General features: G+C 34.8%; 4 protein-coding genes across 6 annotated transcripts; all 4 read left to right on the forward strand.

Moving 5' to 3' along the window:
* Window positions 1–3,221: 3,221 nt before the first annotated feature.
* LOC123538865 (A disintegrin and metalloproteinase with thrombospondin motifs adt-1-like) lies at window positions 3,222–14,832 on the forward strand. The gene is made up of 10 exons (XM_045323271.2): window positions 3,222–3,265; window positions 3,777–3,818; window positions 4,260–4,339; window positions 5,463–5,534; window positions 6,515–6,632; window positions 7,709–7,831; window positions 8,084–8,254; window positions 8,793–8,963; window positions 10,244–10,411; window positions 14,407–14,832. Exons 1-10 carry the CDS (start codon window positions 3,253–3,255, stop codon window positions 14,796–14,798), a joined length of 1,350 nt encoding a protein of 449 aa, XP_045179206.2. The 5' UTR covers window positions 3,222–3,252; the 3' UTR covers window positions 14,799–14,832.
* An 18,055-nt stretch (window positions 14,833–32,887) lies between these two features.
* LOC123538869 (probable E3 ubiquitin-protein ligase TRIML1) lies at window positions 32,888–86,960 on the forward strand. 3 transcript variants are annotated; one of them, XM_053530580.1, is made up of 12 exons: window positions 32,888–33,194; window positions 63,523–63,652; window positions 74,169–74,352; window positions 75,026–75,066; window positions 77,118–77,233; window positions 77,569–77,654; window positions 78,343–78,383; window positions 79,582–79,697; window positions 80,526–80,585; window positions 81,004–81,060; window positions 82,393–82,596; window positions 85,260–86,959. In XM_053530580.1, the coding sequence occupies exons 2-12, from the start codon at window positions 63,525–63,527 to the stop codon at window positions 85,460–85,462; spliced, it is 1,236 nt and encodes a 411-aa protein (XP_053386555.1). In that variant the 5' UTR covers window positions 32,888–33,194; window positions 63,523–63,524; the 3' UTR covers window positions 85,463–86,959. The 3 variants fall into 3 exon arrangements, with proteins under 3 accessions (XP_053386555.1, XP_053386556.1, XP_053386557.1); XM_053530581.1 differs by having other exon boundaries at window positions 77,118–77,221; XM_053530582.1 differs by lacking the exons at window positions 80,526–80,585; window positions 81,004–81,060 and having other exon boundaries at window positions 85,260–86,960.
* Window positions 86,961–105,864: 18,904 nt separating this feature from the next.
* On the forward strand, window positions 105,865–110,634 carry LOC128550488 (uncharacterized). The gene is made up of 2 exons (XM_053529675.1): window positions 105,865–105,886; window positions 110,162–110,634. The coding sequence occupies exons 1-2, from the start codon at window positions 105,865–105,867 to the stop codon at window positions 110,632–110,634; spliced, it is 495 nt and encodes a 164-aa protein (XP_053385650.1).
* A 14,161-nt stretch (window positions 110,635–124,795) lies between these two features.
* LOC123538867 (interferon-inducible GTPase 5-like) lies at window positions 124,796–130,263 on the forward strand. The gene is made up of 2 exons (XM_045323273.2): window positions 124,796–124,888; window positions 127,096–130,263. The coding sequence occupies exon 2, from the start codon at window positions 127,100–127,102 to the stop codon at window positions 128,294–128,296; it is 1,197 nt and encodes a 398-aa protein (XP_045179208.2). The 5' UTR covers window positions 124,796–124,888; window positions 127,096–127,099; the 3' UTR covers window positions 128,297–130,263.
* Window positions 130,264–144,179: the final 13,916 nt, after the last annotated feature.

Genomic DNA, 144,179 nt, shown 5'->3' on the forward strand with positions numbered 1-144,179 from the left:
TATGTAAGCTGGTATCGAGCTAATCCGAAGGGGAAAATTGAACAAGGATGAACACACAAGGGAACGCCATGCTCTTTAAAACCAGTCGCACCACAACGCAAACCACAACAGCGCAGACACCCATGCACCAAAGAGAAATACACAACTACGATCAACTGAATAACATAGAAAAACGAACAAGCAACACATAAGAAAACAGTAGGGCACCGTTATAGACTCACAAGCATACACACGCACCCACACAGGAAGGAAAAAAACAATCAAGTACCGTCTTGTGTTGGATCCACATTCTTCAAATCAGTCTAACAAAACATCATGCACACGACCCTATGTTTATTATTTGACCTGTTTTCTGAGTATATTCTGAAACTTCGAAAAATCCTGATTTAATTAAATTCTAAATTGTAAAATTGTTGATCGAACGTGATGAACCACCTAAATGTGTGTTTAATATTTGATTAAAGGAAATTCCCATATAGATTTTAAAACTTAAAGTGTAAAACGTTCACAATTTTCAAAATCAGCAATCTTATTAAAGTGTATTTAAATAAGATAATGCTTTGTGTGCTTGATATCAGAAACACTCCACTCAAAACTCAAAAGATTAGAATTTCAGTTAAGTTATTGTCGTTTTAAAGATAAAGTTCAAAATTAAATCAATCAGTCAATTTTGTTTAACAATTATAGTACAATGTCATTTTATATCTTCAAAGAAAACAAATATATATTGTGTATAATTCATAACAACGGCAAAAACGTTCATTTTGGCAGCAATCAAGATGATGACAATGATTTAATATTCTTGCTCAGTCTAAAACATGGCGTTGATGTTACACAGTGATAACTAGTTACGAAATGAGAATTTATACTGAATTCGACAGTTTCCGTTAGCATACTGATGAGGAGAACAATCTATTTACAATTTATCTATCATAGAAACTCAGAGAGAGAATGTAGATCTTGGAGACGTATATATCAAAATGAAAATTAAATTCCCATGAAATTAATGACTCTTTTACAAATAATTATTCTGAAGGTCAAAATGTCAGATAGTTGCAAAATTACAACAAAGTAAAATTGTTTACATATTATTTTACATATTCAAACATTGCCTTTCAATACATCAATGTTGTTTACAGTGCGAATATTGTCATAGACACTCCCAAGTTAATAACATTCATAAACACACTTACTTTATAACCTTTTAATCACACCATTCGTCCCCTCTCTATGTGAAGGATTCGATAATCTCGTAATGTGCAAGAGGCATTCTAAAAGTCTTGCGACTTGAGGCACTATGGAAATCTGAACATAACAACTAGAGGTTGATTTTCATGAAAATCGTATGTCTCCAACCAACTGTAAAGTGCTATTACTCAAGGGAAAATCGCCTAACAATAACATTCCAACTATATATACTGCTAGTCTTGGCAGTGATAAGTTCAGTGAAGTTTGATTAAATTCCAACCTGTGTCATTGGATAAGTAGCACGTATCAAAGAATTTGACAAATCACAGAAGATGACCGTAATATGCACAACTACACTTCATATCACATGTGAGTTTGGTGAAATTCACCCTGTATAAACACTGTAAAATATTGACAAATCAATGAACACAAATAACTCTGCTGAAAATCACTGAACCAGAACAGGCCGAAGATAGGTATAACTAGGTTTACATTGATAACTCATGCAATGTTTGATGGAAATCTGCCAAATGATGAAAGAAGTTGCCAACATTTTATACGATTTGACAAACAAAAGGCCATAACTTCCATGAAAATAACTGGACCGGAATATGCCGATGTCTTGCAATGTGTGGTGGAAATTAGCCATATTATATAAGAGAAATGGCTAAAACATAATAAAATTGATGAATCGAGGGTCATATTTCTGCTGTAAACACAAAACTGGAACATGCCAACGATATGCATGACTAGGCTTGGCAATTATCTCTTTTGTGAAGTTTGGTGTAATTCCTCTCAGCAGTATCGGAGCAGTTGCCCGGTCAAGGTAAGATTTAACAAATCAAGAGCCACTGAATATCACTGTACCAGACATGCAAACTATATGTACAATGAGACTTGGTACTGATCACTCCTGTAAAGTTTGGTGGAAATCCACCGAATAGTATAATAGAAATGGACACATATCATAAAATATGAACAATCAAGGGCCTTAACTCATCGAACTTAAAAGTGCTGTAAATATTACCAACGAGGCTTGGCACTGATCTCTCCTGTAAAGTTTGTTAGAAATCTACCAACATCATAACATTTTATGATTCAAGAGCCTCAACTGCTCTGAAAATCACCAAACCGGAAAATGCCGACGATATGGATAACTAGACCTTTTGGCAATAATCGCTCTAGTGAAAGTTCATTGTAAATCCATACGGTGGTGTTGGAGGAGTTGTGTGAACACACTTTGTGACAGATAAACGGACGAACCGACAGACAGACAGAGGGCAAAATGCCTGTATGTGTGCGTGCGTGTGTCTGCCCGTCCGTCATGCATTCTTATTTTTGACCAAAGTATATAAACACTGGGAAGATACTTTATGCGTGCCACAGTGAGATGAATGAGTGAATCTGAAAAGTCAATGTCACACTTGGCAGAGAGGGTTGGCAAGGGTTGCGTTCGATCTTGTTCGAGCAATTATTTTAACACGAATTTATTTTTATTTTCTTAGTTATATGGCTAGTGCTATGCTTATCCCGGGCCCTAAAGTAAGGTGGGGTGACATTTGTAGGGCGAAGTTTGACAAGGCGACGTTCTTTGGGACCATATTTGTCTGGGCGTCATTCGTGCGGCGACGTTCGGCGTGCTGTGTTCGTTGCAAAATTTGGCTTGGACACGTTCAACGGTACAACGTTCGGCAGGGTGACATTTGTTGGGGCTACGTTTGTTGGCGCGAAATTCCGCAGGGCGACGTTTGTCGGGGCGAAGTTCAGAGGGAAGACGTTTGTTGTGGCGTCATAACGACGTTTTGCGGGTGGTGTTTGGCGGGGCAACATTCGGCGGCGAGACGCAATAACGACGTTTTGTCGTAGTGCCGCTGCAACAGGACGAAATAATGAAGTCGCACAAATCAGCCATCATAATTATATGTACAGTTATCTAGTTTGTCAACTGCAAAAATATAAACCATATGCTACATTCTCACATACCATTAAATGTGGCACTAAATATATAGGATAACGGCCCTTAAATTGTTAAACATTCTTTGTCTGCTACAACAATGTAACGACATGCTGCTCACAGGTAGGAAGACATAACCTTTTCTCTTGCTTTAATTTCATAAATTTTAGTCAGTGTTTTTGCAGTTTATAATATAAAATGCAATTATAGAAAGATAAAAGTCGACTTATTTGATTTTATAAAATTAATTATCCTGTATTACGCCAGAGAGCAAAACTGTCTATGAATAGATTAGCAACACGTTTGTACTATTTAGGCTACTAAATGTGTACCATGCACATCTTAGCTTAAAGTGTGGGAAATCTTCATCAAATGCATTTACCTTGCAGTTGGTTAGATTAAAACATAAGTAGAAGTGCTATCTCAATAAAAAATGTGATGTGCAGTAAATACTATGAAAAAACTGTTTCTGTGGTGAAAGAACTGCCAGATAAAATGAAAATTCATTTTATTGCTAAGCATACAAAACTGATTATCTTGTGTTTTAATATTAGATGTAGAATATTTATTATTCAGTTTCATAAAACATGAAATAAGGGCGTAAAAACCTTTCAACAAGCTCTTTTTATTTTAGTTTTTCCTATTCTGCTTTACTACCAAGCATTTCTGGAATGTCGTAAGTATGATTTTGATTTTAACAGATTATAATATGTACATCAATATCATTATGTACATTTTACGTCAGTATTATATGTATGCTGTACGTCAATATATTATATGTACAATATACGCCCTTGCACAAAGAAAAGGGTAATGCAGTATTAAATAACCACATGTGTCTAGTCGATATAACTACTGAAAAAAAAGTAAGTGTGTGATAACCTTTCTTGAAATGCACTTGCAACATCTCAAAGTTTATGCTGCAGTTTTATTTAGTGACACCAGTAAACAGTAACAGATGCATACTTGTACTTCTGTAGAACAAAATAAACACTCACTCATTATTCGAAAACATGTATTAATTTTTTAAAAAAGATTTAATAGGTGATAACAATCTTGGTTTTGCAAGAATAAAGTACTTTCGAGATATCAGACAAATATCAGATTTATTTCGTAGATGCATTGGAATGCTTCAGTTGTCAGCAACTTAATGATGTTAACAACTGCAACACGACTATTCAGTGTAATGATGGAGAGGTATGGACACATTTTATTGCATACCTACAAATCTTCGGTCTAATATAAAGTCTGTATTTAACTAATTAATACATAACTCTGTATTCAAATCGAAAGGAATAGGCAAAATATTCAATCGTGGGACTTCTTTGTTTAGTTGCGATGTTCGATGCTTCAAGACGTTTACTGTAACAGTTTCAAACGAGTTTTCTGTCTTATATCTGTGAAGGTACATGTATAACCCATTTTGACTAATATAGCAGAAGAAATATGTATATATATATAATAAAAGGGTCATTATAACAGTACTTTGGTATGCGATGATGCATTCGGTTCTCGTGGATTTTGCCAGAACGAATCACACTCGTGCGATTGCCACTTTTGATCCAGGCCTGACAAAATTTAACTCGAGACAAATATAACATTGCATATCAGTGTACTCTTTAATAACCCTACTTTATTAACATAGTTGTATGATGTTAAAACGACAGTGCATGTCTTGGTGTAACAGATGGAGTTGGTGTCAAATTAAAAAAAGCAAAGTCGAAAAGTGATTTAGTGATAAAATCATTTGCACCGAAAGCAAAACTATAATTCAAATGGTTTTGATGTCGTTCATATCTATATTCGTATCTACATTGTGAATGAGGTTAATGTTCGCCTTATCAGTTAAAAGAAAGGACACCTTTCAAATGGCAATTGCGTGCCTGAGGTTAGTATATAGGCACGACTAAACCTATATGAGCCGTGCCATGAGAAATCCAACATAGTGGGTTTGCGACCAGCATGGATCCAGACCAGTCTGGATCCATGCTGTTCGCTAACGGTTTCTCTAATTGCTGTAGGCTTTGAAAGCGAACAGCATGGATCCTGACCAGACTGCGCGGATGCGCAGGCTGGTCTGGATCCATGCTGGTCGCAAACCCACTACGTTGGTTTTCTCATGACGCGGCTCAGATAATTTAGACGTAGAAGTGCAATAACCATGTACAATAATCCTTTTTGTATGCATTTGTTTTATAGTAAATTATTCTAATATAAATCTTTCCATTTTTTATGTTTCAAATAAATTAACAAACATCATCATGATTAAAACAGTAAAAAAAACCCAGCTGTAAATGACAAATAATTTAACTTACTATAGTCATGCGTCCTTGATTCCTACGTACATACTGATGGTACACATCGATTCAACATGGGATGTCTTGTTAATCAGGTAAAACAATCTATGCCATCTTGGTTATCCCAGTTACATGATATAAACCCTCCTTCTCAGCTAGTGTATTCTTTAATATGCCCATATCTTGAGAAAATGATATTTATTGATACATGTTTTGTTTGTTTGTTTGTTTTGGGTCTAACGCCGTATTTCAACTATGTAACGGCGGGCAGTTAACCTAGCCAGTGTTTCTGGATTCTGTAACAGTACAAATCTGTTCTCTGCAAGTAACTATTGATACATGTATATGATGATATCATATATTACAAATGAAAAGTCTTGGGAAGTCGTGACAATATTATAAAGAAAATGAATTTACATTTTGAGGTGCGAACACGAAAGAGGTCTTAGTGCATATAAAGAGCGAAACACTTAGATTTCTTTCTCATTTATTTATATATATATTGCCATAGAAGCGGGCATCGTTAAAATGCCCACTTCTACAGTTCCATCTGCCCACTTCTACGGTCTTTTAAGGGATGAATATATAGACCAAAGGTATGGATATAGGTGCCCTCTTATACGGTAGTATTTCATTATATATATACAGACTGAACAAATGCAAAGGTGTCATGTTCTTTGTATTAGTAATTTAAACAAAACAACGAAAGTTACAATTACTAATCCTTTTGGCATTCCTTTAGCAGAGCACTCCAAACACCATGATCATTTCATGCTATTACCATTCTATATACAACAATTAAAATAAAAAAGATATATGATCTGTGTTTGTATTAAACTTCTCTACTGACTGATTTTACCATACGATAAGAAAATGTAATAAACCATGATATTTCAGTATTATAATTGTCAAAGTCGACAGTCCAATAAACAAAGAATAAAAAACGCTTTCGCATTTTTAGTTTTATCATGATTGTAGCCCTGAAAGGAAAAAAAGAAATAAAATACCTTTGATTACTGCATTAATAATGCATAAATATATTAAATACTTATGTATATTTTATCATCTGTTTCAGAGATGTGGAGCCTCAGGATCGCCTTTAGCACCAGTAGTGGGTAAAAGACAAATAAACAACTGCCACGAATGTTGTTCAACAGATCGTTGCAACTCAGGCATGTGTTCACATCTAAAACGTAAGTTTCTTAAAACAACTGGCAGTTCTTGCTGTGTGAGTACTATGCCTCTCCCGAATATGTTTCTAGTAAGGTAATTAAAAGTACAAAGACCCATGATAAATAGTAGAATAAATATCTGCTAGAATCTTATCTACATGTATCTTAAGAAATAATTTTATTAGAGGTAAAGAAACAAATATAAATATAGAAACCAAAAATTTGATATAGCTACTGCTTTGGCAATATTGAAACACTTTGAAAATCATCAGGAATACAAGAAAAGTTTAACAAAACGGATGGGAATATGGATTGACCAGAAAAAACTGAAAAGATAAAGCAGCTGGATGTTACAAATTGTATCGTCATATTCATTGTTTATTTATGTATTGCGCCCAACACAAACACGATACACTTCAACAGTCAATATTTTCGCTTGTTTATCTGCTGATTTACCACGATCCAGAATTGAATTTAGCAGGATTTTAACCACTACGGGATTAACCCGTGTGGTTAAATATCACCAATAACCAGTTAGGATTAATGTACTGGAATAAATTTCGGCCTATATGTTGCGTATAGACCAACTAAAATTGGACTTGCATATGGGGTCACTGGTTTTGTTTTCAGTTTTAAGACTAGGATAACTTATGTAATTAATATGTATACTTCGGAACAGTAGTTTCGTCCGATAGTCTATTCTACCTTTTTGGGGTGCAGCCGTTCTAATCCTAATCCTGGTTTTAGGGTTTAAGTTTTTTTTTGTTCTTTTGTGGTGAAAGAAAGAGATCCATTTATATGCCACAGATTCAAGATCAGTGTCACCGTGATTTTCTTTTCTCTGGGACTATCATAAAAGTGGTCTCCGTCGTATAACGTTAGTTAGGATTGACATTTCGTCACTTGATGCAGAGCAAGCTTTCGTGAATTACTAGCTTTGTATAACTATTGAACCGAAACCTCACATGAAGCAAAGCACCAAACGTTTTGATATGATTATTTGAAAAACAAATTACATTGCAGCTATATTTCTGTTAGTGTGATATTAATAAATAAAAGAGAGTGATTACACAGCTTATTTATCTCTTTGTTACCAGCAAGTAATTGTGTTGATGATGAAAGTGTAGACTGTGCAAGACTTCATTCACTGCTTGACGTTTGTAATGATGTACAACATGCAAAGCTGATATGCCCAAAGTTCTGTGGTTTATGTAATGTCGGTAGGTATAAGATAAACACCGTTAACAACTTAACAGCTCAGAAACCTGTATGCAACTGGTTTATAAAAGTTTAAAATTTAATCACATACAGGAAAAATTGCCATTATTGTCTAGTTTTTAAGAATCAGGTTGAAATAGTATACCATGTTCCTTGACTATTGTATTGGATAATATTATCAGAATGCTCAATGGACATTGGCAGCTAAAGCGTAATCTGACTTACTTGATAAGGTTTTATAATTATGTTGATAGTTGACGGAAATTGGGCACTGTGGTCAAGCTGGGCATCATGTGACGTTACATGTGAAAACGGTACTCGGCTGCGAACTCGAACTTGCACGAATCCGGCGCCCGCGCATGGAGGAGCTAACTGTATTGGAACTGGAACAGATAAGAAAGAATGTCATAAAGAGTTATGTCCAGGTATTACATATAGATCTGTCATATGTGTGTTTCATAACTTATCTAAAGTTGATTTGAGAAATATTGTCAGACGCAGACTGTAAGCTACATTGTGTAACTTGCTAAAGCTCCAGTCATATCGCCAGGTTTGACATTACGAATACTATATATGACAGTTATTGCAACATGTATCTTTTTCTTCTTTCTTTTTCAGTATGTTTGAATATGCCAGTCATGTAAATTCGTGCCTAATGGACAAGCTTGTCCATTTGCTTTTTCAAACTTTATTGATCAACAAATGTGTTTTTTTTTCAAGTAATTGGATATGTAAATAAAATTTCATTTTATATAATACAATATCAATCTATTTTTTTAAACGTGCATGAATGAAATAAAATGCGGAGATGTATTAAGCTAATCGATAATATTTGTGTGTTCATATTTGCAAAAGATGTTAAAATGTATATACTACATAATTGTTTGATATAATTTAAACATGAATTTCTACGACAGAATGAGTAATTTAAAAGAAATAATGAAAAGTTTTAATTCCTTCCAGTTCACGGCGGTTGGAGCGACTGGTCACATTGGGGAGAATGTTCTGCCACATGTGATTTTGGCATGCAGAGGCGTGACCGTTCTTGCTCTAACCCTTATCCGTCAAGATTTGGAGACAATTGCTATGGCGAGTCAAGAGACGACAGATTTTGTATGCCAGGACCGTGTGCAAGTAAGTATCTCTCGCACTTTTGTTCGCATAATATGGTTTTCTGATTGGTACTTATAAATGCAATGCAGTTGCAATGTTTACTCTGATTGACAATTCTTCTTGGGTAGTTTGTCAGAATCAAAAAAGTTTCAAAATCGGCTTAAATGTCATGAAAATATAAACATTTTATAATTCAACCAAAATGGCAGCCAATTTCTTTCATAGCAATGGAAACGAAAATGGTAGATCCAAATCATTTTAAGATATTTATTTAATCTGCATTAAATTTTCCTTGATACAAAAAAGAACTCTAAATGGGTTAAATGTCTAAACTCTAAACTCAAACTAGACCAGAACAGCTTGAGATATTATTTAAGAAACTATAGAAATCTAATCTATTTTGAAGTGTTTAGAAGTGTGCATGTGATATCATAAACATTAAAAAATACTAATTTATGGTATAGAAAATTGTCTTAATTTTCAACTGTCTTATGATTAAACCATGGCAGGACTAGAGCATCGTTATTATGAATTATAACCTTAACCGTTAGCTGCCTTTGAAATCTGCAGTTCAAATGTATATTAACATGTTTATTAAATTTAACTGAAGCTGGCTCATACCTCAATTTTATCTATTCCTTTTGATTTCATGCCAATAGTTTTCATCTGCATGCCATTCAGTAAGCAATTACTGGTTTTGAGGTTTTGAGGACAACTGCCCCTCGCCTTTGCCTGGAATGTTTAATGTAATAAAAAATGAGAGAGAATAAATTAAATGCGATTGCATGCTATGATTTAAGGACTCAAAGTTGTAATTATTAAAATGATTCAAATAGGCTCGCTTATTCAGATCTAAATTTGTTTATGATTGTTTATGATGAGTCAGCTACCACGTTACTGTCATTGTCATCTGTTCCGTAATCTAATGTATAGTTTCAATAGAAATAAACAGTATAGAGTTAAGTCCTTTAAATGTCAAGCTAATCGGAAGGTAGCCTCTAATACGCATATATACATGGATGATTTTAAAATTTCATGAAATAGTGCGAACAAAAAGTGATCCAAATATTAGAAGGCTGTCCTATAGAATGTTTTGAATGATTCAGCTTTAAAGACCGCTTTCCTTATATGGTAAGGGCTAAGAACTGCGGGTTTATGAGAAGTAAATTAAAATTTACAGATCCCTCACTCCCTAACCTTGGGATTTTATTATTATCATTATCATCATTACTATCATTTTTCATTGAATGGATTCAACATAAGATTGTAGATTTAATGCCTCATTTCTCATGTATATCTAGACGGTGGATGGTCAGACTGGACAGGCTGGGGCAGTTGCACTGCTACTTGTGGACCAGGACTGAGAAAAAGACACAGAAGATGTGACAATCCTATAAGATCACCGATGGGACAAGATTGCCAAGGATCGCATGAAGACGTAGATATGTGTTCATTGCAACCTTGCCATGGTACAAGATTTTCAACATCAGCAAGTCCACTTCTTTTAATTTTTTTCTGCATGAATGTGTCCTAAGATACCACTGTGTCAGTTAAATTATGATCACACTGAACACTAAATATTGTCTTTGCGAAAGAAATATTCTCCTCCTTTGGATAACTTTAAGTAGAAAATAGTTTAAAAAAATTAATGTATTGATCATTTTCAATACCTGAAACGTAACAAAGAAATTGCAGGACATATTTACTGTTGAGTTAAAACAAAACAAAAATTCTAAGTCTGATTGATATAACAGTTATCCGAGAACTGAATCTACAGCAAGTGAAAGAGTATTTTTCTTGGATAACGTAAATCACAAATTACAGAATAAACAACTGAATGGTGTACTGCCATACTACTGGAAAGTGACAAATTATCTCCGCTCCTGTTTATCCTAATCATCTGATACAACGCACAATCTTTGGTCTAAATTTGGATGATATATTCTACAGATTTATTTGCTTATAATATCTATGAATTTAAACACGATATGTTTATAACATTCTATCTTTTAATAGGTGTAAAATAAACGGAAAAAAGTAATGATCAATGATTGTATTTGAAACAATTATTTAATGATAAAAGAATAAACAAAGAACTGGTCAGACAACTAGATCATATTATTATAATTAGGTAAAACTTGTTTCGTTCATTGCAATGCAAACTAATAAAGTTTTATGTTGACTTGAAAATATAACACTTTTCAAATAAAACGACGTATCTGAAATAATTAAGAAGTTACAATGTGAATATTAACAAGTTTTGATGGCACATAAACAGTTTTGTTTGCACAAATGCACATTAAAATGAATCAAACTGTTACAAAATTTACTGTATATGACTAAATCAAACGTTTCCGTACATTTTCCCCCGTATTTTCCGCTTACTAAATATTTAATTTTCTAATGATTATTAGAAAATGAATTAACAACCGCAGAATAAAAATATAAGTGACAGTTCTCAACGATCCCAATGGAACGGATAAAAGAACAACACTAAGATTAAGAACAGCGAGACTTCCTACAGCCTCCACATTGCACGTAAATTTTGTTGTTGTGATAGCAAATAAAATATACTATTAGATCCTTTGCAGGCGCATTACATAACCAAGTTATACAGTTGCAGACTCGGTTTAACTGAGTCAGTTCATGTGAGGTAAGCCAAGGCGGAGTCTTATCCCCTACACTCTTCCTGCTTTTCATCAATGATCTGGTGTCTGAACTACCGAAAGGAGTTAAGGCGGGACTCTACGCTGACGACCTGGTGTTATGGTGTAACGAAGAACATGCCACAGCAGCCACACACAGGATACAAGAAGCCACCAACAAGCTTTCAGCTTGGGCTGAAGATTGGTTTGTCTCAATCAATACAAAGAAATCGTCCACCACACTATTCTCCTTGTCGTTAAAGCAGAGGGCGGGTAAATCAGGATGGGAAATACTTCGCTGACTGAAGCAGACGAGGCAAAATACCTTGGAGTGACCTTTGACAAACGGCTAACCTGGAAACTTCACATTAGTCAAGCAGAAGGGAAGGCCCGTAGGAAGCTTGCCATGATGCGCAAACTTGCTGGAACAACGTGGGGAGCAAATGAGCAAATACTGGAGAAAGTATATCAGGGAACAGTGAGACCCAAATTAGCGTAAAGCTCAACTGCCTGGTCCACTACTGCCAAAACTAACCAACAGGATGTAGACTACGTTCAAAACCAAGCATTGCGGATCATGAAAGGTGCTACAAAGTCTACACCAATCTCATTCATGGTGAAGCCAACATGTACACAGCCGTTACAAGACAGGAGCAATGCAAAGGTTCTGCTTCAAGCAGAGAACTTCAGGTCTTTTTCATGACGATCACATGAAAGCCAAGTTGGAAGGCTATATCAAACATCGGCTCAAACGTAGCAGCTTTATTCACGAGGCAAAGAAACTCAATCGAGAGCTCAAAACTGAGCTGAACATACCAACGACTCCCCTAGGTAGTGAAGACATTATGAACCCACTAGCGAATGATCTGTCCTCAGTGACTGTGAGACTTGCCGTTCCTCGTCTTGATCGCGGGAAGCAAGAGGATGAAGGTATTCGGAAGAGCCTCACACTTGCTATGATCAATGAAGACTATCCTCCGGAAACATGGACTCATGCCTATACAGATGGATCAGCCATGCGCCATCAAAGATGGAGAACCTGGAGTTTTTTCATTCAATACCCATCTGGCAAGAGAGAAACACTACATGCAGCTGCAGGAAAGCACTGCAGCAATTACAATGCAGAGACTGAAGCACTCACGAAGGCCGTCTCAATGGCTGAAGACTCGACAGAAGAAATTTAAAGCTCCTCAGTCGTCTTTCTCACAGATGCACTGTCTGTCATGGAAGCTCTGATCAACAATTAAGCTCCGTAGCTAGCCAAAAGAATGCAGAACCTGAGTATAACCTGCAAAGTAGCACTTCTGTGGATTCCGTCCCATTGTGAACTTGCAGGCAATGAAGAGGCAGACCACCTGGCTAAGCTAGGAACCCAGTCAGAACAACCAAACAACACCTGTGAGTTACAAAGAGAAAGTCACCATCATCAAGGTACTAACGAGACCAAGGATTGAGGAAGTGGCTTTTCATCTCCTTGATCGGTCTGAACAAGTGATGGTGGTCAGGCTTTGCTCAGGGCACAACAAACTCAATGCTCACATGTACGAAAAATAAAGACTGGCACCATTACCAACTTGTCCATGTGGTGAGCAAGATCAGACTACGGAGCATATACTTCAGAGATGTAAAAGGCATGACCAGGAGCGAGCTGCAACTTGGCCGACAGATACCTCAATCCGCAAGAAACTGTTAGGAGACATTGAGGATCTTCGGAAACCCACAGGCGTTATTGAGGCTACTGGTCTGTCAGTGTAGTCGCGTACGAAGAAGAAGAAGAAGAAGAAGAAGAAGAAGATATTAACATCATTAAGAAACGCTTGTGGTCTTATTTTATTCAAGAGTCTGTTCCATTTGATATTGATAAGCATTTCATAACTTTTTTTTTTCTATCTAACATTAAATGTTATTACTTTTGTACTATATGACATGTTGAAAGCAATTAACAACCACAGATTTTCGGATCCAGAATTGCAACATATTGTATATATAGCATAACATTTCACTTATATCATTGAGAGATGGCAAATTGTTAGGTTATGCTGCTGTTGATGGTATTAGTCACATTCCAGTTAGATACTTTGTATTGCATAGCAATACCCAGATCACTTCTTATTTTAGTTGACCATTTTAACAATGCCATAAATCACGATAAATGAAATATTTTAAAGCATGTAACCAGCAGTTGAAGTAAAGCTCTTAAGAAATGGCCCATTTTGTCTAATTCTAAGGAAACAAAATAACCCACAAGGTAACTAATAGGAAACTCACTAATACGTCCAATCTTTTACTAAACTTTGTCCACATTGCAATTGTTACTAAACAAAATTGGTTTGACAATGAGTACAAATCATTCAGACATTCAGATACAAATGACATATTGTAATTATATGACAGGAAAGCATCATTATTCATACATGAGTAGGAGATCCCATTTAAACGATATACCAACAAGTGGAATAGTAAAAACAAATCAGTTTATAAACATATTTAGATATTTCAATTGTGCACAGTTTATCCATTTACACCTTCAAGGTCTTGCTTCCAGACAGACATCAATTTTTATCAATGATAACAATGAATTGTGTAACTATCAAATATCCGAAGTACAGTTAGGTTCCTTCTTTGTATTATATTTTCTGTTGCGTGAGTAACGTTTTGGACATTACAATAACTATTTCAACTCGGAACAGAATCACTTTTCTCGTAATTATTTACTATATGCACACTTTAAAGTTTAAAAATTACATAAATCTAGAAGTGTGCACATTTCATACAGTAATATTTGTAATCAATTTTTGATCCTTCTGATTATTTTTCAGCTACCATTTCCGCCTTTTCAGTTAACCATCCGCACAATTTTACCACTAAATTAACATTTTCCCACACAATATATCAGATTGGTGGAGACTTCGACCCGTCGACTGGAACCTTCACCTGCTCTGTGCCAGGAACCTATCATTTCTCTGTCAATCTTGTTAAAGATTACCATGCGAGTTACGTCTATTGTTACATGAAAAAGAACACTTCAAATTTAGTCTATATACAAGTCAACCCGGATGGTGAGGGAGAAAGTGGAGAGTCAGCTGTTTCACAATCAACAATAACGCATCTCAATAAAGGAGATACTGTGTATCTAGGTACATGTACGAGCACTAGCTATATGGGTACCTGGTCTTCTTTTACTGGATTTTTGTTGTACCCCGATAATTGAATACTTGAATATATACTGTTACAGTACTTTTCCGACAGAGTGTCATTATTTCATTTTATTTATATCTCTTGTCAATCATAAGATTATAAGGTCCCTTGATTATGGCAGGACGAAAATTATTCTGATAGGTATTCGTATTTACACACAAAAAAAAGATAACATAAAATTAACTAGATCACAATTGATATAAGAATTTCATCATTTGAGTTATGAACCTTAGGTGTGAAATTCATACTGTTACGGTACTTTTCCGACAGAGTGTCATTATTTCATTTTATTTATATCTTTTGTCAATCTTGAGGTTATTAGGTCCCTTGATTATAGCAGGACAAAAATTATCTATCTTCTGATAGGTATTCGTATTTACACACAAAAAAAAGATAACATAAAATTAACTAGATCACAATTGACATAAGAATATCATCATTTGACTTATGAACCTTAGGTGTGAATTTCATACGCGTTTTGGTGCATCTTATTTGATATAGCAAGTCATTTACGATTTACTACGCAACAGGAAATTTGATTGGCAGTTCAGTTCAAACTCGAAACGGTAAATGTCATAACATACAGTCTCAGATTGTCTGCTTGTGTAAAGTTACATCGCTGTAGTATCTGAGCAAAACAACCATGGCGGCTAGACTGAGTAACTGTTCTTATCATTTGAAACAAAAGTACGGACAAATTCCTAAAAATCAACATTATGTCCCTTGAATATTTTCTGAATAGTTTCTAAGCAAATCGACGCGACCACGAAACGTTACATAGTCATATCATATAACGTATGTATATATTGAAATAAATACAACTCATATCATTTAACATCGTTTCCTTTATTAACTAGTAATTACTATCAAATGTCTAAAATCTGATGTCTGTAAATTCAACAGATTAGAGGCATTTGACACATAGTTAAGCTCCAGAGCTTTTCAAGAGGGCAATATATTTTACAAGATATTACAATTAAGGGGAAATTACTCTTCAATTTATGAAGAGATCCTGACGAATGTTACGCGTAAACCAACGTCCTCATATATATACTGTATCATTTTTTGTTTGTTGTGTTTAACGTCGCACCGACACAAGTATAGGTCATATGGCGACTTCCCAGCTTTGGTGGTGAAGGAAGACACAAGTTGCCTCTCCGTGCATTATTTCATCACGAGCGGGCACTTTAGTAGAACGGCCGACCGACCTTCCGTAAGCCAGCTAGATACCTTCCTTACTTGAAGAATTCAGCGACCTGGATGAGACTCGAATCTACATAGGTGAGGGGCAAGTGATTCCAAGTCAGCGACCGTAACCACTCGGTCACAGAGGCCCCCTATATCTGTTTCGAGTTCACGAAGACACGTCAATGGTTTACTGTTTTTTTGTGAATTTATGAATTTAAGAACAATTAAAGAGCAATAACTTTGCAGTTATTCAGGAGATCTTGACAAAAGATATGCTTGCACCAAATCCATACAGTTATCTATATTTGTGTTAAATTTACAGATCCATCAATGAGTTACTTCGTTATGTGACAATTCGTGGATTGTAAAACAATGAAAGGACAATAGCTCTGAAGTTATTTAAATGAACATGAAAGTTTCACAATGTTATTTAGATATAGACAAAAATCATTTTTTTACAGTGTCAAGCGGGGTTGGGAACGGGGGAGGGGTGGGGGCAGGCGGTAATACTGCAAAGGCCATGTGCTTTTAACAATTATATGAGCCTTCGAAATGCTAGCTAATATAGTCTTTGAATTATATGCATTTCCAATACCGGATGGACGCACGCACGCATGGAAAAAGTCAGACAGTCCGAGACTAAACTATTCCCTCAACTTTCGACGGACGGATAAAATGACGCTGATAATCATGTGACACTCTTATGTACCTTAGAATCGAAAAACCTGGGTAAGGAATAGCATGTCATGTTTGAGCTATGTATTGAAGAATAAAATCATTTCCGCATTTAAGAATCGTTCAGCATTGCAGACTAACTTGACACAATATTATAAAATCATAATACATTTAGACACGCCCGAGTGGTTCAGAATTCGGGAAGAATTAAGATGTTCATCAAACTGATATCATCTTCATTAAATGTGTTTCTTTAGTTAACGCCGTTTTTCAACAGTATTTCAGTTATGTAACGGTAAACAGTTAACCAAATCAGTGTTTCTGGATTCCAGTAGTACAAACCTGTTCTCCGCAAGTAACTTTCAACTTCCCAACATGAATCAGATGTGGAGGACGAATGATTTCAGACACAATGCCTTCTAACTTTTCGTCTATGAGAACATACACCCCGCCCTGGGATCGAACTCACAATCCCACGATCCGTAGATCTGCGATCTCCCTACTGAGATAAGCTAACTAAACTTACTTTTGTATATAAGAACGTGTGCATCAACTCGAATGCTTATGACTATATATTTTACTTATTCGCATGAAAAGCTCCAACTCCTCTTTTATCACACTTGTTAGAACTACAAGCAGTTACGCTAAAGGTCCACTTAACGTTACGAGCATGGATAAGCTTTTTTTTTGTTTTGTTTGGGTTTATCGCCGTTTTTCAGGATAAGCTATAAGATATATGATTACCACATTAGCAATCTATGGTTATAAGATATAGCTGTTTGCCCCTCTTTAGTCTTTCTCAAACTGCATTCCTGTGAAAAGTCTTCATAATCAAGTATTTATAAATAAGTGCTCGGGTGAAGGCTGAACATGTTGAAAGTTCGGTTCTTTTAATCTTTTGTTTGAAATTTGCTGAAACTTCATATTCAGGCTGTGTATGTATCAGGCTGGAAATGATCTAAATAAAGAATTATGTTATGCAGCATCATCCCTTTCAAATCAAGAGATAAAACTGAGCTTTTAAAAAATATATATCTGGACATATTGTATAAAACTTCTGATCTCAGCCAATACTCGAACTGCCATCTCTTGACTTTACCCGACAGCCGTACCACGATCTTCTAGGCCTGTATTCTTAAATATGTATATTGGTTGAATGGGTCGTGATTGGAAATGACAGGAAACAAACCCTGATACCGATGGGATCTTTCTTTTCAACGGCTGCAAATACTCTTACACAACTGCTGATGGGCTCTGATGACCTTTATGTACTCAGCTTACTTTTATGCTCTAAGTGTGGTGCAGTGTGATACGTATATACTCATTAGTAATGCAGGCTTAACTATCTCTTAGTCCGGAGCCTGAGTTGCAAAAGGTCGCTCCGTCAACGCAATTTAGTGTCCAACAGGTCATGAAATATACATTGACTATTACAAATACGTTATTATGTGCTTCCCACATCAAAACAGTTAAATTTCTCTATTCTCAATATTTAAATGACAGCATAATGTAAATTAGCTAACAGGTTTTCGAATATTGCTATGTTAAAATTTACATTATTGCGTAGAAGAGAAACACTAGAAGTTCTTACTTTAGTTCTGAGTGTCATCTTCTGATTTTGACAAAATCTTTAATAAGAATTGAAAGAAAATTCCTCATTCAACAGTAGTAATATCAAATAGCAATGTATGTGTTGCCGAAAGTTAAGTTAAATCACGGCCAAAGATAAAAGAACACAGCCATCAAAAATGAAACAAAACTAACATATACCGGTATCATTGTTTGTGTGGATGTGTAGATGATTGATATATTGACATTGCAAACGAACAAAACAATCAAATTATTGAAAATAGTGGGGTATTACCATGAAATTATCACTGGCAAGAACACCCTTTACCGGTCTATACCAGTTATTTTCCACCCACTCTTAATTCTACTTTCAACCAATTTTTATGTGTTCGTGAAAGTGTGAATATATTTTCGTCTTTCTATACACATATTAGAAATACATTTATACATTAATACATTAATACATACAACATAATTCTTAAAAGATAAATTTAATTGAAATGAAACGAACTTCTTTAGTCAAAATGGCACGTGCCGTTCAAATACATTTATCTGTAGTGGCCATAAACTGAATCTGCGTAAGTTCATGCCTTGGTGTGTTACATCATTAACAAGCTCATTCAAACATAGACTGCTATTATTTTGCTACGGTTGAGATATGATAATTGCAAGACGAGGACATATAGCTCGTACATTTTCCATTCAAGCACATCTGGTATAAGCAGACACATTTGTTAAGAACTTGATGAAACTGTGATACATTTATAACAGTAAACGATATACTGTTATAATAGTAAACGAAAGAACACATTGCGTCGCAAAGAATCGCTCAAGTTGTATTTTTCACTTCTAACGGATAAATTATTGAAGCTGTTCTGACAACCTACAATGTACATATGCATAATCGAAAGGGATATAATCCCCCATCTTAAATGGAAGCAAGCAATAATATCCATGCGCGTATTTCAGCGTCAATACCGAAACCTTATAAGTAGTATTCGAAAAAAAAAAAAACGGCGATATTTTTCTAATTTCTTAACAAACATGTAACTACGCATTTCCCAAGTAAAATCATTTTCTGTCCGATGATCATAGTTTCTATTTAAAATTTGATAATACGTTAGTACGAAATTTTTATGTGTAGAGTAAAATCCATAAAAAATTAAAATCGATGCTTTGTTACTAGCCTTTATCATCACAGAAAGCCCCCTCGTGACTTTATACAATGTGTACGTTATTCGGCAAGATGTACAGATGCATCAACACCGTAAGAAATTAATCCTTTTATGATTATGGAATATTTGATGTGTCATTTATTTTGCAAGAATTGGAATATTCAACCAAATAAAATAGGACTGGGCCAGGAAGCAGGGTATACTGATGTTATGTTTCATATGTTTACACCTATCCTGGTGTTTGAATAATGCACTGCCTGTCATTTCACATAAATTACTAGACATTGTTGAATACAAATTCTCCAGATATTTATCGAAAATGAAGTGTGACGGACGGACGGACGGACAGACAGGGCAAAAACAATATGTCTCCAAAAGTGGGGGGAGACATAAATATCAATGCCCTAGGCCAGGCGATTTTGTGCAAGGAGAATTTCAAAGTTATTTTTATATAAACCTTGTGACCACCAGGATGAGACCTTGACCCAGCGAAACAATCTTGGTAGACGACCACTAGATGATGCTACATACAAAATATCAAAGCCCTAGTCCCTGTGGCTTTGGACAAGAATATTTTTCAAAGTTTTTACCTATATAAGTCTATATGAACAATATGACCCACAGGGCAGGGCGATATTTGACCCGAGGGAGATAATTTGAACAATCGTGGTAGAGGACCTGCTACATACCAAATATCAAAGTCCGAGGTCACGTGGTTCTTTAAATTTTTCCCTATATAAGTCTAATATGAACCATATGATCTTCGGGCAAGACCATATCTGATTCTATGGGATATTTTGAACAATCTTGATAGAGGACCACTAGATGATGCTACATATAAAATATCAAAGCCCTATGGTTTTGGAAATTTAAAGACGATTTTCAAATTTTTCACAGTATAAGTCTATGTAAACCATATGACCCCTAGGGCGTGGCCATATTTGACCATAGGGAGATAATTTGAAATAGTTTGGCAGAAGACCACTTGATGATGCTTCATACCAAATATAATGATAGCCCCAAGACCTGTGGTTTTGGACAATAAAATTTTTAAAGTTTTTCCTTTCGGTTGCCATGGCAACCAGAGTTTTGTATGTAATTCAACTCTTTGAAAAATTTTAAAAGACGACTATCTAAGGAACATCCCTGTGAAGTTTCATCAAAATTAGCCTGGTGGTTTATGAGGAGTTGTTGTTTAAACGAAAGTGTGGATGGACGGACGCCAGCAGTAGCTCACCCTGAAAATAAAAAAATTGTGTATTTTTGTTCCGAATAACCCTTTAATATGATTATTTCTTAGGTTTTTTCCTTTCATATTTTCCCTACAAATTTAGAAATGAAATGCTAACTTGAAACTTGATACTTTTTTATATTTATGAATGTTATAAGCTCTTATTTGTAGATTTTTATATAATGCACCTTCCAGAAGGGAATTTTATACTGCATGGCTATACTTCATTCATTTGATTTCCAAGTTATACAATTTCCTAATATTAACTAAAATATTTATAATCTGGCTCCAATTCAAGGAAAGTATCTAATATATGTTGATCTTTACCCATTTTACTTGCAATAAAGATTCATTGCTATTCTTTTCTATGGTATCATAATAAACTAAAGGTTTGGTGGTCTGTATGACATACACGCTCACAACTGAATTCTTTTGATTTCTAAGTTTTTACCAGCAGTCTACACCATATTTAAAAGTTGTTTACAAAGGAGTAAAACAATTTAAGACTTGAGAGCCAACTCAAATTTCGTCACAATGACTTATGTATAATAGTAACATCAGGCATATACACGACATTTCAAATTAAAGCCTCTTTGTGAAGATCAAACAAAAGTCGTAACTTAAATAGTGTAAAAACCCGATTGCAATGCACAAGCGCACGGTGGTATTTGGATGATAACCTACTTGAATCGAGTTACTATTTGGTAACCAACCTGCGCTTTGCGGGTAGAAACGCCTAAACAAATAAATTATGCGGAAAGTTGTGTGTTACTTGTGGACTAGGTTAACTCGGTAAATCTGCTTTAGAACGGCGTTAACCACACACACACACACACACACACACACACACACACACACACACAAAAACAGACTAGAACTAAAGGGAATTTCTGCTCCGTCTGTTTAAACAAATTTAACATCATTTTTGTAAAAAAGCTTCACAACAGCAGTCAAGTATCCTAACTGGTAAAAGTATTGACTTGTTCTCCGCATGTACGTGACAGTTGCTGGTAGAGAATGCCCTGTCTCCTTTAAAATCGTCACTAAGAAAATATGCCATGCCTGATGATCACACGCTTAATGTCCGCTTACAATGCATGAACGCAGGTTGGTATTCAAATACTTACCGACTTATATCGGGTCACTATTTGGTTACCAACCTACGTTTGTAGACTTTTAGATTGATACGCTGAGTACTAAGTCTTAAAAAAGGACATGGCTTTATTACATTTACTATCCCTTTTAGTTTTCTTTTGACTTTTGTAAGTATAAAATACGTTGCCAAATTTATATAGATTTATCAACATTATAACAAGATATATAGATCATCCGTATAATGTAATCTGTCTGGTATGAATTGCGCATTTAATTTAATTTCAATATGAGAGTTATATCCATGGTTTATTCTTTCGTGTTGTTCAACCCTGCTACGTTTACATTCTTTCCTTTTACCTTGTTTACCAAAAATGTTTTCGTAAATATCGGGTTGCAACCTACAAGCAACCTGTAGCATGAATTATCCGGGTTCAGTTTGTATCACGAATATTCGCTAGATGAAATCTTAAATTTGAATCTACTTTTAATTATAAGATTTTTAAGGATATTTGAAAAGTACCGGGTATGTCGTCTTTCTACATAGACCGATAATTGTACAAACATATTTCAGCACGTCTTTTCATGGAAAAGAGAATATTATAAAAATGCACTTATTTGAAATTCATGAAAATAGAAACGTCTCCTCATATATTTATATCGTGTGTTTATTTTAAGGACATTAATATCGCTTGTCTGGATACAAATCCTTATGTCCCCGTTTATATAGACCGATAATTTTACAAACAGATTTCAGCACATCTTTTCATGGAAAAAATTATATGAATGCAAATTTCGTTGTTTATGCCTGAAAAACATACTCTTATTGAACTAACCTGTAACTTTTGAATTTCTTGCAAAATTCACTGAAATAATTTTGCTAAAATCATGTTCACATGTGTGCGTCCCTCTATTTCCCTGCTTCCTTTCTTTTTGGCGGAGCTTTGGGTGAAGGGCCACTACGATTTTCTCTTGTCCGTATGTCTGTACGCCCGTCAATTCGAATATCCTTCTGAAATTATGTCGTGCATATCTCGAAATTCGATTGGTTGAGAGTCATCAGTCATCACATGATTGATATGCAATATGTGAAGTTCTGCACCCGGGTACTATTTGTTTGGAATACATGAACTTAAATAAAAGAAAATAAAACACTTTTTGGACACAGCAGTATATTGGAATTATAGGTTCATGTTTCAATACCTCACACAAAAGACTCAGTCTAATCTATCGTTGGTTGGATGCATTCTGCTTCAAGAGCATCTTTTTACAGATTACTTTTAAACAGCTTCAGCAGCTTCAAAGATTATGTTATTGTATTTAAAAAGGGTATAAGTAAATGGTTCTTAGTAAGCGTGGGTAGTCATCGAAAGTCTCTACATCGAATTGGTGAACACATTTCATTAAATCGGGCCCTCAGCATGTGTTTATGTACTTTCCTAGCACCCAGTCTAGGCTCTAGGCTGATACTGCTGGAAACAGAATCAAATTAAGTAAATCACCCAGTACTGAACACTATACTGGATAACAGTCTCGACCGAATAGAACCCGATTCGCTGGCGTTGTATTCCAACCTGTTAACCACATATATCCCTGGAAGAAACAATGAGGCCATTATGGCCCTGTATCGCTCACCTGAGTAATATTTGACCATGCTTCAAATGGCAAACTGATGCTAAAATTTTAGAAAGTAGGTCAGTAGGTCACATTCATGGTCACTGAGAGTAAGTTTTAAGATCGTTATGCAAAACTGTACATGTCATTCAAATTTTAAGGCTGTATCTTAAAAAACAAGGAAGTAGGTCAGTAGGTCAAGGTCACAGTAAGGTGACACGTAATCGCTTGGATACATCAGGTAAATATAATTAAACAGTCTAGGAAATATGATCTGATAATTTTTGAAGTATTTTTTCCTAATATATAACTCATGTAACAAGTGACCACCAGGGCGGGGACTCTTTTCACCCCAGGCGTATAATTTGAACAATCCTGTTAGAGGTCCACTAGGCAATGATACATACCAAATATCAAAGGCCTAGGCCTTGAACTTTCATACAAGAAGCTTTTTAGTTTTCGTATATAAGTCTATGTTAAACTTGGGACCCCTAGGGCAGGGAGTCTTTTCACCCCAGGGAAATAATTTGAATAATTATGGTAGAGAACCACCAGGCAGTGCAACACACCAAATATCAAAAGCCTAGGCCTTGCAGTTTCAAACAAGAAGAAGTTTTCTCCTACATAAGTCTATGTAAAACCCCCGATGCAGGGCCTCTTTTCACCATAGGGGCAAAATTTGAAAACTCTTTATAGAGGACCACAAGGCAATGCTGCATACACAATATCAAAGGCCTAGATCTTGTAGTTTCAGACAAGAATTTTCCTATATAAGTCTATGTAAAACTTGAAACACCCGGGGCGGGGCCTCCTCTCACCCAAGGGTAATAATTTGAAGGAAGAGGACCGCAAGACAATGCTACATACCAAATAACAAAGGTCTAGGTCTTGTGGTTTTAGACAAAAAGATTTTTAAGGTTACGAAGTTGAGAAACAAAAATCAAACACCACCAAATCATAGAAAGAAAGGTCTGTTTGACATGAAAATTGAACAGCATGTAAAGCATGTATATTACTTTAAGAAACAAGTGTCAGTATACTGATATAAACATTGAATTCCAGAAAATGACTGCCTATAGGGGTCCCACTTCCGGACAGTCAAACGCCTTTAAAAACTCACCATTTTCAAAGAACTGTTACACATGTTCGTTTTGATGCATTTGCAATAGCGTGCGAGTGGTGAAATTTCACATAACAAGGTGGAACACAGTTTTCAGCAATTGTTTATCTTTATTTCTTACAAATGGCATTCATTTTCAAAGGGAAAGAACTTTTTCACGACGATTACTTAAAATAATCGAAAAAAGTTGTCTCCCTTTGAAAATGAATGCCATTTGTACTTAAAGTATTCCGAAAAAGTTGTCTCCCTTTGCAAATGAATACCATTTGTAAAGAAATAAAGATAAACAATTGTTGAAAACTGTGTTCCACCTTGCGAATTTTCACCACTCGCACGCTATTGCAAATGCATCAAAACGAACATGTGTAACTATTCTTTAAAAATGGTGAGTTTTTAAAGGCGTTTAACTGTCCGGAAGTGGAGCCCCTTTAGGCAGTCCTTTTCCGGAATTCAATGTTTTTATCAGTATACTGACACTAGTTTCGTAATGTAATATACATGTTTTACATGCTGATCAATTTTCATGTCAAACAACTCTTTCTTTCTATGATTTTGTGTTGTTTGAGTTTTGTTTCTCAAGGCCTAATTCTCATCCTTAAAGTTTTTTCCTATATAAGTCTATGTAAAAGTTGTGACCCCAGGGAGGGGGCCTCTTTTCACCACAGGGGCACAATTTGAACAATCTTGATAGAGGACCATAAGATAATTTCACATGCCAAATATCAAGGTTCTGTGTCCTGCGGTTTTGGACAAGACGATTTTTAAAGTTTTTCCTTTCGGTTGCCATGGCAACCAGAGTTCTGCATGGAATTAAATTCTTTGAATAATATGATAAGAGGACTACCCAAGGATTATTCCTGTGAAGTTTGGTGTAATTCTGCCCAGTGGTTTTCAAGAAGATCCTTTTAGAAAATATTGACGGACACACGACGGACGAGGATTGACGCACGACTGACGACAGACATTGAGCGGTCACAAAAGCTCACCATGAGCCTTTGGCCCAGGTGAGCTAAAAACGTAACAGAGCAAAATAATAGCAATCTCGGTTTTATTAAAGCTGTTAATGAGCAACATTTCAACACGCTACTAATATAGTTTAAAAGGAATTCTCTATTATACAGATAGATAGAGTGGAGTACATAGTCACAAAGAATCAGAACATGACAACATGGTGACTTGTTACAGCCGTGACACACCACATAAAGACTGTTGCGAAGTTAAATAAAATATGTAAGAATACACTTCTGAAGCATAATGCGCACCAACGATGTTTATTAGCAGACTGGGCTTGATGGAGAGGAAATAAGAAATGAAACACCTATCAGGGCCTAGGTACCGGTTAAAGGTATTGGACCCGTAATAGAGTATCTCCTTTTTGAAGAGTATTCAATTCCTAACATAAACCGACTTTGACTGCAGTTTTCATGGGGGTGGGGGAGTGGGGTGGGGGTGTTGGGGGGGGGGATTTTTTTCTATGTTTTCCTTTTTTTCTAGTAAGTTTTTACTTCTTTCAAGACTAATTATGGATGAATTGTACAAAAGTGGAAAATTTTTATTTTATAAGCGATTTTTTGCTGTTCTCTGTGAATTTACCTCTGAATCAGGAGGGGTAGAGTTAGACATCTTTAAAAATACTGAGTTACGTGCGGTTAAAGTTCTATATTTTGCCTTCATTCTTTAGATTACATATTGCGGAATAAATGCAGGTAGGCTCTTATTATTGCCCCAAGGTTATTTTTGAATGAAGTGAGCAAAATTCAAAACAGACCCACAGGATTCGACCTTAATTTTTCAATGTTGGAGTTAGAATTCTGTCTCATTAAATCTGTTTACTTGAGGCACCCTAGACAAAAATGATTTTTACAGTTTTATTTTGTGTTTATAATTGTTTAACAATAGTTTTATGTTTCTTTTTATTAAAATTAAAGGTATACTGAATTCTCTGCAAACATTTTAGATAGTGGCCATCACATTGAATTTTGTCTCATCTTGAGCGTGAGGAAATACCATAAATTATACAAAATGTACAAAAAATGCACGGTAAAAGTTGTTTAAAATTTGCAATACAGTGTGAAACAGGGTCAGCTTTAAGAATATACCAAGCAAATGCCATTTTTTAAACATTACTATTAGGGGTCCGATACCTTAAGTAAAACTCTACTTAACAGATATATAATTGGGCTCATTGGTCCCAACTGCTCATAAAGTCTGCACGAAGACTTGTCCTACTATCAGGTCGCCTAATCTAATACCTTTTAAGTACCTTTTACATTTCCCTTTTGTAAAGCTTCTTGACATACATGTATCTTGTAAAATGCAAGACAATCAAAGAAAAACAATGTATGGTGTAATGAAAAAATATAGAAATAGTTAACAATGCTTTTGTATCAAAACTTTTGTAGATAAAGTTCCCACTTGTGGATTAGTAGTTTGACATGCTGAGGATATCTTACGGTCATACGATCTACACCTGCTGAAATATAAAAGGTAGCCCTTGAATGCTGGTATCACGTATCACTGTTTTGTGACAAACTAGTCAAATTAAACATCTCCTTATATGGATATAAAGAGAATATTTACAACGAAAATGTATATTTCACTAAAAGGTTTATGCTTCAGGGAATTAAAGATATTATATGACAAACAAGGTTCACAGCGGTGTCTGATTCTTTCAGGTGTGTTTCATTATTTTCGATATTCGCATTTAAATATAGTGTTAAGATCACCGAATTTTGCAGATACCAAGTATTTTAGGAAGATCCTTATACTTAAGTCTTTTGTTTGGAGTTTCTGAATGCGAAACAAAACTCAAACCCATAACACGAATAAACTCGACTCATAAGTCCACAAAGACCAGTACATTAATAACATTGAGTCCAAGGAAAGTTGCGTTGTTATGTTTTATCAATTTGTTACATTTCATATTGTTTTAAATGTAATTCTATTTCAAAATAATTTCTATCTCAAATAGCATTCTGCTGGAAACTATGTATAGGTTGAATTCAGTTTTTTCGTATATGACGTGAACTGGCATAAGAAAATCTATAAACATTTCGTGAGCATAAACTCTTACGGTTGTAAATAAAAGCAGCCTCTTAAGCAATATCCGACGCTTACTTAAGATGTTACATTCGTTTTTTGTTTCGGCACAGCCATATTTAGCTCGCTTTCAACTGGTTATCTACAGGCCCTCATCAGCCAATAAAATGTTGTTTCAATGACGAGTTATTTTACAAAGGACGATAAGTAACTTTGTAACTTGGTAAGGCATCTTTTGGTTGTATATTACCTGACAGTGTCAAATATTTTGTACCTGGTTGATTATCTCTTTTAAAGTTATTGTTATTTTGTAAGTATGCAGTAATATTTCGTAAATATGAATTTAAACAGAGAATGCAATATCTAAATGAAATAGTGGAGGGCTTTATAGGGGCTTCGTAGTGAATGTACACGTAACAGATTAAACTAGATGTTTTTGTTTACTATCATTCATCTTCAAGTTATTATGTATTTTGCATTTTTGTCTGATAAAGTTTAATTTGACAGGTGTTTTCGTATCTCATAAAATTGAATACGTGATTTTATACGTAGTGTAGCATATTTAAAATATTGTTTGTAAGGAAAGGAAAGGCTTCAAACAAATCCTTTATTCACACAATGCCAAATTATGTATCACAATAATTTCAAATTAAAAAGCTAAGCGTAGGATTAAACAAAAAAAGTTCGATTTAAAAATAAAATAAATGAAAAACAACAATATTTTGCATTGAGGACCGCCGAAAATATTGCGTTAAGCATACATTTTTTATATGTCCGATATGAGTACATAAGTAATAATCTGTCTTATTACATGGACACATATATGTCGTCAAAATAATTTATTGTGACTGATTTCAGTCATTTGGTGTCTGCATGGCGGCGACGAGAAGACAAGACAAGAAAGGACAGCAACCTACGTCGTGTCTCAATGTTCTCGCATGTCGAGTGAATGACATGAGGACATAAGACGTTGAAATCGAAGTAACAAAACATTATCGGGGAACACTAGAAGTATAATATTGGCAAACGGTCGTGTTGTTGGGTATTGACATCGTGACGTCACCCTTTTTGTTGCGTATTCACTAAGTCAAGCCAATCGGTAGTTTGTCGCACTTTCGTATCCTCTTGTCTTCATGTCGTCGCCAAAAGACACCAATATACAAGAAATCTGCATCTTGTCGTCCTTGCCTGTCTTAAACTTCATGTCTTATACCCGGGCACACAAAGACACTGCAAATTGGCAGCTTGTCATCCTTTCGTGTTCTCTTGTATTTCATCTTTTGGTACAAATGCGCAAAAAACACGAGGTTTAACAATCCTTGTCGATGTCAAATTGTATCGATATTAAAAAGAAAACAACTGTCGATGAACATTGTAGATCTCCTAAAGATATAAACTTTATTCTTTTTTTAAATAATCTAGGTACCTAAAATACAGATTCACTGTATAAAGAGACACAACACTTTGGTCTGTGAATTGTCGTTTTCATTTTTCTTATACTCTGTGTTAACAGACTGAAAAATATGTCTAAATCAGTGTTATAATTAAGACAGTTTTTGTTTGTCATTTATATGCATAATAAATCTCGACGACGCATAATTACAACTGAAACTTAAACAATATAACAAATGCGCAAGATTTAAAGGATGCACAAATCTTACGAAATTTGACATATTTAGTAGTATATAATGTCAATTCATAGGCAATTTATATTAACACCTTTATTAATTATACCTGTTATGTTTTCTATTTGCGCATATGTACAAGAAGCCGGAGAAACGAAGACACAAAACTCACAAACTACCCACTTGTATGGCCGTCGTGTCATTGTGTGCTCAGGGCGAATACAAGAAACATGACATGACGACACACTACCGATTTGTCTTGTCTTCGTGTGATATGAGTACACGAACTTTAATTAAACATTTCTATTTGTTCTCGTGGGCTCGCGGTAACATGTGAGTAAGAAAGAGCGGCAAGCTACCGATTTGCTGTGTCTTTCTGTCCTCGAACGCTCAAGGGCGAAAACTCATTCACAATAACTTTTACTCATGTCTTTCTATCATTGAGCGCTCGCGTCGAAGACACAAAGAAACTGCAAATAAAGGGTATCGACTCGAAGTGTCACTACCGAGGCAGTTTTGATGTGTGTTATTTCATCTTAAATAAAGTAAAAAGAAAAGTACAGGCACTGTGTTTGTTTATTATAGTGTCACCCCTACTAAGAGGGCAAGCCAAGTTGGCTTATGAGACACATGCATACATTGAACAGCATTACTTCCCGATTCCTGTTTTTTTAATGCCAGGCACCAGGCAGGTAGGCAAAGGATAGTTCAATAGGTAAGCAATTCATGTCTGCGTAGAATGACTTAAAGAGCAGCTATGAGCCAAAATAAGGGTTTCTCGATTTTGTTTTGAAATGTGTTAATGTTTATACTGGTAGAAAATCAATGTTCTGAATTTTGACACCCAGACTTGGTAAAATACAGAACCTAGCCTACCAGTACTTGCTAGAAATTTTAAAACATCTTTTTTTTGATATTCAAAGCACAACTGATGCTACAATAACTGTATAGCATTTAGTCCACAATGAGGGCAGCATCAGTCCTTACTTCAGAATTCCAAATACTAGTATGTGTCATGCATGAAATTTTTGTTGACTTGTTTTCCTCAGATTCATTTACTTACATTCTATTTATTCCACACCATTAAGTTAATGTTGGGATTAGTTCAGCCAGGAAAGTTGAAATGACCAGCTTAATGTATACACCCAGCCTAATGTGAGCAAAATTGATAAATTTGTATATTAAAGTGGACGGGGTACCGAGTGTACTTTGTGTGGACTGTGGAACTCAGACGACACGTGGCACCGAACAGTTTAAAAGTATAAAGGAATTAACGAGCATAGCTTTAAACAATACACATAGTTTGCTGTCATACATTAATTTATTAATGTCCTGCATAGGAGTTTTTATTTCGAGCCTTTCCTTTTCTTTAAAGTTTAAACAAGCCCCTGTGCTTCTTCATTAAATTACTACGACATCAAGGATATATAAATAGAATTTGTACCCGGTTAAGTATTAGTAATAGGCATTTCTAGCTTATCACGATGCTGACTTGGGTGTCGTATGCCGATTAAATATTGGGGGTTTTCTCAAATGCATTTAAGTATGCGCATGTAAAGATACAGGGCTGTTGCACGCGATAATTTATTTCCAAGGATTATTATACATTGGTTTAGAATTAAATCAGATAGATTTGTTACTATATCTAATTGAAAATATAGCATTATTTTACTTCTTTTAATCGTTCGTGTCTGCAAACAATTAAAGACACACGTATGTTCACTGTTTGTAGGGTGCCTCAACACATTAAGTTCGGTGCTTTCCAATACTTTTGAAATATATTGTTTGCGTTTAAATATACATTTTGTATATATTAGAACAACTGTATGTTTAAATGACTTCAGTTGTTGGTATTATTACAGACATTTAAGGATTTATATATTTTTTAATCGAAAAAAATGACTTGAAATGAAATAGGTCACCGTGACTGATTTGTGATATTTCGTTATTTCGATCTGTCGCAGCGATTCAACGACAAACGTCGTTAAGGCGTCATGCCGAACGTCGCCACGCATAATGTCGCCCTGCCGGAAGTCGTTATGCCCCCCGCCGAACGTCGACCCGCGAAACGTCGCCCCGCCGAACGTCGTCATGGTGCCCTGCCAAACGTCGCCCCACCGAATGTCGTCCCTACAAATGTCATTCAGTCAAACGTTGTTTCCGCTTTCCGGAATGTCATGCCAGTATCAATTAAATTGGAGATAAAAAATTGTAAGATTTTAATTTTAATCGAATGAAGTGTTACCAGAGAGTATTTCTCAATCTCACCACCATCCCCTCCCCTACCTTCCTACCCTACGATCTTAAATTACAGGATCATTTCTTGGAATATAGATAGAGGGCAATATGCGTTTGTCTGTCCGACCGTCTTATCTTTATCGGGATTAAACTTTTGTCTAACATTGGAAAAGCACTTTACGCTTACCTCAGCGAGATGAATCGTTGTGCGAACACTAGATCCTTCTCCGAAAGGTCAATTCTATACTTGAGCGAGTGGGTTTGGCAAAACCTATGGCAAGTATTATCCGAGCAGTAACTTTAATACTAGTGGAGAAATCTGTTTTACTTCCTCAATGATACGGCTAGTGCTATGCAAAATATTGCCCTGAAGTCAGGCGGGGCGACGTTTAGTAGGGCGACATTCGGCAGTGAGACAGTCGGAGGGGAGCTATAACGATGTTTGGCGGGGTGACGTTAGGCGGGGCGACGTTTGGTGGGGCAACATTCAGCGAGGCACATTTGGCGGGACGAGACGGTCGGAGAGGCGACATTTGACTGGGCGCCATAACGATGTTCATAACGTTTGTCGTTATGTCACTGCGACAGAGCAAACACCGTACAAAAATGGTAGCAGAAAATACAGTGATATACAGTGATACAGTGATTCCACTTTCCTTATGTGTGAATACGGAAATGATATACGGTCGGCGCATGATACGAAATATTTAGCATGGGTTTGAGCTATATAACCTGCGAATGTCGGTCGATCGGCCTGACATGTGACTTCCAAAAAAAGAAAATACAGATTGTCGTTCGATCAGCCATATGAGTTTCAAATAAAAACTACGACCTAAGAATCGGACGGTCACCATATGGCTACATAAGCTACATTTTGCATGGACAGTGCGAAATCTGGAGATGGAACTTGCAATGCGTGTTATCGCAATCCAGTTTTATCATAGAATTGTTTAGACGAGATACTAAGTCGAAATTTTGAGTATTAGATATTAGAATATCCAAGTTTTGAGTTAATTCAAAATGTCAAAGCAGTAAGACGAAATTTCCAGTAAGGCATATCAAACTGTTCAAAATATTTAAAGGGTTATAAAGGTACGTAACTCGATACATACTTTATTGAATAACACATAGCTGTCATTAATGTTCTTTCGTATAATGCAGCCTTTTTCAATACGCCTAAAATTCTATAGTTCATCTATTTATTCTACGTTTATCCATGATTTTACATTTATGTTTGATTTTTTTTACATTTATCTTTGTTGAAAACATGGTTACAAAAGTCTGAATTCAAAGCGACTTCCTGATGATATCTAACATTCCTCAAATGCTCGGGAAATTCATATACGTGTGCAACTTCACTTTAAAACGTTTAAAAACTAAGCGATGACATATCCAGAATAACATATAAACCACTAGATTGGTATGAACATAAAGTTGTGGCATTATTAATGCTACACTTAACCACGTTATATCACTTGAATATTTTGAGATGTCCCCTTACACAGGTAAACAGGTAAATACTTCCTTTATCCGGTATATAACTCGTCATCGGGATAGACTAAAAATACCTAATAGTAAACGATTATCGTTAACTAGACAAGTGTTCTACATATTTAAATATTAATTCATTTATTTGTATACTTTTGCAGAAATATAAGGAATTCATACATATTCATATAGCTTAGAATTTTGTGTTTTTATAAAAAAAAGTGTGTTAATACAAGGAAAGTTGTTCAAATAATTGAACTTGAAGACATTATTTTACGAAATTAACAATGGTTTGGAACATTTGCAATTGTTGCAAGAGGCGCAAAGTCAACTGGAATTAACAAACGTGAATAAGGTAACGTCTGTTGCACTTCAATTAATCTGATTTGCATGTACATGTCCATGTCATGTTTGACTAATATTTGATTAACAAAAATGTTTTATTGCCAGAGTATACTTTAATTCGCTGTATTTGGTAGGTTTCTATTCATACTAAACATACTGAATATTAATACTTTTTTTCTCTTTTTGATTCAAGCGAATTTTAGATTAGATATTGTAAATAAAATATATCTTAATGCAAAATATTCGCCCCGGTTAAATAATTGTTGTAACTTAATGCTACTTTACCTGTAGAAATCAAGTACAAAGATGTTTTCCCTATTTTTGCATTATTGAAACATTGACACATCTTGAAATAATCATTAAATTACTTTTTTCCCAAAACATATCTTTAAATTGGAAATTCTTAAAATTTGCTTTGCTATAAAATAATTTGAATTAACTAAGTGATGTATTAAAAAGTTGATTAATTTATTTGTTTTCTAAAATTGCATGTACATTGTGTATGTTAATTAGATGTCGAAAACAGAAGTACTTAAAAAAACTCTGAACAGGTTATGGAAGAATATACTGACGACACTTATATATACCTTATTTTTTTAGTGTTAATTTTTGATGAATTCAGAAATGAATTTAAAAGATATGACTCATGGGTTCTGAAAGAATATTTTCGACATATATGAAATTCGTTCTGGCCTAGAACGACTGCAATAGGACTTTTCTATTCTAATCATAAATTATATCTGATTCAATGAAATTTGTAAGGTGTTATTGAGTATGCACAATGTATAATATACTCAGAAGCTAAAATTTCAAAAAAAGGTAAAAGCTTAAATATCGGTATAATTTCAGATTAACAAATGTAATTATTAAGACGGCCACTTTATCCCCAAGTAAACAAAGATCCTAATAAAAGAGAACTATATGAAATGATGTCTTCGAGTGTTTATATATCGTAATTACCAGTTAACTCAAAATAGTCACTATGCAATTTCATTGTCATTATACCGATTAATTTCTAAGAAATATGATTGAGTCACCCAATAATAAGTGATTATGAATTGACAAATAATTTAAAGGAAAGTACTTAATACTTTATAGAATGACAAAATAGTGCTCAACATTTTATTACGAAAATGATGTCAAAGTATTTTTTTTTTCAGTTTAAAACTACTAACCATTTGGTACCCGACTCATTGTCGGAAAATTGTTGAAAATTCTTAATAATTTATTAAATTATTGAAAATTTGCACCGTTTAGTATTTTTGTTACTTTTGATATGCTTACCCTACCCGAAGATAAAATGTGACGTTAAAATGTAAAAAGACAGCTTGCATAATGTACGCCCTTAAAGGTAACGCACATATGGTTTTACAAGTACGTATAAACACAAAACTTTAAATGCATAAAAATGTTATTCTCATCTCTCGATTGTTAAATATTAAATCGTAAAATAAATGTTTGGTAAATAAATTAATAATAATAGTGCTGTAAGACATTCCATAATCTGGCAAAAATACAGGTAGGAAAGGTAGACAATAAAGAGCCCATTTCTTCATTTTTACTATAGTAAAAACTGTCCTCAAGTTCTTGTAGCTTAAATAAGCTAAATCGCAATAAAAGGATATCATCACTCGAAATGTTCAAAAATAAAAGAATTAATCCAAAAAATAATATGAAAAACAAACTTTATAACCATGATAACTTGAAGTGAATTTTTTGTAGGATATCATTTATATAGTCAATAAAGCTGTTGAGAACCTCTTTTTTGTCATTCCTAGTATGTGCTTAGTACGTAACAATTTTTGTTATTTGTATACAAACATTAAAACGACTGTCATTTGTAAATATCTTAAAAGCTATCGAACCATATACACATGGACTCACTAAATTTGCAGAAGACAGCAACAATAGAACCGGCGAAACTGGACAGAAAACAAACACAAAAGCAGCGTTGTCACAGTTGCTCTAATGGAGTAAAACAAATGACATATCAGACACAATCAAAAGAGAAAATCGTAGTGTCCAAGTGTAAACGAACTGAAGTTCAAACATGCAGTGTGTCTCAAAATATTCGGTTCATAACCTGATTGATACAATCTTCCATAATTTTACAAAATATAATAGGACATTTGTTTTGACCAAGAAGTGTTAAAGGCCCCTATTAAAATCTAAGCACATGTGCTCTTAAATATACTTACATTTTAGTATCAAAATTTGCGTTGTTGCAGCCACAATACTGTACATGTACTTTCCGTACGTATACCACCTCCTGTACGAAATTTCATAGCTGTAAAAGACCTGTATTTTTGTTTAAAATTACTGAGTCATGTTTATTTCGAATTTACACCTGTAGATTTAATATAACAAACTTGATTTTACAGCTGTAGATTTCAATTTACAGCTGTAAAACGACTGTAAAACAGGTCGAACTATGCAAATGAGATACAGCTGTAAAAAAACTTACAGCTGTAAAAATGAAAAAGGTTACAGCTGTAAATATGCCTAAAAGTTACAGCTGTAGAAATACTACAGGTGTTGAAAAAAGGGCATTATTTTATAGGACGAAAACAGGTACAAAAAGTTTTAGGATGAACCGTAATTCACTAGAAATGGTAGCAATTACAAAAATGGCAAAATAAAAGATGTAGTAAATAAATCAAATCTGTAAGAGAACAATTTGAAATATGTTTACAGTAAAGCAATTGCTAAATTCAAGAGAATGATACAAGGTAGAAACTATGCATCAGATCTTGTTTATAAAACTTTCTTTGTGATGACAACGTTTGACAATCTTGCCATTATGACTTTTAAACTTATCAGCTTCAAATATAGCGTAAATAGTTAATATATGTACTTAAACATTATATTTCACAATTATAGTAGATAAAATTTCAATATTTAGATGATGCCGTGTCTCAGTTATATCCCGCCATAAAGCATTTAAGATGGCTGACAGTACTCATGTTTCCCTCCAAAAAATTTACAGATGTAATTTTGAGACATGACCATGTTAAGCTGTAACTTTAAACTGTAATTTTTACAGCTGTATTTTTGAGACCTGCATGTTTTACACCTGCAGATTTCAACTGTATTTCTGGTCATAATTTCCACTTACAGGTCTTTTACAGCTGTAATTTCAAAATACAGGTCTTTTTTTTTCAGGCCCCAATTTGGGTAACCCCATTTATTTCAAATTGTATACATACATGGATACATACAAGCAAATGGATACATACAGTCACATGTATAAATAATAATCAAAACATATTATTTAACATGCTATCTTAAGTTAATAACCTATTTTATGTATACACATTTTTGTAGGGTAAAGTCCTATATTGTCATTGACATTTGTTATCTAACAATTTTCAAATTGTGGTAGTACATACAAAAATGTTTGAGGAGAAGGTTGTATGAAAAAAATGTCAAAATATAGACAGGAAAAAGGAGCACATAATTTATGTATGAAACATATATACTATGCAAGATATAAAAAAGAGAAGAAAATGGGGAAAATTGGGGCAAACTTATTGACAAATAAAGGAAAGATAAATCCCTTTGATTTCACAATAACTCTTAGTGGACAGTTATGGCTAACTAAAAGATCGGAAATAACAAGTATTTATTTTTCTAATATTTTAGAATTATGAAAGATTATATTTTGGCAGGTTAGGAAATATTTTACTTTTTTCTTAAATTCTGCTTAGTTAAGAATCTATCCTTTCGATAACTTGAGACCAATTCCTTTCAAATTCGGATATCTTATTATTTATGGCTGAAATGTATTTCAAACTTATAAGATAAATCTTTAAAATAAACTTTAAATATTTGGTATAGAGAGGTACCTACAACAGTTTTCTTTAAACTTTGATTTATACACATACTACTTTAGGAGTAAAGCAAGATAATTTCCAGATCGTTGACGATTACTACAGGTATCATATGAAAAAAATGAAACTCTTCTTCTGAAAATTAATTCTAATATGAATAAAATCTGTAAAAAGATCCTTTGGTAGCATAGAATGCAACCAAAAAAGAATAATAGCAGACTCGGTTTGATTGAGTCTGTTCATGAGAGGTAATAAAATGTGCAACACCTCTCACGCCCCCTAGCACCGGCTTAAGCGGAACTCTATTACACATGTATTGAATGGACTCCATTTTTTTCTTTTGCCCAATTACTTATTATAAAATAAGTCAAATAAAAACGTATTAACATGTGCACATTCAAATGTTAAATGCTCTATTGTCTCTTGTTCTTGACGACAATATGGATATAAATTGCTGTTGGCTTTATTTATTTTATACAAAAATGAGTTAGTTACTTGAATGTTTTGATTTGTCTCGAGTTTAATTTTTTTTTAAATTTAACTTCCTTTATTGTTTCTAGACTTTTGAAGTACAATTTAAATTCTAATTCTGAGATACCTGTATGTCGTAATGTCTGTTCCATTTATTTGGTATGGATATTTCGTTAACACTTGTAATGGTATCATAAAAAGAGTTACTGCCCTTTAACAAGTAGTTTTAAATATGGGTTAACATCTACGTTGTATTTATGGACCTCTTTTCTATTATTTCTTATCTTTTCTTTCCACTTGTTTGGTATATTACTCATAATTCTATGTAAGTCTAAAAATGTACCGTTTACTGAATAAATTCCGATTTTCATTTAGAAGATCTATTATAACACTGATTATCTTATTTTTGTACCAACTGCTATTCATGTATGTTTTGAATCTGAAATTGCGATTATTCCAAAGGGGAGAATATATAATTTGTTGCAGGTCAGTAATATTAGTCTCTCATTCCTGCCAGAGCTTGAAGTGTGTAAGATCAGCCTACCTCATTGTGTATCTTAAATCCAGAATCGAAAAAAAAGTTTTAAAACTGATATTTTGATTTTATGGAATTCATTTCTTTAAATTATACGTTTTTAACACCAGGTAAATACTATAAAATAAAATCTATAAGAAACATTGGGTTTAATTTAATTCCAACAGTTTAACTATAGGCAAACTGTTCACATGATCAATATATTTCACAAATGTAGACAAAGAGTAGTATATATAAGCTCTTTACTGATAACTTATTAATTAACAATGAGGAATACGTCCTTAAGAATTTAGTTACAGATAGAAAATTTTCTTTATCTCATGAATGAGTTATCGCAACATTTAAAATGCCAATTGTGTCCTTATGTATTTCAACTACATTTTGTATATTTAGTTCAAGTATATACACATCGGACTAAACTCATACAACGTGCAAAATGTAGATAATGCATTTAATAATTATATCGAGTTAGATGCATATACTGTATTTAGCGGAAAGAGAAGTAATCTCTGAGAAAATGATATATTAAAAGGTTAACTTTTTATCACTTAAAAGTATTCAGCGTTTCTAAAACCATTGCAAACTCGAGCAAATATATGTTCTTTGTTATTATCATTACATTGTTATGCAATGTGTAAGCACAACGTACTTTGTCAACTAAAATTGCAATATTCGTTTCTGAACGAATATAAACCGTTACATTAACTACAGAATGAGCTTTATTTAGAAAAGGCGTTTTTATCGTATATTCAATCACTGAGAGGTGTACACATGATAGACCAATGTGAAGATGGACAGTGGATTTGTGAAAAAAAAATGGAGCAGTCTGTCAAAGTGTTTTAAACTTTTTTAACTTCGATTGGTTGTGTTTGTCACATTTATTTCCTTCGTTGAATGTTTACATCACATGTAATCGTCGTCGTCCGTCATCATTAATTGGCTAGACCACACGTTTGGCTCAATAAAATCTCGGAACAATTTAATACTAGATCACCAAAGGTCACAAATGACGTCACTATGCCATATAGAAAACCGTCTTCGGCTATGGAGGCCACATGTTTTATTTTATCTACATGAAAAATAACCAGAATCTATGTTTAATGAAATCGAAGTTATGTATATCTAAAAACACAGTGTGATTATGTACTACCATACTGACTAAAACCCTAGCATTTTTTAACATATGAATGTTACAATTGTGAATGCAGTTCTTTACGCACATTCTGTTTTTATATTTAGCTAAGTTGAAAACATTCGGTGAGGATATTCTATACATGTTTTTAACATCAATATCTAATGCTACCTTACGATATCATGTGAAAAATTAGCATAGTAAGTTTTCAAAGTATTTCAACTTGAAAAGAAATATTTAAAGGATAAATTTGACGAAAGAACCATGTATGATAAGGCACAGTTTTAGCCCCCAAATTTTAAAGAAAATGAAAGTAAAAATACATCTCAACGTTATGTATTATTTGAAAGATGAAGGATTAATCTTGCATTTTTTGAAGAAAAAATGTAACAGTTTTGCGTTAAAAGTCATGATCCATGGTCCAGTTTCATGTCATCAACACAACTTTTGTACATTTTTAGACATTTTCATGCACTTTATCACAAAAATACGATACGAGCGCGGGGGAGAACAATTTTCGTTTTTGGATATGTTTTGAGGATTACAAAAACACGAAGAACGATACACGAGAGAAATTTGTTCTAATGTACGCTCATAGTAAATTTCGAACAAATACGGTAGTTTTATCGGAAAATTTTACTCTGAAAATAGCCATTTGAAGGGACGAAACTCTTGATATAGTGCGAAGAGCTTGGCGTAAAGGTAAGAAAAAACAGGTGTGACGTCATGCGGGAAAATTAGCGTTTGTTGTCAAGATGGTTTACTTCTGAAATTATGGGTAAATTAGACAATTTGGCAGTATTTTAAATGTTGTTATTACTGTTATAAACAATGCTCTCGATGATATTTAAAACAGAGTAAATTAGTCTACGTATATATTCACCGTTCGGCTCTAATTTTGGTGGATAAGCGAGTGATGGGCTGTAGGTCAACCAGCTGATCAGAATAGAATAGAATAAAATAGAATATTCTATTAAGCCAATCAAGGGTCATATATAATGACATTAAGGCAAATAAAGCTTCATTCGGATTCTTAAGACACAATTAACATAAGCTTATGAAAATGAACAATTACTTAGATTGAAGTAAATTCCACAGTAAACTGTGACTTTCATTCATTGCTGGTGCTACATGATCTGACTAGTAAGCTAGAAGAGAGTTCTTTTATTATATATATCATGTAAATATTTAGAAAATATCAATAAAATGCCAGGATCTTCAGAGGACATTAACAATACAAATTTTTGTCCATTATTTAACATTGGTCCCTTTCTGGATGATAACTCAAGTACGCTTGGGTCTAGTATCATGAAAGTTGAGAGTTAGGTTTGTCGTAGCAAGCAGATGACTTCTATTGATTTTGAGATCAGTAGGTTAAAGGTCAAGGTCACAGTGATCCGGAACATTTAAACGGTTTCCGGATGATAACTCTTGGGCCTAGGATCATGAAAGTTGACAGTTATGTTGGTCATGACCAGCAAATGACCCCTATTGATTTTGAGATCAGTAGATCAGAGGTCAAGGTCACATTGACCGGGAACAGTTGAAATGTTTCTGGATGATAACTCAAAAATGCTTGGGCCTAGGATAATCAAAGTTGATAGAGAGGTTGGTCGTGACCAGTGGAAGACCCCTATTGATTTTGAGGTCAGTAGGTCCAAGGTCAAGGTCACAGTGACCCGGAACATTTAAACCGTTTCTGGACGATAACTTGAGAATGTTTAGGCCTATGATCAGGAAACTTAATAGTGAGGTTGGTAATGACCAGCTAATAACCCCTGTTGATTTTGAGGTCAATAGGTCAAAGTCAAGGTCACACTGACCCAGAACAGTAGAACTTTTGTGTAGAGTGACCAGTAATTTCTTAAGTGGAACTCTATTATAAAGGTATTGAATGGATTCCGTGATCCAAAAGGATCAGAAAATATATCAACACTAATTTCAAGTAAGGGGAGACTTTTTATAGCAACCACACGGCACCTAAAAATTGCTGTTGTGACAGTTAATAAAATATGTAAGAAGATCCCTTGGAAACTTAGAATGCAACCAAGCAGAGTAATAGCAGACTCGGTTTGATTGGGTCTATGATATAAAGTGTACTGTTAAGCTGAAGTTGGTACAGCATAAGTATTTAAAGTTTACTTGATCTTATTGTGATATACTGTTTTATCCATCAATTACGTAATATGATTTGCGTTAATTTTGACTTAATTTTGGAAGACCTAGAAAGAACCTATACACTGGATATCATTTCCTAATTACTCCATCAGCAAATAAAACCAAACACAAAATTTCAAAACTTCGCGTGTCCTAAATTGATTAAATGTACAATGGAAAATATGCTATTATAATTTGTTTGCAGCAAGTTATGACATTTTTTAACTAAAAGGTTCATGTTACAAACCTTAAGGTTATGAAATTATTGCTGTATGTTGTGAAAGGTATTGTCTTATATGCAAAACTTGTCTTATCGAAAAGGTTGATCAAACTGCAAAAACAACAAAGTACAAATTAAACTAAGTTACAGTGGGCATATGTTACGGTATATGTTTTGCAATTCGGAGGGCAAAATATCATTTCTCTGTACATCTGCAATACCCAAAATCTGTTTAAAGAGAAGACAATTTCAAAAGATATCGTTGGGTAAATTTATGTTAAGTTTTGACAATCCATCATATGATCATCACAAATAAACGTTAGTGAGAGGCAAACAAAACATTAAACAAAACTAGATGACATTAAATGTAGAAAGGAATGTGTTGCTTTGTTTTAAATTGAATTTAAAATTGCTGAAGTTTGCTGAAGGTAAAAATTTATTTACCTATGTTTTGTTTGAAAATCAGATAACAAGAAAAGGATTTTATCATTATTTTTCATCAGAAACAGTCGCCTCTTAAACATATTTTTCACGCAATTTCGCATCTCTCAGACAATTACATTTGTAGATGTTCGTTTGTCATCAGTTTGCAAATCTTAACAAACAGAAAAATAATAAAAGGGCTTCATTCTTTTATAACGAACAACACGACATTCTTAAATCATCGAAAACAATCCATTTTATGTCTTTCCCCGTAAATTGGTTTGGTGTCACTCTTAATTAGGGTTTTGGGGCGCACATTGTATACTAGAATGTTAGTATGTATTAACAAATCCCCGATGTAACTCCTTTCCATGTGTATGGATAAAAAACTTTCCGCTTAAAGGAAACTCGTGTTTGAAACCAATCAGCATGTAATGCACAGCGTCTATGTAAAAAACCAAAGCATGTTTGCATGTATAAACAGTATTGCGTGTTAGTATAAAAAGATGAATATTAATGTATAACTACCCAAAGTGTGAATTCGTTCTACCGCTTTAAAACTGGAGGAAGTTTAAAAAAGAACAATGCCTGTTATTACAGTTAGATTTGCTATATTGAGCCAACTTGAATAGATGTGATGATGTTATTCACTAAGTACAAGAAACGACGACAACGACATTATTAATACGTTTTAATTCACCGCATTATACGACGTTTTGTTTCGTTTTGAACTCTTAGACAGGTGTTTGTTATAAGCTAGTTTATTCCATCTTTTTTTTTTCAAATACGAGAGCTTTTTCGACGTCCGCGTTGGCGTCAGCGTTACAAAACGTTTGCGTGTAAACAGGTGTTTTAAAACTACTTACCCAAATGCTTTCAAACGTGTCAAACATGTCTTCGGCAGCATATCTTTACCTCGCATGACAAGAAATGCTGTTATTATAATGTGAAAATTATGCTCGTTTTTAATATAGAAATTTCGGTTAAAAGTTTGCATGTAATCAGGTTTCTAAAAAAATCAACACAAAATGCTTTCAAATCCTACACATATGTTCGGCATTATGAGGTGACCTCATAGGGATAGTAACATAACTCTAGCAATTAATTTGTTAAGATACGCTTTTTGACAAATGGCAGTTTAAACAACATTTGCTGACATTTTGGAAAAAGTATGCCCCTTTCATGCTTAGCATTGTTTGTGATACATTTGCTTCTAAGCAGATTTCTCAGGAACTATTGACTGAATGTCTCCGATATACAGTTTCCAAAACTGTGCTTCTTTTGAAAATGAGAAAATTTTGCTGAATCTTTTGTTGAGGTAAGATAGTATCGAGTGAATGGGCTTCAAAAAGTCGAGTACGCTGTCATTAGAGCTCTTATTTGTACTGTGGCCACAGATCACATCAAAACAAAATCTTTTAAATTTTCTAAATTAGGGATAAAAAATTCGCCAACTTCTTCTCCCAAATGCTTTATATTGTTGTCGGTACCCTGGTACTCTGTCTACTGTATCTTTCAACTACATATTTTATTGTAGGTGGCCTCTGACTGCGTTTGCTATTCTCAATGCTTCCAACGATTACACTTCTACTTCTTAATTTTGAGTAGAGCAGATATAGAGAAATCAGTTTACTTATATTATGTATAGTAGGTTTGAATCAGGTTTTATGCATTATTTGCCATTGTTTCACTAGAAAACGAGAAGTTAATTGTCCGGTTGTTAGGAGTCTGTTATAAAGACTTAATATTTTGTTAGAGGGAAGAGGCATTAATCATTGAGCGAAGTATAGTTTTATCCCAAACTATATCAAATTAAGAATGTTTTACCAACTTATAAATGATAATAACAATTAGAAGGTCACACAAATTATATTCATAGTGTATTTTCATTAGAAGTAACGAAATATGCAAAACCCCTCACTCGAGTTGAATTGTATGGTAGTAAAATCAATTAGACTCCACGAAACAAAAGGACTAGGAAAAATAGCAACAATGAGTCAAAGTAAGTGGATACCTTTTACAGCCGCCACACTAGTAAAACCTTTGGAAACATATGACGCCATCAAGCATAATAATTATAGGTTATTAGATTTTTATCGAGAAATATGCACGAGTTCTGCAGAGAAAATATTGCGCGACTTTAGAAGCGCAGTATCATTCCGCGAAAGAACGAGTGCATATTTCTCGATGCAAATCAAATATTTTTTATTACATGCCCATTTATACTTAGAAATATTATATATATGATATTACTTTGTTCTTAAGGTAGTTCGATACATTTTGTGCGCATGCGCGAATGATCTCGGTTTACGTAAAGTCGAAAAATTTAAGTGTGTTTTATTTTACTTATTTCTTGCTTGCTTTCCAAGAGAATCCTCAATAATCAGCGTCTTAATGGAAAAGGTAAAAGGAAACTATTCATTGAGGCTTTAAATCTAAGTTTATCGCGGGATTTTTAACGACATTCACCGGTTTCGTAAAGCGGTCGTTTGTTTTGGCGCAATGCGGAAGTGTCGTCTTGATGCAGTTTTTTGGCTGAAAAGTTGACGAATTCTTCGCCTCACTACGTCTGTCATTTGTTTTACGTTTGCCATCAGTTTTAGGCAGTAACTGTTAGCTGTCGAGAGTTCCGGAACAGACTGTGAAGTATTTCTACAGATCTAAATATCGTTCGTATAAAATCACAGTTTGTCTGGCATTCGGAATTCCTACACTAGTGATCCACGAGGATTTTGTCCAGTTTCCAGAATAGCAGGAAGGAAGGACTTATTGAATTGGACCACTTGTCAAGGCAGCTTAAAAATCTCGGAAATTTAAAAGCAGCCACTCAGCGACAGTAAGCTTGTCTACATTTTCCATAAAATTTCAAAAATAAATACTGGAAAAAAAACATGGAAATACATACGACATCAACACGAAATAGCACAGCAACAGAATGAGTGCGGAAGTTGTCCAGAGTGGTGTGGCATTGTTCCTGTTCATTTATGGTTTACAGATTCCAAAAGTCTGGTGAGCCATGTAAAATATATTGTATTGTCATTTGATAGTAGATCTGATCATCATACTGTACTGTAATTGTTTATTAATTATTTTAGTTCATTCTAAAGCCCTCAACAGACGGTAGGTTTTTGTTGTACAACACCAATTAAATTTAAGATGTACAGCCAAATGTTATCGTGTGTAGATGCTATTCCTTGATTTCGTAAATCTTTCTTGACCTACAGATTAGGACATGTTCTATTTTGTAAGTTTTGCCTTACGTACCACCCACGTTGAAAAGCAACAAATTGGTACAATTAGTTGATAAGAGGCAAGTGAATGAAATTCCAGAAACAATTGCTCAATGCATGGAAAAAGGATGACACTGAAAAAGTTAAATGATTTGAGCCGCGTCATGAGAAAACCAACATATTGCCTTTCCGACCAGCATCTGCGCAGTCTTGTCCATGCTGTTTGCTATGAAACAGTTTCTCTAATTGCAATAGACTTTGAAAGCAAACATCATTGATCCTGATCAGACTGCGTGGATGCACAGGCTGGTCTTGATCCATGCTGGTCGCAAAGCCATTATGTTGGTTTTCTCATGGCGTGGCTCATTTGTGTCATGCATAATCAAATTCATGGGATATTATTTTTTATAAAGAATGGTTACATTCTTTTCAGTACCTAATGCACTATGTTTACTAGGTAAATCTCTGTTATTTAAATGGGAGTGGAATACTGTCTGAATGTGAAAGATGTACAATTTTAAAAGGACCTCGGACGTTTTCCTATTCAGATTGCCTATCCGATTAAGGAAAATGTGACATAGGGATAGACTTCTGAAATTGCATAGTTACGATAGTTGAAGACCATTTCTTGATAAATGCGACTTCATTTTACAAGTTTATGAACAAAAAAGAAGACTTTGTAGACATTTCTCATTCTCTTTTCTATTAAAATATGAACATAAATCATTTTTACGTTTTAAACATCTTCCCTCCTCCCCCCCCCCCCCCCCCCCCCAGTGACGCAACAAAATAGTTCACATGCCTTTGTAAATAATTATTATATACGTATGCTGCAAAAATGGCACTTGGTCACAGGTGGTAAAGTGTTTAAAATTGAAAAAAAAAACTACGTACAGGGTTTCAGCAAATAAATTTTTACATAAATATTTGACACTTATTGCATATGTTTCCTAAACCTTACATATCTACAGCTTTATTCATTTTTGTAAATATTTCAAGCACAGAAAACACTAAACTAAATAAATAGGGGACATAGAAAGTCAAGCTAGAAAGCAGACAGATCCTTATAAGTATATCTTATGAATTTTTCAATCAGATATGTTACCTCTTGACAGTCTAAGTCCGTAGATTGAGTGTCATCAGGATTGAGACAACTGCATCTGTCGTAAGTCAATAACCAAGCAAGTGGCTTCGACATATTACATATGTGTCTTCAACGTAGACATGACAAAGAAATACAGACGAACGTCTGTGGGAATAGTGCCACTTAGGTGCAAATTTTTTACCTTTTGTAGGACACAGTTGAAGCGAACCTAGAATGCATTTTAAGAGCAACATTTGCTTTTATTCGATCCAGCATCCTATACCCTAACAGAACTACACTAGACACCATCTCATTAACTAACCTAGTTGCTTCCAGAACTTACACTGACACCCATAGAACTAATACTGACTCGCCCATAACTAACACTGACACCCTCAGAATTAATATCAATTCGCTCACATATCTGAAACTTATTTCGAAGCCAACCGAAATACTAGTAAGGACCTCAAAGAACTAACACAGACACCCAAAGAATATCTATATAAATGTTGATACTAACTAGTAAAGTTCTGTTCCACTGATATAAAATGCTAAAAGTAAGGCATCCCTGAACCCGCAGTGGAATAGGCAGTCTCCTGCACCCCTCCGTTTCAACTGAAAAAGGCCAACTACGCCAATGTATGGCCAGCTACACCACTGCATGTATTCAATAATAATCCTCCACATAATGCCCGGTCAGTATTGTACATGTGTATAAATACAGTATAGCAATAGATGTATAGAAAACAAACAATAGGATATGATCAATGCATCAGTGTTATCATGGACACTCGGGTGGAAATAACTGAAGTACAGTTAGGGAACAAAAGTTTTGTTCCACTTTTATTTTTTCCGTTTCGTTTATTTTCAAAAATGTCAATAAAACTGATAATCTGCATGGTATCAGTTTATTTATTGTGTTAAAATATTTCATAGTAGACATACCTTAAATACCAATGCTTATTTTAACTAAAAATACACATTTTAAATTTTTCAAAAATATGACCCTTAGTTACAAACTCTTCGAATTTCAAGAAAACGAATATGAAATAAAACTGTTTTTTTTTGTGACAGTTTGATAGGAATATAACTTATTTATCAGTATTTGAAGCTGTTATATAAAACTATCAGCTACTGAAGTCGAGAAATAGCATTGAACCTAGGACAAAATCCCTAGCATAATGCCCGATGTCCTTGTACATCTTTGAGATAATTAGTGTTGTACAACTAGAACTTAACATCTGTTGAGGCCTTAAGGTTCTTTTATCTTTTCTGGAGTAATGGACCACTGTTCTTAAATATGTTTTATCATGATGATTTATGAATAAATTAATAAAGACCTAGTATATATAATTTTAAAATATTTAATTATAAGTAATCAAGTTAGTATTCTGTAACAATGCGAATTGTATTGATTGCCAATTTTCAGAACCATATATGATTATGTCTATTTTCAGAACCAGATATGAGTAGAGTACAGTTTGAGAAATGTCTTGGTAGAACAGATACTAAGGAAATAATAAAGAGCAGAACAGACCACATTTCTCCTTCTTATAACTGGTAAAGTTTCAAGTAAGAGCGAGTACAATAATGCAGCCCCAGTGAGAGTTCGTGATGAGGTGTCAACTGTAAATGTGTGGTCGTTAAATGATGTGCAGTCAGATTGACAAGTAACATTAATTTATAAATTATCAGTTCTGAGAGAAATTTTTGCTGAGCTTTGTGCAGGATACTCTTAAATTTTATATTATATGTACAATGTCAGATGTACTCCAGACTTCACACATATGTTGATGTTTATACATATGTGGTGATTAACTTGTCAAGTGAAGAAATTTTAGGAATAATGTTAGTGGGTGAAAGAACAGAAGTACAAAGTCAATTACAGAGGTCGACAACACTGAGTTTAGGATACAGAAAAAATCCGGTGATTCTGACGAAACAACATACATAGAAAGATTATAGTAGTAAAATGAAAACTTTTAGTGTATGGAAAAGTTTGGAAACAGGTTTACCATTGACAGAAGAGACAGTATTTACAGACTGGTCTACACTTATTTTGATTTGACTTTTACACAGTGATTCCTCCAGTAAACAGCTAGTGATCTGAGAGTATTGTGTTCATTATATCATACAGGTTTAGAGTGAATGTTAAATTAATGTGTATTTAAATCAATCAAAATTTTTCAAAATTGGATGTTGAAACTTTACAACTGTTTAGTATTTCAGTAATCAGTTAGGATTTTTGAGTGATTTCAATAAAGTACAAAAGAAAAAAAAAGAACCACTATCAGCCAAGATGATGTGCTATTGTAAAAGATAGAAAGAAAATTCACAAGTCACATTAACTTGGTAAAAGGGATTTTAACAGAATTAAACTATAATTGGTGAAGGATTCTGCATGTTGTATCAAATAGCTATAATGTATTTTGTAGTTCTTTGGATGTATCTTCTATCACTTTTCAAACCAAATTTTATCTCTTAAATCTATTGAAATTGCCATCAAAATAAAAATTTCTTTTAAAAACAATATATTTAACAATTAAAAGCCAGTACTTTGATACTAATCTTAGTCAGTGGAATTTATTTTTAGACTTGTCCTATTTTTTTGATTCAGTTTCTGGATCCACATTTATTAGTTACAGTACACATTTTGGGATTCCAGCAATTTTCCACATCCTCATTACAAGGTAGTACTGATTTTTCATTGGTCCAGTGGTTAACTAATTTTATCATAAAGTAAAACTGTTCTATTAATAGATTTTCAGAAAATCTGTTTGAGTATTTATACCCACTATACAAATTCGTGTACTTTTATTTTATTTGAACATTACTGTTTAATATTATCCTGAACAAATTACAGGTTTTCTTTGCTTTATATTAGAGAATTTTGGTAAATTTCATTGATGAAAGGTCCAAGGTACTTTTCTCAAATAGTCAATTAATAGAATTTTTCAAATATAATATCTTGTGCAGTGAATTAAAAAGAAATTTATTTATTTCAGTACTAGTCAGTTCTGAACTTGAAAGATACTTTGATAGGTATTTGGTCTACTACACACTTTATATATTTCTATGGCCTGATTAGAAGTAGCCTGTTGGTTTAATTCAGTATCTTACTATAGGAAAAGTTTAAGGACAACTTCTGGACATTAAGGTGATTTATTATCATATATGATATAAGATAATTTTCATTGAGAGTCCTACATACCAGAACATTTTTGAGTGACAATTAGAAATATTTAAGATTACTTGGGGTGGTTCACTACCTGTTAGAAATATTTAAGGTGGTTAACCATCTGTTAGAAAATGATAATACGGTACGGTACTGGGACTTGTTTTAGTAGGCAATTATCACAACATGAAATTTTATAGGTGCTGAATTGAAGGTCATTTCCTCCATGGTTATTGTCGTGGTGTTTATAACTCCCCCGCCACAAGTGGTGGGGGTTGTAGGAATGGTATCTGTCCATCCTTCCCTACTTCCGTCCTTCCATCTTCCGTCCTTCCGTAACATTTTGTGTCCACTCTGTATCTCCTAAACCCCTTGAACATGTTGAAGGATTTTCATGAAACTTGGTTCAAATGATCACCTCATCAAGACGATGTGCAGAATCCATGAGTCAGCCATGTCGGGTCAAGGTCACAACTCAAAGCCTTCAATTTTGTGTCCGCTCTGTATCTCCTAAACCCCTTCAAGTGTGCTGTTAACAGACAGCTTTTGTGATATATCAGGAGCACATAATTCAGGACAAGCTGGTCTGATCATACCCAAAATCGAGTTATTCCAAGAGCTTGTGCTCGTATACATTGCCATTAAATCTGATCAAAATTGTTATGAAAATGTTCAAACTAGAGCGTTAAAATTGTCAAATATTGCAACTTTTTATATAACAGGGACAGATAACTCTGGACTTGCTAGTCTGAAAATGCCTGAAATCTAGCTCTTGCAAGACCCTATGGCCATACACATTGTCTATAAGTTTATTCAAGATTTCTTTAAATAAAAATGATACAGTTGTAAAATATGGGTAAATATTGCTATTTGTTACTATATCAGGGGCACGTTACTCTTGATATACTGGTCGGATCATCCCCATAATGCAACACATTCCAGATTATGTAGCCATGCATATTGTTTTTTTTTACTTTGGTGAAGATTGTTATAGTAATATTCATGCTGGTGTGTTAAGAATGCTATATAATTCATACTTAACTTTAAAAAAGTGGGTGGGGTAATATTACATCTGTTTGTTTATGATGAAATGTCGATGTAAATGGTTTGGAACTATTTTGTTATTTAAAATTATGTTTTGCACACAAGTTCATATTGATTAGGCGTTTTTTTCATGAAAATATTTGTTGTTATAGCTTATTTGCCAGCCAACCCCAATATTCTAAAATTTTGGTACTTTCATGATAAAATACAGAATATCTCTCTTATATGTTCGGTGACCCCCAATTTTTTCCCCCTTATTTTGAAGCAATTTTGAGACACAATAAATACAAAAAGTAAATGTAGAAATAATGTTATGCTATCTTTAGACTGATACAAGTACTGGTCCCATTGGAAAAATGTGGGTGGGGTAATCATATTACCTTGTGAAAATGAGTCACAGTATTATGTGAAAATCATTAAAATTTCATACTGACTTCATAGCATATTCAAACTGAATTGTTAGAAATACAATTATTTTACAACTGATAAAGATAGTTTGTGTTTTGAAATGTACCCCCAATTTTTCCAGGTTTTTCAAATTTCACTTTTGTCTTGACAGTGTGTGTAGAAAATGGCCGATATAATGAAAAGGAGTTCGGTGACCTACCTTTTTTTTTTGCTTTTATATGCAATAGATACTAAAGATCTTCAAACATGCAAAGTATGAAAAAATTCTTAATTGTAGAACAATTTGGCCTGAAACGTATCCAACATCCTTAAGCATGTGTAAAGCTGAAAATATCGTCGTGAAAGAACTTTTAAACGCAACGACATACATGAAACTGACATCACAAATGAAAATACAGAGGTGTATAGATAAAAGGTCCGTTATGAAACTAAAAATATACGGTTAAGTTATTTTTTCAGTAAAATCATTTTAAATTGTTCTTAAATATTCAGATGTATGATGTTTAGAAGCGATACGTTTAATTTGTTCCATCTATGACTTGAAAAATACACTCCATCCACGACGACGTCATATTGCTTTCATGACGTTCTTAAAGTCACGTCACAAAATGCCTTCGGTGACTTACTTAAAAGCACTGTAACTCTTTGAAATAGTGAAGATAATTACTTCAAATTGTCAGATTTGAAAGATAAAATAATCTTCTTAATGAATAGTTTGTTATTTCAATTTTGATTTTTTGTCACTAATACAGGTTTTCTCATGGAACGGCCCATATATATATTAGGTTACATCATAAATATACTTTACTTTTGGAATTGACAGACGGATTGAGTGACAGACAGACAGATAAACAGACAGACAGACAAAGGGCAAACCAGAAGTCACCTCAGATGAGACACTGACAGAGGACATGTACAGGTAATTAAAGAATTATATGATGAAAAGGGCAAAGAAATTGAGCTCAAACTCGTCATTTATGTAAAATTATATTCATGGACATTCCGTTACCATGGTAACGAGTCGTTTAATTTATTATAGTTTGGATTATTCAAGTGGTAATGGAAAATAGAAGAAATATAAAACGGTTCAAACCACTCTACATGTCTTAATTTCGAAAAAAAAATCAAAGAAAACCATGTTTTCCATTGCAAATGGATGATTTGAGTAAGGAAGAGTTATCTCCCTTAATTCCTGCACTATTTCAAATATTATACGGCAGTTTTCTAATTTTATAAAGAATTGTACACTATGGTAATGGTTATTTATCGTGAAAATTTTTAATTTAGGTAAATAAAATCTCCACTTTTTTATTTTCTTTACGTATACCCGCTTATCAAGCAAATATTTACAAACACACAGACACGTATAGATAAATTATTATTTTATGAATTTAATGGAGTATTTGAGAAATTTGCCAACAGGAACGAGAAAATACATACATTTGCCAAGTTAATGATACACATTTAAACAAAACTGGAATGGGGGCCCATACACCCTTTATCATACATGGTCCTTTTCATGGTAATATATAAATGTTTCCAAATTTAAAAATATTTATTAGTAAATTATTCATTACACTCAAAGTCCATACCAATTACACATTTTTGACAAATTTTACAACAACAAAATTAAACTAAAGCAACTGCTTTTTTAGTCAAAGTGACAACTGTACAAATATAGACCACATGCACTCTTATATCTACTATTAATAATGACAATATTTATAAGATAACAACATTTAAAATATCATTTGTCTGTTACAACGATGTATTAAAATCATGTTCGAGGTAGTGAGATTCCGTTAATAGCTGCATCATATATCGTTACAGTTTATAATATTTTGTCTGGTTTAAGGAATACGAAAGCGAATTGTCCGATTATATAAAATAAGCTGTCTTGTTTTACGTCAGGCCACAAAATTGGCATGTTATTTATCGGTGGGAAATGAGCAGTTGCAGCAGTTACAGCAGTTAACTGCTACAATTGCTGGCAGTTAAAGCAGTTAACGCCTACAACTGCTGACAGTTATACAACATTGATCATCACGGATAACGAAATAAACAATCCCTATAGTGATAGTGGTCATTTAATTTTTACTTTGGTATGAAGAAAGAAGACTTAGGCTATGAATTTTCGAAAAAGAACCTCCCCTGATAGTATGTCATTAAAACGAAAGTATGAAATACCTATTTGTATAGAAGCATAGGATAGTTCGTATTGTGGCCCGGGCACTATATATTTTTATATAAAAGTAGTAGATGAATTTTACATGCACCAATATTCAATTGTTAATTTATCATGATAGTTGGAAAAAGGAGAGATGAAAATAATAAAAATTATACCGCCAGGCAACCAACTGAGTGACGGGGCATCAAAGTCGGCACTGAACGGCTATTCGCGATTCTTCTTGGCGACGTCCCGTCTCGTTACTGTAGAAGAAACCGGGTTCACACCGGGTTGGCGTTGTAGAGAGGGTGGACGGCCACCACGCCCAGCCGGTGACCTTTCTGGGAAAATTTGTTTTCTAGCAAAGGTGAACTGATGTGTTTGGCCAGGAATGTTTCAAAACGCTTCTTTGCCTTTAGCAGTTGGTTGCGTGGGCGTAACCATAGAAGAAACCGGGGTCCCACCTGGTAGCCGTTATAGAGCGGGTTCGTGCATGCGGACCCTGCATATCGGCCACCCCGGGAAAACGCTTGTTTTCTCGTGAGCGGGCATCAAAATCGGCCCTGTACGGCTTTCGCGATTTTTTTGGGCGATGTCCAGTCCCGCAACTGTAGGAGAAACCGGGGTCGCACCGGGTGGGCATTGTAGAGAGGGTGGACGGTCACCATGCCCAGGTGGTGGCCAGCCCGGGAAAACTCTTGTTTCCTAGTAAAGGTGGACTGAAATGTTTGGCCAGGAATGCCTAAAAACGCTTTTTTGCCTACTGCAGTTGATTGCGTGGGCGTAACCATAGAAGAAACCGGGGTACCACCTGGTGGCTTTTGTAGATGGCGTCCGTGCATGCGGAAACTGTCCGTGCATGCGGAAACTGCATAGCGGCCACCCCGGAAAATTTCTGGTTTTCTTGTGACCAGGCATCAAAGTCGGCCCTGAACGGCTATTCGCGATTTATCTTGGTGACGTCAAGTCCCGTAACTGTAGAAGAAACCGGAGTCGCACCGGGTGGATGTTGTAGAGAGGGTAGACGGCCACCATGCCTAGGTGGTCGCCATCCTGGGAAAACACTTGTTTCCTAGCAAGGGTGGACTAATGTGTTTGGCCAGGAATGCTTCAAAACGCTTTTTTGCCTCCGGCAACCTAGGCGTTCACGCTCTCTACAACGCCCACCCGGTGAGACACCGGGTTCTTCTACAGTTACGGGACTGGACGTCGCCAAATAAAATTGCGAATAGCCATTAAGTGCTGACTTTAATGCCAGCTCACGAAAGAACAAGAGTTTTCCTGGTGTGGCCGCTATGCAGGGTCCGCAAGCACGGACGCCCTCTACAACTATGGTTACGCCCGAGCAATCAACTGCTGGAGGCAAAAAGGGGCTTTGAAGCATTCCTGGCCAAACACATCAGTCCAACCTTGCTCAGAAACAAGAGTTTTCCCAGGATAGCCTCAATTTGGGTGTGGTGTGGTGTGGGACCCCGGTTTCTTCTATGGTTACGCCCACGCTATCAACTGCTGGAGGCAAAAAAGCGTTTTGAAGCATTCCTGGCAAATTAGTCCACCCTTGCTAGGAAACAAGAGTTTTCCAGGATGGTCACCGCCTGGGCGTGGTGGCCGTCCAACCTCTTTGCAACAACCACCCGGTGTGACCTTGTGTTGTTCTTCTACACTTACGGGACATGACGTTGCCAAAAAATTGCGAATAGCCGTTCAGGTCAGAATTTTATATCCGCTCACGAGAAAACAAGAGTTTTCTCGGGATGGCCGCTATGTAGGTTCCGCATGCACGGAATCCCTCTACAACGGCCACCAGGTTGGAGGCCGGTTTCTTTTGTGGTTAAGCCACGCAGTCAACTGCTGGAGGCACTAATGGGTTTTGAAGCATTCCTGGACAAACACATCAGTCCGACCTTGCTCGGAAACAAGAGCTTTTCCAGGATAACACAACTTGGTCCTGGTGGCCTTTCACCCTCTCAACAACGCCCACACGGTGCGACCCCGGGTTCTTCTACAATAACGGGACTGGAAGTCGCCAGAAAATCGCAAATAGCCGTTAATGGCTGAATTTGATGCCCGCTTACGAGAAAAATGTTTTCCCAGGGTGGCCGCTATGCAGGTTCCGCTTGCACGGAATCCATCTACAACGGGAACCCCGGTTTCTTCTATGGTTAAGCCACGCAATCAACTGCTGGAGGCATTAATAGGTTTTGAAGCATTCCTAGCCAAACACATCAGTCCACCCTTATTTTGGCGTGGTGGCCGTCCACCCTCTCTACAACGCCCACCCGATGCGACTCCTGGTTCTTCTACTGTTACAGGACTGGACGTCTTCAAAAAAAATCGCGAATAGCAGTTCAGGGCCGATACTGATGCCCGCTCACGAGAAAACAAGAGTTTTCCAGGGGTGGCCGCTATGAAATGTCCGCATGCACGGACCCCCTCTACAACGGCCACCAGATGGGACCCCGGTTTCTTCTAAGGTTACGCCCATGCAATCAACTGCTGGAGGCACAAAAAGCGTTTTTTGAAGCGTTCCCCGCCAAACACACCAGATTTGCTCGGAGTTTTCCAAGGATGACCTACACCTCGGTGTGGTGGCCCTTCACGCTATCTACAACGCCAACCCCAGTTCTACAGTTTCGGGACTGACGTCGCCAAGAAAAATCGCGAATATCCGTACATGGCCGTCTTTGATGCACGCTCACGAGGAAACAAGTGTTTTACCGAGTTGGCCGCTATGCGTGGTTCGCATGCACGAACCACCACTACAAAGTGTTTTGAAGCGTTCCTGGCAAAACATATCAGCCCATCCTTGCTCCGAAACAAGAGTCTTCCTAGGATGGCCACTATCTGGCTGTGGTGGGCGACTACCCATTCTACAACGCCCACCTGGTGAAACCCCGAGTTCTTCTACAGTTACGAGACTTGGCGTTGCAAAGTAAAATCGCGAATATCCTTTAATGGCCAACTTTGATGTAACAATTGTAACACAACGAATAAGCGCGATGCTGGAGTGGTATGAAAATACGTTAATAATTCTCCTACTGGTTGAAAAATAGTTTCGGGGACTTTAGGATTGCGCTTTTCCTTCCGTCCGTCCGTCAGACCGTCCGAGCTTACTTTTGAATACTTTTGTGGCTATAGGAACATTTGATAAGTGTACTTTTTCTTTGATGTCATTCATTCCCGTAAGCTTTTATGAAGCTATTTTTCGTTTACGCGGCTAAAGGAACAATAGAGAGAACAAAGGAGTAGCCATATAAAAAAAAAAACCATATGAAGGAAAGTCCGGTCCATAACTCTGTCATTCATTAAGGAATTTTAGTATTACTTGGCATAAAGGTTGCCCGTGCCAGGCGCAGAACCCGGACGCTTAGCTTAAAGGTCAAGGTCACACTTAGAGGTCAAATGTCAACGGGGCTTTTCCTGCCCGATTCATTACTCTGCCATCCATGAATAGATTTTAGTATTACTCGGCACAAATATACCCCATAATAAGATCATGTGTCATTCACAACTTTCATATCCTTAGCTCAAAGGTCGAAGTCACACTTGGCAGTCAAATGTTAACATGGCATGAGCATGATCTGGTTCATGTCCAGTTCAGAACTCTCTCATAAATAAAGCTTCCCGTTAAAGTCAGTAAGTCCAGGATCGACGACTTCCACGTTTGAGATGATATCATCAGTGTCTCTCGTAATCACTACATCAAGAATGTGTCCTGCAACATGGGTGGGTTCAAGTACATGCTGATGCATACCATAGGTCTCAAGACAAGTGTTAAATTTTGCAGTTTCGCGATCATTAGGTGATGAAGATGAAAATTCAGGTCCCCAACAATAATAACGCTTTTGTCAGTTGTTGCATATTTGGACAGAAAATTAGGCCATTCCTTTTCAAGAAAATCTTGAGTACTAAGTCCATTCTTCTTAGATGGTGGTGGTCTGTATATTACTGCTCGTTGCATGGAGTACCCATTTATAAGAATTTTTCTATCAATATACTCAAATGTCGAGAAGTCCCCTTCACCGGTTGAAGCCACAAGACGGAGTTCAATGGCAGCCTTATATATGACTGCGACGCCACCACCCCGCATACTTCCACGTCGAGGAACGTGTTCAACCTATAACCAGTTGGCGTGAGTTCACTGATGCAGATTTTTTCTGTAGAACTGCCAAGCCATGTCTCGGTGATGGCAACAATGTCAAAATCATTTGAGAGAATATAGTCGAAGAGTGATAAAGTTTTGTTTTTCACAGATCTAGAGATTAAGGAACACACTTGAATGTTTCTCTGTGACTTGACCAATGGATGACTTTCAAAATTGATCTTAATAATATTCTGTACATTTGTAGATTGTTGTTTAGATTTGGAAATCGTTTCGGCAGGGAGACAGTTGATATTTGCTGCGGCAACGTTCGGAGATGTTTCTGGTTCACTCCTTGGTTATCACCCCATACCCTTCTTACAGTATTTTGACTGCCCCTTTTCCCTCTATATTTTCTATATTGCAAAATCCCGGGATGTTTTAGCTGTGTCAATACAAAAGGATCAGTTTTAATACCACAGGCAGTCACTGATTGTTGCACATTGAAAAACATGGACCTGTCGTAGGTAATCCATGACAAGTATTCACTCACAGTCATGATTGCTCCAGGGCAAGTGTACTGAGATGAAAATTTAAAATATAAATGTCTAAAACTGTTATTAAAATTCAAATATCTAGATAACCACTCTAATTCAATCCACATAAAATGAACATAAAGCCAATCATGGTTACATCATTGATCATATATTCAAATTGCAAGATTGTAAAACAAGTATATCTGTCTTTAAATCACAAAAATACAGGAGCTCAAAAAATGCAGCCTACACCTGGCGCATAACATTAAATTATATGAAATATCATTAAAATCTTAAAGTGTGAATTCCCTTGTCCAGCTGGAAAAAACATTCTCAAATTTCATGTTCAAAATGCTAATTCTTGCTAGAACAAGGCATATATCGTATTAATGACATTGACTTCAGGATTCTTCTAATATGTATAATTATAACAAGGTATATAATATGGATTTATGGTATTGATATAATTGCTAGGACATTTTTCTAATTTCTTGTTCATCATCATGTTCAATGAACTTTCTTTTATACTATACATACATTTTCAGTTACTAAAATACCCAAGACTGGTTTGTTAAGGATACGCTGTATGATTTTTTTTTGCATTTAATCATAGTCATATTTATTTCATAGTATATATACTACACGTCTTTTTACAGCTTGTATATGTCAAGAAAAATGATTGTTAAAGGATCAGTCAAATTAAAAATAAGCTATATGCTTGTTTGTATATTGAAATTGTGAAATAGAAACATCAGTAATTGCAGTTAGAGTAATAATCCTGCATGAAAAAATACAATTTTTGCAACAATCAATTGAAATCATGGTTACTGATTGATTGTCTACTTTTAATGTACACTAACATCAATATTGTGAATAACAAATTTAGACTGTCAGGTTTTAACAAAAGCAAATGTAAAGGCGGACTATATAACTGCCTAAGTCCACTAAAAACGTACCAATCAAGAATAATCTTTATTAAAATTACTATTTTTCCGTTTTCAAGATCATACAGATTGGAATGATCGGGTGTCATTTTAGTCATGGTATGTCACATGTGATTTCGTCATTCAAGGGTGGGATCGTTCTTGTTCAACGTTTTGACTCCGTGTTGTAATATTTTCTGGTCCTTTGGGATCATGCGGTGCATTCGTTTTTACTACAAAAAGAATCCGTTTAAGCCGGTGATAGGGGTCGTGAGGGGTATCGCGCATTTCATAACCTCTCATGACCTGAACAGACTCAAGTCAAACAGTCTGCTATAATGTTGCTCGGATGCACTCTCCGCGGCCGAGTGTTAAGATCACTGACTTTAAATCAGTTGCACCTCACCGATTTGGGTTCGAGCCTTACTCGTGGTGTTGAATTCCTCATGTGAAGAAGCCATCCAACTGGCTAATGGAATGTCGGTGGTTTTACCTACCCAGTGCCTGCTCGTGATGAAATAATGCATGGAAGGGCACCTGGAGTTCTCCGCCACCACCAAACCTTGAAAGGCGCCATGTGACCTATAACTGTGTCGATGCGACGTTGAATCCTAAAAACAACAACAAACAAACGCACATATTTTATTGGTAATCATGGGTGTGACGAGTCAATGGATGTAGTAATTACAGGTTCTGCAATAAAATATTTCGAATGAACCGGTAAATGATTTAATTACTTAATAACATCAAAATCAAAATTTACCAAACTTCTAACATAAAACTGCAATCCTAATCTTTTTACCCAAGTATTGAACGCCTACAATGTAACCAGAGCCATATACCGGATACCAAGTCAGTCAATGAGTTAAACCACAGATACTCTTAGAACCTCTCCTGCTCCTGCGGATAGAATTTTAAGATTTAAATGTGTTAACAAAGCTGATTTTCTAGGATTCTTAATGTGAATATGTAACAGGGTAAAATACTTTTCATGAAAAAGATTTTCATTCTCAAAAAGAATTTCCAAACTTGATAGAAACTTTAGCATTAAACGGTATCGGTGTACTGTCGTTTTTCGAAACAATGACCTGGAGGGTAATTCAATTATTCCGTCATTGGTTTACGTACGCCTATATTGTCAATCATATCAAGACTAATTTCACAGCATCCCGTTAAATATTCTTCCTGTGTAGAAACACACTTTGCTTTTGACTATCCATGATCTGAATACTTCAAAGCAGTCACCCCTTGGGTATATTGAAGAATCAGGGGCACGTTTAAATGCAAAGCGTTTGCCTGTGAGCATTTGCTTTGGCAAACGAAATAGGAAAACGTCATAGGAATACTGGACAGGAAAATGAGGTGGGTGCTCAACCTTAATAACTTTCTTTTTCTACGAAAATTTGTACAATTTCACTTTTGTGAACGGAAGCATAAACGGTATACCTTTCAAACGTTTATTTTGAACATATATTTCTTGTTTTAAGAAAATATGTACAATTTCACTTTTACGAACGGACTTATAGGTATCTTTTTTTTGTAGAATTGCATATGATGATTTTTCCCTCTTTGCATGGAATATGTACAACGAGACAACTCGAATTGAAGAAAATGTCATATCAAACTTTCTTGACATTTTCTGTACTTTTTATAATGATTTAGAAATACTGTAAAACCTGGAATTGTTTTCGCGCTTTTTAAATTAGCGCCTTTTGCGGGTAGTATATTTCCGCGAAATTAAATAGCCGCGAAAAACTCTGATCTAACAAAAACGCGAAAGTTTCTAGCTTCAGCTTAAATAGATCGCTATAAAATGGTTCTGTGCTTACACATACCTGGATATTAATAATTCATATTCTAGTACCATAATTGTATAACATGAGTGCACAAATCCACATTATTTCAATTGATTGACAAGTTACTTATGTATGAAGCAACAGTCTTTTCAATATCGATCCGTCAGGCAAACAGGGGATAAAAACAAAAACAATTTGCATCTATCGAACGACATATACATGTTATTTGCAGTCGGCAGCCAATACAATATATTATTTGTAAGTAAAATATTGTGTCTATTTCTGCTAAGTGTGGATTAATCGCCTTTTAAATGGCAAACAAATGACAGTGTAATAACAGCAATTTACTGATGTCAATAATTGGGTTGAATGGTTGATATGGATGAAAAGGATTACGGTGCATTTATAATTGAAGGGTTCAATAAAACTGAACGTTTTCGAGAATACTATAAATGCAACTATGTAGTGATACTTACCTTATGTTAACTAAATATGTTCACTTGCGACTTCATCTTCGAGGGATTCGCGATGGATATGATTCCGCGAATATTTGTATCCGCGAAAATGTCCACGTTTTGAAAAACGCGAAATATAGTATCCGCAAACATTTCTAGGTTTACAGTAATACAGAAACTCGGGCTTTTATGTAAGCTCTGATTTCTATTTTCAGTTTCATTATAGCATTTAAATGTAGCTAATGTATATGAGTGTGTATAATTCAACACTTGATAACTTTATCAATTGTCAATCGATTAAATCAATATTTCAAGTTTTGATGTACAACGGCTCTGGTGGAAGACGCCTAGTTTGACGTGGCCGATGAGAGAACCGACACCATCACGTACATGAAACGGGTGCCTTACCACAACGCTCCCGATGCGGTAGTGCACGACCACTACACTACCGAGGTGTCAGTGCACGTCTGTAGCACTCACATGTAGCCCGCTTAGCTCAGTAGGGAAAGCGCAGATCTACGATAGCCCGGGCGGGCCGTATGTTCTCCGTGACGATTTGATATAAGACATTGTGTCTAAAATCATTCGTCCTCCACCTCGGGTTCATGTGGGGAAGTTGGCAGTTACTTGCGGAGAACAGGTTTATACTGGTACAGAATCCAGGAATACTGTTCAGGTTAACTTCCCGCCGTTACATAACTGAAATACTGTTGAAAAACGGCGTTAAACCCAAAACAAACACAACAAACAAAATCATTCTGCCATAACCATATCAAAAGTTCGTGCAACGTGCGAATGATGGCAGATCGTATTTTAAACGACAACAGCAAATAGATAAAGAGCATAAGATGAGACTGAATCTCTTAAACCGTAGAATTCTTTATAACAAACTTTATTTGTTGTCAGTGACGGGTTATATATTTGTAAAACAATAAAAAAAAATAGTGTACAATTTTATTTGTGCGCCAACGTGGAAGGTTTTGTGTTTCCAAATTATTTATTAAAAAAAACACACAAACACTTTACTGAGCTTTCGACGTATAAAGTACTCTTCATAAATATTAGCAACGTTTAGAATAATAAGTGACTTTTTTATATTTTCAAACCTACACTTAAAACGAACATAAACCTTACGTTTAAGACTGTGTTTATGTATTTCCAATTGTTCAAAATGTTGCGTTAAGACAATGTGACACTAAAATACTGAAATACTGAGAACTTAAAAGGAAACCGGATATGTATTATTTAAAAACGAAGGGTTATCCGCCAAAATTTGGTGAAACAGTATCATGGAAACAAATTATAAAAGCTAAGTTATCATAAAACACGATACAGCAATTTAGATGATGTCCATTATCATCGTTCTTTCTTTGATTCTGGCTTATGTACGGAATTTTAAAATATTTTTCTATGGAACGGGTGGCATGAAAACTAGTAGGCGAGGCTAATTTTCATATGCATTTTTAACCTGTCTGAGCAGAGTACCTCTGGTGACAAATACAGGCCTCTTGACCCTGTAGTTTTTATACTTGGATTCAATTTTTATTCGCCAGTTTGTGTTAAACGAACGTGTTTTTGACGCGTGCTGCTGCCCGTCCGTCTGTCTTTCATTTTTTTAGCCAGTAGCTCCCTTGCTTGGCGCTCAGCATTAAAGGGAAACTGGCCTCTTTTCTCATACCCTCGTGGCGATGGATTCAATCAGGAATGAGGTGCCGAGAGTGATAAATATAAGTTGAAGAACTTCCTTCACAATCGACCTAAAATAAATTAAGTATAAACTAAACTAGACATGTAGGTTGGTGTCAATGAGACGATGTGCAGTGTGCATGAAACAGGTTGGTAGGTCAAAGGTCAATGTCACAGCAACGTCAAATCTTTTATCATGTTTTATGCAAAGAGGACAACTCACTAATTGTGCAATGTATTTACTTCAAACTTGGCTGATATGTACAACAATACAATTTACAGAGCGCATAAACTTCTGTCGAATGTCAAAGGTCAATGTCATGCATTGTGTTTAAATTTGTCCTTTGTTGATGTGTCCACATTACTCCCAGCCCCATCCCCAACAAAGACACTAAGTATTCCATCACAGCCGCTGCAATCCCCCCCCCCCCACCCTACCCCTCCCCCACCCCTCCCTCGTACTACTCAACAAAATTATTTAAATTTTAGCACTACGTGCGTATATTGCCCTCTTTTGTTCGTTTATATCCAATCGTAATATGCGATTTCACAAGTCAATAAAATGTCTGTATTTTATTTATAGACATAGGATACATGCAATTAATCAATAAGGCTATGACATAAAGTTTTATTAGGTATTGTGGTGTATTGATAAAAGGGTATAAGTTGCTGTTTTTCTTCCAGTATATTTATCATATATGCAAACTGAAACTGAAACTGATGCTGAAAACTACATTTTTTAATTAAGGGTTATATTATTAGAAACATGAGGTAAGGCTTAAAGAAAAAAAGTAACAAACATGTTTTATTTTCTATGATTGAATATGGAGAGATGTCTTTTTAATATATTCTATTATCATCTGACTTCAAATCCTAGAATTAAAAAGTGTTAGTTGAACCCGTTTGTATAAAATTATCTGAAACATGTCCGTATTTACAAAATGTTTTTAAAATTTGGCTAATCAAATAACTGGATAAAATGCAGAAATGACGGAACATGCTCTTGGTGAACAGCTGGAGTGTCCGGTATGTCTAGACAGATACGAGACACCTAAAGTACTGCCTTGTCAACACACTTTTTGCTTGCAATGTCTCGGGCGCGTGGTAGAAAACAGGTAAATAGATTTCAGTATTTAGTAAACACTCGTAAGCAAACACATATTTCATTTGAATGCACGCTCACCATTTTACGACTGAAAACAATTCGAACAAATGCCACTTATATTGTATGATAATTGACTGTTATAAGTTGCTGAAAGAAAGTGTATTACGCAATTTCTCTACCAAGATTGTTTTTATAATTTTTTACATCAGATTGTACGAAACCTTCATTTTGATTAAAAAAGAATCTTAAATTGACATGCACGTGTGATAGTTTTGCTTTTCGAACCTTATTTATTACATGTAGACAAGATCTTAGTATTATTTTACGAACATTTGTACGCAACGGAGCGAAGTGTATCACACTCCCAGAACCCTGAAAATACGGCACCTTCGCTTAAGCCAACCATGCCGGAAACCTACATAATTCGATGCATCCACATGTTTCAACACTGAATATATAGGAGACCCGCACATGGCTGACATTTCAATGGGTCTGGAAATATGCACACAGTACACTATTAAGTAGCTATCAATGTTGAGAACATTTGTCTCTGTAACTTGTTTCATGTTTGTCCTATAATAGCCACAAACGACTAATCCCTTAAAGGGAGGTAATTTACTTCAGAACAGAAGAATGTCGTAACAATTAATATACGAAATAGTTGAATTTCCATTGGACAGTTTCAAACTATTTTAATTAGATTTTATTTGTTTATCAAAAGTATTTCGTGTTTGATACAATAAAAGTGACTTGGTATCAAATAGCCTTCACGTGTATCGTTACCAAGGTCTAGATTTCCGTTTACATTATGGTTTCCCTATGTTCTTATATATATATCTTATATATCATTCTTCAAACATTTATCGAAACATGATAAACACATTTACACAGTCGTTCAAAACGATAAAAGCGATGTGGTAAGATAATATAGAGTGTCAGCACTTGATTTTCTTTAAATCTTCCTGGATTTTAATAATCAATCAATTTAAATAAAGGTAAATGCCTGTTAACATGCGTTTGTTAACTTGAAAAGGAGATTGATTTATTTATTTCTTATCGGCTCATCATAGCTTAATCATAAAGGATATACTGTATATTTCACAAGTAGTAGAGGACCTGACTCTAGATCACTTTTCCCCTTCTTTGTCTATATAAAGCCGCAATCTTGGATTGGGAGGAGTCAATTTTCGGGACGGGACTAATTTGAACGAAGTGACGTCACGTTAATATGTTTATCCGTCATTTTAGATATTGGAAGTAATGAAAAGATAAGAAACAATACCACTCTGTTCATCTTTTATTTTTTGTATAAATAACATACAATATATACTCAATATCCATACGGGTAAGATATACGTCCATCTCTCACTCTCTTATCAAACACAATCCTATGTTTTTTTTCTTTTGCGTCATCGTTAAAAGTCTAGCTCGATTACGGTCTCGACCTATTTTTTGAGAATCTGTCACCGTTACGACTCGGTTTGATGGGCCTATAATCATGTCCTTAATGGCTTCAAAATTGATTGACATCCGATTTTTAAAATTTTCAGAGTGATAATTTTAATTTTACAGCGAGTTTATTCTTTGTTCTAATAATAATTTTTTTAAATAATTAAAATCTTAATGTGTATATACCATTTTAGACCATATATAGCTATGAAATCTTACTTTTCATCCGTTTGTAAGCACGTTGTTTAAACTTTATAACATCCAACTGTATATGTGACAATTTATTATGCCACCCGCCACCGCCACTTCCACCGCCACATCCACCACCATCACCACCACCACCGCCTCCGGCCACCACCACCACCACCACCACCACCACCCCCCCCACCCCCCGCCACCCACCACCATCCGCCACCACCACTACCGCCACCCACCACCCGCCACCATCTTCACCACCGCCACCTGCCACCACCATCGCTACCCGCCACCACCACCGCTACCCGCCAACACAACCATCACCACCGCCACCCGCCACAGACATCGCCACCCGCCACCCGCCAACTGCCACCCGCCATCGCCATCGCCGCATCCCACGCCAACCTGTTTGCCTAATTATCTGAATAAGATCAGATAAGCAATGAAACCTTACTAACTTTAAATTTCCCAATCAGACTTTCAGTACTTTGATACAACACATATATATATATATAGATGTGATTGTTATTGCGCCAAGTGTTGGCAGCAGAAATTTGTGCTCTTGATATTTTGATTATTCTGTGAAAACCGGTGACTTTAGAACCAAGATTTTTTGCATAGTGTTTCATGAATATATGTAGATAACATTTCTGTGTTTTAATTGGATTTATTCATCCGGTAGTGGATTTTATTCAATAAAACAATTGGATGTACAATAGAATAGACTGCTTTTACCTGTAAAATAGTGTATATTTTTTTAGTGAACACAATCTCACAACATAATGTGCTTTATAAAGTATAATAGAGACCAATTATTGAAATTGGAAAACATACCCAGAAGGTTTTCACGACCAGACAAAGAAACATTGAAAATTCTAAAGGATTATGATATTTTGATGTACAGATCTGCCAGAGGTGGTAATAGTCAACTTACACGTAATTGGGATATCAATCAAGGGATTAAACTCGACAATATTAGAACATTACCTGAGGCAATTTCAACTGTTATATCAACAGATAGACCAAAGCATAAGAAAAATATCAACAAAGAAGTGCTTGATTCGAAAAGAACAATAAATTTATCCCACATAAAATATGAAACTCAAACAATAGTTAAAGGCCAGAAAAATATAAAAATTTGTTGCATTAACCCAAGATCCTTGAAAAAACAAAACGACAGCCTTCTGTGATTTTATTATCTCGAATGATCTAGATCTTATTGCTGTGACTGAGACATGGTTAGGCACCTCCATCGATAAAGCATGTCTAGGTGAACTGTTACCTGATGGGTACAAAATCAAGCATGTGCCACGCCCTGGTAGTAGGCGTGGAGGTGGGGTGGCCCTCATTTATAGATCGGTGATAGATGTAAAAGTGGTCTCTTCAACTAGTGACAATACTTTTTCAACATTTGAACATATTGAGTGTAATGTTAGTATCAACAACTACACATTGCTCATGGCCGTTATTTACAGACCTCCTCCATCAAAGAAAAATGGTCTGAATACAAATGATTTTCTGGATACCGAGTGGCCAGATTTCCTATCAAAATATGCCACAGTTGACAAGAATATCATCTTAACCGGCGATCTGAATTTTCATTTAGACATTCCTTCTGATCGTGACACCATCAGATTTAACAGTGTGTTGCAATCTTGTGGCATGTATCAACATGTGAAAGGGCCCACCCACGTCCACGGTCATACCCTAGACGTGGTCATCATCAGAGACATAGATAAAACAGTATCGGCAGTAGTAGTGACTGATCCTGGGTTATCAGATAGCTCTGGAAAAATAGCCAAGGACCATTTCGCGGTAATGTTTAATGCACTTGCCGCGAAACCCCCTCCGGTAAAGAGAACTGTGACATACAGGAAACTCCGTTCGATTGACGTTGATACTTTCAAAGCTGATATTCTATCATCCGATCTTTTGAATTTGTCACGGAGTACATCAGATGCAGAAACTCTCGTCTCATTTTACAACAGTGAACTTTCAGCTTTAATTGACAATCATGCGCCTTTGTGTTCAAAAACCATCACATTAAGACCATCTTGTCCCTGGTTCTCGGAGGAGCTCCACGACGCCAAACACTTGAAACGTAAACTAGAACGTAAATGGCAGACTTCAGGACTCGCCGTTTACCACTTAATGTATAGGAACCAATGCGCAATCGTTAACAACATGTTAAAAAAGGCAAGAATTGATTATTACTCAGAGAAAATAGAATCAAGTGAACGAGACCAAAAAAGCTTGTTTAAAATAACGAAACATTTATTGAACGGTCCAAGTGAAGCGGCACTTCCATCAGGCAAGAACCCAGAACTACTAGCACAGGAGTTCAGCGATTTCTTCATAGATAAAATAGAAAAAATCAGAACTAATATGGCATCCAAGGATCAGAATGAATCATTTACTCCAGAAGACGGACGCATATCACAATGTGATGCCCGCGCGTTTGACTGGTTTCAGTCCAGCAACAGAGGAGGAGGTGAAAAAGCTTGTTCAAAAGTCAGCTAAATAAGTCATGTGAATTAGACCCTCTTCCTACATGGCTCTTGAAATCTTGTATAAACGAACTTCTCCCAATATTGACGAAAATTGTTAACATCTCTCTAGAAAGTGCAATCGTGCCAGAATCATTTAAAACATCACGAATAAGACCATTGTTAAAAAAGCCAAGTCTTGACCAAAACACACTCAAGAATTACAGGCCTGTTTCCAATCTGCCATTCCTCTCAAAAATCCTTGAAAAAGTGGTAAACAGAAGAATTGAGGAACATTTGACGAACAATCAATTACATGAAATAAACCAGTCAGCATACAGAAAATTTCATTCAACTGAAACCGCACTGTTAAAAGTTCAGAACGACATTCTCGAATCCCTTGACAAAGGTGACGTCACAGTACTTGTGATGTTGGACCTGTCGGCTGCATTCGACACCATTGACCATAACACCCTTCTTCACAGACTCGAATTTAATTTTGGATTTGCCGATAAACCCCTTCAATGGGTGGCATCATATCTAACAGACCGCTACCAAACAGTATGCATCGATGGCAAACTCTCTGAACCAGTCCTTATGAAATTCAGTGTTCCTCAAGGATCTGTTCTAGGCCCGAAATTCTACACGATGTACACAAAGCCTGTCGGGTCCATTTGTAGAAACCACGGTCTAAACCACCACTTTTATGCAGATGACTCCCAACTCTATCTATCGTTTAAACCAGTTGACCAAGCATCAAAGGCAGCCACAATCACACGAGTTGAACAATGCCTAAAAGAAATCATCTCATGGATGAATTCAAACATGTTAAAATTGAATGCAGACAAAACTGAAGTAATTCTTTTTTCGAGTCAAAAACACTCCAAACATGTTGAAAATCTAGAACTGAAAGTTGGCGAATCGAGCATAAGACCATCAAAAACTGTTCGAAACCTTGGTGCTACGCTTGATTCGAACATGCACATGGACCATCATGTTAATTCTGTGACTCGAACATGCTACGGCCAAATACGACACGTTGGTCATATTCGACCATATTTGACAACTGAAGCCACAAAAACCCTGATAAACTCGCTTGTGACCTCACGATTAGATTACTGCAATGCTCTTTTGTACGGCGTGCCAAAATCAACAACGAGCAAACTGCAAAATGTCCAAAACACAGCTGCACGTCTTATTACGAAAACAACCCGTTTTGAACATATAACACCAATCCTTAAAGATATTCATTGGCTTCAAATACAAGATAGAATCAAATACAAAATTCTCATTCAAACATTCAAGGCCTTGCATGGACATTCGCCGGTGTATATGAGAGACTTACTGGAGGTGTACGTGCCAACTAGAAATCTGAGGTCAGCAAATGCAGCAACAACCCTTGTGCCACAAAAAAGTCAACTGGTTACCTACGGGGATAGAAGTTTCAGGGTTGCCGCCGCAAAACTATGGAACTCTCTCCCTGACAATCTCAGAAAAGATTCATCACTTAATTCATTCAAAAGAGCTCTCAAAACACACCTTTTCAAAATTTTCTACAACACATAGATACCAACTGTGACTGTTTCTACTCATTATTTTTGTAATACAGAACTACAGCAACTCATTCGTCGCTGACGAAGGTCTCTTAACTGTACAATTCATCATGTAATTAACTAAATTGACAATCCACCTTTTATTTCATCATGTCACATTTTAAGGGTTATGACGTTCTATGTGTGTGTTTTTCGCAAGACTTGAGTTTCACTTGAAATGTGTGGTATTTCTATCTAAAACAGTACATGATGGCACCATTTACCGGGAGGTTGAACCACTATATGCAGCCCGTCTGGGCGTACCAGATGTTTAAAGCACTGGTATTGGCAGTAGGGGTAAAACGACCTCGGGGGTGGAGGTGTGGTCATGGCTGTTTGTTACAATAAGGCTTTAAATATTATCATTGTTCATTTATGATATTGTTGTAATAACTATTGTTTTTATTAGTATGTACAACGCCATTGAAAATATCTTTTATAAAAAAGGCGTTTAAACAAATTGTTCAGTTTCAGTTTTGTGATTGCATATGTCATGTTTTGTTATTTTCCTACATATCTGCGATGTGTCACATGTTTAATTGTAAAGCGCCTTTGAACGTATATTACATATGAAAAGGGCGCTCAACAAATCTGGTATAATAATAATAATATACTTTAAGCGCTTTGATACTACCGATATAGACTTTCAGTACTTTGATACAACCCAAATAGACATTCAGCGCTTCGATACTACCCATATAGACTTTCTGCGCTTTGATACATCCCATACAGACTTTCAGCGCATTGATACAATCCATACAGACTTTAAGCGCTTTGATTATTGAAAGCTGCCTGTGCCGATTTGCCTGAAGGCATAAGGTATATTACTCACACACGTATTTATAGTATCACGCACGACCTTCAAGAGAACTTCAGCTAGAGTAATAACTATACGCGCCGTGACAATGATTGACCCGACAAAAATACTAACTACCATATTTTGTTCGTTATTGAATCATAAGCTATATTTAGATAATGTCTCACAGTCCAATAATGAGTAATCTATTCTTTACTTCATAAGCTATATTTAGATAATGTTAACATAACTGGAAGTAGTATTTGTCTTTGGACCCAAATTACTCGCGCAGTTCCTTACAATTCGATGTCCAAAATGGTAGTGAATAAATTTCCACGGTAAAGTATAATAAATAAAGTCAAGGCGACGGTCTGATCAATATAATACACAGCAGTGTTCTGATTGGATACCACCCATTCCGATTGAACATTCTTAAATCGGATAAATATGTTTTTTCTCCACCATGAAGCATTAAATGCGTTAAACGATGCTTCAGTCCAGAACTTACACTGGTACATTTATAGCGAAAAAACAGCTTATTGTTCTATGTTCTAACAGTAAAATTTTAAATGATTAAAATCTTCGTGTTCCCTCGTAAATAGCCGATGATAAATACGGCAAAACTAGAGTGCACGCCATAAAATATTCAATTGTACATTAGTGAGCCATAGTTTATAAATAGAAATGACACATGCTACCGTTAATTTTAACGGGATTGTATTTAATTTAACTAGTGAAATAAACATTACCAATCTTGTGTACTTAATGACACTGCTAAATAAGATATCAGACGGTTTATTATATCTATATCCATTAATGACCCACACATTTCTAACCATTCAAAATTGTGTTTTTTTTCTGGCAACTTCGTGTAACAAAGTTGCTATTAGATGTTTAGTACAATGGTGACTTTTTAGGAACAGTACAATCTTTTTTTCGGGAATTTTCTTCTTAAGATGTGTAAAAACACTTATTATTCTCTTCATTCATGATTTCTATGTTTAGTGTTTGAAACGTAACCTGTCTGTCAGCACATAACCACTGTTTCACACCAAGAAAAAAAGTTTAACAGTCATAAATCAAAAAGATCATTCTTATGTAAAGAATTAAAATAGAACAAACGTTCCACGGAATGGCCTAACATTTATAGAATTCAGTAACCATATGTTTTAACATCATGAATTTATTACAGATCTGTACAATACCAGCCAAAATTTATACACGACTACATATCGTAGTGACATCTATAGCACTTAAATAATGCGGAGTAATAAAAATGATTACTTACTTCTTTAATGAGACAAATCGCCTTTTCTATATCAATGTTTTTACGTTTTTTAAACCTGACTTCTTGTTTTGAAAATGTCAACTTGGCATGTTGGTCTCTATTTAAAGAGACATGCATGTGATTAATTTTCAATTGTTGGTTGTCCGTGGTAACAAAGAAATGCACAATTTCCGATATAAATCAAGTGGTGTAAAACAAGATGAACTTTAAGAATACTAATTAAGCGTGAATGGGACTATTTAGGTACAAGATTGACAACTCCTCAAGTGGCCTTTTATCGATACGCTAATTTTATTACAATTGTACTCTTGAAGAGCGCGTGTAATCTCTTAATATGCATATTGAACCGAGATAATTAAATTCACAAAATATCCTTCTTCATTAGAAACATGTAGTATCAAAGCGCTTAAAGTCTATATGGGTTGTATCAAAGTGCTGAAAGTCTGATTGGGAAATTTTGAGTAGGGTTTCATTGCTTATCCGATCTTAATCAGATAATTAGGCAAACAGATTGGCGGGGGGTGCGGCGGTGGCGATGGCGGGTGGCAGTTGGCGGGTGGCGCGTGGCGATGGCTGCGGCGGGTGGCGGTGGTGATGGTTGTGTTGGCGGGTAGCGGTGGTAGTGGCGGGTGGTGGTGGCGGGTGGCAATGATGAGGATGGTGGCGGTGGCGGGTGGTGGTGGTGGTAGTGGCGGGTGGTGGCGGGTGGCGGGTGGTGGTGGTGGAAGTGGCGGTGGAAGTGGCGGTGGAGGGTGGCGGTGGGTGGGTGGCGGGTGGCATAATAAATTGTCAAATAAACATTTGGATGTTATAAAGTTTAAACAACGTGCTTACAAGCGGATGAAATGTAAGATTTCGTAGCTATATATGGTCTAAAATGGTATATACACATTAAAATTTTAATTATTTAAAAAATTTACTATTAGAACAAAGAATAAACTCGCTGTAAAATAAAAGGTATCACTCTGAATTTTAAAAATCAATTGTCAATCAAATTTGAAACCATTAAGGACATGATTATAGGCCCATCAAACCGAGTCGTAACGGTGACAGATTCTCAAGAAATAGAGTGAGAGATGGACGTACATCTTACCCGTATGGATATTGAGTATATATATTGACTGTTATTTATACAAAAAAATAAAAGATGAACAGAGCGGTATTGTTTCTTATCTTATCATTATTTCCAATATCTAAAATGATGGATACACATATTAACGTGACGTCACTTTGTTCAAATGAGTCCCATCCCGAAAATTGACTCCTCCCAATCCAAGATTGCGGCTTTATATAGACAAAGAAGGGGAAAAGTGATCTAGAGTCAGGTCCTCTACTACTTTCACACTTAAAAAAATAATTTATTACAATTTTTACTTTATTACTTTATTACTCCACTACTAATTGGAAAAAGTCATAGGTAGCGCTTTTCTGTCCGTCCGTCATTCCGAGCAAACGATTGATACTTTAGGTGGTAGGAGGTGTGGCCAAGGACAATAGAAATCCATTGTATTCACTCCATAACCAGATAAATCTTTTGTTCTTTAATTGGTCATTCTTTCGTTTTCAAACAATGGAATAACAAACTAATAGCAAAACGTGGGGGCGTTCGTCCCTCCGCCTGTTTTCATTTCGTATCCAGTTCATAACTCTTCCGTTCATAAAGGGATTTTAATATTACTTGGCATAAATGTACCAAGTAATGAAATGATGTGTCGTGTGCAACACCCTAGCTCAAAAGTCAGTCACATTTGCAGATCAAAGGTCTATATGTTTTTTCCTGTCTGATCGCTGCCTCTGTCTTCCATATTACTGTGTACATTTGCTCAGACTAGAAGGTCAAAAGTCAACACCGATTTTTCCTGGTCTGTAAAATATTTTGGTCACTTTTTCCCCTGTCTGTAACTTTTTCTTTGTACAAGTAGTCAGCGCAACAAGCTCGTGTTCCATATAGACCTTGTTTAGAAACGTGTTGGTGTATTTTCTTCAGAATTATTCCCTTTCATAAGCTGAGTACTTCATTTTCATTTTTTCTCTTGTTTTCCAACAAATTTAAACATGAAATATCATAAATGTGTCATTGACAGATATCAGATCAATAGGTTAAGTCGCAGTTTAGATAATTTGTCTCCTTCCAGTAGAAAACTCTATTGCGTGGAAATACTTCATTCCTTGTTCTTACTATTACACAAAACCAGTAAAACCAGCATTTTTTAATTTAACTCCAACGTCTGTTTAAAAAGGCTTAAATATTAACCTATCTTTTCAATACTTTTGAATTCTTATCATGTTTTACAATGTATTTGATAGTCAGATAGGCTAAAATTAAGTTTTGTTTACGAATTCAAAAGTTGTTCATCACTTTCAAAATACTGATTCGCACTCTGCAGCTGATCGTCATATTGCATCGGTAGCTAAGTGTTAGAACGTCCGCTTCGAGTGTGGAAGGTGGTGGGTCCGCTCCATAGCCGAGTCATACAAAAGACTTGAAAAATAGAACCAGTTTTTTCCTCGCCTTTGAGGATAGCTCTAGGTCTAATAAACCCGATGTCAGTACAATGTGACTGTTTGGGGTATCATGTCACGTGACTACGGAGTGATATTCCCGTGAGTCAGCACTATAAAGTCAGGCATTGTGCGAACTGCTATAAGTAGACACAGTCGTTAATTTGACTAAAAAAAGACGTCAGTAATTATATGATTATATATTTGTATATCGTTAGGAATGTGGTGCGATGTCCGGAATGTCGGGTCGAGCACATAGTTCCTGCAACCGGCATATCTGGATTCCCTACAAATATTACAATACAGCGACTACTTGCAGCTGATGCTCTCTCAAATGTACCAACACCGATAAGGAATGGAACTGTAAACGATACGGGAGGAACGGGCCATTTGGGCCCAATGGTAGGTAGCATTTTATTTGAACATACAAGGGTAACAAATAAAAAATGCAAAGTGTATGAAGAGTAATTAAACATATCAACAAGTAATTGAGTAGGTATATTACATAAATACGAAAGAAAAAAAAAGTTTGGATGGTTATGCTTTTAAGCCAACTTTAGACAGCCTCCTGTAAGGTTGGATACAATCATGTGTATACGGTTATTGATTCTTGAGCCATTGAATATGATGTTATATTCATCAAAAATATAAAACATTTTTGACAAGACATGCTTTACATTCAAATGATGCCAGAAAACAGATACATTGCCAAACTGAGGACCAACTAGTATTTTCTAAATTTAGACAGTCTTTATTGACTTTTTAGATGTAATATACCACTAAAGGAAAAGCTATAAAACGTTGTATATGACAAGTAATCGGGATGAAGTGTATATTATTGTTCAAAGGTTTATTAGTTTGTTTACAGATCATAGAATAATATCTAGTACTGTATACACTATTCTTGAAACAAAATGACTTCGCATTTACAGATATTATGTTTGAAGATTCATGCTAAGGTATGTTCTCTCAGTAAATTCCCACCACCTTTAATTTATGGAAACAAGAAGGCGGCAACGAGTAAAAAGTATATGGGAAGAAAGACGAACATAAATTACCTTTCCTTTGTTTTCAGCACCGAGGAGACGATCTCGAATTACAGTTGGCTTTGGAAATGTAAGTTTGCCTCTTTGATATAAACATCAGATCAGGAATAGTACATAGGAAAACGGAAAAGAACCTTATTACAACGTACTTGTATTATAGGAGTCCTGTATCTCTCGAGATTAATATTAAGAAAATCAAAAGGACAGTTGAATTTTCTTAACAAAATGGATAGATGTATTATACAAAAATGTATATGTTATTGATTTTATGATCAGTATATTCGTTAGGATTTCCGCGAAAGATTATGAGGCACTTTTTCACTGACATTGCTAACTGCTTGCGCCACACTATAAAATATATATGTTTCAAGTTCAATATTTTGTTTATAAGAGACATGTTTTCAAAGATTAGCAACCTGGGTCATTTTATATTAACGTTTAATGAGTGTCCAGAACCCGAGAATTGATTTGTTTTCATCATCCAAACGGCTTCAATCACTTGTTTTCAAATGCTTTTTTATACATTTTTTTATTCAGTTGATTGATCATATTTTATTGCATTTATATCAAAGAGTGATTGTGGATTTCTCGGACCCCTTGTTCCATTAGTTTACCTATTTTTTTTGTATTCCAAAAAAGAAAGTAGTTGGTGTGTTCTCTTCAATTAAGTTAGTAGTAACAACGATACCAAATGAATTGGGTTAGAAACCTTTGATAAATGATGTATTGTTTCATGACAAATCGCACTGTAGAACTGAACTCGGGATATCAATTTACATTGTTCCATGCTTCAAAAGGAGGTATTTGCATATTTTGGAATGGCCCATGCGATAAAAAGAAACTATTTGCATCTTTGATCTCTTAATAACAAAGAATGAAGTAATTATAAGAGAACGTCACAATCTTTCGAAATGCAAAATTAGATTATTTGCCAACGACATTTCATCGAAATATGTTTCATTTATTGAAATAGTTCACAACAGAATCATGTTATGATATGAAAATATATGGGCCATTCCATGAGAAAACCTGTATTAGTGACATGATATAACTATTGTATAATTAGCAGTGTAAAATACTGAAAAACCGCTGTTTTTCTTATGTTGCTCCAGAAGCTAGAAACTAATATATTGTAATTGTGTCATCTAAGACAAATCAAAGTCTACCATATTTTTCATATAAATGTTGTTTCTGTTGTCATGGCAACGGAAATTCCAAAGCACCCATGCGTCATGAAAATATAGAGGTGTATAGATAAAAGGCTCGTGATGAAACTAAAAATATATGGTTATGTTTTTTTTCTCAGTAAAATCGCTTTAAACTGTTCCTAAATATTCAAATGTATGATGTTAAGTAAGTGTTACGCATAATTTGTTCCATTAATGACTTGAAAAATACAGGGCATGCACAACGACGTCATACTGCTTTCATGGCGTTCTTAACGTCACGTCTCAAAATACCCTCGGTGACTAACTTAAAAACACTGTAGCTTTTAAGATAGTGAAGATAATCACTTCAAATTTTCAGATTTGAAAGATGAAAGAATGTTCTTTATGAATATGTTATTATCTCAATTTTGAATTTCTTGTCAATAATACGGGTTTTCTCATGGAACGCCCCATATATAATATCTAAACAATACGAGGAGGTTAAAATGTAAAGACGGCGTAGAAATTGCCGTGCTATCTTATATGTGTTAATGTAAACACGTAAATGAAATTGAGAAGCACTATTTAATGGCGTAGATATATAGCACCAAATATAGAAGGTCGACGTGACGTCAACGCATAACAGTAATTTCATATTATCAAATTGCGGGAAGTAACACGTCCCGCGGAACACATAAGAAGCGTTCAGATGTCTAGTGAGTTATTTTGCGCGCTTTATAATCTATTCAGAGCGTTAACATCGTTTCGGTTTATAATTTTGTTTCTCAAACGTTTTTTTTTAATATCCAAAACTAGATCAGATATTGTAGTACTGTTTCTCGGCGCATGTTTGGCGCCAAGTTATACGTAGACGTGACTCTAATATCGCAGTGATTTAACGTATATATGCATGTTCTTTTTCACATTAGAAAGTGTTTTGAACTTATTACTGCTTATGTATTTTATTAAATAGATCAGCACGAGAAGCAGAAGAAGAACGGAGAAGACGTGCAAACCAACGAAATGTAGAGAACGATACAAGAAGGCGGCTAGAAAACCAAGGAAACGAGAGCGGATGTCTTGTTTTTAGTATTTTTTAAATTTCAAACAAAGCCATAATTTTATTATTCCTTAGCGTGCTTCACCTAGAGTTTACTACTTGACTGTATATCAATTTGCATGTCACAAGTGTATCAACTCTCAGACTAGCTCCTAGACTATGATATATATATATTTTTTAAAAGTTTTGAATGTAGATGGTCTATATCCTAAATCCAATATAATGTCAATTCTCTGAAAAACAATCTGTAAGATATACTGGCATTTGTCACTATTACACAACAAACATCTGACATTTGTTGAAAAATCATTTATTATCAATCAATCAATCCCTACAAATATTACAATACAGAGACTACTTGTAGCTGATGCTCTCTCAAATGTACCAACTGCACCGATAAGTGACGGAACTGTAAACGATACGGGAGGAACGGGCCATTTGGACCCAATGGTAGGTAGCATTTTATTTGAACATACAAGGGTAACAAATAAAAAATACAAAGTGTATGAAGAGTAATTAAACATATCAACAAGTAATTGAGTAGGTATATTACATAAATACGAAAGAAAAAAATGTTTGGATGATTATGCTTTTTAGCCAACTTTAGACAGCCTCCTGTAAAGTTGGATACAATCATGTGTATACGGTTATTAATTCTTGAGCCATTGAATTTGATGTTATATTCATCAAAAATATAAAACATTTTTGACAAGACATGCTTTACATTCAAATGATGCCAGAAAACAGATACATTGCCAAACTGAGGACCAACTAGTATTTTCTAAATTTAGACAGTCTTTATGGACTTTTCAGATGTAATATACCACTAAAGGAAAAGCTATAAAATGTTGTATATGACAAGTAATCGGGATGAAGTGTATATTATTGTTCAAAGGTTTATTAGATTGTTTACAGATCATAGAACAATACCTAGTACTGTATACACTATTCTTGAAATAAAATGACTTCGCATTTACAGATATCATGTTTGAAGATTCATGCTAAGGTATGACATGTTTAGGACACTTTCCCTCAGTAAATTCACACCACCTTTAATTTATGGAAACAAGAAGGCGGCAACGAGTAAAAAGTTTATGAGAAGAAAGACGAACATCAATTACATTTTCTTTGTTTTCAGCACCGAGGAGACGATCTCGAATTACAGTTGGCCTTGCAAATGTAAGTTTGCCTCTTTGATATAAACATCAGATCAGGAATAGTATATAGGAAAACGGAAAAGAACATTATTACAACGTACTTGTATTTATAGGAGTCCTGTATCTCTCGAGATTAATATTAAGAAAATCAAAAGGACAGTTGGATTTTCTTAACAAAATGGATAGATGTATTATACAAAAATGTATATGTTATTGATTTTATGATCAGTATATTCGTTAGGATTTCCGCGAAAGATTATGAGGCACTTTTTTCACTGACATTGCTAACTGCTTGCGTCACACTATAAAATATATATGTTTCAAGTTCAATATTTTGTTGATAAGAGACATGTTTTCAAAGATTAACAACCTGGGTCATTTTATATTAACGTTTAATAAGTGTCCAGAACCCGAGAATCGATTTGTTTTATCATCTAAACGGCTTCAATAACTTGTTTTCAAATGTTTTTTATACATTTTTATTCAGTTGATTGATCATATTTCATTGCGTTTATATCAAAGAGTGTTTGTGGATTTCTCGGACCCCTTGTTCCATTAGTTTACCTTTTTTTTCTGTACTCCAAAAAAGAAAGTAGTTGGTGTGTTCTCTTCAATTAAGTTAGTAGTAACAACGATACCAAATGCATTGGGTTAGAAACCTTTGATAAATGATGTATTGTTTCATGACAAATCGCACTGTAGAACTGAACTCGGGATATCAATCTACATTGTTCCGTGCTTCAAAATGAGGTATTTGCATATTTTGGAATGGCCCATGCGATAAAAAGAAATTACTTGCATATTTGATCTCTATAATAACAAACAATGAAGTTATTATTTAAGAGAACGTCACAATCTTTCGAAATGCAAAATTAGATTATTTGCCAACGACATTTCATCGAAATATGTTTCATTTATTGAAATAGTTCACAACAGAATCATGTTATGATATAAAAAATATATAATATCTAAACAATACGAGGAGGTTAAAATGTAAAGACGGCGTAGAAATTGCCCTGCTATCTTATATGTGTTAATGTAAACACGTAAATGAAATTGAGAAGCACTATTTAATGGCGCATATATATAGCACCAAATATAGAAGGTCGACGTGACGTTAACGCATAACAGTCATTTTATATTATCAACTTTCGGGAGGTACAAGTAAGACATTAGAAAGTGTTTTGAACTTATTACTGCTTATGTATTTTATTAAAAAGATCAGCACGAGAAGCAGAAGAAGAACGGAGAAGACGTGCAAACCAACGAAATGTAGAGAACGATACAAGAAGGCGGCTAGAAAACCAAGGAAACGAGAGCGAATGTCTTGTTTTTAGTATGTTTTACATTTGAAACAAAGCCATAATTTTATTGTCCCTAAGTGTACTTCACCTAGAGTTTACTACTTGACTGTATATCAATACGCATGTCACAAGTGTATCAACTCTTAGACTGGCTCCTAGATTATGATATATATGTATATATTTTAAAATTTTGAATGTAGACGGTCTATATCCTAAATCTAATATCTTGTCAGTTCTCTGAAAAAATCTGTAAAATATACTGGCATTTGTCATTATTACATAACAAACATCTGACATTTGTTGAACAATCATTAATTATCAATCAAGTGATTAGTCTAGTCAACATATTGTTATATTTGTTGATTTAAGCTTGTATGATTATATGTTGAAATTCAGAAACATCTTTTGACAAATGATTAGTTGTATGTCTCTAAAGTTCATCCGTGTATGGAAGATATATTTTACATTAGTTGACACAAATTTCTGATATCGATGTAAAAGGTTAACTTCTTATGCCTGTGAAGGTTATTTAAAGTTAAAGGTGCATTACTTTTTTTCTACACCAATTTACCCTTTCAGAAAAGATCTAGAAATCAGCCGTGGATTCGAAATGAGTTTTGTTAGTTTTAAAACGTTTGTAAGAAAATCGGTATAATATTCGACAAATATTTTTAAAATATTGTCCTTGATGGAAATCTTCAAAGCAGGACTTGAGCAATGATGTGAATACTATATACTAGGGTAACCAAAATTTATTTCATGGGTGTGTTCAATATATCAAAAAAGCATTATATACAAAATATTTGCACATTCCTCATAATATTTGTATAACTAGTTGACTGACAAACTCTTTATTTCAGAAAAGACCAGAACATACATACGTTGTGTTGTGCGAGACATTTTGAATAACCACAAAACATGTAAATATAACGAATGGCTAGATAAATATAGCATACTAGACTGGTATCTAATCTAATTTAATAAACCCATCAAGTAATTAGAAGCTTAAATGGTAGAGCTGATGGTTTTTCCAGGGCATTCGCAAAATGCATTTTATGTAACTTTTAAGTGAGACAGTTTCCATGTTAAACTAAATAGGTAAATATCGACAGATAAACTCTTTGATAAAGTCTCATATTTTCGACAAAGCTAGAATACAATGTCAAAACATCAGATAATCTCTTTAAAGGTCTACACTTTTGGATGCATTACTGAATGTGTGATCCTTGAGTTTTGGATTCTTCACGTTTAACATCTTTTTTATTCCGTTTTATAAACTTAAATTGTTATACATATTATTTCGATTCTTTGTGATTCGTTACCTTTCACTTGTTTCAGTGTTGATGGTTTTTATAGTTACTTTTGCAGTTGTCACATTTAGCAGATTTGTGGCAGGTAATAAAAATTCCATTAATGTTTATACATAGTTAAATATAAATATATATTGTCTATATCGGAACTGACTTTGCAAATGGAAATATCCTTAATTGAAAATAAAGTCTTATAGTTGTATCATTCAGATTTCGGATGAAAAATTCAAACATTTTAACCAGATAGTTTAGTATTCTGTTCTAAATCTATAATGATTTAAACCAAGATTTGCATTGTTTGATATTACATCAGTAAAAGGCGTAGCTTGGAAATGACTGTTGTCGTAATTATGAGCTTTGAAAAACATCTACCGTATTTTACGGACAATAGGCCGCGGCCTATACGTTAAAAAAAGTGATTTTTAGGCGTGCGGCCTATGCGTCGAAGCGGCCTATACGTCATTTTATTTTTCTAAATGTGTCTTTCATGCGGCCTATACAATAGTTTTAATTTTTCACTTAGATTTTGAAAGCTGTTGAAATTCTTGAAACCGGAACATATTAGTGTTGGACTATATTGTCTCCTTTTGTTAAGTCCATCCGCAACATTGCGGACCTTTTAAATTCAACTGTTGTTTATAATACGTGATCTGAGTACAGAATAGACAATTTTGCCGAAAGAGCCTTTGAAATCAGCTCACCAAATCTTGCATTCGGACTAAATATTTCACTGCAATCGACGGATTAACAAGTGTGATTACCTGTAAATACAATTGATTTCAATGACTATTTATTGAGGACTTTCTTTATACGACATGGTCATGTCCGCCGCATTGTGGTGTATAGGCCGCGACCAATATGCCGGAGCGGCCTATATGGTAAATTTTATTTCTGAAATAGTTAAAATATAAGTTTGCGGCCAGTACGGTGCAGCGGCCTATTGTCCGAAAAATACGGTACTACAGAAATGAAAAGTATATCTTCTATTATATCTATTGGTATTTTATGCATCTGTTTAAGAGAATATATAATTAAAAATGCCTTACATCTGTTAGTAATAAATGTAAGCTGTTTTTTCGATGAGCTTCTTTGAAATTCAGAATGAAGTTACTGCAATTTTCTCAGCTTTATCGGAGTGCACTAGTTTTAGTCAGAAAATTTATCTAAATCAAACATTGTAAAAGTAAATTTGCGTATTTTCATTCAATACAATATGTCGGTATAAACTTTAAAGAATGTCATCATTTTCCAGTCTTTTATCTCAGAAAATTCTTCTTCGTCTGGTCAGACAGATGTCAGATGTTACAAAAGATATTTGCATCATTGTTAAAAATTAAATACAATATTTTGAAGATCCGTAAGTGTTGCTTTGGCATCCCCATCTACCAAGAAGCTATTTCTTACTTTTTTTACACAGGAGCCGCTAAGTTATCCTCTGACTGTTATCTGGAAAGACGAGCTGCTGTCTATTTGTTTGTAAAAGCTTGCTTTGCAGTCTTTTTCTGGGGAGCTTTAGGATTATGGAAATTCAAACAAATGTTAGGAGAGGCATTGGACAATCCTTTCGTGGAAGTTTATTTTGTTATAGAGTCGCTTTTCTCACTTTGCTGGCTATTTGTTGGTATGCTACAAATTTACTACATTGGTTAAATAAGGATTCAGTTGATTCAGTTGATTCAGTTTCTAGTAACAACAATTCTAAACATGTTATTCCGTTAAAAGTATCGAAAAAAGATTACAGACTTATTAAGCAAGGATACACAACCAGTCATAGTACACAGAAATAGCTTGCTCTATTAGTGTCAATTTTCTAACACTATGAAATTTCCTGTTGGTAGGATAGGAAAAACCCGAAAAGGTTATACTAAAACAAAGAGTCGTTTTCTTTTATTCACTTAACTATTATAGAATCAGTATTGTCATCTATTTTCATTACTTTTCAAAATTTTTTTTTTTCTTTTTTTTCCTTTGAAATGATTCATTTCAAAAATATATCCTCCAGCTTTGTAGATTATCTCATATGAACGAAATAATTGAAAACGCTGAAATTTCAAACATACTTTATTTCCAGCTTTCAGCCAGTGTAATGTGTTCAAGTTTAAGTTATTAATGCTAATTAGGTTATGTGTTCACTTTTTGTATTGTAAAATTGAACTGAACGAAATATCTTCAAGAATGCATTTTGATGCATTAAATAACCGGTAAAATAACCATCTGAAGGAAAACAACAATGTTTTACGTTCTTTATGAACTGACAGAAACCTATGAAATCTAATAAACACTTAATGATATTTCCCTAATTTGGAACAATTTCTTTCACAAAATTGCTCGGACGTAGGGGTAAGTTCAGAGTTATCGTAGTTAACGTCACCTGCATATTTTGTATGACAAATAAAGCGTCATCGCATGAGCAAAAGCGTACCTGTTTCCACGATACAACCATAATGCTTGGGTTATTCACACTGGTTCCGGTGTGAAATATAAATACATATATTGATGTATGTTGTTGAAGAATGGCTCAAACTGAATTGTTTTTATAAAGCTTTTAATATGTTTCATAAGTAAACCTCAACTTTCCATTTTAAATAGTGTTCTCAACTGAAAAAAGTTATTTTCAATAAATTGAATTTATTTTAAGTCCCGTTTAATTCTGTAAAAGAATGAGCATTTTCTTATAACGTTTGTAAATGAATGAGACCGTAATATATATTTACATGTGCATGACTGTATATATTCAATGAACGGTAACATGGATTAGGATTATCTTTAAGTTTAGTAATTGTTTGACATAATAAAGAAGGTTTCAAAAAAGTGTGCCTATTATTACCATACATCTACGAGGAGTGTTCGATATGAATTGCTTATTGTCCTCTAGCTCGATATCCACGTGGGGCACGATAAAAACCAATACCTACCTGTATAGGGTTATTCAATACCTACACAACGGTGTATAAATGTACATGTTAGACTAAGTGTAAGACATAAAATTTGCTATTTGAATACACGCAATCATTGACCACTGTAGTAAAAATGGTTGGTAGAAGCGTCGACAAGAAAGATGAAATACGGGCTTACATCAAAGCTCGCTCAAAACTTGGTTGTTCTTTGAAGCAGATGATGACTGAACTTTCTACTGCTTATGGACCTTCTTGTGTGTCTTATGACACAGTTCGGCGGTGGAAAAAGAAATTTGAGTCTGGTGTAGAGTCCATCAAAAATGCACCGAAATCAGGTAGGCCAAAATCTGCATCTCGTAAAGAAATCGTTTCCAAAATAAAGGAAATCATTGAAGGAGATGCCAGATTTACAGTTCGTGATATTGCACGAAAGGTAGGCATATCACTATCAACGGTTCACCTTATTTTGAAGAAGCATTTGAAAGTCAGAAAGATTTCTGCTAGATGGGTGCCACATCTGTTGACTGATGAGCAAAAGAGGCAACGGTTAAAGTGGCCAAAAAGCTGCTTCAAATGTTTCCAAAATATGATAATATAATTTGCCAATGTCGTCACAGGTGATGAAACCTGGGTCCATTATTTTGAGCCCGTCAGAAAGGTTAGCAATAAGATCTGGGCCACTAAACACAGCAAACGCCCAATAATTGCCAAACGTTCTTTGAGTGCAAAGAAGGTTTTGTATGCAATCTTCTTCTCTGGTGAAGGAGTCGCAATAAAAGTGCCGGTGAAAAAGGGCAAAAGCATCACCGGAAAGTACTACAAAGACGTAGTACTGAAGAAACTGAAAAAGTATTATCAGAAACGACGCCCTGCCACTGGTTTTAAACATGTCCGTCTTCTACATGACAATGCCCCCGCTCATACCTCCGCAATAGTTACGGCGTTTTTGAAGAAAGAAAAAGTAACTGTTTTGCCTCACCCCGCGTATTCCCCAGACCTTGCCCCATGTAATTTCTTTTTGTTTCCGAAATTGAAATCATTCCTTGCTGGGCGGAAATACCAGTCCCGACAGGCACTTGGATCTGCCATTCATCAGTACCTTATTACTGTGCCCAAATCAGCGTACCGTGACGCCTTCAAGAAGTGGATACATCGGCTGAAACTTTGCATTTCTAGCCACGGGGAGTACTTCGAGGGCATGAAATGAGCCCTTTTGGGCTAACTTGAAATTTGAAGTCTCCAGATAGAAATAAGCAATTCATTTCGAACATCCCTCGTAGACCTAGTATTAAATTATCTGTTTGGATGTCATGCAAAAGTTGACACACATAGTTTGTATTTTGTTACGTTTGATATCGATATTCATGTTATGATGTTTATATTGCAGGAACAGCCTGGATTTGGGGAAATTTTAACAACATAAATCGTCAGTGTCCAGAGTACGTTTACACCTGGAATGGAAATTTTATTAATTTTGCACTGTTCTTAACAGTTGTTGATTATATCGGTTTAGTGATGTTCTTGTTTTATTGTGGTTACACAATATGTGAAAGAGAAGGGCAATCTACAGTAACTAATATTTCAATATAATGTTCATGTAGATTTAGGAAGAAATATGTTTACGTAAATGGAATTGAATAGTAATAATGATAATTATGTGCAGTTGAAACTTGTATCTCGAACAAGCTTCTTTCAAAATTTCGGCTATCATGAAGACAGTTTCAAGTTTCGTCCAAAAAAAAAACGTGCATAAAACAAACAACATTTTATGTCGAATATCGGTTATTTCAAAGTGAAACGCTCTAACGATTGAAATTTGAGATAGTTTCAACTGTAAATATATTAAGTTATAATCTATTTGTGCAACGAGTAGATAAATTGAAAAAAAGATATAGCAATACAGACATTTGTTTACTTGAATTAATGATAAACCGCCGAACAGAATAATTATCATACTAGGATTTCTGAAAAAAAGACAGATATAAATTTGCAGTATAGATAAAAGCGATTCTAAGAGTTCTTGAAAACACCAGATGGCTGCGTCACTCATGCAAATATTGCATCTTTTGTTCACTTAGTGAAATATATGCCGCCCTATACTGCGACAAACATATATATCGTTTTCAAAATATTCTTTGTAACCCGAGTCAAGTTGGCAACATGCAACTGTGCTATTTCATACAGCAAAATGAATTTTTGAATTGTATTTAGCTTAACTCCTTCAAACAGTCGGATTGCTAATTGTGTAGCGGTCGTTAATGAATATGTTATTACCTTATAATCGAACTCTCAAAGTTTTAATGATCTGTTTTATCTCCTAGCTGATAGTGACAGTGACAAAAGCCATATCACTTAATAGAAAAAATGACACAAAATGATGTTAACCAATAATGTTAATTCAGAAATAATAAAAGTTTAGTGAAAATGTTACATATCATATGTGAAAGTATCGAATTAATAAACGCACTTAGTTACAACACTGATATGTTTTTATTGTTTCTCTTTTCTTTGCATCTCTAAATAGCATTTTCTTAATGAATCATGTTTTTATCAAAGATCTTTCAAGTTAATAGAAAATTGGAAATAATGGCACTTTTTTTAATAATGTAGTCGAGATGAAATGTTATATAGCACATACTATTTCGTTTGTTTGAATTTGGTTTTAAACAGTTTGTTTGGGCTTTCTATAGTTTCGAGTTTTTCGATATTTCGACTGTTGCTATCGAGGTTTCGACTGTCGTGAATAAAAACGGAACACAGTAATTCACTGATATGGATATTAACTTTAAATTTAGGAATTATATTGATTTTGTAGTATTTTAAAGAAAGACAGAAACATGTTAATCTTATTCAGTAGACACTTGAGATAAACTATTATTTTTCATCTAAAACAGCGTAAGAGATGAAAAAAACACCTACTTTCAGCCTTTTGACACGACTTGAGTTTTATTGCTTTATTTTGAATCATTGTTATGAAATTACTTTTGATTTATTTTTAGTTAATGTTTTTACATATCGGTTTTACAACAGCACAGTCAAATGGACTGCTGTATGTCTGGAATATGTTTAATCTAATAAAATTGGTAATGTAAAATTTAGTTCATTTTCATTCAGTTCACTTCTACTTAGAGTTTCCATATTATATTCTCGCAATCTCTTAATATGTGCACTGTTTTGCCAAAATGACTTGCAAAATACATAATATTGAATGGAGTCACTTCTTAGTTACACGTGTAACCAAGTTTTTACTCCTTTAGATGCGAATATTGGAATTCAAAGTTTACCTGTATACAATTTACTTAAGTTTGCAAATAAATTGGATTTCCTTTGCTTCGTCCTTCGGCACTTTGATTCGGCTGAATTTAGCATTGAAGTTGTATTTATATACTGTAAAACATCTGGATCTTCTGTCTGAGCAATTATTCTATCTATTTCAATTTTAGTAAAAGTAAATAACTCTGAAACAGTCATTTGCTGCTTCATGCCATAATTATATTTTATATTTAAATCATTCTTCTCTGAGTAACACATTAGTCATAATACTATCGTTTACAAATATGTTTCCTGCTTACCAGTCATAAACTGGAACATTTTCTGACGTACGTGTTAAGAGACTCGAGACGTGATGCGAAAATTCATTGTCTCTGATATACAGACTCCGTCAACTTCAGCCTGCTATTATTCTGATTTGCTAAACTCTAGGCTTCGAAAGGTTCTTCTTAATATAGATTTTATTAACTATCACAACAGAAGCCTTTATGTGTGTCGTGTGACTGCTGTAAAATGGATCCACATACATGGATTCAGCGTTAATATACCTTTTTGATTCTTTGGACTGACAGTGGTGTTCAATTCTACTTCTTACATAGAGTCTCGCCTAAGCCGGTGCCTGTGGGCATGAGTGTTGATGTACATTTAACGAACAGGCTCAATCGAGTATGCTGTTATTTTGCTTGGTTTCATTCTACGCTTACAAACGATCTTTTTATTGATTTCATTTTTTACTGCAAGCTGTGATATTTATAGATAAAGTGAATATGTATTGCCTTCCCACCTGTATTATGTTTAACTTGCAGCTTAAACGCAAACATTCAGTTATGGGAAGAAAACCTTCCATTGCACCGAGATATGAAATATAATGGTTTAACAGACAAGCAAACAAATCAGAAATACGAAACATGGTAGAATAGTCCAGTTTAGCATACCAAATTAAAACAAACAGAATTTTACATGATTGGATTCTGCTATGATAGCGGTTTATCTGAATATATTGATATCTCGTATACAGAGATATCCGTTAACTTGCTTTATTGTGATAAATATTCTAAACCGGAGCTCCGCCAAGCGGGGCAATATACGCCCGAAGAATTATTTCAATGGAGGATGAAAGCAAGATTTAAAGAAAAGCAAATATGTATGATTTTTGGCGGGTGGGAGTTAGTGGGGGATTAGTAGGGTATATGTGTGTGTGTGTGCAGTGGTGCTGACAGAATACTGAAGAGCAAGAAATAAATCATTGGGGGAGGGGCGAAATGTAGATTTCAGTCTGCACATCGTCTCATATACAAAGTTTCAAGTCAACACCTTAACATTTTTAAGTTATGCTCTGGGCACGATTATGATGGGAAGATTTGACCTTGCTGTGATCCTGACCTTTGACCAACCACCCTTGTTTATAAAATGACACATCATCTCATCACGATCTACCTACATCCCAAATTTGATATCAATACCTTGAATGGTTAATACGTTATGCTCTAAACACGAAATATGACGGACCGATTTGACACTTGAGCTAATTGGTTACCTTGACCTTTGCTCTACATAGCCGGTTTAAGCACTCTGCACATCGTCTCATCACCATTTAAGTAACAAATAGGTAAACATAAACTACTGAGCTTATATTACGGAAACATTACCCATTTTTGCAATTGAAGGATGCACCGACACTGTAAACTAGTGTTTTCTGGTAAAAATTAAGCCAGGAATGAGAGTTGTAAAGCAACTATTTTCATTTGTGAATAGAAAATAGAATCACACATTATTCATGTTTTGTATATAAAGGATATTGAATGAAGTTTTATTACATGCTTGCCACTTAGTTCACCTTTGCAAGGGCATTAAGTTAAAAACATTTTATGCCCCCGAAGGTGGGCATATTAAAATCGCACTGTCCGTCCGTCCGTGCATGCGTGCGTCCGTGCGGTAAATTCTTGTCCGGGCTGTAACTCTTCCATCCATAAAGGGATTTTGAAATAACTTGGCATAAATGTTCACCATAATGAGACAAAGTGTCGTGCGCAAGACTCAGACCCCTAGCTCCAAGGTCAAGGTCACACTTACAAGTCAAAGGTTAACAGGGTATGTTTTGTGTCCGGTCCATATCTCTGCCATTCATAAAGGGATGTTGAAATTACTTACATCTTAACATAAAGATGATAAATGATGAATTATTTTCCTTTTCTGTTTTTATGGATGATTTTCTTGGGCTTAGAGTCACACCGACACAATTTATGTCAAGAGCAAGACCCCGAGTGTCCCTCAGAGCGTTGTTTTAGACATGGGCGGACACCTTGGTAGAACCACTTACCTTGTTCAAGTCAGGTGTATGACTTCCTCACATAAAGAACTCTACACTCTAAGCGAGGTGTCTAACCGTCATCAGAGAATGACAAGACATTCCACGTCAGCGAACTTAACCACTCGGCCACGTTTTCCTTTCCTCCTTGTGAAGTTATTACTTTTATAAAATTGTCGTCGTGTCCAATTTATTTTTGCAATATTACTAGGATCTATTAAGCAAGCAAGAATAATGTTTGTACTAATTGTTAAATCTCACACTTCCTCTCAGTGTAACCCGAATCCTTGAGTGGACAACGTGAGGCATGTATAACCTTGACCCATAATAATTATACATATGGGCTATGTTTTATAACGCCCTAACTCACATACATACACACACACGCACGCACACCTAATTATCATCTGCAAGTTATTGATGTTGTCATTTGTGACACATTGTATTAACGATATATAACTCAATATAGCTCACAATGCATAAAAATGTGATTTGAAGAAAAGCTAGAAATACAGGTCTTGCGTGTAAAAAGGTAAGGCATCATCGCTCTCGCATGCGGTAAGGAGTTATGAAACACATTTAACCAGTTATGACGCATAGACTTAATACACATAAAACATTTCCTCCCTAAGTGTGATTATATCTTAGGCTTAGGATAGGGTTTGCGCGGGAAATGTTGTAATATTATGACAAGCAACCAGCATCGAGAAATTTCAAACATGCTTGGCGGAATGAAGGTGTGATGAAATTTTAAATTCAAAACAGTCAGACGTTAAAAGTAATCATTGATATTTACGCTGATATGTGATGAATATCATGAATTTTCTTTTGCGTCTCTTACGCAGTAAAATGATCTTTTGCCACGTTATATAGATTAAACGAGAGTTCTTATATATAAATTTAGCTTACAATCATTTAATACCTTTGGGTTTTGTTTTTATTTTGCAAAACTTACATATAAAAATAAGTTCATAATATCAAATATTGCAAGTTTATAGCGCGCTATCTTATAAAATCAAATTTTCGCGATTGAAAGCTTTGAAAGAGAAACATGTTTACACCAATGAAAAAAATACCTGTATACTGGTGTCATCATTTTTTAAACTATTGTTGTGAAAGCTATTTAGATTTTCTAGATTATTTTTCTGGCCTGGTGACCCACATATTTACACACACATGTACGTATGGAATGTTTTTTAAACATGATATAAGTAATGCATTGAAATCATAAAATATCAATGCAAAGGTGGATCAATATGTCCACTTTTACATGGTTGTGATTATGCACCTTCCTCGGAAAGTCTGTCATCAAAAACTAGTGTTTTTGTCAGTATTCAAAGTCGAAAAGTCGTGAAAAGCATTTCAGCAGATAAAGCGTGTCTAAACTTGGCGCTCACCATTAAGAGTAAGTACTAGGGCTGGTCAGCCCGGTGTCAGTATAATGTGACTAAATGGTATATCATGTCACGTGTCTTCAACGTGATATTCCAGTGAGGTAGGTAGAACTTTAAAGTTTGGCGTAAAGCTCACTGGTACAAAAAGACACCGTCGTTTATACGACAGAAACATTTTTAAAAGATGCTAAATAAAAACCACACACGCACGCACGCATAACGTAAGCATGCGTGAGCACACACAACTTACATCAAAGAGAAAAGATTGCTAAAATTACGTAATTTCCTGATGAAGCCCATTACTTTTGCGCGATAATATGCATGCAACGTCGTGACGTCCACTTTTTCTATTTCATATAAGAAATCAAACTGAAAATTCCAAACAATATTCGTAAGAGCATTGCAACATTGCGTCTTTCTCAACATTTTCCCTATTGACTTTTAGAAATTGTCATAAACCAATTGTCTTGTGTGATATGAAAGAAACAAACAAGGTACAAACATGTAAATAATTTCATCAAAGACTGATTGCTCATTTTATTTATTTTCATAACATGTCGGTATCATCAAAGTGTGTTGTTTTTTTTGTTGTTTACGCACTGCAGGTGATGGTTGCTTCAGTCAGCATCGAATTTTGACTCTTTATTCCTGAAGATTTTTGTACAATTTTCTGATTTTGGTCTTTGAAATTATTATGAAATATTCATGTGACATGTGTGAGCAAACTTGACATGAAAGGAAAATAAAGGTTATTGAAGAAACATCTGAAAACTCAGTCATATTTCCGTTCAAAATTCGGTGTTTCTTTGTTGTTAACTTACGGTTTATAAGTCAGACAATGACTTTGATCAAGAATTAACTAGAAAATTGTTCTCATTTTCATTAGAAACTTTGTAGAACACACAATACAGGAATGTTAGTAATTTGTTCTCCCCAAATCCATAGACCTTTACAAATAGCTGACAGTTCAATTATGTTCCAATTAATCAACAACTTTGTCTTTGAAATGCAAAGAAGTTTAATATGTTAGTTTACTGAACTACTGGCTCTGTGTTGTTGTGTTTTGCCGTTCCTTTATTCCGCACTGAGAACAGTACTAAACATTCATCGCAAACATTTGACATCTTAATTCGTCCATACCGTTAATCTGTGGGTATAAATGAAATACCAGATACATTTTTGTTTGTTCCGTTACGTGAATGTATGTGCCAAGCTGTTTCAAAATCCGTTCAGCATATTTTTAACGCAACACGCTTTTTTTTTTAAATTTCAACCGCATTTAGAACGCTTTTGAAATTTGAAATTTACAATAGAAGCCTGTATAATGGGATTTCTCTTACTTTATTGGACTATAAAATGTTTCAAACTTCCTAACTTCATGTCTTTTGATAAGTTGTTTCTGTAGATACAAGCTGTAAACGTTTTGTAAGCGTTTCCCAAACCCATTAGATTTTTGTTGTCGACTTATATATAATAGCCGCCGGTTTCTTTTTGCCACGCCGGTATTTGGCAAATTCAGCCCATATTTATACACGCTTTACAAAAATGAAAATTGCCTTAAATTGTTACATTAACCCACCTATTTTAAAGTTAGTATGTTTTGATATGATATCATTACTAGTTTTTTGTTAATCAGTACGAGAAAATTACATTTGCCATGGCAAAAGCGGTTTTGCCATGGCAAATCGGTCTTTTGCCATGGCAAAATGTGTTGCCATGGCAAAATAATTTTGCCATGGCAAGAAAATTCATGATTTTGCCATGGCAAAATTGCCATGGCAAATTTTTTCATTTTTCTTAAAAAGTGATTTTAACTATTTCCAAACGAATGGTTTGGTAGAAATATGTTGTTTCATATCGATAACTCAGTTTTTTTTTATTTTGCCATGGCAAGATTCTGCCATGGCAATTTTGCCATGGCAAGGTTCTGCCATGGCAATTTTGCCATGGCAAGTTTCTACCATGGCAACCTTGCCATGGCAAGATTCTGCCATGGCAAAATTTTACCATGGTAAGTTTGCCATGGCAAGATTTTGCCATGGCAATTAATTTATTTTCTCAAATATTTTAAAGGAAGTTTGATAATTTTAGTGATTATGAAATACAATACTGACAGGAACAGAGAAGATTTTAGATTTCTTGTGTTGGCACATTTAAATCAGCAAGCACAGAATTTTGCTACATAGATTGTTTCACCATTACTGGGATAAATGCTGATTGATTTTCAGTGGCAAGAAGTAGTTTTTTACTTCCTTGTTTTAATGAATAAAAATTGATGAAATGTAATTGTAATATCATATAACGGTAATCATATGACATATATTTTTTCTGTTTACAACAATACATATATTTCTCGAATTACATATATAAAAAGTAAGTTTCTTTCGTTTAATATGAAATACGATATTAATTATTATCACAGTATCTTAATCTTTGATGTTATATGTGACTCGAGGATTTTTTTAGGCTTGGATAATCTAAGCCGCGCAAGAAAAGAAAAGAAAAGAAATCCGAATAGAAAGGTTTAGCGCTTTAAAGTTTTCTGTCAATCTTTATCTAAATTTAATTGCGAACATTGAGGTACTTAAGCTTTCTGGAAATGATTGTGAATACATCAATTTATAATAACGAAAAGAAAAAATTTGTATCAGATAGTTTTGTGCAACATATGCTATGTTACTAAATGAGCATTTTGCAATACCCGTAGAAAGTCACCCACCGGCTTATAATGTCGTTCTTGTCGCCGTCAGTGACCCCGCATTATTATTACGTCACTGTCGTACATTTAATTCAGGGATACCTATCGATGGCAGATAGCTAGCATTTGTTCGGAAGTTTAACGTGTCAGGCAAGCGAATTTTAAGTGCATCGGTGCAATTTTAGTTGTATTTATATGAAATTATTATTAAATGACAGTACTTAAACACAGAGACTATTTTTTGCGGAGAGATAGAGCTTTTAAATTGTTGTTTATCAATGGGAAGGGAAACCTCTAGTTTACAAATCGAGCTATGTCCTACACGTTCTGCTGGGAATCATTAGTATTTAAGTTGGTTTTTAGGCATGACCAAGTTATTATTATTATTATCATCATTATTATTATTATTATCATCATCATCATCATCATTATTATCATCATCATCATGATAACACGTTCAACGGCGCTTCACTAAAGAAACGCAGCCACACATGGCGAGAAATTTGAGATATTATACTTTTGAGTTTAGCAAGTTATTAAAGATTTCTGTCTACATTTTTCAAGATATTTTCTAAATATTTGCATGCTCCATGTGATTTTCTTTAACAGTGCACCGTTATGACGTTACGCTTGGCGTAATGATTCTGACGTACGATCTGTATGTGTTTTTGAATAATAATAAACAGTTTCAGTCTTCTTTGTTTAGTATGGAAATAAATCGGGGCGTGTTAGAATGTGCTATATAACGAATGTGAAGGTCATACGATGACCATATTTATTTTTACAAGTATCAGAACATGTGTATTTACGTCAATTAATAGAGTAGAAATATGTATTTTCCACAAAGCAGCGGTCCCACAGCTATATGATTTTTCACTGAGGAACTGACGTATCCTGCATTTAACATACGGCCCAAAACATACGCTAACTTACTTTAGCACTATTTACTTTCGCACTAGCGTTAAGTGTCGCAAGTACAGTTAAACGTCGCAAGAATGGAATTAAATGTTGCATCCACCGTTAGCAAACGTTTTGCCGCAAAATCATCTGCCCTAGAAGTTGCACTTTTGACATTAAATGTTGCAAGAATTTGTACACAGAAATATATATCGTAATATGAACTTTTAATGTCGACAATGCCTACTGAAAACTAAGACATGTATTTATAATCAATTATGTAATAGGCTTGGATCTTCAGTAGTAAAATAATGTGGTATTAGCTTTAAGCCCAATGGAAGTTATACATTCTATTACATGTATACTTTCTGAAGACAGCAGTCTTAACATGTATAATTATCTAAATTTTACTTCCTTGTACATATTGAAAGACGAGGACCTTGCTCACCTTGCCTTTATAGTTGGCTGTTTTGATAGAGGGTCACGCCAGAAAAAGGTGAAATTATTTTGAAATAGGGAGAGTATTTGTGACAGGGAGATAATAAAGTTTCCACTTAAATGATACGGGATGGTAATGTCGTGCATTTGAGGCGTGCGGTAGGGATGGGGTAAAGGTGGGGAAAGGAATGAATGAATAATGATAATATTGTTATTATTAATAATGATACAGGAATCTAAAATATAGTAAAGAAGTAAAGACATTTGTTATGATACTGCAATTGTAACTTTTTTGTATCTGTTCGTTTTAAAATAATTTAACACCACTTTTAAACAGTACAACATGCATCTTGCATTCAATATTATTAGGTTATTTAACATTGTTCTGTACAATACGCAGACATATTTGGACTCGTACCCAGCTGAGAAAACCATATTGGACGAGCCGCTAGGCGATTTCAATATAGTTTTCTCAGCTGGGTACGAGTCCAAATATATCTCGTATTGTACAGTACAATGTTAAATAACCTTTTTATTCTATATCTATTTTATCTTACTATATTAATATTTAAATTAAAAAGTTTCACTGAATATTGTATTCCTGCCTTTTCTAGTTTTTCCCAGCTTAGTATGGGTGCAAATATATATTATACAGAACAATGTTTGACCTTAAATAACCTTTTTATTATATATTTATTTCACTTCATACGTAATATACGTAATTCATTGAATGTGTTTTTTTTTCTACGTATCATCATGAAAAAAGGTATATGGTGCAACATCCCTACAACAGCCATTTGGCGATTTGGGTGGTAATAATACTTGGCTGAGATATTATGCCCACCGACATTGTCAGCAAGTTTGGTGAAGATCGGATGAAAACTATTCGACTTTTAAGAGCGGACAAGGCTAAGTTCCCTGTTTTTCGAGTAATTCAAGAACTATTATAATCAAAGAGTGCGTGGTACAATTTTGCTAGTTATCGAAATTGGCCGAGATGTAATGCCCACAAACATTGTCAGCAAGTCTGGTGAAGATCCAGCGAAAACTGAGTTATAGAGCAGACATGTTTTGGATGCTGACCGCCCGTCCGTTGCCATTCATAATCTTCTCCATTTTGTTTCTTAACCCTTAAATATAAATTGCTGAGGTAGCTATTCAGACAGTCATGGCTGATACCAATTTCTAGGTTTCGTCCGGAACGGCTTCTTTTAGCGACTTTTCAAATATTCCAACATCTGATGATCCTTTTTACTGTATTTTTAAGTTTTTGATTATTAACAAACGTTTTAATATCTTAATCAGATAGCATTGTTATCCCTTGAATCATTTTTGTGTGTTGTAAACAAAAAGAAAGAAAAAAAAACCTCAAATTAAATCAAGATTTCAAAGCGCATAATCAAACTCTGTACATAGAGCGCCTACTTCATCCGATTTGCATTCAGAACATTTTCACGCGTTTCGGGCTTTATCGTATGTTTAACACGGGACTGTTGAACCATCCAAATACAGAAAATACAGGATTTTTGTACGCGCGTGCGTCCAAATACAGAAAATACAGGATTTTTGTACGCACGTGCATCCAAATACTGTAATATATTGTACGGTCACGTGTTGCAAATGAACGTTCGCGACTGGATAGATAAAATAAGTATAGAATAATGAGATGTATAACAAATGTATGATCTATCTCTACTGGTTAGGATTTTTGTGTGTACTTAGATGTTTTGCGCTTCCAGTCCTTTTGACCGCTAGCGGACTCGACATGTCGCCCGTAAGCATCTTATATGAAGTTATGTGTTTCTACCTTTCCTTTTGGTTGATTTTTAGACCGATGATAGATTATAGTACATAGGAAGTAAAATATATCTATTTGAAAATACGCCAGCTCCCGTATTAAAGCTGTATTTTATCCCCTTTAAATATGTGAATAATTTATCAAAACACCAAACTGAATGCAGAGTGTAATCCGTGTCAGTGTTTACTCGCTGCATAATTCATATTTATAATTATTCATCCTCAAATGTTTAATTCTTGCATAAAAACTACTTTTTTCGCTGGATCCGCCCATGTATTAACGGGAGAAAAACCGTGTGCAAACAAGGCAATTCACGTGCTGTTAATACCCGATTTTTATTTTTGAAATGCTTTCCCAGGGACGTATATGTAATTCTGCGCAGATTGACATCTGGTATCTGCGTCTTTTTTCTTTCATAAAAACCTCTTCTTGAAGCATTAAAGATGCAATCTAAACCATAGAATGTTTTACTGTATCAGTATCTAACGCCAAATGCGCTGGCCCCCAACATTGTTCGTACTCGTTTCTTCCCTTGTTTACTCCCCTTTTAGAACTCTGCGTCAATTCAGATTTTGTAGACAACCGTGAATGTTAAAGAACCGCGTGTTTACCTGTGCGATTTTTTGTCTTTAGGTATCATGTTTATGATTTTTGTAAGTATCAGTCAGTATGTTTATATCTAATTTCTCGAAGAATTTATATAAACAGCTTGGAAACTTGACACTGCGTTCGTACTCATCCGTACTCCAACTGCGTGTCCGTACTCAATGTAACTCAAATGTAAAGTTATTATTCATGAAATTGTGATCGAGTCCACCAAATTGTGAAATGATATGAACAATTATTGGTAATCTTACGTTTGTAATAATGAGAGATAAAAACATCGCTTAAAACCCTTCAGGATGTGTTGCAGAAGCCCGCGGGATTGTTTGTGACCGAGACCGAAGGTCGAGGTCACAAACATATCCCAAGGGCTTCTGTAGACGTTAATACACAAAAAAAAACGTGTATTATCATTACATTCTAAATAAATATTTAAATATTTCATAAAAGAACAATCATGATAACTCATCCTTATAACAGTGGATTAAAAATTCGCAGCAAAATAAATAAAAACAAAAGTCTGTAAAAATAAAAATAATCATTGTATGAATGCCCGATGCATTTGGAAATATGCCGTCTCTAATGTGGATTGTTTTGTCTTTTCAATCAATAACTTATGTAAACCTGTGTTTGTTAAAAATAACATATAATGTTGAAAATTCATAAACCAACACAGTTTTGCCAAAACATGTTTCGCTTTAATACGCTTCTTCAGTTAAGAAATAATTTATAGCAAAAGAGTGCTTTAACACGATTTATGCACGATGGGTGGTTATACGTCGGGCGTAATAATATCACGAGGGCGCAGCCCGAGTGAAATTATTTGAACGACGTATCACCACCCGAGTGCATAAATAGTGTTAAAACACGTTTGTGCTATAAATTATTTCGATTCTTATATGCCCTTCAACTAAAACAGGAGATAAAATATAGAAGCGCTCTTTCTTGGTCGCAACAAAACCTTTGACGTCACCGCACGTTAATGTGACGTCATTCTAGCGTAAGAGTGCTTTAACAGATGCAAGCATATTAGAATTGACAATAACATACACAATGATACGTGGAATGCGGAAATGACGTTGACGCGCCAAATGGACGTCGACGTTTAGACGCCATAAATGGTTTATAAATTTAAAGTGCATCATAAAATAATACGTCTATGAATGTTAAATAATATACATTATTATTCTATTTAGTTGTAGACGTTATAGTTTAGATAATACACGTATTAAACTCATCATTAATTAACTGGATCAAATGATACATGAATTTCCACAGAGACTCGGCCAGTAAATAATATTCAAAAAAGTGGAAATAACAGTTAATTATTGAAGATTCAAATACAAAAGTTTTAAAGGTAGAATCCAGCAGAGATTCATTTTAAAATTCATAAAGCCACGATAAAGGCACACTTTGTTATATATATATATGAAGGAAAGACATTAAATTATTAACAAGATAATTGAACATTTAAAAAATTAATCTAATTGTTTATAACATTATGCTCTAATTTATTTAGCAAATACAATATGTATGCCAGAATTAATCAAATTACGTTCCATATAAAAACTTGCAGCCGGTACTGTCTTTATCAAAATTTTATATATAATAAAGGGAGGTAATAATTAAGATGCATTTTGTTGTTTTCGTAAAATGTTGTCATTAAAATATTTATATTTACAATAAATTGAGAATACAAACATGTTAAAAATTAAAGCTGAATAATTTTGGCAGTGTTAAGATTATACAGAAAGGTTACGTAACTATATAAAACAGGGAGTATATAAAAGTGCAAAACTTAACTTCAACATCATACACATAACACGAGACATTTCAGTTCTAATAAAGTTACTTTGAGAATTTATACAGTGACTTTGCATTCATACCGTGCGGCTATAACGTATCTAATTTATGAATCCAATATGTCTCCTTAGCAGTCTATCCATGTTATCACGCACTAAGTCAATCGGCATAAAAGTCTTCCATAGAATGTTCAGTAGAATTGAAATGAAGAGCAACATTTGATGAAAAACTTGGGTCACATATACTTCTGATATCAAATTTATGACTGTTCATCCGTTTCGACACAAGTTGATGCGTTTGACCGACATATTGTACTTTACACCTTTACATGTGATTAAATAAATAACGTCACTAGACGTGCAGTTTCCACCGAAAAATATTTTAAAAGTTTTCCCTGTATTTGTACTCGTAAATGTATCACTTTCAGTAATACTGTCACAATGTGTACATCTGCGTCTGTTACATCTACTTTTTACAATCCAAAGATTTTTTGTTTAGTGACGAATGAGTAAGATAATCCTGTAGGTTTTTGGGTCGTTTGTAAGCTAGAACAGGTTTATAGTTGTATAATTGTTGTACACTTTTATTGTTGGACAGTTAACGTGGGTTAAGAATAATGAAAATGGTGTTTTTACACGATTAATAGTGGTAGAATTTTGAAAAATCGTCTGTGCAGATATTGACTTTCAAACCTTGATGTGTCCTCACCGTAATATTTTTGAGCTGCTGTGCCGTCATTTAGCGTTTTAAGTCCCCAGAAAGTTTAAAATATCAATCTAGAGGTTCTAAACTACCTAAAACTGCGCAAAATCAAGAGATTTCCGAAATTTAATTTTGGCCGAATCTTTTATAGGGGCAAGGGACAGTAAATTTGAAAACTCCACAACTCTGCGCTGATACCAGTGCGAAAAAAATCATAAAAAAATCCAATTTCGACAAATTCAAGGCAATTATTGAATGTCTTGCATACACATAGCACTTCATTATGTGACATTTTCAGTCTGCCGATTCTGTTGCTTCTGTGATAAAAACGAGTAAAACGCAGGTTTCAGGACACTAATTTTTTACACAAAAAAGGCCCAAAATGCACATCTTGCACGAACTGTACCGTATTATCTGCAAATGACTGACCTAAAACACATGCATTCTTTTAAAGCATGTGGCCAGATAAAAATAATAGTGGGAAGAAAAGTGACTGATGACCGTTTACTTTTTCCGCAAATTTGAGCTGAAGCTGGATGGATGGATGACTGTTTCCAATTCGTCTGACTTCCGTTACCTCAGGTAAAGTTTTAGACCCGGCCGTCTACATGGAGCTAGGAAAATCGATACATGCACATATTTATTTTACACAATAATCACTCGTACGCAGGAATCCTTAGTTCTATACACATCATAAATAACCAGTTGAAATATACATGCATATGCCTGTAAAGTGCATATGTCTATTTTATTTAAAAAACGTACCCGGGCCAAATGCGAAACTGTCCCCTGCCACTTAAACGCAGCTTCTTGTTTGATTGAATGTAGGTACCTCTGGATAATATTTTAACATTCGACTCGCCGATTCCATACTGAAGAATTGGGCAAAAATCGATTCTATTATCTTTCCTTGTTTATTGAGATCAACGCTATACCTTGTTGTCTCCCTTCGACCGTCTAGCTAAATATCGATCACTATCGGATATTTTTTAGATCGTTATGGTTCGGCTATCTCCGCTTATCGTATCACGGGAGGTGCCGATCATAAAAAAACAAGGATTATTGATAAGAGATCTCCTGTAAAAACGTAGTGGGAAGGGTGATTTATTTTACACCAATTTTAAGTACCGGTAAAACAACAACAGCTAATATAGTCATCAACTTGGTTTAATTCTGTTTTTCAATAATGTAAAATACGGAACGGAAAAAAGAAGACACTACGTTATTTATTCTTTTATTTTGCATAGTCAAAGAGCTATAAAAAGTGTTTTATACTTCTTTGGCATAGTATATGAAAATATGATCAACACTATATTATCTTCTTTATATTTTACATTAAAGAAACTGAGACATAAAAACAAATATAAATACACAAAATCATGTATATTAGGCGAGCATAACATACATGTACATAAAACTACTATTATCTTAAAAAATAGAAAGCAGGAAAAAAAAATATTTTAAAAGTGCTTACAAACTTGACAATTTCATTTTCAGTTATTATAAATAGACGTGAAATGCGTTTTTTATTATTATTATTAATCATATTTAACTTGTTAAAATTAATTTTGCTATGTAATGTACATTTGAAAAACATATTGTCACACACTGATGAAAAATGAACAGATAAACAAACTAGCAAACATACTTGACAATGTAAAAGGTATCTTTTTATGACACCAGAGCCTGTTAATTGGAAGTGTGACCTATTTGCCCCCGAGCCAGTCATTGTGTTATAAAGTATGTGCGAATTATGACTTCTCAAGGTTTCTCAAAAGGGACTGACTGACTGATTTAATAAATGTCAGATTTTTAAAATAAAAAGTGGAAAACCTAAGAATAAAACAAGCACACCATAGAAAAAAGTCTTTTAGAAAAGATTTAGGATAAAGTGACACTAATGTAGTGTAAAGGTTATTCATAATAACTATCACGAATATTTTTACTATGAACAGGGGATTACAGATTTTTCATATCTTTTAGCGCGTGCTATACCTTCTTGAGATTAGCTGTGCGTACATTCAGTTCAATTCAATTTCGATTTATTGCATAAACACAATGCCTACAGCAAATGAAAGCATTATATAATATGGAGCAGAGAAAGTACATAATAATTTTCAGGAGAGACAATAAACCAAAGAGCTATAAAAAAAATTAAAAATGTATTTTATACTTCTTTGAATAAACTAATAAATTAATAAACGACAATTTTTCACAATGTTGTCACAAACTTCTATACTATAATATTTTCACTCTTAGGCGAACTTTTAACACGTGTTCTATATATCTATACTTTAATATCGAACAATTAACCTGTATTCAGGAAAAAATACTGTTAATCAAATACAAGTAAATACTCAATCACTGTCCCATTATCTTATGTATCTAACAACATTAATTTGTACTTGAAAATGAAACAATATATTTATTGTGTATTTAAGTCTCGTTCATTAAACATGTTACAATTTTCAAAATGCTCTCACGCAGTCACCGAGAAGATTATTATCTGTGTAATTTTAAGACCTGATCGTCCATAATCCCCTAATAAAAAGGTGTTGATAAGCAATAAACTTGCAAAAAGCTGTTAATTGGTAATAAACAACTATCGAAAAGCGCTTTAATATGGCTGTTTCAGGGGCTCCGAAAACAATTTACTCAAATGTTGCATTATATAAATTCTTTATAACATATTTACGGTTAATACTTAAACTAAGGGGTATATATAAGTATAATTAAACGAATCTTTAAAATACGAGACAGTGGTTTAGAAAGAAATATATATAGTTGCAACGTGCATCATGTCTTATTTTTTTTTTATTTATTAACATGATACGGCAGCATCTTTCTCTGTAACATTTATTTTGCGGTAAGCTTGTAATTCCCAAAAACTGTATATGGTTCGCCTTAATATAACTGAAATTATTCCCGCACTATTATTATCACTTAATACTATGTTGTAACAATAATATTTTCTGTATCATCGGCAGCTAAACTTCGGGCGGGTTCGTGCGTTTCCGCACGCGTCCGGAAATACCACGGACACGGCAAATAAAGAAATAATACAAAAATCACCAACTTTTAAACGTCTAGGGAAGCAAGAAGACATTAAAATAATTTCAAAATAAAAACATATATAAAAAGTTTATTGTCTGTAGAATACTTCAATAGGATAATAAATATTCTCAATATATGAATAAAGTGGCTACAGGGAAAAGAATAAGATACGTATCACAGGTTTTTGCTTATTTTATTCAGTAACTATATGCTGTAAACAGAGACTGATAGTGATGTTTTTTAATCGCCAAGGGAAGCATTAATTCTTCATTTTAGATAAATAATTTTTATATCTTTGTAAAGAGAAAAGAATGACGAACACTTCAACAGGATAATAAATATTGTGTGTTCATTCTAATTAAAACAATATTTGTTCAAACTTTTTTTCCTTCTTTGTTTCTATTGGAAAATATCAACCAGATAAAAATCGATATCGCACTGCCAGGTGATTTCAAGGGGGATAATTTTACCGATAAGACGGCAAATTTTACCTAATTGTTGATCATGATTAAGTTTACACTATATCGCGCGAGGATTTGTAAAGATACTATAAATTCGTCATAGATAACACTTGGCTATAAATGCCTATTTAGTAGTCTACTATTTTCGCCTGAGAATCGTTTGGACAAAATATTTTCCGTTGTAAAATATTTGTAGTACTACTTTTCAAAAAATCATATACGCAATACAAGCTATTTACTTTAAGTTAGCATTGCTAAGATATTGAAAATACGTGTCTACTGTATACGGAAAACGTTTTATCGGTCTTTTCTATTTGAAAATTACACTGCTGACGTATTATGTTAATAAATAAAAATGGCTATATTTCATAACATATAGTGTACCTTGCAAGTAGATAGTTACTTGACAATCAGCTTTGCTACACATTGTGAATTATAATATCTGTTTCTTTCCATATAGCCAAACTAGTCTGTTATATCCATTATAGATTATATCTGTTTCTTCTTAAATAAAAATACGATATAACCACTGTCTCGTATTTTGAAGACTCACACAATTATATATATATATGTGCAAGGGAAAATCTGATACATATTTTTCCTATTCGTCAATAAAAATCGCTGTATTCACAATTATGTCTTGAATGCTTAAGTACCTGATTGCAGACGAAGAATATAAAAAAAAAAACTTTAAAGCGCTAAACATTTTTGTTGGGATATTTTTTTTTCTATTTTTGCGCGGCGCTTAGATTATCCAAGCCTGCTAAAATTTTCGAGTCATATATAACATCAAAGACCAAGATACTATGATAATAACTAATATCGTATTTCATAAACGAAAGAAACTTACTTATTTGATGAATAGATATGTTCTGTAATTTAAGTAATATTTGTATTGTTCTAAATAGAAAAACATATGGCACACGGTCACTGTGATGTAATATTACAAATACATTTCATACATTCTCATTCATTAAAACAAGGAAGTAAAAAACTACTTCTTGCCGCTGAAAATCAATCAGCATTTATCCCAGTAATGGTGAAACAATATATGTAGCAAGATTCTGTTCTTCCTGATTTAAATGTGCCAAGAAATCTAAAATCTTCTCTGTTTCTGCCAGTATTGTATTTCATAATCACTAAATTTATCAAACTTCCTTTAAAATATTTGAAAAAAAAATTAATTGCCATGGCAAAATCTTGCCATGGCAAACTTACCATGGTAAAATTTTGCCATGGCAGAATCTTGCCATGGCAAAGTTGCCATGACAGAAACTTGCCATGAGTTGAAAAAAAACTGAGTTATCGATATGAAACAACATATTTCTACCAATACATTAGTTTGGAAATAGTTAAAATCACTTTTTAAGAAAAATGAAAAAAAATTGCCATGGCAAAATCATGAATTTTCTTGCCATGGCAAAATTATTTTGCCATGGCAAAAGACCGATTTGCCATGGCAAAACCGCTTTTGCCATGGCAAATGTAATTTTCTCGTACTGATTAACAAAAAACTAGTTATGATATCATATCAAAACATACTAACTTTAAAATAGGTGGGTTAATGTAACAATTTAAGGCAATTTTCATTTTTGTAAAGCGCGTATAAATATGGGCTGAATTTGCCAAATACCGGCGTGGCAAAAAGAAACCGGCGGCTATTATATATTAAGCTCTTTTTCTCGTCTGTTCGGATGAGGTGTCACTTCATGGTCCTAGACGGCCATATTCCGTTCTGAAGCTGTAACTTAAAAGGTATGAATCATGTACTGCAATTAAGGAGGTAGGTTACCTTAATATTTGTATGTGCGCATGCCCAACGGAAACTAACGTGAGGCTTTACGACAACGTTTACGACGAACTAAATGTGTTTGTATATTTATTTTTCTGATAAAAAATCACTTACCCGTGTCTGATCTGATACTTAATGGATTAATAAATAATAATGAATAAATTACCGCACAAACGCTACAAAACAGTGTTGTCTTAAAATGACGTCATCGACGTCATGGCATTACGTGTCAGTTACCGCGCAAAATTAATAGGTTTTATCTTGAAAGTACGTAATTCTGAGCATTTATTTTTATTTGAACTATTTTTAAACAGACATTATTTGAAAAAATATTTTTATGAGTCTTTCTCTCTAAGTAATGATCAATATTTTGCGGCTTTTGTGTAGTTAAATTGAAATTTTATGAGGAATGTAAGAAAATGGATGGTGGTAACTGATCTTATTGGGAATATAGCTGGGTGAAAAGTTACTTATCACAACCATTTTCGAATGAAAATTGGGATATTTTATTTGTAATACCTTTTCCATTGATAATTTGGTACTTACACAATAAAACTATGCTCTAAAATTGTTCAATTTTCAGTAGAAAATAGTGTTTTCTTGAATTTTATTAATGTTACCATGGAAACGAGTCCCGTAACCTGTATATCTAAATGTAAAATTCAAAGGCGTTGACACAGGTCTAGTTAAGGAACAAAACTTTAGATATAGATTTTTATTTCAACATTAGCCATGAGAATAATAATTGCATGCACAATGACTTTTCCATAAAAGATGTCAGATGAGGAGTACTGCTGTAAGTATTTTAAACTTTAAAATTTGTTTAAATAAATGCAAATAACACGAACATATAACTTGCTTTAGAAATGAATTATTTTGAAGCTACATTAAACGAGAAAAGTATTTTCATTTAATCTTTTTCAAAGAAATTACGATAAAAAGCATGATATAAGATATTTTAAACGTCTCTGTTGCCATGGTTACTTTAAAGGTTAAGATAAATAGGGTACCATGTAAGTGTTGAGTATTCTGCTAATAATATTACCCTAACATTTCATTTGATTATTAACAGAATGGAAGTGAAGCCGTCGAAAAAATCAGTTATCATACATACATGTAGTTGATTACAAATGAGACAAAATACGTTATTACCATGGAAACACGAGTCCAGCGACATATACATTTTAAACATATTTTAGAAAGCTAACGCATATACTGATAAAATTATCAACTACGCAGATTTCTACGGATAACAGTGAAATCGAAATACACTGAAAAGTGTTAAATATCCGTAATTTCCTTCTTCTTCCAATATAAAATACATGCGGAGGGTCATGTACTTCAAACCTGGATAAAACGTGTACTCAAAGGGACAGGGATAAACGAACTTGAGATTGTAGCAGCTAAAACATTAACTTACACGAAATACAATAAATTGCTACGGTTTAACTAATTTGAATTTACCCTGGTAACAAGGTAATCTACCTCCTTAAGGGCGCTTAACAGTTCCGACAGCACGTTTCTGTCCAGCGCATTGCACAAGTGAAACTTTCCATTTTCTCTATTTAGCTTGTAGTATTTTATAGTCAAATGAGATCTCCAATCCACGCTAGTGTGCATTTACAAAGAGGCAGACAGACAGCCAAATGCCGATCTGTGCCACTAGGGAAGGTTCCAACTGAGGATTCCCGAAACTTTTGATAGATGGTCTTTATTATTTGTAGTCGGCTGATAATATTTAGGCAGAATCGCTACCTAAATGTGTTTGATTTTTACTTTAAATTTGTTAGGTTCTGATTTTGTACGTATGTGTTTATGTTCTAGTGTCATATTTTCTACTTTCATTTAAGGTAAATATTTTGATTGGTTATTTATATTGTGTTTTAAGGGATATGAGCTTTCAAGTCTTACATTATTAAGGTCGCTATAATTATGAAAGGTTGATCTGTCATTTCCTAAGGATAACACTTTGAGCTACTAGTGAAATTCTCATTAATGCATTTATAACTGAAACTTTACTACTATTGAATAAAAATCATAAACTGTTTATCCGCTTTGTTCTTTCTTTATTGGCTGGATATTAGAGTCAATTGATATACCAAGAGTCGAACCTAGGGATCAGTAACCACCCCTTTATATCACAGCAAATATTATCATCAGGGTCAGGCAAAGTTTAAGTCCTAGTGGGATAAGGTTCACATACCGAATACAGGTTGAACTCGAGAGATAGAATCGTTCTGCCTCACGGGATCAGCTGGTGTGAGGTCATATACCCATTGAACATTGTGTCCTACCGACCACGCACGGACTAAGGCAAACAAGCACTTACTTGGCCGCCTTTGACGGTAAAGAACACAAAACGGTTACACAAAAAGAGTCCTGCCTTGTAGTGATGGGCCGACAATCGGCGACAATCGAATAATCGTCGGCGTTGCATCCATGAGCGCGATCGTCGACTTCACTTTTCCCTGACCGATTAATTACTTGGCACCCAAAACGGATTTTTTAGTTGTTTCTGACCTTTTTCTTTCTGGTACTTACGTTATTTGGGGGCAATTACGCCAAGGGAAACTACTCTACTTAAAAATTGCTTCCTCTAAAGTTTCGAAAGAAATTGAGTTCATCTGTGATCACCCAGATTTTGGAAGATATATGGCTTTTACAAAATTGCTGGGAAAAGCATCAATCTAAACTCTTGACATTAGTATAGCAGTATGCATAGCATGCTGTAAGACTTTGCGCAAGCATATTAGCAAAGGTATTTTCGATTTTTGATTTTGTGGGATTAAATCGTTAATACTTTTTTTTGCTCCATATGATTTTAATTTAATAACACAATATATCACTGGATAAGAGTCTCTGGTGAAATTGAGACCAGTACCTGATTTGAAGTTAACTATCTTCACACATATTTTACTTTTATGCTGTTAACTTACTTACGTTTATGAAGGGATACAGTAGAAATAGGGTATTTGATGTCTGTGTGGTTCATTTCTTAAGTAATGACATAAAACATACACTGTTAGGTGAACATATACATATGCAACTAGAGTAACCGATTATCCGATTATAACCGATTAATCGAATCGGTTGGCTTGTCCGATTATGCCGATTAATCGGTTGGCAAACCTAACCGATTTGCCCATCACTACTGCCTTGACTGTTTCTGTCGTGAAGAATACTTTGACACCCTTGAAATTTAAAATCAAAGAAAAACTGTTCTTAAAGTCACAATAGAATTTCCTTGGATACGGAAAAATTCAGAAAATGTATATTTGGAGATACGCGTAAAGAAACTCATGCTTAATGTTTGCTCTGATTTCTATTTTTTTTTCTTCGCATTCCGTTATGGCATTTAAACGTAGCTAATATATATGAGCCAGTATAATCAAACATTGGATTTATTAATCAATTGTCAATGGATTGAATATTTCACAATTTTTTTTTCAGTACAATGGTTATTAAGGAAGACAACTAGTTTGACTTGGCTAATGAGAGAACCGATGACCTCACGAAACGGGAGCTTTCGGTAGTGCACAACGAAATGAGACAAGAATCTTTAGATGAGCTCACATTCTCCTATCCCTTTGAGAAATGGTACGCATTTTAATACTTTATTACTTTTTCATTTGTTTTAGAGTTATATTCACTTATATTCATTAAACGTACAGAATATAATGACAGTGATGATTACAGTGATAACAACATCATCATCGTAACTAGCAGCAGTGCAGCAATGATAATAATAATAAGGAAATGAATTGAACACAGTATAGTAATACGAATTTTATTTTATCTAAAATTGCGATGCATTCTTACCAGAACGTGCATAGATTGCAATGAATGTGTTTGCTTTGGCAGTTTTATCTGTGCGTGATAAAGTGTGCATGGGCAGAACGTAGGCATTCTGACTATGGGGTCGTCAATTCGAATACCAATAAGGGCGGCCTTGACAGAAATCCCAATGATCGTTTACCTATCTCCTACGCCGTCAATTGTGTATTCTATACTAAATCTTTACTATTACATGATAAAAGAGATTGCAATAAGCAACACATTTTAATACTATTTCATTTTACCTGTATTTCTCTTAAAAGATATATGAAATCGTAAAACACTATGTTAAGGATATACATTTATAAAATAAAATTTAAATAAAAGTATACCGACGCTGTCGGGTTTCGAACCAACATGCACAAAACACGAATATTACAATGCTTTTACATGTACTTATATGTATATTTTGGGAAATAAGGCTAGCAATAGTTTTAACAGTTTTATAATGTTATAACTACTATGTTATAAAAATTGTTTCCTACAGTACAAATCTCAAAGCACCCTCGTGTTATATAAAGCATTATCAAATGATTTAAAATTGACACTGTATTAATAACATTTCATATAACTGAAAGTACTGATTTAATCCGAGCGTTTCCTGACCTGTAAGTTAATCGGAGAGAAGATAATCAACATTTTCTTTTAGTAAGGCAAAAACTGTCCAACATACGTATCAATAGATATGACCTCTATGTGTATAATTAATGTATTATTATAGGCTGTGATATTTTGGTCACATTCTGTTTAGCTAATATCATTTAAAAATATTTAACAGTATTGAAATACGCTATAACATACCGTACCTTTAACAATTAACTTTAGATACTAAAAAAGATAAAATCAAATGAAAACATTTAAAACAAGCGTTGCTTTTAAGCGTTTGTAATTAACGGGAGTATAATCTAAAAACAACGCTGCCCAGTGAAATAAATTCATTGTTCCCTCATAAACCGTTTTATGCTTAAATACTCGTATGTCCGAATATACATGTTTATCCAACCACGCTACAAATGTAACACTCATACAACAAATTTTAAACATCAAGAAAAGAAGAATAAACTCAAAAAGTATCGTTAGTACTATTTGCGAGCATTTAAATCCCATGAAATAATACATCGTGATACTTATGATCAAAGTTGACACAAACTTCCGTTCCTGTACATATACAAAGTTACTGTCAATATTTTTTTCGGATTGTTTCAAAGAATTTGAGGAAATGGCGTTTTAATTTCAGGCGCAAAGGATAAAATAGCTGAATTAAACAACACAATTGTAACAAATTTAAAAACTACTGATGATACAACCTACATACGATGGGGTCGGACGGTATGTTCCAAAACAGAATTTCTAGTGTACGATGGATACGCCGCTGGATCTCACTATACAGATAAGGGAACCGCCAGTAATATATTGTGTCTACCGAAGGATCCAAATTATGACCAGATTACGAACGGATATCAACCTGGTGGTAGTATTTATGGAGCGGAATATGAAACAAGCAATCGCGGTCATTGGAGTCACCTTCAAGACCTTGAAGTTCCATGTGCAGTTTGTCGAACACCGCGTCACAATGTCATCATGGTGCCTGGCAAGAATGAATGCCACATGAATAACATGCTGGAATATAAAGAGTACCTGATGTCCGAATATTATGGTCACGAAGGATCTTCCGAATTTGTGTGTGTTGATGACCAGCCAGAGGGATAAAAAGCGGGAATCAAAATGGAAGATTGTTTTATTTTGTTGAAGGACAATGCGGTTCACTTAAGTGTCCACCATATACAGCCGGCTGGGAGTTTACATGTGCCGTTTGTTCCTTTTCGCCAAAAGTCTAATAATAATGTGCCAATCAATCATTGATACGAAGATTTAAAAAATACGGTCGATATATCATTATCGTCAACATTGACTATTTTTGACGTTTGAATTATGCCCCTAAAATAAGCTCTATCTGATAAAATAGCTATTTAGGTGTGTGCATGGAAAATTATTTTAAATCATCCAAAATTGACACTGACAATTTCTGAATATTTTGAAAAAAAAAGCCGAAACCTTACTACAAAAATCAGAACTTGACTAAGTTAACCTTTTCATCTTATTTTGTGGACATGATGGATACATCTGATTTACGTCACGATGAATAAACAAGACATTTTACTGGTTGATCCGCGAGGAAATTTGAATGATTCCGAAGACAAAAGATGTAGTTTCAGCCTTTTATCAAGATTAAGCAAACACAAGTTCCATTTGTTTCTACATCTATTGCAGTTTAATTTTAAATTAGTATACCTCTTTCAGCAGATTTTCCTTTATCGCAACGGCGTAGCATACCACTAAACTATCATGTGGACTAACTTTGGTCTCGGCCGGGCTTCTGCAGACGTTAATAGACAAAAACGTGTATTTTCCCAACAAATAAAGCTAATCCCTTTCTTGGTTGATAAGGTCACTGCCGGAATAGAGGTGTGATATAATTGAGGTTTTCGTCCAGTTAATGTAAAACAAAGTCATAGTGGACTACTACTCAATTTTATTTTACCCGACATGTGAAACAAACACCTTTTTACTGCATTGATCATATGTATCCAGTGTGGGCTTCATTTCTCATAGATTTAGCTATATTGTAATGAAGTGTGACAGAGCTATTATTGATTTCACTGTGGTGATGTTGCCATACATACTTTGTGGAAAAATATAAAACGTTTTATGATATCTTTGATTTACAATTTGTTTTGTAAATAGATACATGTATATCATCTTCAACATTATACCCAGTATTGTTTTACTTGTAAATCCTTAGATACTGATTTACTGATAGTTTCCTACGTTTCAACTGCTTCGAAGACGGATCGTATTTTCTAAATCCAACTTTTTGCAGGATTTTTATGATACACCACTTTAATACAAAATCAACACTCCTTTTATAATTGCTATGGATTAGTTTTTTTTTCAATTTGAGACACTTTTCAGGTAAACATATCCATTGATTTGTTTCAACATACACATAATGTACGTTAAACCCAACAAAAACACACAAAACAATGTGGTATATAACAGATAGTATAAATACATGAAATTTGTATATTAATGTAGACAAAAAAGAAAAGACAGAAAAACAGAAAAACAGAAAATAAAATGAATGAATATCGCTTGAATAAAAGATGAATAGATGAGAAAATGTAGTTTGTTTTAATACCGTGAACAATATAGACCTTTTTTAAACACAAACGAAATAGATTGAGTTTATCTAGTTGATACATAATTAAGCCAACTTCTTTCCCTGCAGAAGTACCAGAAGCACTCGTACTTTTGAATGATTTTAATTAGCATTGCCCACAATTTATTTTAGTATTGATGAATGTAAACATGATAATTATTGATTTGAATTGAAATATCTATAAAATAATGAATTAAAGGAGAAAGAAGAACTTAGTAAACAAAATATCTGGAATACAATATGCACATGAAAAAAAACAACAACAACAATTGAGAGATACTGGGTTATAACAATTATTATAATTATTCACTACAAAATAATCAAATTTCTGTTTAGTAATCAAATATGAAAACAAGCCAACCAACTATTGATTGTACATATTGAATATTTTGATTAAACAAAATGCAACTGAATGTTAAGTACTCATTGCTTAAAATAAAATGCCATAATGCCGCACCTCACCTTTAAACAAATCAGTCATTCCCTGATAAATCATGACAGTAGTTATTAAAAATAATATGAACTTCTTAACTGTGGACTCCTCCTCATTGTTGACTATATTGTAAAGCCGATACGTACAATTGGGCACTGACAGGGGACCGGAGGGAATCACAAAGGGAAATTGATAAAAGGAGTCCATTTCAATTATTTACAACTTACCTATGAGGCAGTTCAAACTATCATGGAACGTCGAAGTAAATCTTGACGCAATGGTACCTCACGGTAAAATTTAATAAATATTCGAAATGTCGAAATCAACAACATAGCACTAACAGTCTTATAGACCAGAAACTACAAAATAGCAGAATTTATAACATGAGAAGGACCTTAATGCATATAGCCTCAATACAATATCAATCGAACTACAATAGTTATGTAGGACCATTTGTCTAGTAGCAATGATTTACCTACGTACAAATTACAAAACGTGTACTGGCGAACAGGCGCGACAGAGGAGTAGCTCTAACATACAACTCTACAATTACATTCCTATCAATACAGCGAAGCAGTTCAACTATCAATACAACGAAGCAGTTCAATTATTACTGAGTTATTACTTATTATTAAGTTAATTGAAGGGGGGGGGGGGGGGGGGGCAGATGTCTAGCGGTTATTGTGTCAGCCGCCCAATCCTAGGTTTAAGCCCCACTAGAGTCACGACCACGATTTCTCTTTTGACAACTCTAGAGATGTATAGAACACCACTAACTAAACTGAGCAATATGTAACAGCTGAAGACAGGATCTGGATTGACACATTTTCATGTCAAGACGCTGCCAGATTCCTTATTGTTTTCAATCAACATGTGTCCGGACCTGAGGTCAACCATTAGATATTCATAATGCAAGAGAACGAAATGCACTGCATCAGATTTGATGTTATCGATTGTTCTATTAGTCATCATACATGCAAAATGCCACATTTGTTATAATATTTTGTATAAGGCTAACTGTAGTGTAGAGAATAATGCTTTAGCGCCAAGCAAGGGAGCTACTGGTACCATTTTTTTACGTCTTGTTATGACACGGCCGGGGAGCAAACCCACGACCTCCCGCTTTCGAAGCGAACGCTCTACCTCTAGGCTATCGGTGCAGTACATTGTTATATTATGTATTGAGTGATTCATTGACTGTTAATGCACAGAAATATTACAGATTCAAGTGCAATGAAGATCCTTGAAACGAATAGTACATGAATTAATTGGTATTATTTCTGGTCAGTTGTGATCGTCGCGTTTGTTCCATATACATTTATGATAGCATTTTACTTTTTGAATCTATGTTAGGGGCGTAGGAGGTGTTGCAGTTATCATTACCTCTCAGTTAAAATGTATCTGTTATCATTTCCCTTGGTTGTGATCTAAGCGTCTAAACGATATCTTTATAAAGAAAAATGTTTTCACTCATATTGTAGCCTAGATATCAAATGGTACGATCTTTGACTATGTCTGGTGTTTAAAGATATTCTTAGAAAAAGAAAAGTAGACGGGAGATCACATACATGTATATATTGTGGACAGCTTTTTAATAATAAGTATGTTATAAGTTTAAGAACTGTTTGATCATTTATAATTGTTGCTATTGTTAGTTATTGCACTTTGATTATTGATTTTTTTTGACCGGTGCCATGCAAGGAAAGCCATGTACATCTGTGTTAACTGTGCGAACTTTTTTCGATGAGTAAAAAGGCTGCATTTTTCTGAGTGTAAAAATCGTATTTCTTAATGGTCACCACTTTAAAGTATTTCTCTACTAGAACATTTGGGGGTGCCAATCCCAGGTTGATCGCAAAGCAAACTGCTCCTGGTTTTAGGATAGTGATATGAAGTAAATTATTTGGTGACTTCTATATTGTCGATATCTGCCCGTCTTCTTCATCCGTGTTAAGATACAAATCGAATTTATGAAACGTGGTATTGCTATGGTACTTCTATGGCTACAGCATCTATACATGCCTTGTTAGATTTCCAAGGCAATACCGATTGTATAATATATATTGAATCTTTAGAATGGATTGAAACTGTCCATTTCATGGGATAGTGTAGGTAAATCGTTAGTTAAGCTCGACGTGTTTGTGTAATATTACGTCACTAGGTCGATTAAGTTCGATTTCTAGCTTAGATAACTGGTTTTCGAAGAGTAAAAAGGTTGTATTTTCTGAGAGTAAAAATCGCATTTCTAAATGGTCGCCTATAGAAAGTATTTTCCTACTGGAAATTCTGGGTGCAAACCAGCAGAAGATACCAACACACAATGCTCCTGTTTTTAGGATGGAAATATGGAGTAAATTTCATGGTTGCTTCGACAATGTCGGCATTTGCCCCACTCTCCTCTTCTACTGTTTTGCCATCAAATTGAATTGATGAAAATTGGTATTTCAACTAGAGATACACCAGTTACGGTATATTAAGGCAATCATTTTGCATTTCATTGTACTTCAATGCACGCTTTCTATGGCCATAGCACGTTGAAAATATAAATACTATACAAGCCTTGTTAAGTTTTCATGAAAGGACCGGTTGTATAATATATATTATATCTTTAGAATGGATTGAAACTTTCCATTTGATGAAATAGCGCAGGTAAATCAATAATTGTTTTGGTTGGCATGTCTTTTGTGTTTCTGTCAGATGTAAGATTGCGTCGATTAAGCCCAATTCCTAGCTAAGATAACAATTTGTCTGAGTGTAAAACTAGTATTTCTAAGTGGTCGCCACTTGAAAGTTTTTTTCTCATGAGCAATTTGGGCTGTCAACCGCAGGAATATCCCAAAACATGATGCTCTTGTTTTTTTGTGATCACCCTTCGTCCGTCGTCCGTCGTCCGTCATTCGTCCGTCCGTCCACAATTTCTTGCGAACAAGATAGATACCGCATTTTGCAAGCAATTTTGACCAAACTTGTACAAAACATGTATTGGTATGATATCTCAGTTCCTTTCAAAAACTGGCCAGATCCCGTCATGGGTTCTAGAGTTATTGCCCCTTAAAGGGCCAGAATTTGGTATTTTTGTGCATCAACAATTTCTTGTCTGCACGATAGAGGTTTCATTTATGATTTTGTTTTAACCAAACTTGCACACAACTTGTATCACCATAAGATCTTTGTTCCTTTCTTGGACTGGCCAGATCCCATTATGGGTTATAGAGTTATGTGCCCTAAAAGGGCCAAAATTAGCTATTTTGACCTTGTCTGCAAAATAGCGGCTTCATTTATGATTTTATTTTAACCAAACTGGCACACAGCTTGCATCACTACAAGATCTCAGTTCCTTTCTTGAACTGGCGAGATTCCGTTATGGGTTCCAGAGTTATGGTCCCTGAAAGGGCCAAAATTAGCTATTTTGACCTTGTTTGCATAATAGCAGCTTCATTTATGACTTGATTTTAACTAAACTTGCACACAACTTGTATCACCACAAGATCTTGCTTCCTTTCTTCAACTGGCCAGATTCCGTCATGGGTTCTAGAGTTATGGCCCCTTAAATGTCCAAAATTTGCTATTTTGGCTTTTGCAGCCATATAGAGACTTCATTTATAGTGGGTTTTTTTGTACAAACTTCCAAAATATCTTCAACAACAATAAGTCTTGGATTGCATGACAAATCAGATCCAATTGTAGGTTCCAGAGTTATTTTATATCTGATTACCTCCCCTGATTGTAATCAAAATGGATTTATATCAGTAAGTACTTATAGGACTTATTTGAAATTTCATTATTGTTATTAGTTGGACTGAGACAATCAGAGTAGATAACTGTGGACTGATTTTATGTCAAATTATCTCCCTTTATTTCAATTTAAAATTGCTATATCTCCATAACTAATGAAGATACTGATCTGAAATTTCATTTATGTCAACAGATTTATTTGGCAGATCCTTCTTTTGTTCACTTGCAATATGTATTTTTTTTAAATTACTTTCCTTTTACATTACTATAAATAGCTTATTTTTAGTAACTTTTTTATTATTGGCCGTACGGAAAAACCGAGACCACTTTTCTGTGGTACAACATAGATGGTACCTCCCAATTTTTAGGTGTATTTTGACATATCTATACCTTATAAGATTTTTTTTTCTTTTTGGTTAAATTTCTTCCTTTTGTTGTTCCTGTCCTTTGGACTTAGATATTTTTTCTGAGGACCTTCTTCTCTTCAAGTGCAATGATAACAGGTGAGCGATATAGGGCCATCATGGCCCTCTTGTTAGATTAAAAATATTGAGTAAATTTAGTGGTGAGCCCCTCTTCTTCATCCGCTTTTAAGCCACAGTCAAATTTATGGAAATTGATGGTTCAACTCCAGATATAGCAGTTACAGCTATAGTAAAACAATTACTGTGCATTTTTAAGGTACAACAAGGCACGCTTTCTATTGCCATAACATGCTGAAGATAAAAAAAATGCACATGCCTGGTTAAATTTTCAAGAAAAGACCGTTTGTATCATATATTGTATCTAAAGAATGGATTGTAACATTTCAAATTTGTGGTTTTAGTATTTAAAAGAAATATGATAAATACGTGTAAACATTGCTTTCCGTATCTAAGTAGGTCTACTATCCTTTTAAAGATACATTGTGACATAATTTCTTGTTACAAAATGGCAACTGACAATCAGCATTCTTTTCTGTCACAAGTCACACAACTGTCAACAGGTTTTATTGGGGGTTGGGGATGCTATGTCGCGAAATATAATAACTAAAGCCTTCAAAATTGAACGATGACTTTTTTTGAATGTCGTATGTCGTATGTCGCACACTGAACGACATTCAATTTTTTTTTGGTCAAAGATCGAATGTCGTATGTCATATGTCGCGCAATAGACGACATTTAAAATTTTTGAATGTCGTATGTCGCGCACTAAACGATAATCAAAATTTTTGTCAAAGTTCGAATGTCGTATGTCCAATGTCGTTTTTTCCACGACATTTAACTTTTTTCGAATGTCGTATGTCGCACACTGAACGACATTCAATTTTTTGTCAAAGTTCGAATGTCGTATGTCCAATGCCGTTTTTTGCACGACATTCAACTATTTTCGAATGTCGTATGTAGAATGTCGTGCACGGAACGACATTCAATATTTTTTGTCAAAGATCGAATGTCGTATATCGTATGTCGTGCACTGAACGGCATTCGTTTTTTTTGTCAAAGTTCGAATGTCGTATGTCCAATGTCGTTTTATCCACGATATTAAACATTTTTCGAATGTCGTATGTCGTGAACTGAACGACATTCAAATTCTTTTTTTGGTCAAAGTTTGAATGTCGTATGTCGCGCAGTGCACGACATTCAAAATTTTCGTATGTCGTTTGTCCTATGTCGCGCACTGAACGACATTCAAATTATTTTGTCAAAGTTTGAATGTCGTATGTCCAATGTCATGCAAAAAAGACATTCAACTTTTTTCGAATATCGTATGTCGCACACTGAACGACATTCATTTTTATTCTCAAAGTTCGAATGTCGTATGTCAAATGTCGTTTACTGCACGACATTCAACATTTTTCGAATATCGTAGGCGTATGTCGCACACTGAACGACATTCATTTTTTTGTCAAAGTTCGAATGTCGTATGTCGTATGTCGCCTAATAGATGACATTCAAATTTTTGAAGGTCGTATGTCGCACACTAAACTACATTCACTTTTTATTTGTCAATGTTCCAATGTCGCATGTCCAATGTCGTTTTTTCCACGGCATTCAACTTTTTCCGAATGTCATATGTCGTATGTCGCACACTGAACGAAATTCAATTTTTTGTCAAAGTTCGAATGTCGTATGTCCAATGTCGTTTACTGCACGACATTCAACATTTTTCGAATATCGTAGGCGTATGTCGCACACTGAATGACATTCATTTTATTTGGTCAAAGTTCGAATGTCGTATGTCCAATGTCGTTTTCTGCACGACATTCAACTTTTTTCGAATGTCGTATTTGTATGTCGCACACTGAACGACATTCAATTCTTTGGCAAAGTTCGAATGTCGTATGTCCAATGTCGCTTTTTGCACGACATTCAACTTTTTTCGAATGTCGTATGTTGTATGTCGTGCGTTGAACGACATTTAATTTTTTGTCAAAGTTCGATTGTCATATGTCAAATGTCGCTTTTTGCACGACATTCAGCTCTTTTCGAATGTCGTATGTCGAAGTTCGTGCACTGAACGACATTTAAAGTTTTGTCCTAATGTCGTTTTCTGCATGACATTCAACTTTTTTCGAATGTCGTATGTCGTATGTCACACACGGAACGACATTCATTTTTTTTGTCAAATTTCGAATGTCGTATGTCGTATGTTGCACACTGAACGACATGCAATTTTTTTTGTCAAAGTTCGAATGTCGTATGTCCAATGTCGTTTTTTGCACGACATTCAACTTTTTTCGAATGTCGTATGTCGTGCACTGAACGATATTTAAATTTTTTGGTCAAAGTTCGAATGTCGTATGTCGCGCACTAAACGACATTCATTTTTTTTTGTCAAAATTCGAATGTCGTATGTTCAATGTCGCTTTTTGTTTTGATTTCAGATGTCGTATGTCGTATGTCGCACCCTGGACAACATTCAAATGTTTTGATGTCGTATGTCTTATGTCGAGCACAGGACGACATTCAAAATTTTCGAATGTCGTATGTTTAGCCAACTTCACACAGCTCTTGATAAGAACGGATACAGACTAGTTTCTGCTGTAATATGTTAACTAACACATTGGTTTATATGTGATTCGAGACGATTCTGGTATTGTTAAAATACTTAATGAGAATTTTGCATTCAAAATGTAAGCTAGAAGCATATGATAGTGTCTGAAGTCCTTTATTGTCTTGTTACAATAATCTCCTTCAGCATGCTATTTTAGATATCAAAATTTCTGAGATTCTAACACTGACTTGTTGCCAGTGTTGATATATGTGCATAACTGAACTAGTATGTGTAAATACACAAATGATGATTCATTTATTTACTCCAAATATCTGAAATATCAGGTAAACATTTAGAGAATGTAATGAGAGTATATGTCAACCATATCCCTGCATTACTATGTAAAGTAAAAATATGTTCCTTTTGGTTTAGTGTGGCAAAGCAATAGTCAGTTTAGAACAAAACAAACTTCCGAATAAAAAATTTTGACTTGTGAAAATAATAAAATATTATGTAACTACATGATTATTTTTATTATATAGATTTTGATTGTCTCAGTGTGTCATTGATGATTTGATATTCGTGTTGATGTTCATGGCAATTTATAAATTATAAACGTGTTGACATTTTCAACCATTGCAGTAAATTATGCCTCGTTAGTGAATTCTACTGTTCTGCGCATTTCCTTTTATCCTGTTTCCTTTTGTAACTATATTTCCTATATCGTACGAGTCCACCAACTTCAGAATCCCTACGGTCTCTGCACAATCGCAGCGTCAGGTCACAGTACCTACGGACCCCATACGATCTTTAGAGGATGCAGTCGTATGATATCCGTACGGACATCGTAGACAACTCGTGCGGAGCTCGAAAGGAGCCCGGCCGTACTACCTCGTACGGTGCTCGTGCATATAACGAGATATTAAAACTTGATGCAATGACTTTTAATTCAAAATAATTAACTTTGCTAACGAGAAATATATTAAGGTTTTCAAAGTCATAGCTGCTGTAAGACGTGTTGTAACTGTCAATCAGGATAACAGAAGCGTCGACGAATCCACGGTCTGCTAGATTCCTTAAAATATTTGTTTTATATTTTGTATAAAATTCGTCTTTTGTCATGTGTTTTAGGGTGAGTCTTTTTGTCCTTTGATACGTCAACTTCCATCTGTGTTCGAACAAAATAAAAATCTTTAGATTGCCTCTTCATTTCTCTAGCTTACCATAAGTCATCATCTCTAAATCTTCCAGCAGACAAGATCAAGAAAAAATCGTATTTCTTAAAGGTCACCTCTTGAAAGTATTTTTCTCTTGGGAAGTCTAGAGTGCCAACTCAAGGGAGATCCGAAAACACGATGCTCCTATTTTGAAGATAGAAATATGGAATAATTTCAGTGGTGGCTTCAACAATGTCGACATGTTCTCCTCCTTCTTCCTCTGCTGTTAAGCCACACATTGAATTTATAAAACTTGATTTTCCAGCTCCAGATACACCAGCTACAGCTATATTCAAGCAATTATTCTGCATTCTTATGACACTACAAAGCACACTTACTATGGCTATAACACGCTGAAAATATAAATAAAACACATGTCTTGTTAAGTTTTCAAGAAGAGACTGTTTGCTTTATAAATTATATCTTAAGAATGGATTGCAACTTTTCCAATTCTTGGTTATAGTATGACAGCGTTTTAAATGAAATATGATAAATATAAACAAACCATGCGTTCCCATTAAAAGTATTATCCTTTTATAGATACATAACACAATCGTTTTCACCAAAGCAAATTTGATTACGGCAAACGTCAATCAATGTAGCATTAACTGTCTGATACCTAAAATTATTCTCTTATTTTTATGTCGTACGATTTGAAAGCCACTGCATTCAAGTTTTTTTTAGTTCTCCTGAGCACTAAGTGCTCAAGGTGAGCTATTGTGACCGGTCATTGTCCGGCGTTCGTCGTCTTCCTGCGTCCGTCAACATTTGCCTTTTTAACACCCTATAGGCCACATATTTGACTCAATAGTTATGAAACTTAGTCAGAATAATTGTCTTGATGATTTGTAGGTCAAATTCAAAACTGGCTGATGTGGGGTCAAAAAACTAGGTCAGTAGGCTAGATCAAAGGCAAATCGTGAGACACTGTAGAGTCCACAGTTTAAGTTTGAAACTCATAGAATTGGTCAGACTGTTTGTTTTGATTATGTCTAGGTCAAGTTAGAATCTGGGTCATGTGAGGTCAAAAGATAAACCACCCAATCAAATATCAAAGAAAAGCATTGTGTATACAACAGGGGCTGCATTTTATACTGGATCTTCATAGAACTTAATCAAATACTTCGGACGAGGCATTTTCTGGGTCACGTGGGTAAAAACTAAGTCACGATATCATAACAAAGTAAAAGGTTGTTTACTCTCTAGGAGCAACAATTTCACATAATATTCATAATACGTGGTCAGCATGTTTGCTATTATAAAGACTTGAAAAGTTTTAACCATGGTCACGTGGGGTCAAAAACTAGGTCACTTAGTAAAATCAAGGACAAAAAATTTGTTTACACGCTAGAGGCTATTGTTTTTGCTCCACTCTTTACCAAACTTTGTCAGAATGTTTGTCTCTATTAAATCTTGCACAAGTTCTAATGTGATTATGTTGAGTCACAAACTAGGTTATTAGGTCAAAACAAAGTAAATGCTTGATTACACTCAAGACGCCATATTTTTGCTCCAGTCTTAATGAAAATTTGTTAGAATATTTGTTTCTATAAAATCTCAGATGGGTTAAAATTTGGGTCAGGTTAGGGCAAAAAAACTAAGTCACCAGGCCAGATCAAAGAAAAGCATTTCTGAGGCCACATTTTTGCTCGAATCTCCATAAAACTTGGTCAGAATGTTTATCGCCTTGAAAACTAGGATGAGTATGTTATGTGGTAACGAAAACTGGATCACTAGGTCAAACATGTTTACACTGTTATGGTGTGTTACTCAGGTGAGCGACATAGGGCCATCTTGGCTCTCTTGTTATATTAAATCTTTATATATCTGATTTACATCCTACACCCAACTCTAATTCGTGCAGAACTACCAAATAAATTTAGGTTATTTTTATCTGTCCTGCCCTATTCTCTTCAGGAACGAGCGAAGCTTTTGTTACAAGTTCTTACATGTAAAACATCCCGTTTCACAGACAATTAAAATTGAAGAATAAATGTCAAAATGGCATATCTGCAAATATTCAGCATTATCAGCTCATCGGAATGTTTGGGTTATTGAGGTGATATTCAACGAAGATAAACGTTTTCATAATTATAGATGAAATATCAAAGTATTGTCTTGTTCCAGTCTTTTACCTCGGTATAGAGATTAAGGGTTCAAATATTTGAAAAAAAATATTATCAAAAGTGTTTATCGACTAGATTTATTTGTCGATGCTAAGACAGACATTATTTTATATATCTAAAATGAAAAAAATTTCGATGAAAATCACGACTAAGAATAACCGATATATAAAGTAAAGCAATACATACAATGAAATAAGAAAGTCTACCAATGTTGTATACATAGCAATTCTCTGTTAGCTTAACTGAAACCGAAATCAGTATTATTTTCTTTAGTTAGTTTCGTTCCATTTACTTCCTTTTCTTGGTAACCTTAACGAAACCGAAAACACTGTTATTTCCCTCAGATTAGTTCTTAATATTTATTTTCTCTTTCACATTTATTATATGAGCCGCGCCATGGGAAAACCAACATAGTGGGTTTGCGACCGGCATGGATCCAGACCAGCCTGCGCATCCGCGCAGTCTGGTCAGGCTCCATGCTGTTCGCTTTTAAAGCCTATTGGACTTGGAGAAACTGTTAGCGAACAGCATAGATCCTGACCAGACTGCGCGGATGCGCAGGCTGGTCTGGATCCATGCTGGTCGCAAACCCACTATGTTGGTTTTCTCATGGCACGGCTCATATGTACTTCACACTAAAATCATTCTAAAACATAAAACAATCTACAAGAATAACCTTGGAACAATGCCATTGAATTTTCTGATACTCATTAAGGTATAAGCTTACTACTAAATTATTTATTGTATTGCTACGTGTTAAATAAACAGAATGATTTTTTTCTGAAAGTATACAGCGGTTATTTTTCTGGCTTTAAAACATAACAATAAAGGTGTGTTTGAAGTATTTCTTGAGTACTTTATGTGTAAATATTTCTACTCAAAATGACAGTTGATTTTGAATTCTGTGCCTTAAAATTGTCAGCTCTCGTTTTTAGGCAAAGTGGGATATTGTAGATGCGATATTTTTCATTACACCAGCATTTCTCAACTATCAGCGGCGGTATTATCTTTTTAATATAAAATTTACTTTCATGAAATTGCCAAAGAACTGCACTCATTGTTTATTTTGCAACAAAAGCGATGATTAACGCTGACTTTATGTATTACACTGTGTATACATGGTAAGCGAAAACAGCTCCTTAGGTGAGGTCATGACATTCAAATCATTTTCACTAGCGTTTTATATATTACTTGACCAAATGTATTACCATAACGTTACTGTGCAACAATATATCAGATTGTTCGACACGGATACAAACGTAAACAGTAGTGATGGGCCGACAATCGGCGACAATCGAATAATCGTCGGCGTTGCATTCATGAGCGCGATCGCCGACTTCACTTTTCCCTGACCGATTAATTATTTGGCACCCTAAACGGATAATGTAGTTGTTTCTGACCTCTTTCTTTCTGGTATTTATGGTTCTTTGGGGCAATTACACCAAGGGGAAGTACTCTACCTAAAAATGGCATCCTCCAAAGTCTCGAAAGAAATTGAGGGCATCTGTGATCACCCAGATTTTAACTCTTGACATTAGTATGGCAGTATGCATAGCATGCCGTAAGACTTACGCAAGCATATTAGCAAAGGAATTTTCATTTTTTGATTTTGTGGGATTGAAATCATTCCAGTCGTAAACTAAGAATTAATAAATCATTAATACGTTTTTTGCTCCAAACAATTTTAATTTGATAACACAATATCACTGGATAAGTCCCTTGTGAAATGAAGACAAGTACCTGATTTTAAGTTTACTATCTTCACAAATATGCTGTTAACTTACTCATGTTATGAAGGGATACAATAGAAATAGGATATTTGACGTCTGTGTGGTTCATTTCCTAAGTAATGACATAAAACATACACTGTGAGATGACCTTATAGATATGCAACTAGAGTAACCGATTATCCGATTATATCCGATTAATCGAATCGGTTGGCTTGTCCGATTATTCCGATTAATCGATTGGCAAATCTAACCGATTTGCCCATCACTAGTAAACAGAAAATACAGTGATACTGTCATCAGCTCTCAACGGTTGCATATTGTTGTTTTAAATATTAAGGTAAGCAACTGCCTTAAGTCTGGTTCTCCTATTTATATTTGTAGCCGATAACGTTATCGAAAGACTTGTTCTTTACAAGTTCTTAAAATAGACTACATGCAATCGGAGTGCGTTGCATTACATTCGTCACCATTTGTTACCAGTTACTTCGAAGTGCTTGGAGTGTTTATTATATCTGGAAAATATTACGGTAAGTTTGTGAAAATTACTCAAAATCTATAATTTCTAATACCACTAATAAAGTTACAGTTTTGTTATTTATGTGAAGGATACGTAATTCCGTTAGGGTCATCGCCTTTGAATGTGTTGATCTAAGACACGATACTCGATAGTACAATGATGAAAATGCGAATTCACGAAACTACGATAACGAAGACGCGACTACACGATGATGATAACGCGATACTACGATAACGAAAACGCGATAATACGATCGTACGATGATGATAATGCGATGTACTATCGCGTTTATACCATCGTACTGTTGTACTTTCGCGTTATCACCATCGTACTGTCGCATTATCACCATCGTACTGTCGCGTTATCACCATCTTACTATCGCGTTATCATCATCGTAGTTTCGCCTTCCGGTGCCCATGCGCACAGATGAATTTCCCCACCAGTGTTTTGGTTTCTTTTTATCTTGTTATTTAAGCACTGTAAAAATTCTAAATGATTTCTATCACTCGTTTTTCAGCTAAAACCAGATGTGATTTGGCAAAAGCTCTGCTGGTCAATCGCTTAGAGTTTTCTATATAGTATAAGATTAATAACAAGAAAAGAGAATGTCATATTGTACCATGACTAGAGAGGATTTTTTTTGTCTGACATGAATATTTTCACAAACATGATGAATATTGTCGAAACTATGATCGCTTTTATTACTACACTGAAAATTGAAGCAAATGCATGTCTCGTAAAGCACAAGTTATCGATGTTGAATTCCATTAGATGCATAACTACACTGAAATCGGAGCATCGCAAATATTCGAAGAATATTTTTAGCAGTTTGCATGACACATATTTTCATTTTAATGCATCAAAGTCTGGCAATTTTCTGCAAAAGTACATTTATAATTTATCGATTTTCAGATGTCAAAATAAAAAGTAAAGCAGTTTACGACCAAATGCAACAGAGTTAACGCCCCTTTACTCAGAAATTTTATTTATGATTTTACAGGAATGAGAAATGCAGTCAAGTTATATCTGCATAGTATTTTGAACATGTTCAACATCCCACACGCTTCACCTCCTTAAATTCATTTTCTGTAAATGTTTCTTAAGTTGACGAAAGCTGAAACGGCATTTAAAATGAATGGTTGATTATGTTGCTTTTTGCTAACTAGCAGCTGTAGCTATAGTAGGATCATCAATACAAATCATGATTTTCGCACACGAGGACCTGAGTTCGAATCTGCATATCGCTCTATCGCGAAAGCATAGCTTCTAATCTTTTAACTTTGAGCATGCACATGCGCACCGGAAGGCGATGGTGCGATGATGATAACGCGACAGTACGATGATGATAACGCGACAACACGATGATGATACCGCGACAGTACGATGGTGATAACGCGACAGTACGTACGGTAATGAAATTGCGAAATCACGATACTACGATAACGAAAACGCAATAATACAATAGTACGATGGTGAAAACGCAACAGTACGATGGTGAAAACGCTATAGTATATGTCATTATCATAATCGTACTATCGTTTTATCGCGTTATCATCATCGTTTGTCGCGTTTTTGTTATCGTAGTTTCATGATTTCTCGTTTACATCATCGTACTATCGAGTATCGCGTTTCAGATCAACACATTCAAAGGCGATGGCCTAATGGAATTCCGTGAAAGCACAATCTAATTATATATTATAAAGTCATTGTTTGTATACAAAAATGAAATAAAAAAGACGATTTCATTAACAAAGATTTTTAACAAACTGTTAAATGTTTTATATATACAGTACATGCAAACGAAATGTGGAAACGTTAGAGGGTCGTATGTGAAGTTTTAAGGAATATAAAAGTTTTCTTGTAATATAATTTACAAATTGTGAGTATATTCGTATTATACAAAAACCAAAAAGAAAACGTTTCTCAAAATACTTAAAAACTACATAAATTATGCTAATCTTAACAACCGACACAGTATTAGAATGTTGTAACTACTATTGTCAATACAATATACAAAACAACATAATAATGGGAATACACGTGTTATAAAAATGTTTAACAAAAATCACATAATATGTAAATAATGTCGCATTTAAGCTGTCCAATTTTCAGTTTTCCCTTTGGTAGCATTAAATAAATAACAGACTTTCAATAGTTCAAACAAAAGAATAATAAAATATAACCTGATTTTCTATTATCATACCTTGTATAATTCAGGACAATGGCAGAAGCACAGATAACAATCTCTGAAGTTGTAAAACGCGAGTTACAGGAAGCTGTCTCAAGTGGTGGTGTTGCGAAATTGAAAGATCTAATCAATAAGAAAAACAACGAATGGAAAGAGATTCCTCTTAATATTGCAATAACAGGCGAATCTGGAGTTGGAAAGTCAAGCTTCATCAATGCGATCCGTGGTATTACTGCAGACGATGACGGCGGTGCTCATGTCGATGTCGTTGAAGCAACTAGAGAAATAAAACCATACAAACATCCTAAAAATAGCAGCATGGTCCTCTGGGATCTTCCCGGAGTCGGAACACCGCGATTTCCCAGGAGCTCCTATCTGACACAAGTGAACTTTGAGAAGTACGACTTTTTTCTTATACTTTCAGCTGCTAGATTTAGAGAAGATGATCTTTGGTTGGCTCAAGAAATCCAGAGCCTTAAAAAGAACTTTCATTTTGTGCGCACGCAAATGGATGTTGAGGTGGACAAAGATAAGAAAGGGCATCCAAAAACGCATTCAAAAAGCAATGTCATCGAAAAAGTTAGAATCGATTGCCTCAAAAATCTCAAAGAGCATGGCCTCTCAAAAGCCTCTGTATTTCTGATCGACAACTACTCTCCTATGGACTTTGATTTTGATGCATTAACTAGAACGCTGATCGATGAAGCCCCCGGACACAAGAGAGAAGCAATGATACTTTCAATGTCTGTTCTTACAGATGGGGTTATCGAAATGAAAGTGGAAGCCCTCAATGAGAGAATTTTCAAGGTTTCTGTGCTCTCGGCGGTTGGTGGTGCAATACCAATACCTGGAGTAGGAGCTGCTCTTGATATTGCACTTCTGGCTGGGGAGGTGGCTTTCTATAAAAATCAGCTTGGACTTGACGCTGAGACAATTGAAGAACATGCAAGATATCTAAACACGGAGTCTAGGGAGTTACAGAAAAAGTTAGGCCTGCAAAGTTTTGGGCTGGCTACGACTGCTAAAGGTATTGCACAAAGCGTTTCAAGTATAGCAGCTTCTGAGGCGCTTGAAAGCACCCTGCCCTTGGCAATCCCGATTATAGGCAGTATTGTATCAGCGGGAATTTCATACGGTGTATCCGTTGCGAGTCTTAAGTATTTTCTTGGTATTTTGTCAGAGGATGCCAGAAAAATAAACGCAGAATTGCTGAAAAAATCTTTGCAATAAATATGATGAATAGGACACAATACTAGCAGAATGAAATGTTATATAATTTCAAAATGGAAGAAATATTCGATAAACATTTTCGGTCCTTACAAAGAAAGGCAAACGTTATTTACTTTTTGTCGAAGGGAATAATTGACATTAACCAAAAGAAATTTTTGTGCAATGCATGACATGTAAATAGCCTACTCAAAATAGTCGCGCTTGACTGCTGTTGTTTAATGATGAAAAATGCAAAACTTCATATTACATTAAGTTGATTCTATCACCGATCCCATTAAATACGATTTAAAACAACACTTCAAAGTGTAAAGTAAAAGCAGTCGATGGTATATGATACAATCACTCGCTAGGAATATGTTGAAACAGACTAAACTGAGACGGATCTCTGTGCTAATTTTCGCTTATGTTTGTTGCTTTTATTTTTCTTATTCACGTTTTTGTCGTAATCGAGCGCGATTTACAAACCGTAACCAATTTGCACATGAGCTTTACGTGTACGTTGTTTTTTTAAATAATCGGCCAACTTTGCAAAACTGTGAGACTGCAGTATATGGTATTAAAGCTTGACTAGTTCGTGATGTTTGAAATGTTTACATATGAAATATCAGCTCTACTATAAAATACGGCTTCAACGAAGCAATTTAGATTTTAAGAGCAAAATAAATCTTATTTTGCATCGTTTTTCATTTTTTTCTAAATCTGTATGAATTATGTAGAATCTAATTTCATTGTTTTACTAGAAAATATGTTAAAGACACAACTAGATTTGTAGCAAAATAAAAGGAGAGAAAGGAAGTTTAAAAAACAAAACAAAACAAACAAACAAAAAAAAAACAAACAAAAGAAACATTAACTAATATATTGAAAATACATTTGTAATTATATTCACAGTAGGAAATTGGTTTGGTAATTTGATAAATAGATCAACCATCCTTTGTCCAGAAGATTTTATGAGACATTCAAAAACACTATTTGTGTACAAGGATCAATAAATCTGGCATGATTTGATTTTATTATAGAATGATATAAGTAAATTTGTGTCCATCTAGATGGCTTTTTTTTTTTGTTCTTGTAAGAGATGTATATCTATCGTCTGTTGTAAGGCTGGTCGACATACTGTATGCAACTGGAATTCTCAGGCAAGTAGTCATGCCCAAAAACGGCTCCTTCGTCCATTTCCGAAAACTAGTAAACAAGTTATATAGAGGCGGCAAGCGATGTAAGTTGTACCAATAATATAATAAATGTAAACAAAAGCAATACAGCTCACCAAAATAGGGCTTAGAACTATCGCTTTAAAGGTGTCTGTTATTGGTAAGGTTCAAATGATCGCAACGCTAATCACGCCAAAAATCACATACGCCTTTTATTCATTGGAATACCAAAACCCACAGTTGAGAGATTAGCAAGCTGATATTTTATTCTCTATGGAAGGATTAACGAAATAAAAAATAGAAATAACTAAAACATATATGCATCGAATCTGCCAAGATTCTATAAAAAATCTTGATTTTTATGTAGATTTGAGGATACGTGCTGGACTTCAGGCCGTTATCAGGTAAATACACAAAAACTTGACACGTTTACCGTATTCAAAGTCTAGCAGTTCAAAATCGAAATTCCGTAGCGTATCACCAAATCTGATTAGGTCTGGTTTGAACCAAATATTTATTTCCATATTTGAACTAATGTCTCTCGTTACATTGTATTTGTGTAAAACGTATTAGATTCGTACTATTGAACCATTTGTATAAACTCTTTGGTCCGTGATTACTTGAATATCAATAATGATGTTGCAAAATAAACAACTCACGTGGCAATTCTGAGGATAGACTACCTGCAAGTCTGATTCCTTTTGTTAATAGCAAATTTCCTATAGGCACACTTTTGTAAACGTTTAAATAAAACAGTTGTAAATGATAATTAGTTGTATATCACCAAATAATAAAAATGCTTACTTAGAAAATGTTTTTGTTTGTCTTCAAATGTCACTCTTAAAAATGATTATCCTGAATAATGCACTGTACTATTTCTATTGCAAATGTATTATGTGAATGAAAAATTAGGCAGATGGTCTGCAAGTCACTGACAGGAGAACAAGTGATACGCTGAACGTTACAGCCCTGTCCTACGCTCCTCCTGTTGCATTAAAGAAAAAAAAGGACAAAAGTCCAACATGAAAAGCCACATTAAAATCAAAGCACTGAGAGTACTGATGGGTCGTGGCAATTCAGCTGTATATATACCAGGGCAGAATAGATTTACTCCGGAAATCGGTTTACGTCTGATATTTCCAAGATTCATGCATGCGCTGTTGGTACAAACAAACCATAAGAAGACGAGAATGATGTTTATAGACTCTTGTATGTGTAACAGTCTCAGGAAAAATGTGCAGCCTAGACCGGGACTAGAACCTTCGGCTTACCGTGCCTACGCTCTTCCAGTTGAGCTACAAAGACCACCCGATACGAGAACCGCTACACACCTTCCCTCTTATTGCGAGACATTGGCACTCTCCTGACGCAGACTGTTAACCGAACATCTCAGTAGAACCTCCAAATGTAACAGTCTCAGGAAAAATTGTGCAGCCTCGACCGGGACTCGAACCTTCGGCTTAACGCTCTACCAACTGAGCTACTGAGACCACCCGATACTAGAACCGTAACATATGTGTATGAATGACAAATCAATTGTGCTTTTGACCATAAAATTTAGTGATAAAGATTTATAGGGTGTTAAAGTCATGTCCTAGATTTTGACATAAAACACATGTGCAAAACTTTTTTTCTGCTACTTATATTTGATTAATTTTAAATTTAATTTTACTTGTTTATCTACAAGAAAAAGGAAGATTTCCGTAGCTACTTTAGGGAGATTACGCAGTTATTAGATAAAAAAAATGAAAATGAAATTTTAGTCCCATTCAAATGTCAGTAGTCAGTAGGCTACATGGTACTTTCACTTTGAAAAACAGTGTATAATTTCAAGTCTGCACACTTTCCTGTCTTAAAAATTATAAAGTATTTAAGATATACATACAACAAAATAAGCTAGGCTTAAAAAGTGAAAGCGAGCATTCGATGCTTCAATTTTAAAGTAACGGAGTCATGCTGAATCAAGTCACGACAAGTGTTTGCAGAGCGACGTTATACTTTACGAACCTTTTCTACTATAATTTCCGGTTATTTCCACTGGTTGATAATCCACGGCATTCAAGCCAACGCTTCAGCTCAAATACTGAATGCATATTTATATCATTTGAGCGAAACTTCGCCCTCGGAACACGGTTTCCGTCAATTTTTATTGAGAACAGTTTAGAGGCTTTTCATTTTCCGTCTTTAATCCCATTGAGTGGGAGCAAAGCCCCGACCCAAAAATGCTTCCGACCATACAGCACTACACGTGCAAAATAAAGGTAAGTGCAACTGTTTACACGTACACAGTGGCTGAACACATACACACACTAACACAAATGGACTCAGTAATAACCGAAATGACAAACAGACAAAAAAACATACATGAATTAGGAACAAAGTACGGTACTTCCTTAGGACGGTCAGTGGGAAAACACTACTTTGAAGTATTAAACAATTTAGTGCCGCCAAACCTTGCATTACGCCCTACCATGTTCCTATATTGTAAGACAGTGTAAATACAATTACTCACTGTTAGGTCAATTTCTGACACACGATAGAGCAACTACAGGAACTGTACAGAATTGTAGAGAGCAAAATATGTTCGTGTAAAGATAATATATAAATCAAAACCCATGGAACCGTTCACACATGTACTCGATTACTTTGCAGAAGCAAGAGTAACACCATTAATAGAGTTCATCACAATTCGCCGCCGAACATGCATAAATCTCGGATATGTAGCGTCTTTGCGCAAAAATACCGAAAATATTGACAATTTGGATCGTGCAAATTGTTGCTATTAAAGTTGTTGGTGTGATGGTGTTTTATGGAAGTAGTAGTCGTGGGAAGTTCATGTCCAAGAAATCATCTTGCACGAATCGAAAACATTTTGGAGAGCCAAGTTCAACTATTTCGTCGAATAATGATTTAGCGGACTCACAGTCATAAAAAAATTCAGACTATCTTTTGTATCTCCTTCAAGTTCAAATGTGGCCAGCTCAAAATATCGTTTTACCTTTTGCGCATCCTTCCCCCCGCCCCCTAATTTTTTTTAGAGGGGCACTTAGATTTGCTTTTTTCCGTACGAATTTGTGTTGTGTATATCTCAAAAAGTTTTCGACCTAGAGTCGTTTGTTACTCAGCATCTGTAGTTATGTACCTGGGGTTTTATTTTGGATTTCACATAATAAGACCGGAGTTATGGCCCTTGACAGTAAAAACGTACGGTCTGAATGTAAAATTATAATTGTTTTTATGTTAAAGGCAATATGTTACTCACTAACCAGCAAAACAGTTTTTTTTTGCGGAAAAAGCAAGAACAACAACACAACATGAATATCGGTAATTTATATAAGTATATTGTTACAACATACATAACTTACTTTACCGCTATTTAGATATATTTACGAAATAATGTATAGCAGAATCATATTATAATATATCAAAATATTACGAAGAGGATAAACGCTTGTGGGATAATTTCCCGAGGGCATAGCCTGAGTGAACTATACACGTGGCGTAAAACCGATTCGAATTTTTGAGATATGTAAAAACTTGTTTCCGATACATATTTTTTTTAATTCTAATATGTCTTTTATGTAAGCAAGTAGACAAAATAAGGAAGCCATTTTTAATGCTACATGTATTGCAACAAATATGGAAGGCCGACGTAACGTCAACCACCGTGTTTTCAGAGTGTTAGCAACACTTTGCGAAATAACTTACGAGCGCGCAGACGTCTAATGAGTTATCCTACGCGCATTATAGTTGATACAGTGTCATTTGATTGTAACACCGTTCTGTCATAACATCATTTTGACCCAAAAGCGCTCTTTAATAAAATAGTAGATAAAATGTTGATACCATTCTTTCTCGGTGTCTATATGGCGCCAATTTTTATCTCGAAGTGGCGTTGAGTTACCGTGTTTTAACGGAAATGTGCATAGAGTTTTGTATTGTAAATTATTTTGAATATAATCAGATCACAAGGGTGTTGTAAACATATCAGGCCCAGAGGTACCCGGCGCATGGCCTAGTATGAAAACATGATTACCCCACCGCTACTCTACATCCCCTCTTATAACCCTTCTGCTTCACCCAAGTAATACTTGAGCACTTTAGATAGTGCCATCACATATAGATATCATCGAAATATCAGTTTACAACGCTGTCATCACTTTTTGATATTTTTTTTCTAGTGACATATATAACTATTTAGGAAAAGGATGTCTAAAATACAAAAACAAAATGCTCAAGGTGTTTTGTACATTTTTTGGTCGATTCCCTTCAGCATGGTCTTAAATTACGAAACGTGAAGAGTACGGATTTGAACATGAACGATCCCTCCCGTGATGCCAAAGTCACACGTCGGGGATGTTTTCTGATAAGCAAGCTTAAGGTAATCGACACGTAATGACAATCGGCAATTTACGTGACATTACGTAATATCCCGATACTACTTCGGCATTTTCCGGCTGCTGATGTAGCTTGTAGGAGCAGCCAGACAGAGAATGCCGAAATTCTATACGGAGAATACGTAACCGCACGGAAATAACCGATATTCATTACGAGTCCATTACCTTAAAAACTCATTGCACTGAGATATGAGAGATATAAACAATTTTCAATAATAAAAACTATTTATTTCACAAACGACATTTCGCCTGTTCCAAGAAACTTGTTTAAAACTGATAAATGATCTATGTAAGAAATACCGCGTTAGTATTCATGAATAAATGATGCTATTAAGAAATTGCAAGGCGACATTTGACGGGACAATGTTTTGCGTGGCTACGATCCGTTGGGTGACGTTTCGCGAGGCGACGTCAAGCAGTTAACGTTTGGTTTCGCTGAAATTCCGCTGGTGCCAAAGCAATATTTCCCTTCGACAGAACGACATAATAAAACGGTATTAGTAGCATGATTACATGTTACAGTGAAATTTACTGAATATTTGAGGTGGCTAAATGCTAAACACGCGTTTATTCTTTAACGTATTATGTTGAATATGTGGACAGAGAAAGAATATGCGTATCATAACTGTAATAAAATGTGTATTAACACAGTGTATTTGTATTAACAAAGTCCATACAGCCTCAACTGACAGAACTGGTAATTCCTGAATCTTACACACTACATATTTAATTTCACTACCAAACTTCAAGAATGACCTTTTAACTGTTCCGTGTTTATTGAAAGTATACAAAATCGTTCTGGCGAGTATGAAATGGTTTGAAAATTTACTTCCTGCTTTAAGCAGTTCTTTTGAAATCTCATTCAAACGTCTCAATAAGAGATTTTCGAAAAGATGACTGTACGTTTTATTACAAATAACCGCGCAATGAATTTTTCTGATACGTCATTTCATTCTAAAATGTTAAAGATTTCTTCCAGACTTAAAACGATAACTACATTCTTGCATTTAGAGATCGTCTATGTACAGATACCCAATAAATACCCAATAAAATAATCACCTTAAACTAGTACATTGGACAAAAGGTTTAGGCAATTGATTTATGTTAAGGAATAAAACAACTTGTCGCGTCTATATTTAGCTTTTCACTCCGCCTGAAAACCATCGAAGTAATGTCACTTAAATTTGTTATATTATTTATATGATCATTACACCACATTTATATAGCACTCTTTTCATGCACATGTGCACGTTCAAAAGTTGCAGAAAAAATTTGCAAACAATACAAAAAGATACGCATTCAAAACAAACAAAAATGCATTTCACATTAACAAAAATCATGAAAGTACATTTTTGTAAAACATATAGATAAAACAAGACAAACATATATACATATTTAAAAGTATTTAAGTGACCCTAGGAAAAATACTCTGTACATGAAAAGAAAAAATGTATTGATCGGTTAACGAAATGTTGTACAAAGAAGTGGTTTTTAGCAGACTTTCGAAAGCAGCCAGCATGTGAGCTTCCCTGATCTTGACGAAAAGGGAGTTCCAAGGCTTGGGAGCAGTGAACGAAAAGATGCGATGAACATACATCACGGTTTTAGTTTTTGGCATAACCAGTGACAGCGTGTTTTGTGATCTTAGGTTTCTGATCGGTTTAAGCACTTTTATCATATCCTTTATATAGGCAAGGGACTGACTGTGAAGAGCCTTAAAGGTGTTGGTGAGAACCTTGTATTTCACTGGCAACCAACGGAGCTCCTTCAGAACAGGTGTTATATGAATGCGACTGGGCGTCTTAGTGATAACGAGAGCTGCCATTTTCTGGACATGTTGCAAGTTGTTAAATGTGCTGTTCGGAATACCACCTAATGAGGCATTACAGTAGTCTAACCGTGAGGTATACTGGCTGTTGACAAGGGTCTTTGTGGCATCACTGGACTAAGAAACCATCTGATGTGACCTATTCTGCGTATTTGTGCATATCCAGCCCGGCACACAGAGTTGACTTGTTGTTCCATATCCGTGCTGTTGTCAAATACTGCACCAAAATTCCTAACAAATTTTGTGTCACCGACCTTAACAGAGACATCATCAATGTACATGGAGTTATGCTTTGATGTGAATAACATTACCTCCGTTTTATCAGCATTGAGCTTCAGCATGTTGCAATGCACCCGCGAGACAAATTCAGCCAGACAGCTCTCAATGCGGTGCAAAGCCTCACTTCTAGCCACAGCGTCTACCAGGAATAAATACGACGGACGTATCAATCAATTTTAATCAGATGCATAACTCTAATAATAACGATCGTCATACAAATATGCAGTAAGTAGCAACTGCGATACTCGAATATACTCAGCAACAATTACTATAAAAATTTCAGAACGAATTACAATATGTCTGATGAAAGAAATCAGTTAGTTCAATATGAAGTTCCGGCCGCGATACGGCCCTTAAAGACTGCTGTGGTAAAGGTTTATCAAATACATAAGAAGATCCTTTGGAAGTACATGTATATAATTAAGAAGTCCGTTAGAGATTTACAATATGTTTTGACGCGGTTTGAGGACACCTAATTTGGAACACGTTTCAAAATATTTGTTAGCCTCTGTCAAGTCAGACTTTTGAATTTAAAGTATTTTGTATTGTATTCAGTTATTATAAAAGTATGTTATAAATATGTAATTTATGTCATCAAGTTTATTATAATAGCCATTAGCATGTCTTGAATTGTCACAGAGGAAATCTTTATTAAAAAATAAAGTTCTGGAACAAGTTCATTTCTGGTAGTCAGCTAGATTAACCACAACTCATTCCTGATGCAGAAACTTGGTATACAAACGATTAGATTAGGTTATATCATGGCATTCCTCTATCCAGCCGTATTGTGATTCTATTAAAGAAGATAACATACTTAAAATATCTTTCATTTTTTCCATATAAAATCATATTTTAAAGACAATAAAGGTCAAAGTCTTTGCACACACGCACGTACACACTCTAAGACTTCTGTTTTAAAGGTAGATCACAATAATTTTCATATTATTTGTAAAATAGACAAAAACAATTCTAGCGGCTAAGTGTCAGTGTGTCTGTTGAATAGAGACAAAGAAATGTGCTTACATACCTCACGATCTCTAATACCGAGGTAAGAGGAACTCTATCATAGAATATTGAATCTACCCTTTAGTCTTAAAGGAAAAGATATATAGCAACACAAAGTCCAAGTACATATCTTCTAAATTATATATCCAGTTTAATCTTGATTCCTTCAAACAAACATAAGATAACAAATTCAAAATTATACTCTGTTTCTTCTACGTGTAAAATCATACTTTAGGAGCCAGTAAAGGACACGACAAACAATTATGGCCCAAACACAGCACTTTATGACTGTTGTTATGAAGGCAAATCAAAATCGTTTGAATATCATTTTCAAAAACCACATACGAGCAAAATACTAGACGACAAGATTTAAACGTGACTGTTAATGATGTGTAATAGAATTGCAACACCTTCACGCCTTAGCACCGGCGTTAACTGAACTCATATTAAAAATCATTAAACAGACTCCATAGTACAAGGCCGAAAATATTAAGAACGACTTCGCTTACTAAAAAATTCTTTTAAACCACAAAGTAAGATTGTTGTAGCAGTACTGTTACAATAAAGTAAATGTTTTGGTCAAACTTCAACCGTTTTTCTTCAGTGTATTAATAATTATCCGAGTCACCTACTGACTTGCTGTCAAGGAAAATATGTGTGTGTACATGAAGTAGAATGTGTAAATAGATAAGCTGATAATTCTTTTGTTTGGACCAAATATCTGATATACTGTAACAATCAATTACCAATTTATGCTTAAAACGTCTAAATAGGATATCTTGAATGTGTCTAGTAAAGCATTAGGTAACTATCTAATTATTTCTGCAGTACAAAAATAAATTTTAATCCACTCATTTATCAGTGATTTTATATAATATATTTGGTGCTATATACACGACAATTACTAAATTCGAAACATCATGACATCTAGTTTTACATTTCAACCATTGCACATTCAACGAACGTAAATTATTCCCTACCTGGATGAATTCTAAAGTATTTGCACACTTCCTTTCATCATAATGTTTATAATGAAATGTTACCTAATTGTATAAAAGTGATATGAACACGTGTTATGTAAATGAAACACTTGCGTGAGAAAATCATCAAATTAAAAAAAAATTAAACAAACATGAATCCAATTTCGCATGTGTGGCGTTTTAATGACATGTGTATTCGATGCATATAAAACAGTAATTAAACAAGAGGGTCATGATGACCCTGAATCGCTCTCTGAGTAATAGGTGTCAAATGTTTTAAATGGCAAACTGATGCAAAAATATTAGAAAGTAGGTCAGTAGGTCAAATTCATGGTCAGTGAAAGTCAGTTTTAAGATCGGTATGCAAAACTGTACATGTCATCTAAATTTCAAGGCTGTATCTTAAAAAGAAGAAAGTAGGTCAAAGTCACAGTAAGGTGACCCGTAATCACTTGGGTACATCAGGTAAATATGATTAAACAGTCTAGGAAATATGATCTGATATTTTTTTTATTTTTTCCCTACATAACTCTTATTACCTCTTATTACCCAAGGGGCATAATTTGGACAATTCTGTTAGAGGTCCACTAGGCAATGCAACATATACCAAATATCAAAAGCCTAGGCCTTTTAGTTTCAGACAAGAAGATTTTTAAAGTTTTCTCCTATATAAGTCTATGTAAAATTTGGGACCCCCGGGGTGGGGCCTGTTTTCACCTCAGGGATACAATTAGAACACTCTTTATAGAGAACTACAAAGCAAAGCTACATACAAAATATCAAAGGCCTAGGTCTTGTAGTTTCAGACACATATATTTTTATAGTTTTTTCCTATATAAGTCTATGTAAAACTTGGGACCCCCGGGGCGGGGCCTCTTTTCATTCCAGGGGCACAATTTGAACAACCTTCATAGAGGACTATTAGATGATGTCACTTGCCAAATATCAAGTCTCCATGTCTTGAAGTTTTGGACAAGAAGATTTTTAAAGGTTTTTCCTTTCGGTTGCCATGGCAACCAGAGTTCTATTTGGAATGAAATTCTTTTAATAATTTTGAAAGGGGACCACCCAAAAAACATTCATGTGAAGTTTAGTGTAATTCTGCCCAGTGGTTTTTAAGAAGAAGATTTTATAGAAAATGTTGACGGACGGACGACGGACACCGCACGACGCACGACGGACGACGGACATTGACCGGTCACAAAAGCTCACCATTAGCCTTTGGCTCGGGTGAGCTAATGAAATCTTAACCTGCGTTCAAACTGTATACAGTTAGTGATGGGAAGTCGTATTCCACCCCTCGATATTTTTTCAATTAAATGATCCTAAACATATGACTGGCATTTACTGACTGGAGGCAATCGTCTTAATTTATGAATTTAAGTACATGTACACCCAAATGCTCTCCAAATATTCACTGGAAACAGTTTTCAAATGATGTTGAGATCATAAAAGACAGGTGTCATAATTTAACAACTAGAAATCATCCTTTAGAGACTAAGTGGCATACTGTTATTTATCAATAGCTATGTCATTGAACTTTCATGTGCCGACCTTCTAATCCATAGATGATTTAGGTAATAATCATAGCAGGGTTCATACAGACTAAACCAAAGAAAAATTTAAGGACCTTTTCCTAATTTCTAGGACTATTTTTCTGTATTTGCTATGAGTACTATTATGATGAAATCTCATATTTAACAAATATTGTCCCAGGAGACAGCACGCTCGACTATTTCGATGCTGGATAGTGAAGTTGGGCACATCATTATTCTGTGGAAGATGGAACTGTCACTGTAGTATTTAATGACTTCAATGTTGAATGAAGATATTGGATGACAACAGCTTCAGTTTGTGCCGAAGTATTAAGTAACAAGATAGTTAGTTTGTTTGTTTGTTTTGAGTTTAACGCCGTTTTTCAACAGTATTTCAGTCATGTAACGGCGGGCGGTTAACATAACCAGTGTTCCTGGATTCTGTCCAGTACAAACCTGTTCTCCGCAAGTAACTGCCAACTTCCCAACATGAATAATCAGAGGTGGAGGACTATTAGAGATAATGTGTATCAATACATTAAATAAGTACACAAGAGGGCAAAGATGGCCCTAGGTCGCTCACCCGAGAAACACACCATAAGAGTGTAAACATATTTGACATAGTGATTTCATGGAAACAAATATTCTGACCAATTCTCATTAAGATTGGACCAAAAATGTGGTCTCTTGAAGTGTGAACAAGTATTTTCTTCAATTTGACATAGTGACCTAGTTTTTAAGCCAAGATAATCTACATTCGAATTGTCAGGCTACTGGTTATATGACCCAGGGAAGTGCCTACGCCTTTAGTATCTTGAACAATGGTTTGGGTCCAATCGCTAAGGTGACTATGTCTTAGACTAGCTGACAAACGATGTAGAATGTCCTTTGTTAAAACGTAAAGCTGGCGAGACCAAAGATCTCAGATATAGAATTTTCCTCTGGCTACCTTGCCTAAATTATTCGTGTACCAATGATTCGTAAATGATTTCTTATTATGAGCTAGACAATTTCAGGGATCAGGCAAATCACTAAATGTTTCAAACTAACAATCTTCAATTAAAAATGATTAGCTCAAACTCCTATAGGCTGGAGACTCTATACTTGACTGGTCTTTTTGTTGAAGTTCCCGTCAGACAATGTCTTTGAATCAACAACATACGAGTCCTATCGCATAGATGCTCGGCCTCTGTCCTCTCAAACTCTATAAGATTGCCCTGACTCCTGGATGCTCAGCGTCTATATGCTATCATATGTAGCATTCAACTACCATATAGGTATTATCCCCGATGCCTTGGCTGTACTTCGCCAATAATGCTGAACCGTCTATAAGCTGGAACTCTCCTACTATCTCAGTAGATTACCAAACTCTGGGTCTCTGTCTCAGCTTCCCGATGCTCAGCCTATATCTGCTATCGTCTATAGCATTCAATTACCTTTAAGGTAAAGCTCCTATGCGCTGGCCCTATAGCTCGAAACCTTATCGAAATTCTGCTACTCTTCTTTAGTCTAAGAACTTCCAAAGTCTTCTTTTTAATAATTTATCCGCCCTGACAGGGTGACTGCAATAGTCTCCTTCTCAAGGTACTGGGATAAATTATTAGTTGAATCCTCGATGTGTCTTCTTCAACCGCTGGATATCGAATGAGCTCTCTATCATTCATCTACCTATTTATACCCCAGCAGACGTGCTATTTTTAGAACTTGTTTCTGATTGGTCCAAATTTATACATTGTGTCTTACAACGAGTACCTGCTCTATCAAATATCTGGTTCCCTTTAATTTTTGTATATGGCATAATGTGCGAAGCTGGGACCCAGTCATTCACATAATGAACCCAAATCAGCCACAAATGACCCAAATTCTATTAATTACAGCAATTCAACAATAATTATAGCAACGACAACATAAAAAAGGGAGTCAATCACTATCTGTGCTTATGTGTTACGTTATCAATATATCAGATATACAAACTATTCTGACACGAATTTGACCTAGACTTGATCAAGGCAATCATTCTGACTAAATTTCATGAACCTTAATTGAAAAATACAGCCTCTATCGCATGAACAAGGTTTTTCTTTGATTTGACCTAGTGACCTAATTTTTGATGCCAGATGACCCATTTTCAAACTTGGCCTAGATTTTATCAAGGTAATCATTCTGACCAAAATTCATGAACCTCAATTGAAAAATACAGCCTCTATCGCATACACAAGATTTTTCTTTCATTTGACCTAGTGACCTTTTACCCCAGATGACCCATTTTCGAACTTGGCCTAGGTTTTATCAAAGTAATTATTCTGACCAAATTTCATGAAGATCAGTTGAAAATTCAATCTCTATCGCATACACAATGTTTTTCTTTGATTTGACCTAGTGACCTAGTTTTTGATCCCAGATGACTCATTTTCGAACTCGGCCTAGATTTCATCAAAGTAATCATTCTGACCAAAATTCATGAAGATCAATTGAAAACTACAGCCTCTATTGCATACACAATGTTTTACTTTGATTTGACCTAGTGACCTAGTTTTTGACTCCAGATGACCCATTTTCGACCTCGTCCTAGATTTCAACAAGATAATCATTCTGACCAAAATTGATGAAGATCAATTGAAAAATATAGCCTCTATCGCATACACAAGGTTTTTACTTGATTTGACCTAGGGACCTAGTTTTTAAACTCAGATGACCCATTTTCAAATCTGGCCTAGATTTCAGCAAGGTAATTATTCTGACCAAATTTCATGAAGATCGGTTGAAAAATACAGCCTCTATCGCATACACAAGTTTTTTATTTGATTTGACCTAGTGACCTAGTTTTTGATTCCAGATAACCCATTTTCAAATTCGGCCTAGATTTCCTTAAGGTAATCATTCTGACAAAAATTCATGAAGATCAATTGAAAAATACAGCCTCTATCGCATACACAATGTTTTTCCTTGATATGACCTAGTGACCTAGTTTTTAACTCCAGATAACCGGTTTTCAAACTCGGCCCAGATTTCATCAAGGTTATCATTCTGACAAAAATTCATGAAGATCAATTGAAAAATACAGCCTCTATCGCATACACAAGGTTTTACATTAATTTGACCTAGTGACCTAGTTTTTGACTCCAGATGACCCATTTTCGACCTCGGAATAGATTTCATCAAGATAATTACTCTGACTAAATTTCATGAAGATCAGTAAACTAAATGTTGACGGACGACAGACAGGCGACAGACAGACGACGGACGCCGGACATCGAGCGATCAGAAAAACTCACCTGAGCATTGCTCAGGTGAGCTAAAAATGGATACAAGGACATTTAATTAAAAATCAACTTTGCTAACGCGAAATGTTTTAAAATTTTCAAGGTCTTAGCCTTTGTAAGATATGTCAGGAAAACAGAAGCGTCATCGAATCCACGGTCGGCTAGATTTTTCAAAATATTTGTTCGTATTTTAAATATAATTCTACTTTTGCCATGTGTTTTAAGGTGAGCCTTTGTATCTTTTGATACGTCCACTTCCATCTCTGTTCGGACAAAATAAAAATCTTTAGTTTACCTTTTAACAACTACACCAGCTAACCATAAATCAGCATCTCCAAATCTTCCAGCAGATAAGATCAAGAAAAAAAAATCGTATTTCTTAAAGCTCACCTCTTGGAAATAGTTTTCTCTTGAAAAGGGTTACCAACTCTAGGAAGAACCCAAACAAATGCTCCTGTTTTTTAGGATAGAAGTATGAAGTAACTTCAGTGGTGGCTTCCATAATGTCGACATATGCCCCTCCTTCTTCCTCTCCTGTTAAGACACAAGTCAAATTTAAGAAACTTGAATTTCTAACTTCAGATACACCAGTTACAGCTATATTCAAACACTTATTTTGCATTCTTAGGGTGTTACAAGGCACGCTTACTATGGTTATAGCAAGCTGAAAATATTATATGTATATATCATATTCATGCATGTTTAAGTTTTCAAAAACAATTATATGAAATACGATAAAACATTTCTTTGATATTTAAAGTGCTATCGTTTCGGATATAGATACATTGTAAATATATCCACTTTTACCATAGCGACTTTTTCCTAACAATTTCCAATCAGCTTTCTTTGGATTATTACTTGGTAAATTAATCATTTCATTATTTTGATAAGGAAAAATGCTAATAGGGCAACCAGTTCAAAATGTTTCATGATACCCATCAAGATTAACAGACGTTTCAATTTTCAAGAATAAAACGAACAGCCATTGTCACATTGGGATGTGTGCAAATATATTTTCGTAATATATGCAGGTCAACTATCCAAGATAAAATATCAAAGTGCTGGTTCAAGGTCCATAATGCCTTAATTTTTATCTTAAAAACAGATGAGACTGCTTACCAAACAGATGTTATGTGTTCTTACATGATTAGAAAAGCACTACTCTTAATATTGCGCATGAACTGTTTTAGTTAGAGTCATAAAGGGAGGTAATAGAAACAGTAGATTCAATAAAACATTCTTGTATATTCAGCAATATTCAAACCTTTGATAAATGTAAAAGAAAGTAATTATCAGAAGTAGGATTTAACAAGAAATTAATGCGTTTTATTTTCATAACGGAAAATGCCACATTTTAAATAAAAGCATTATGAGCCTTTAAGTATAGTATAGTATAGTATAGTATAGTATAGGTTAATAGCAGGTTAACATGCTGAAGTATA

This window comes from Mercenaria mercenaria, chromosome 18, assembly GCF_021730395.1.
Source record: "Mercenaria mercenaria strain notata chromosome 18, MADL_Memer_1, whole genome shotgun sequence".
NCBI classification, from domain to species: domain Eukaryota; kingdom Metazoa; phylum Mollusca; class Bivalvia; order Venerida; family Veneridae; genus Mercenaria; species Mercenaria mercenaria.

Excerpts from the sequence above, each read along its gene's own strand:
- LOC128550488 (XM_053529675.1), top strand. The coding sequence starts at position 105,865 with ATGTCAGATGAGGAGTACTGCT. Across the intron at positions 105,887-110,161 it reads GTCAGATGAGGAGTACTGCT|GCGCAAAGGATAAAATAGCT; the intron begins GTAAGTATTTTA and ends TTTTAATTTCAG.
- LOC123538867 (XM_045323273.2), top strand. The coding sequence starts at position 127,100 with ATGGCAGAAGCACAGATAACAATCTCTGAAGTTGTAAAACGCGAGTTA.
- LOC123538869 (XM_053530580.1), top strand. The coding sequence starts at position 63,525 with ATGACGGAACATGCTCTTGGTGAACAGCTGGAGTGTCCGGTATGTCTA. Across the intron at positions 78,384-79,581 it reads TTACAGTTGGCCTTGCAAAT|ATCAGCACGAGAAGCAGAAG; the intron begins GTAAGTTTGCCT and ends TTTATTAAAAAG. Across the intron at positions 81,061-82,392 it reads ATTTAGCAGATTTGTGGCAG|GAGCCGCTAAGTTATCCTCT; the intron begins GTAATAAAAATT and ends TTTTTTACACAG.
- LOC123538865 (XM_045323271.2), top strand. Across the intron at positions 4,340-5,462 it reads TTCAGTGTAATGATGGAGAG|TCATGCGTCCTTGATTCCTA; the intron begins GTATGGACACAT and ends AACTTACTATAG. Across the intron at positions 6,633-7,708 it reads CATGTGTTCACATCTAAAAC|CAAGTAATTGTGTTGATGAT; the intron begins GTAAGTTTCTTA and ends CTTTGTTACCAG.